We start from the raw sequence: 144,179 nt of genomic DNA, 5'->3' as shown, positions 1-144,179 counted from the left end.
AAACTAGTTGCATGCAACTGCCAGCCGCTTTGCGCACCACAGGCACTTTTTGTTTTCCAAATAATTAACTAATTACGTTAATTTTTTTAATGTACTAAACAATATATTGAACAGTAAATGTGAATTGCAAAGTGGGAGAGCACCTTCAGAAGCCACCATTCCATTAACGGCGATAATAAAGCGTCACGTGTATCTTTTTTTCCAGGCTCAAAAAAAAAAAGCCCGGGAAATACAAATAAAATCATGTGACTAGCGCATTCGCGCGCAGCAATTGCGGTGCTGTTATTCGTGGTTTTAGTGAACGAAATAACCTGAGTTCGGGCCTCATCGGCCACGTTGCAGTGGCAGGCTGATAGTAGTAGTACAATACTTTATTGAGGCGCAACACTTAGGCGCCTAATCGACCAGCGCCTGCTGGACGAGCAGGCGCTGTTCTTCATCCTCACCACCAAGCCAGTCCACCCAGGTCCAGATAGTATGGGAGGAGGTGGGAAAGAATCCCGATTGCAATGCAACCGGACATGAAAATAGGCAGTGTGAAAGGTTGGCAAAAGGGGAAGGGCATTTGGGGCATGATGGATCGCGACGAGATTTGTAGAGATGTAGCCGGGCAGGGGTGATGAGTGTGTTCAACTGTATTTGCCGAAGGATCCTCCCGAACGGAAAGATTAGGATGAGGGTCGGGGTAGAGCTTGCGGTCTAAGCGAGCAGTATTGTAGTATTCGCTGATGGTGGCGCAAAGAGACACTCTCGACCCGTCCTCCAAGGATCTTGGCCAGAGGATGAACGGTGCCCTGTTACGAGTTTCACGGGCGAGCTGGTTCGCCAGCTCATTTCCGTCAATCCCCGAGTGTCCAGGGATCCATTGAAGGAAGACGGGGCATGGCTGCAGCGCAACAAGTGCAACCTCGAGCTCCGTAGACAGATGACGTGTTAGACTTTTAGATTTAATGGCACGGATAGAAGCCTGGGAGTCAGTGTATATAATATACTTAGGCACAGGTGGGAGAGAATGGAAACTGAATTGCATGAATGATGGAGAGGACCTCAAGCGAGATAATATCCGGAGGGTGGAGAAAGGGGCCGCTAGTGTCTGTGACAGAGGTAGATAGACGAGGATGAAAGAGGACCTGGCTTCCGGATCCGCGAGGAGCCACATATGAGGCATCCGTGTAAGCGACCCCATGGGTATTGAAGGGCGGATTATGGTGAGAGGCAGCAGCATGTTGGCGGCCAGCATGCAGGACCGGTGACATATTGGCTGGAAGAGGAAGTTTACGGAGGTTTGTGGCCTCTGGAATGGAAGGAGTTGGCAGAGGGACTGACTGGATTGGGGAAATGTTAGCCTGTTTTAGAAGCCAGCGTCCATGAACTGTGCCGGAGAGGCGAGCTATCTGTCGGTCACGGTGAAGGGAAAGGAGACTGCGAAGAGGATGAAAAGCCCGGTGGCATAAAGCTTATCGGTGGAAGTGGTTATGGGAAGACAAAGAGCAGCTTTATAAAGGCCGTGAAGAGCTGTTGCAAGTGTGTCTAGCTGGCCCTGGGTGAATTAAAGATACGGTATAAAGTGAAGGAATTTGTTAAGAGCCAGCGTCCGAGCCAGTCGACAAGCTTGAGCTTCCCTCAGGCCAGAGGACCATCTCACAAGTCGTCGAAATGGGTGACGGACTGACAGGTAGCAACAGCCGCATGGAGAGCCCGGCCATTTTTGGCGGCATGCAGAGGCATGCCAAGAATGCGTCATTGAGAAACTTCGGGGATTGGAGAGCCGCCCAAGGTAAGGGATATCAGTGAGCTTTGAGCTCGTTGATAAACAGAGTGAGTCAGAAGTAGGCGTTCTGACTTCTCGGGCGCGGGAGATAGGCCTGCATGGTCAAGAAAGCAAGAAATGATATCCAATCCCTGCTGAATGGTGTCTTGAACATGACCAGAAGATCCATGCGAGCACCACAGAGTGATGTCGTCGGCGTAAAAAAGAATGCTGAAGATCGGGAATAGACGATAATTGAACCGCGAGAGGAGCCATGGCGATATTAAAAAGGGTGGGTGAAAGAGCGGCATCCTGCGGGGTACCCCGGGTGAAACGGTGGGATGTAGAAGTGAAGTTCAATGCTCGGAAACGGGCCTCGCGATTAGAAAGAAAACCTCGAATGTAGTTATACATTCGGGAGCCGCAGCCGGTGCTGGAAAGGTAGGTAAGAATATGGTCATGGGAGACGCAATCGAATGCCTTGCGGACATCGACTGTGGCCAGGGCGTGAAGCTGAGAGCTACCACAGGCTAAGAAAGTATGCTGGAGTATAAGGAAAAGGTCCTGTGCAGATACGCGGGAACGAAAACCAATGAGGGTATGAGGGAGCGAGTTTGAAACCTCCAAATGCCCATTAAGCTTAGTGAGCGCCATTCTTTCCATCGTCTTGCCGACACAGGAGGTCAGAGAAATGGGCCGGAGATTTGAAAAGGCTGGAGGCTTACCAAGTTTAGGAATGAGAAATAAGTGAGGAAGTCCAGGACGATGGCAGAGAGCCTTCTTCTCAGGCGGTGTTATAAAGGTTGAGAAGGTGCTCTTTTGCGTTATCGGGAAGATTGCGAAGAGCGGAGTAAGTGAGTCCATCTTCACCGGGACCCGACCGAGTGGCGTTAGCAAGAAGTGCAGCTTCAAGCTCGCGCACTGTAAAAGGGGCATCGAGGTCATTGCTTGCACAGCCTGTGTATTCAAGGTAACAGGGGGACAAAGGGGGTGGGAGGTAAAGATCTGCAAGGGTTTCGAAAACCTCATCGGGAGACTTTGTGGCTAGGGCTTTAGCAAGAGTCGGGGTAGGGGCAGGGGTGGCACCAAGGAGGGTTCGAAAAAGCGTCCAGGTTGATTTTTTATGGAGCGCCGTGTCAAGATTGTTGCATAGGGTATTCCAACGAGAATCCCCAAGCGTAGCACAATATGTCACGATATCGTCTCGCAACTTTGAAAGCGTGGTCTGCAGTTGGATGTTGCGAGGTTGGAGTCTGGCGGTTCGGAGAAGCTTTTTGCGACGCTTCCATAGCATGATGAGATGGGGATCGGGGTCAGAAGTGGGATATGCAGCGGTCTCCGTGCGATGATGAAGCCGCTTGGAGAAGGGCATTAGTCCACTCTTCATCGGACGTGAAGGAGGCAGAGGAGAGGAGACAGGGAAAGGCCTGCCAGTCAGTATGTCCAATGCGCTGCTTACGGGTGGGTATTCGAATAGGGACGGAGATGAAAATAATATAGTGATCACTAAGAAGAGTATCGGCAGTGGCTGACCACTGAGGTGATATAGGACCAGCACAGTAAGCGAGGTCAGGGGTTGTGTGGCGTTGGGAGAAGGTGCCCGCCCTAGTGTGTACTCCGGGGGTGTTGAGGAGAGTGAGGTGAGCTTGTTGGGCCATGAAGTGGAGTAGGCGGCCAGCACGAAAGGTCTGCGGATAACCCCATAGTATGTGCGGGGCATTAAAATCGCCGCAGAGAAGTATAGCCGTACGAGAGGGTAATGTGTTAAGAAATTTACCTAGGGCCGTGAAATGTTTGGCGTGAGTGGGGGGGGGGGGGGGGTTGTAGAAGGACAACATTGCCAGGCTTAGGTGAGCCTGAGGAAGATAGTAGAGGGTGCCCACTAGGTAGGATTGGAGCGATGAAGGAATTTTAAGGGCTGCTACCGAGAGGTCACGGCGAACGTAGATAGAAGAGAGGGGTTCAGTAGCTATAGAGTGAAATGCCCGGTAGCCAGGGACGTTAGCGGAGCAGCGAGTTTCCTGGAGGAGAAGGAAGTGGGGCAGAGAGGGGAAAGTAACAAGATACTGGTGTAATGGAGTGCAGTTAGTATTGATATTGCGACAGTTCCACTGAATTATATTGAGGTTCTCCATGTTGACATCCAACTAATTTGATTGCGCTGTGGCGTGCCATCGCGCTTCTTTGGGGGCGGTGGAAGAGAATCCGTGATGGCTTACAATGAAGTCTGAAAGGTGGAGATCAAATTAAGGATGCATTCGAACTGAACATTGACGTGAGTATCGAGGCTATTGAATTTGGCATAAATTCGGGTGATAGCTTCCTGATGCTGTTGGAGACGGCGCTCAACGTCAGGCTGGTATTTATGAGAGTCAGCGACGAAATTCTCTATGTTTGAGAATTTGGATCTATTTTAGTGAGTAGCAGATCCATGCGAGCCTCAAGAGCATCTAGGCGGCGATCGACGCTGCTGAGATCTTGTTTAAGGGGGCAAATGGCCCCTTCCAAACTAGCCACACGGAGCTCGAGGGTAGGAAAGCGTTCTTCAATAAAGGACGGAGGAGGGGGCGAGTGGGAAACGAGTGACTGTGGAGATGATTGGAGAGAGTAACGAGACTTGGGAATCGGACGCGTAGGACATTGACGAGATGGAGAGCACCCGAGCTAAAGCTGGGAAGGTGCCTGTGTTACTGCTGCGTAGGAACCGGGAGGGGAATAGAACGCATGCTCTGCAAGAGGAGGATCGCCGTCGTTTATAGGGGGCGCGGAGGAGCCGGCTGAGTGGCCTGGTGAAGGTTGACACGCTGTTGGTAGACGTTCTTGGCACACTCCTTGTTTTTCTGCTCATAGTAGGGGAAAATAGGGGCGAAAGTAGCATGCTCGTTTGTCTGGCAGTACCGGCACTAGGGCTGCGTGCACTCGTGGACAGAGAGCGGCGGGGGGATGGGTGAAGTGCACTTGGGGCAGTTAATGGTGGCACTAGAGCAGTGATGTGCGCGGTGGCCAATCTCGAGACAGCGCGTACATGCAGGAACGCAGGGTTTGTAAGGGCGGCATCGAAATGCTGCTCGACGAAAGTAAACAGTGCGAGGGATGACAGTACCAGCAAGTGATATTAAAACTGTTTCGGTGGACCCCATCATGCGCGCTGTTATGATATCGGCTGTGTATGTCTCTAGGTACTTCATGAGATCGGCGGTTGAAAGGCCGCGTTTGACACCATGTATGACACCGAGGCAGGAGAGAGGAGGTTTGACAGGGTAGGAACGGACTTTCACGAGCTTATCGGAGAGGTTGGTGTGGGTGATATGCAACAGAAGGTTGGCAGTGAGGTCAGAGTGCGTTTTCAGAAAGACCAGGTTCAGCACTGGCTTGGTCTCGAGGGTGAGCGTTCAGAGAGGTTGGTAGCATCGATTATAGTTTTAAGTAGTTCGTAGGGCCGAGTGCGGGGAGATAGGGTGCCAGGTGGGAGCTGAAGCCCGACCGATATTACGTCCAGGTGAGATCTGGCAGATTTCGCGGCCTTGCTAGTGGCACCGACCGTTTCCCAGCCGTCGTCCGGGGATGGAGTGAAGTCCATGGTCGGGTGGAGTGCAGCAGCCGTGAGATCCAGCGGGTCAGAAGAGGCGCCTGCGGTCACTTCATAGAGAGGAGGCGATTCTGAAGCAGACGACGGAGCTGGCGGGCCATGAGGCGGCGGCGGAGGCACTTGAGACGCGGGCTTGGGGGTGCGCCTCTGAGATGTATGGACGAGGGTCGGCGGTGATTGCGGCTGGTGTAGGGTAGGGTCAGGCGTGCCTTGAGATGCAGGCTCGGGGGCACGCGTCTGGGATGCATAGGTGAGGTTCGGCAACGATGAGGCGGGTGCAGCAGCCCACTGCGGTTGATGCAGGGCATGCCGGCAGTCTGCGTTCCTGTAGGCTTAGCGCGGCGTGACGCCGCGTCAGTCCTCTTAGAAGTCCTGGCTAGATGGTCGAAGGCCTGACCTTGGTAAAGATGGTATCACCAGGTTCCTTGGAACGTTAGGGATCGTTTGATGCGAGTCTCGAAGCAGACTGAGTCTGTAGTTAAGTGTTAGGGGCTGAAAGAACGGAGTCCGTGAAGAAGTGGTGGCGTGTGGATAGCGCCACCAAGCCTCGCGTCCTTATGCTTGCGGTGGTTTCTTCACCTGCGTCAGCCAGCCGGCGCACGTGACGGTGCATGTAGCAGCGAGCGCGGTGAGCCGTTACCACCGAGATTCTGACAAGGCCTTTGCATAACCTTCTCTCCCATCAGCGAACATCACGACAAGCGCGGCAAAGCCAAAACACATTTGGAAAGCTCCCCTGAGGGAACCCCTCTAGAACCAACCAGGGACGAGGACATCAGGAGACTCGAAGCCAAATTTAATGCAAACACAACTGACCATCACGCCAGACTCAATGCCTTAAACAAAAGTCTCACTGATAGGGATGCAATTAGCAACGCCCGTATGGACACACAGGATAAAATTTTAGGCGACCTACAAACTAGAGTGGCAGCCATGGAAACCAAAGTAGCAGCCATAGAAACAGCAATTGGCAGTCAATCCGCCAGACTAAATATAATTATCGACAGGTTGTCGGCAACTCCGACAACCTTGCCAAATCTTCAGCACAAAGATGGCCCCTCGCCAAGAAATTGAGGTATGGCAGTGGAACTGCAGGACGTTCCGCGTCAAGCGGGGCAACTTGCTGCTCCACATTCAAAACTCAGCTAGCAAACCAGATGTAATAGCGCTCCAAGAAAATAGGGGACCAATCAATTTACCAGGCTACAAAGCTTTTGTACAAACAAGCGTGTCGAACAAGCGGGACCAGCTCACCGTGGCTTTCATTCAGCGAAACATCACCACCATACAGCACACATTCGATGACACCGACGTCAATTACACTTTGCTAGAAATTGTCCCTAGGAAAAAAGGAGATACAACGCTCTTCATCCTAAACTTGTACAGCTCACCCAAAGACGCGGGCTCAGGAATACCGCGTCTACTGGAGAAGGTACTAAAGCTCGCAGCCAGGGCGCAGTTACTGGTGGTAGGCGATTTTAACGCACGTCACACGGCATGGGGTTACAATAAAACCACGCCAAAAGGCATCAGAATCTGGGAAGCAGCCCAAGATTTTGGTTTCTCCATTCTTAACGATCCACAGGAAGTCACTAGAATAGGCAACAGCGTAAGTGCAGACACTTTTCCTGATCTAACACTAAGCAAAAACATTCGGGACGCTCGCTGGAACAACACACAATACTCACTAGGCAGTGACCACTACATTATCTCCGTCAAGTTCAACACAACGCCACATAAACGCCTAACCGCAAAAGCCACAATTACGGACTGGGACAAATTTAGAAAACTGAGGGAACAAACCGCCCCTCCAACATAACCGACCTTAAAGACTGGACCAGCGCACTTATTAATGACGTTCACAGCACCACAGCCGAAATGCAATCCGCAGGTCAGGACAATACAACCAAGGACGCGCGGCTACTGCACATGTGGGAGGCTCACGCTAGTTTACTTTGCCGTTGGAAAAAGCAGCGTTTCAACAGAACGCTGCGACGGCGCATTGCACTACAGTGGCAGATCGAGGCACATGCCAGGGACCTGGAGAAACAACAGTGGGGGCAAATCTGCGATGGAATGAACGGACAGCTCGGCAGTAAGAAAACCTGGCTCTTGCTCCGACACTTGCTTGACCCAACGCAAACAAAATCTGCTGCGCGGGATCACCTCGCATAAATTATACAAAAGTATGAAGGTACGGACGCGGAGCTACTAAATGCACTATGTCAAATGTACCCGAACACGACACCTAACACTAGCCCACTCCCTATGTATGGAGGACTCCCCAATGAACAGTTGGATGAGGACTTTACGGAAGCGGAGATGTTTTACGCGATAGCACAACTCGGGACGACCTCCGCGGCGGGACCAGACGGCGTCTCAAACAAAATTCTCAGGAACCTAGATATCGGCTCAGTTTCGGCCCTAACTGACCTCATGAACACCTAGTGGAGGAATGGAGAGGTACCGCAAGAATGAAAACATGCCAAAGTGACATTCATACCGAAACCAGGGAAGAAGCTTAACATAGAAAACCTAAGACCCATTTCGTTAACGTCGTGCCTAGGCAAATTAATGGAACACATTGTTCTCAACAGGCTGCAGGGTTATGTAGAGGACAACGACCTCATCCCCTCAACCATGATAGGATTCAGACCCAACCTCTCCACGCAGGATGTCATGATCCAGCTGTCGAGGGTTGTTATGGATCGCAGGTACTGTCATGGAACGAGGGCAATACTTGGGCTTGATCTCTGTAAAGCCTTCGATAACGTCTCGCACGAGGCGATATTAGAAAACCTCTCGCTTTTGAATCCTGGAGAGAGAGTCTTCGGGTACGTCCGGTCCTTTCTTACGAACAGGACGGCCGAGCTCACTCTCGGCGCAATCAAATCAGGCCCATATCTCTGGGCGGAAAGGGAACACCACAAGGCTCTATGATGTCGCCGTTCCTCTTCAACATTGCACTGATAACACTGTCCCCCAGACTCGCCGCCATCGAAGGACTACAGCATACGTTTTACGCGAACGACATTACCCTGTGGGTGAACAGGGGAAGTGATGCCCAAATAGAAAGTGTGCTTCAGGAAGCAGTCGACACCATTGAGACTTACTCTCTAAGGGCGGGTCTTGAATGTTCACACTCTAAGTCCGAACTCCTTATAGTTCGAGAAGGCCCCAATCGAAAGAACAGACCTCCGCCTCCTGCAATCAGGGTAGAGCTCAAAGGACTGCCAATCAAACAAGTAGACACCATCAGAATCCTATGCATGTTCATTCAGAGTAACCACAGAAATTCATTCATTCATTCATTCATTCATTCATTCATTCATTCATTCATTCATTCATTCATTCATTCATTCATTCATTAATACTGTCAGCCACCATAAGGGGCTGTAACAGGAGTGGAAAATACAAAACGAAAAATGAGCAATACAGAACACGATGAAAATCAATAGTCAATCAAAAATTGTCTCTGAATGCACACACAAACAAAACGAAAATGAATTACACAGAAATCGAAACAACAGCCATCCTACACAACCACAATAGAACCTCATCACCCTGTGGTAGCGCCATAGATGAAATTTTCTAAATGGCGTACAAATTCAGATAATGATGATGATCGAACAGCAGAATCTGGAAGAGAGTTCCAGTACTTACAAGTTCGCGGGAAATAACTAAACTTGAAGCAATTATTTTTTACAGCCGGCAATGGAATGAACCTACTATGACGATGCCTTGATGTCTCATTAGTTTTGATCTCAAAGTAGTCTGATTTATTCATTTTTAGATAATTATTCATAATGAGGTAAAGAATTTTTAGTCTTTCATAGCTGGTTCTGCTTTCTAACATTGGTAGTTGGGCTTGTTGGCAGAGGTCTGTTGAAGAATGGTTACGGCGGTATTTATTATATATAAACCTTGCAGCGAGCCGCTGAATCCTATCTAGCTTGTGAATGTTAGTTGCTGTGTGAGGATCCCATACTACTTTGGCATATTCAATAATTGGTCTGACTAGGGTATTGTAAGCCAGGCACTTTACATCCGGGGTAGCACTGTGCATTGTGCGCCGCAGGTACCATTGTGTTTTAAAAGCTTTGGAGATGACATTTTCAGTGTGGGTATTCCATCGTAGGTCTGATGTAAAAGTTAAGCCTAGGTATTTATACTGATCAACTCTTTCGAGCATGTAACCATTTATTTGAGAATTGAAATTAAGAACATTCTTTTTCCTAGTTACTGACATGAACACAGACTTTTTTAAGTTTAACTCCATCTGCCAGTCGTTACACCAATTGACTATTCTTTGTAGGTTTAAATTTAATTTAATCTGATCATCAATCGTATTTACGCTACTGTATATCACGCAGTCGTCAGCAAACAGTCTTATTGGAAATCAATGCTACTTTGCAAATCATTAATGAAGATGAGAAAGAGGAGTGGGCCTAAAACGGTACCCTGCGGCACACCAGAAGCAACAGGAAGAGTGCTAGATTCACAACTTCTAATAAATACATACTGTTCACGAGAGGATACATACGCGGAAAACAACTGTGTGAGTGTTTGATTTTTAAAGACCGCATTAACCTTATATAACAATTTTTGGTGTGAAACTTTATCAAATGCTTCCACAAAGTCAAGGTATATAACGTCTGTTTGACCACGTCAATTTTTTTGCTTCTGCGAGGTCATGAACTATTTCTATCAGTCGGGTAGTTGTGGACAGTCCCTTTCGGAAGCCATGCTTAAAGGATATCATGCTGGTCGAGGTAGTTGAGCAGGTGTTTATATGATATGTTCAAGCAACTTCGAAACTGTACTAGTGAGCGAGATTGGGCGATAATTGCTAACAGAATTATTTACGCTTTTATGGACTGGTATAACTTTTGCTCGCTTCCAGTCAGTTGGGAAGCATCCGCTAGTAAAAGAAGACTGAAATATTTTGGTCAAGTATTTAGATACCCATTCAGCGTACCTATAAAAAACTCGTTAGGGATACGATCTGGACCTTGGCTTTTCTTGATGTCAATATGTAATAGCAGATTTAGAACACCTTGCTCATCAATTTCTAAGTCAGTAATAGGAGGCCTTTCAGTTTCAGCATTAAAAGGAGGCAGTACACCATTATCACGTATGTAAACAGATGAAAAATATAAATTAAAATCTTCGGCACGTTTATGGGCGTTCTCCTCGGTCTCAGCATGGTGCAGAACCTTTGACGGATTTATATAGCGCCAAAAGTTACCAGGTGACTCGCGAAAAAATTTCGTGATCGTCACATTATAGAATCTGTCTTTTGATTCCTTAAGAAGACTCTTTAAATCCTGGCTCATGCGGCGAATACAAAGTTTATTTTCGGGGTTTGGGTTGTGTGAGGAAGCCTTACGTTTACTTTTAATTCTTCGTTTGAGATGAAGAATGTCTCTAGTTATCCAGGGACTCGTTTTATTGGTGGTCTTAAATTTCTTAGGAACAAACTGATTAAGGCACCGCTCTGCTAATTTCGAAAAGAATTCCCATAGTTGGTCAGTACTAGCATCAGAGTCATACAGCTGCACAAAATCTTCATATGAATAATCGAGGCAGTCAATCACAGCAGCATCATCAGCGTCATGAAAATTAAAGAAATGTTTTTTGGACAAAGTACCTGTGGAATCTGGTGATGCCTTTAAGGATAACAAAACCATCCTATGATCCGACAAGCCATCCAAGATCTCACATTCACAGAGAGAGGTTTGTATACGTTCGGAAACAAAAATCAAATCCAGTAAAGATGATGATGCAGTACATATCCTTGTGTAATCAGGTACAACTTGAACTAAATTATGACAAAAAGCCAGATCAAGTAACAGCTCGCAACTAAGCACTTCTCGTGTTCCAGGTAATTTCGAACACCTGTCAATGCCGGATAGGTTGAAATCTCCCAATAATAGCATCCTACTATCGTGAGGCAGGTAGGAGTCCATAAATGTTCGCAGATTTACCAAAACGTCTACCGGAGCATTTGGGGCCCTGTAAACACACACGATGAAGACTGTTTATCTAGTCTTATTTTGACCCATAGCGCTTCTACGCCATTTACATCTGGAAGTACAGAAAAAGCTCTGTTGTCCTTGATAATTAATGCAACTCCCCCACCTCTGTCTTCCCGGTCCTTTCTCACTATTTTATAGCTAGGAGGAGTAACTTCAATGTCGAGTATATCCCTATGCAGCCATGTTTCGGTGACTACTACTATGTCTGGTTCATATTCTATGATTATGCTTTCTGATTCGACAATTTTATTGAATATGCTTCTGGCATTAACATTTATGACTTTGAACGGTTTTGATCCTGTGTTCCTGCGTCAATCGCTACTCCCAGAAGAGGTATGACATTTGTACCTTTGTTTCATAGTTTCGGCCCAGGGGTAGAGGATATTGTTCACCTTCATCTTATCGAATACCATCTTAACTTTGGCCCCATTTTTCCTTTCGTCTACAGTGGAATTCCAGAGGTTCTTCCGTATATCATGCACTCTTTTAGAATAGTCCTCTGAAATGCTTATTTGACCTCCTTTAAGCTTGTAGCAGTTATTCATAATCTTAGTTTTTTCCCTAAAATCACCAATCCTAAGGATAACTGGGCGATGCTTTCCCGGAGACAACTTACCAAGACGGTGTATTCTTTCAATGGTACTTAGCTTCTCTCCGAGTTTTACCTCAAAAACTTCGTCGTTTACTTTTCTCAGCAATGTTTCTTCGTTTTCATTTTCTTCTTCCAGTATACCTCTTACAATCAGGTTGTTCCGCCGGGGCTGATTTTCCAAGGCATCAAGTTGTTTAGCTAGTGCAGCGATTTCCGCCTGGCAATCACTCACAGTGGTCTCAATATTAGATAGCCTTATTTGGGATTCCTCTAGGACGACGAGCTTCGCTTCGATGCAACCGAGTCTTGTTTGCATTTTCACAATACCTGCCTCAGACGATGTTAGTTTTTCTTGAATAATAGTAACTGTGACCAATATTTCTTTTTGAGTTTTGAGAATTTCATTTAGGATAGTTTCTGAAACAGGCCCAGGGTTTTCCTCTACATCCCCTGAAAGCTTCAGCAGCATTCATACCAATGAAAGACAGTCGTTGACACAATCAAGCAGTACTTGTGGACACGGCAGCACAACTAGACAGAGGTGATCGCTACGAAAACCGTATCTTTCTGCACTAACCTGCACAAACAAAGGTACTTGAGGCGACACCATCACGGCAGTGCTGCCGTGTACACTGGCGAACGCTGGTCGGGGCAGCAGATTTTAGCCGGCAGGCTCCGTGACGTATGTTGTTGGTGTGACGCCACTGTGCTCATCGAAGGTGCGCAGAGAACGCCCTCCACGAGGCGATGATCGTCCATACTTGGTGCACGGCGAGAGGCATCGGCGATAAATCCAGGAAGCCGCCAGAGCGTTTCGCCGATCGCAGCTGGGGGACAAGATTGCTGCTGTCCGGTGGCCCCTACAACTGTCGGTGTGTCGGAGACTAGGATCAGGAGCGATGCGCAAACCTGCACAAACAAAAGTACTTGAGGCGACACCATCACGGCAGTGCTGCCGTGATGGTGATAAACTGACCACAACAGTCACCCAAACAGCCAGACTAATCAAGCGAATAACCAAAAAGAGGAGTGGTATGAAAGAACGCGACACCTGTCGACTCATTCAGGCTTTCGTCATCACCAGGCTAGTCTAAAGCCTGCCCTATCTGCACCTTTACCAAGACGAAAAGCAAAAGGTTGAATGTCTGTCTTATCGGGTAAGCTTACAAGACAGCACTATGACTATCGAAAAACACCTCAACCGATAGGCTCTTAGCTCTTGGAATGCACAACACACTTGATGTACTCAAGGAAGCGCATTTAATAGCGCATTACTCCAGACTGGCGCGCACCAAAGACGGGGGGCTTGTCTTGCTGAGGCTAGGCATCAATGCCGAACCCATGGCGGACAATCCCAGGCAAATATACCCCAGCAATCAGGAAGGAGGCTGTTATCAAGCCCCTCCCTAAGAATATGCAGCCCATTCACTACGAAAGCAGGCGACTAGCACGCGCACGTGCGCTACACACCAAATACAAAGGAAACCATTCGGTTGCTTACGTAGATGCGGCCGAATATGAAGAGACGGATCACGGTTTCGCGATTTGTGCTGTGACTGGGGCCCGTGAGTCCACGCCTACCAAAATCTTAGCTTCAGCTACTGTACGCACTAGAGCCTCCGAGGCTGCAGAGGTAGCAGCCATCGCGCTGGCTATCGCTTCTACCGAAGCAGATGTTATAGACAGTGATTCCAAAACAGCCGTACGAAATTTCGGGAGGAGCCGTCTGTCGGCTGCCGCCAGGAATATCCTTAAAAGCTACCGTCCAGTCCCTGGTAGGACGATAGATCTGGTATGGGTTCCGGCTCACTGGGGCAATCTCGGGAACGAGAAGGCTCACGAATATGTCCGAGGTTTCGTCGGCCGGGCGGTGAGCACCTCATTTCCGCGGGGCGAGGGAGGGCTTGCTCTCGTTCCATGATATAACTCGCCATTTTAGCCTGGGAAGGCGCATCTTCCCTCCACCACACAATTCATTAAGCAAGGCCCAGGAGATACTCTGGCGCCAGCTACAAACCCGCTTTTTCCCCTGCCCCAAAGTTTATTCATATATATTCAAAGAGCAGGTTGACCCTGAACGCAAAGTGTGTGGCGCCGACGCTACTTTAGACCACATTACATGGGGGTGCGCGGCCTACCCGCCACCCGCCGATTTGCTGCAAACTCCATCTCTGGAGGATTGGGAGGCCGTGCTGCTCTGTTCGGACCCGGCCATCCAGGCTCGGGTCACTGAGTGGGCCGAAGAGATCGCCGACATGACGCACCTGGCGGCCATCTGGCGCGGCCAGCAATCAAACTGAACCTCTTAAAGCCGACGAAATATATGTTTTCCCATACATCCATCACGACAAGCGGATGAGCGATAAAGGATCAGCCACTGAATCTGCGCGTACAGGCTTGGGTAAAGGGACGAGACGACATCATTTGACTCGACTGAGATTCGCGCTCGTACCTTCATTTGCTGGTTCTTTATCAACATCCGCCTTTCGTGACGCAGGCTGCTGGTGTGCGCAGGTAAATATCTCGGTGGCAAAGGGTAAGCTCGAGCTCGCTCCAACCATCGCCAACCGTTCAGCCTGCCAATGCAACTGGACCATCGGGTCACGGCCGCAGCTGATTTCGTTCGCTCAAACCACGACTGACAGAACCACGATCGTGGCGCTCAAATGCGCTAGTAACGTGGTATTATTTGCATTTCGCGGGCTTTCTTTTGAGCCAGGAAAAAGAAAGACACATGAGACTTTCTTTATCGCAGTTATGGAATGGGGATTTCTGAAGGTGCTCTACAACCTTCCAATTCACTTTCTTGGTCTAAGGTGAACATTTGGTAAGTTAGAAAAATTAACGTAATTAGCCAATTAAGTAATTGCTAAACAAAACATTGCCGGGGGTGCACAAGGAGGCTGGCAGTTGTATGCAACAGGTTTCACTGACTTACTTCAAATATATTATTTTGTAACCCTTGGTTCAAGTTAGCTGGGACACCCGGTATATATATAGGCAACCTGCAATGAAGTTTGCTGTGTGGATCGCCGCGCCGTAACGCATATCCTAGCGAGAAGAGCAAATACTTCTGATGCGGCGTTTTAGGGCGTTTTCACCCCACTTGCTGAGCTTACAGGGATCATATTGCACACTCTGTCGAAGCTTTGCGTGGCGTGTGTCAGTTAACTGGGCTACATCTAGAGCGCCTGGGAAAGAACGTTATCTGTCACACGCGTATTTATAATGCTGCTGAACATGCTCGGTCGTTTATCGCTAGCCAAGCGGCTAACAGCAGCAATTATTCAGTCACGCTGCAGGAGAATTGTAGCGCTACCTATGCAGTGCAGGTACCCTATAGTGAGGATTTTGGCACTACGGTATAGCCATGGAGAAGGAGAGCGCAATAGTTGGTCAGCGGTTAAGAAAAGCGAAGAAGCTTAACTCATCGGATCCCGAAGTAGTTGCCCGGCATTTGGAGGTTGAGCGTACGAAGAACAAACATAAGAAGGTTAAACGTGCTGCGAAAACTAATACCCAGCTAAAACTTAGCAAACGCTGCTTAAATCCTGGCATAGCCGAGCTATGCTACTGCCAATTTATTTTAACCGTAATATTACAGGGCGGAACAAATTTCAATGTTTTAGCATTTGACAAACCACGAGGTGAAGTGGTAAAAAAAAATGCAGGAATATTGATGCTATTTTATTGCCTTTTTCGTTATGTTCCGCCTCTCTTGTTTGCATATCCATGAAGAGCCACCCACAGACTTAACATGAGTGACGGAAAACTTGAATTGGACTGCCGCCAGCGCCCCAAAGTAGCGGTAACCTAGTGCGCAATAATGCTCCCGGTGTGTTGAACGGGGCGTAAATGGCTGATGTGCAGATCGCTTTGACTGCTTTTTAGACTGAGCCCGATCACCATGTAAAGCACGCTCGTTACGTAGGCGTTGTTGTAAATTTCACACGTAGATGCGGCATCAGGCGTCAGGACGGCACGTTGGTGCTTTCGACCCGGGAACCAAAAATTGCATTCCAGGCTTGCGTAGCTCACGCGCGTGCGAATTTTGCGGATCTAAAAATACATCTTCTGGCAAGGGATGGCGCTTCCCATTAAAATTCCTGGAAAGTCACACGTATTGTGAGATAATCAGTGGCAGATAAAGAGCACAAGCAGTAAGACAAAAACGACCTTAGGCAGACAGTGAGGTTTGATAACAAATGAATATGTCGCATGAAATTATACCCCGAATTCCCGCGAGGCACACGAGCAGAAAAATTTTCATCGTCATCATCATCAGCCTGATTATACCCACTGCAGGGCGAAGGCCTCTCCCATATTTCTCCACTTAACCCGGTTCTGTGCTAGCTGCATCCACTTGGCCCCTGCGAACTTCTTGATCTCATCCGCCCACCTAACTTTCTGCCGCCCCCTGCTACGCTTTCCTTCCCTTGGAATCCAGTTTGTTACCCTCAGCGACCATCGGCTATCCTCTCTTCGCACTACATGTCCTGCCCATGTCCATTTCTTCTTAATTTCAACTAGAATGTCGGTAACTTGCGTTATTTCTCTGACCCACTCTGCACGCTTTCTATCTCTTAATGTTACCCCTACCATTTTTCTTTCCATAGCCCTTTGGGTTGTACTCAACTTAAGTAGAACTCTTTTGGTTAGTCTCCACGTTTCAGCCCCATAGGTGAGTACAGGCAAGATGCCACTGTTGTATACTTTCCTCTTGAGCGATACCGGTAAGCTGCTAGTCATAATCTGCGAGTGCTTGCCAAATGCGCTCCATCCCAATCTTATTCTTCTTGTTATTTCCTTTTCGTGGTCCGGATCTGCGGTTACTACCTGTTCTAAGAAGACATATTCGCCTACTACTTCCAGTATTTTGCTACCTAATGTAAACTGCTGTTCCTTCCCGAGGCTGTTGAACATTACCTTAGTCTTCTGCATATTGATTTTCAAGCCTACCTTTCTACTTTTTCTGTCTAGGTCATCAATCACTATTTGCAGTTCATCCCCCGAGTTGCTTAGCAACGCAATGTCATCAGCAAATCGCAGATTACTGAGGTATTCTCCATCTACCCTTATCCCTAACTGCTCCCATTCCAAGTCTCTGAATACTTCCTCTAAACAAGCTGTGAATAGTACTGGGGAGATTGTGTCTCCTTGCCTAACACCTTTCTTTATGGAAATTTTGTGACTTTCTTTATGCAGAACTATGGTTGCTCTGCAGCCACTACATATATCTTCCAGCACTTTCACGTACGGCTCGTCTACCCCCTGATTTCGCAATGCCTGCATCACCGCCGAGGTTTCAACTGAGTCAAATGCTTTTTCGTAATCAATGAATGCTATGTATAAGGGCTGGTTATATTCCGAGCATTTTTCTATCACCTGATTGATGGTATGGATATGATCGATAGTAGAGTACCGTTTCCGAAACCCTGCTTGATCCTTTGCTTGATTGAAGTCTAAAGTGTCCTGATTCTATTAGCGATTACCTTAGTAAATACCTTATACGTAACAGACAGTAAGCTGACTGGTCTGTAATTTTTAGGGTCCTTAGAGTCCCCTTTCTTGTGAATGAGGATATTGTTGCATTCCTCCATGGTTCCGGTACCGTCGATGACACCAGGCACTGCGTATACAGAGTGGCCAGTTTTTCTAGCACGATATCCCCCCGTCCTTCAGCAAATCTGTAGTTATCTGATGCTCTCCAGCTGATTTCCCCCTTTTCATAGTTTCTAGTGCTTTCTTGACCTCGTCCTTCGTCACTGGTGGAACGTCTGAATGTTTTTCCCTACCGCCAATCTCATTACGGTCCTGACTACTTTGGCTAGTGTGGAGATCTGTATGGAACTCCTCGGCTACTTTGACTATCTTGTCCATATTAGTGATGACGTTGCCCGCCTTGTCCCTTATCGCATACATCTGGTTTTTGCCTACTGCTTTAAGGCTTCCCCCGTTCTTTACAGCATGCTCAATTTTCTCCATGTTATAATTCCTTATATCGGCCACATTGCGCTTATTGATTAGCTTTGATATCTCGGCCAATTTGATCTGGTCTGTTGGATTGGAAGCTTTCATGCTCTGGCGTTTCTTAATCAAATCTTTCGTCTCCTTAGACAGCTTACCGGTATCCTCTCTAATTATCCTACCGCCTACTTCTACCGCGCACTCAGCAATGATATCTCTGAAATAATTGTTCCTTGCCTCTAGGGTAATGTCGCCATCCTCAGTTAGAGCCGAATACCTATTCTGTAGCGAGATCCTGAACTCTTCTGCCCTCCCCCTCAGCGCTAATTCGTTGATGGGTTTCTTTCTTACTAATCTGTTGCGTTCCTTCTTCAGATTTAGGCTAATTCGGGACCTCACCATCCTGTGGTCACTGCATCGCACTTTCCCGATTACCTCTACATCCTGCACAATGGCGGAGGTTGAACACATTATGAAGTCGATTTCATTTTTAGTCTCTCCGTTAGTACTTTTCCATGTCCGTTCTCGGTTCTTCCGTTTGCTGAAGAAGGTATTCATGATTTGTAAGTTTTTGCGCTCTGGAAACTCAACTAGTAACTCCCCCCTGCTATTCCTAGAACCAATGCCATAGTCACCTACTGCCTTGTCTCCTGCCTGTTTTTTCCTATACCTTGGCATTGAAGTCGCCCATTAGTACAGTATACTGCGTCTTTACTTTTCGCATTGCCGATTCTACATCTTCATAGAAGCTTTCAACTGCCTGGTCATCATAACTACATGTAGGTGCATAAGCCTGTACAACCTTGAGTTTATACCGCTTATTAAGCCTAATTACGATGCCAGCAACCCTCTCATTAATACTATAGAATTCATCTATATTACCGACTGCGTAAAGAGAGCACGTAAACGACTACGTAAAGAGAGCACTTTCTACGCGGCAATCGGCTATAGTTGAAAAAAGAAAAGCGGTGAAAGTGACCTGATCCCCAGCTACAGTCAGCTGCCATAAACGCACAAAGAGCTTTACCTCGCACCCAATGTCTATTGCTTAGCGGTTCTGGTGGCAGTTCAAGGCCCGCTTTCCATCATTCGTGTTAAGTTTGTGGTCGTAGTAGGTCCGTTTGTTCGCACTATTGTGATTTAACAAATAAATTGAGGAACGTGCATAACCAGCGGATGATCAAGGAATGAGAAAGCAACGTCGTCTCCTTTGTAACGATTACATACTAGTGTGCTGAAGCATATACATACTAAACATTTACTAACGTTAGTTCTTGCAGTCCACCATAAGGAATAATAACAATTTCGGGCACTTTACGGTAAACATTAATTAAAACTTTGTACACAACGCGATACGCGTCTGTAAACACCTTTATGCAGGCAGAAAAGTTCCCAAAGTTTGCAATTAAAACTTACAGGGGAAAGGGCAAGCCTCCAAGAAGGTGTTGTTATATGAGACTGCCTCAGTGGCCTCTATCGTTATGTGTACTACCAATTTAGCATTATGTGGTGAACAAGTTTACGGCATGAGTTTGTTCGTTATAGGGATTTTCACACATTAGAAACATTTACGCACGCATCTAAGGAATCGCACAAAACCATAATTTTAGCGAAGCATTCTTTATTGTCTGTGCATATTGTTACTGGTATTATGAGGGTTGTTTCTTTTGTTGAAATTGACAAGGCAGTAATGTCTTGGTCATTTCATTTCAGGCAAATAAAATCGTGAAACGAATCTAACCTGAAAGCAAAAAGCACGTAGTCAGGAGAAAACTAATGTTTCCCGAGCACGTAAGCATGAATAAAGTTGCGCGTGAAAAAATAAAGACTACACATTTCGCGCTAAAATCGCGACCGCCAATAACGGGAACGACGCACGCTCGAAAAATGATGGGTGCGTAGAAATACATTAGTGGACGCTCAAGCTTCGCCTTGAAAGTAGGCGCAATAGCGAACTCTACATCGCCTTTTCATTCAGCGAATATTCTTTATGATTTTGTAAAGTTAGTTTCTGGGAGAAAGAAGGCGCAGTATTTGCCTCACTTCTCAGTGTTCTGAGTAAAACGAGATAAAGAGGGGGGCTGCAGAGTTTAAAAGAGCACTTAGCAAGCGTTGAGGGGGACCGTCAGCTCGCAAGCCGAGCAAATGCTTCTACAAGTGTACTTCTCTTCACCTGGGCAGCGAAATCTTCACCGGTGGAGGTTTAATTAGGCTTATAGTTCCCTTTAATGCCATCTTGTACGTTTTCCCGCCTGTATCATTAATCGCAGCAGAAGTGGGCATAAAAAGATGCCTATCTTTCTGCCCATATTCAAATATAGTTCTGCAGGATGTGAAGCTCATATTTGGTGGCTTCACCCTTTCCGCTGGGCGGTCAAAAATGATTTGCAAGATTCGAATACCTTAGTTCCATCGGCAAGTACGTTTCATCCGAAAACAACTCAAAGTACAGCTACAAGCAGCCCCACTGAATACAGCCAGACGCCGACTCCTAATTGCCGTCGCTTTGCATATCAGAGCACCGTATTGATATGGCGGCAGTAACTTAGGCATCTCCTTTGGTGTCTGCGTACTAAAACACAATCACTAAAAGGATTCCTGCCCTACGCCCCAATCAATTCACTTGCCTGAGAACGAACGGAAGTTCCTATCACTCGGATGAAAGTTCGCCGTGTGGGCAGATAATCTCCCCAGGCATTGCTAGCCTGTGTGCCTCCGGTATCCAGGCTGGCTCCCGACCGGCGTGGGCCTCTGTATTGGTGAGGGTGCGTATGTCCTCTACCGGTGTAAGCAGGCCCAGTAGAAACCTTCATGAGAAAGATGACCAGATACTTAGTCGAAGATTCCCTTTATGTTCTTCCAGCCGACAAGGAAGTTTGTGTCGCCCATATTAGAAAGTCCATATTAAATCCCAAGGTAAATGAAGCCATTTCACGCTCTTTAAGTGGCATGTCAACCAATCTGCGTCTGGACTAAAACGCAAGAAATAAACTAAAGCACGAGACTAAATTAGATGGTTTGGCAAAAGCTACAGAATATAGCCCGCGAATTCATCTGAAGGTTTCACTCTGTGCGAAAACATACAAGCCGAAGGTCCCTCTGAGGGTATTTATTTCAAATAATGAAACGGCAAAAATCAACCCTCTTGTTTCCGTAGGAAGAACTAATCGTACTAACAATCAAGGATTTGATCATTTTAAAAAGCTTGGAAGTAGTAGTTACCTTCCTGAAAGCACTACCTAACATGAGCTATCAGTCTTTCACATTCGACATTAAAAATCTTCAACTTTCACTACCCCCCGACGACTTGCTTAAGCGCGTCGAAGATAGCAATGGTGATCTGGGAGCAGTAGAATTTCAAACACCCCAAGACTGTCGGTAAAGCTGTTATTAGAACTTCTATTGGTTTACTCCTAGTACCCGCTTATCAGCTCGCAAAGCAAACGATGCCTGCAAGAGAAGTTGTTTGCACTGACCTTATTCCTCTCGTCAGTATTGGGCCCTTACCCTTAGAAAATATTAGCAGAATCCTGAATGCTCGTCTATCTGGTTTCAGTGTGCAAAGACTCTATAGGTATGTTAATTATTTTCTTATAGTGGTTGATTGCACCATGGAAGAGCTGGAAAACGTATCCTCGGTTGTGATTGCTAAATAGGACGACCATTATTTTCCTTTATCTCCAACTACTGTGTTATAACGAGCTTTATTGTAGGGCGGGCTCGTTCGCTAGACTAGGTCAAATTAGGCGCTTGCAAGCTAGGCGCTGGCTCGAACAGCTGGTGCTTGAGTGTCATGCCGGCGGGTTGGCGCCAGGTCATCATCTTTACATTCACCCCCCAGGAGAAAAGGGAGCCATCCTGGCAATTTAAGAAGTAACATTACGTCTGGGTCGTAGTAGGGTTTTAACCAAGAAACACGGTCGGTCTCATGCCCACGTCGTTGAATGTGTGGCGAAGACGTGACGGGCTCAACCATGGAATTGATGCACTAGGCGCGCTCAATGACGAGGTAGACTCCTTGGTGTTTCGGCAGTGGCTTAGAGGAGAGGCCAGGCGATGTACAAGGCACACGTAGCGAAACACAGGCTTGCGGAAGAAAGCTGTCGGTGGCGTGAGCGGCATCAAAACGATCTTTCTTTCGGCCCTGGTCGGAACGGGCAAGCTTTCTGCCCTTCTCGGCGTATCAGAGGCTTCAGACACGGTGGGGGCTTCAGAAGAATCGGGCCGGTAAGGAAGTATGGTTTCTAGTGGTGAAGATGGCTCACGCCCATATAATAGGAAAAATGATGAGAATCCCATAGCGGTCTGGGTAGTGATGTTGTAAGCATACGTGACGAAATTTAGCAATGTGTCCTAGATGATATGGTCGGCAGCCTCGTACATTGACAACGTGTCGTCTAGGGTTCGGTTGAATCTTGCGGTGGTAGGTGATATGGTAGGGTGGGGCGATGGGTGATGTGGGTAGTAGGGCAATGAGTGATGTTACATTGCCGCAAGAGAGAAGAAACGACTTCGGATAAAAATACATGACCACGGCCACTCAGCAGTTCCCGTGGCGCTCCGTGATGAAGGATAAAGTGGTATGAGATGAAGGCAGCAGCATCGCGTGCCGTACCAGAAGGTAGAGCGGTGGTTCGGCGTTGCGGGTGAGGTGATCTACCGCTACAATGACCCAGCGGTTTCCGGCTGCAGTGCAGGGAAGCGGGCCATATGGGCCAATACCAGCTCAATCTAAATATTTTGATGGGCAAAGGAGAGGCTGCATGGGGCCGGTGTAATGGCTATGGCCGACCTTGCAGCTCTGACAATCAAGGCATGAGCGAACGAACGTGTAGAGGTAGGTGTACATTTCGCGCCAGTACAAAAGGAAGCGAAGCCGCGTTTCAGCCTTGAATTCTCCAGCGTGATCGGCTTGCGGGTCAGTGCGATATGAAGCGCAGTTTTCTGCACATAAGTGTTTAGGAATGACAAGCAGCAATTTGCGACCGGAAGATAATTTCGGCGGTATAACAGGCCATCTCGAATTTTAAAACGAGCAGCTTGGCGGCGAATGGCACGATGGTTCGAAGTGAACGAAATGGCCGAAAGGAAACCGAGAAGGGAGGCGATCCATGGATCGCTGGACTGCTCGACTGTCATGATGGTCAAAGGCAAGGAAATGCAGTCCGTGGGGGGATCGCAAACACTTTTAGGAGGTAGCAGAGAGCGAGCCAGTGCGCCGGTCTCGTTATGCTTGCTTCCAGAGAAATACACAACATGAATATCATATTCTTGGAGCCGTAACACTCAGCGAGCGAGGCAGCCATTGGGACTTTTAAGGGAGGACAGCCAACACAGAGAATGGTGGTCGTAACGACTTCGAATGGTCGGTCGTACGCATCAGGACGGAATTTTCCTATCGCCGAAACTATGGCTAGCCCCTCCTCAGTAACTAGTACCTTAGCTCTGGCTTCGTCAAGGTGCGGCTCGCGTAGGCGACAATATAGTCCGCACACCCTGGTTTGTGTTGCTCTAGAATAGCTACCGATACCCGTTCTGCTTGCATCGGTGTGGATCTCAGTAAAGCATCAGGGTCAAAATGCCGTAATATGGGCGGCGAGGTAAGCAATCGACGCACTGTAATAAACGCCTCGTTACAGGCCGAACACCAGCCACGGAGGTCGTCGCTTTCACGAAAGAGGGGTGTCAATATCACAATGATGGAAGCAAAATTGCGGATGAACCTTTTAAAATAAGAGCAGATGGTTATGAAACTTTTGAGTTCCTCCATCGTGGATGGTTTTCGGAACGCAGTGACAGCACGTTGTTTAGCATAGCGGGGAGCACACCATTCTTAGAAACAACATGGCCCAAAATTGTCAATAGGCGTGCGGCAAAGTGACATCTCTTTATAATTTGCTGCAGGCCAGCCGCAGTAATGCATTCGAAAGCATGTTTCAATCTAGTGCGATGCATCGGGGAATCCGGCAAGAGAACTAAATGTCGTCCAAATAGCAAAAGCAGGCCTTCCTCTTGAGGCCAAGCAATATGGGGTTCAATTATGCGCTCGAACGTGGCAGGTGCATTACACAGTCTGAATGATAGGAAGTTAAATTCGTACAGTTCATCTGGTGTCAAGAAAGCTGTCTCGGCACGGTCTGAATTCTGCCGGCGGGACTGGCCAGTATCCAGAACGAAGGCGCAAAGATGAGAAAGTTTCTGCGCTTTGCAAACAGTCAAGGGCGTCGTCAATACGAGGCAAGGGATAGACGTCCTTACGAATGACTTTGTTCATGCGCCGTAAGTCAACGCAAAAGCGGATGAAGCCCTCTTTGTTTGGCGCCAAGAACAACAGGAGAGGCCCAAGGACTGTGCGAAGGTTAAAAGACGCCACGCTTAAACATGTTGGCCACTTGCTCGTGGGTGATTTGACGTTTGGTCGTGGAAACGCTGTAAGGTCGCTGGCGAAGCGGCGAATGGGTACTGGTCGATCCGACTTGTAACAACCGATGTGCGGCGAAAACTATGATGTGATAAATCAAAGGAGGCACGGAACTGGTTAAGCAGGGCAAGGAGGTGGGTCTGTTGAGTCGGCGTGAGCTTGCACTCGATAGGACTGGCGAAGAGTTCTACTGGACATGAATCAGCAGAAGTAGCAGTAAGCGCAGCAACCGGTATATGGGAAGGGGTATTATCGCAGTTGTCACATTGCAGCATCGAGGCAAAAGGCTGGACGTATCTGAATGGATTGATGAACGTCATGGTGTTGCAGCCAGCTTCAACAGTGAGCACGGCAAACGGCAGGGATACACAGTGGCGACGCGCGAAGCCATCGGAAGACGTGAAGATGACAGATCCGTCGGAAAGAGAGTCGAATACAACAGCCAGAACCACGGCAAAACATGTCGGGATTGAAACATCGTCAGTCACAGTGAGTTTGGCGCACGTAGTAGAGGTGTCGATCGTCGTGGCATCACAGAAGGGAAACAACGCTACTTCTGCACGAGTGCAGTCGACAATGGCCTCATGTTGGGATAGAAAGTCCCAGCCCAAGATGACGTCGTGAGAGCATGATGAAAGGACGATGAATTCAATGATGCAGAGTGCGCCCTGAATACGAACTCTTATTGTACAGGTGGTAGCAGGGTAGATGAGCTGGGAATTGGTGGCACGAAGCAAAAGACCATATAACTTCGTCATCACTCTGCGCACCTGGAGGCACAAATTTTCGCTTGGCACGGGCAGAACAGCACCGGTGTCAATAAGGGCAAGAACATCAATGCCGTGCTGCAGGGTTGAACGAAGGTGCATGGCAGACATTGAGCGGCGACGAACTGATTGATGGCATTCGGAGTTGATTGGTTGGTTCATAGGAAGGGAAAGGCGCAGTATCTGTCACACTTGCTCTGTGGACACCTGAACCGCGCCGTGAGGGAAGGGATGAAGGTGGGAGTGAAAGTGGATAGAGAGAAAGGGGAGCCGTAGTGGAGGGCTACGGAATAATTTCGACCACCTGGGGATCTTTAACGTGCGCTGACATCGCACAGCACACGGACGCCACTTCGTTTCGCCTCCATCGAAACGCAGCCGCCGAGGCCGGGAAACATTCGGAGTTGATGGGCTAGTAAGTCGGGGTTCTGGTAAAATGCCGAGGAGGATCGTAAACGTATGCTCGGTTTGCTTCGTCAAAGGAGGCCATGTCGCGGCGGCGCAGTGACGCATCACGTTTCCAGCGATGCCATAGGCGTAGCAAATAGGCAATTTGTCTGGTGTTCGCCATGGTTAGAAACGTTCGGGTCGCGGCAGAACAGCAGGAGTGGGAACAACTCGAGGGGGAGATTGAAAAAGAGGAAACTCTGGCGGAAGCTGTCGGGCTATTAAAGCGTAAGCGGCGCTGCACCAGAATGCGCAGCAGGAAGAAACCCTGCAACGGGAGGCGGGTGACAAACTGATGGCATATCCTCGGACACTTGCCCCGTATCAGTAGTTGAAGTGTCGGTGCCAGAATTGATGGCGTGCTCGGAACAGGGGGAAGCAGCGACAGCTGCCGGGCGACCTTCTTACGGACAAACTGCTGAATATGGAGCATGAGAGAACTATTGACTTCTCTCTTTAGGTCGATGTTATTAAGATCGCGGGCTGTGTTAGGGAAGCCGAGTGAAGACTCGACCTCGACACAGTTCGTCATAGCTCTGGCAGAGGTTGATGATCTCACTGACAGAGGTGGGGTTTTCGGCATCAAGCCTGTGAAATGATTCTTCCTCAATGCCCTTAAACACATGCTTGATACGCTCAGTCTTTGTCATTGATGCACTGACGCGCTTGCATAATGTCGAGGACGTCTTCGATATAACTGGTGAAGCTTTCACCGACCTTCTCTGAGTGAGAGCAAAGGCACTGCTCAGGGTGAAATTTGCGCACGGCCTGACGCCCAAAGATGTCAATATAGGAGGTCTTGAAAGCGGACCTGGTAGTGAAGTCCTATTCGTGGTTTTTGAACCAAATGTTCGACACATCCGTCAAGTAGAAAACGACATTTGTCAGCTTCATGCCGTCGTCCCACCGGTTGTGAGCGCTCACCCGGTCGTATGAGGACAGCTGGTCCTCCACATCATGGTTGTCCGTGCCACTGAAAATGGCAGGATCCCGTTGACGAACCGCACCGGGGCCGGGTGCGGGTGGCGATAAAGAGGCGGTTCGTTGGAGCGCTGGCCCGAACAGCTGTTGCTCGCGTCTAGTGCCGGCGCGCTGGCGGCAGGTCATTATCTTCTTTACAGTGTAGACAGGACCTCACGTGCTGGAGCTTACGTCTCGTCCTCTCAAATGCCTGTTTGCTTGCGTATTACTCGGCGGATTCTTAGTAAAAGATGTTTTGTAGCGTGTTGTTTTAACAAGGTCTTTAAAACATCATTAATGCACTTGATGGAAGACAGTTTCTAGGAACAAGCAAAAAAGCTACAAGCAGGGGGTTATCCTCAATATATCCTGTTACCTATATCTGAAGGGATGACCAGAAAGGATCGTAAGAGCGTTCCTGAAAAACATAAGAGCGTAATAAAAATTTAATAGAGACAAGAAATTTCACGTCATTATAAATTAAAGCAAGTGATCAGCTGTTTAATTTGTGTTTTGAGCCACTAATTAGGTTTCAAAACTTTGTAACGTGATAAAACCTGTCCCTGTGAAGAAGCAAGCCTGCACAAAGCAAAGGAAGAAATTTGTTGAGTGCGCCGAAGGTGTTATTTCCTACCACTGTTATGTGGTACAGTATTTGTTCTCTGGACCAGAAAGTGCCTCTATAGCATTCGACGGAACATAGAAAATATCTGAAATCGGTAAAGATAATCTCATTGAACACCGCGCAGAGTGCGCGCAGCTATATGTGCTCGACAATTTAAGCGATGTTGTCACAGACCGAAACAGAGAACAGCTAACTAGAGAGATCAATGAAGGCGAGATAGATGAAAAGGCGGGAAAGTAAATGTGAGAGCATGCCTTTTGTTTTGTTACCATAGAATGAGTTGTTTCTTAACGGCGCCAACAATTAGATTGTGTTGCGTTGCACAACAGACAGTGTGACAGGCTTGCAGGATATCTTCTGATACACGCACTGTGTATATAAAAATGCGTGCATCATTTAGTAAAAATTAAGCTGGAATTCATCAAATTTGTTGTCTGGGTGTCTCTTTCCTGTTTTATTTATTTATTTTTCCTCTCAAGGCAGGAGACCTTAAGGAGGAAAATGGATACAAACAAGGGGCTTGCTTACAGGGTGTTTATGTTGCTAGTCATAAAATTTGAGCTAAAGCAGTACAAAAGATTTGATGATCGGCGCTACAGAAAGAATGTCCAGGAAGGTGGTTTCAGTCTTGGGCTGTTCGTGCAATGAGTCTCCTGCACGTTTAAGACGAAAGCCTTTAATAGCTCATGCTCGCGGCCACGATCGCGTCCGTCCGTCCGTCCCTAACGCTTCTGTTAAAGGGAACTAATAAAGATATGAGGAAACAAAATGGTTGCATAAGATACATGAGGAAACAAAGAATTAAAAGCCGAGTTTATTGACTTTAGAGCAATTAGTGTTCTAAATGTAGCAAAAACGTAAAATTACGTCGAAATAGCGCGGACATCGATGTATCCACAGGAACAGGGTGAAGTCAAATCCACCGGAAGTCTTCTCCTGTCATGTAGAATAACCGGAATTGACGTCACAATGACGTCAGAAACAACCATGATGTCACGGCTGGTCATAACTTCACCAGACGATTCACGAATATACGAAGCTGGCCCCTCTGGGCGTCCAATCCAGGCGTCCGTGTGGGGCCTTTCCTCCCCACACGGCGCTTCCGTGTGTGGCGCTTCCTCGAAAGCCGCACCACACAGCATACACAAGCAGACGCTGTGCAGCAGGCATCGTGGCGTTTCAAATTGGTTTACAGGAACGAAAAGCCGCATTATCTGCCATAAATCTCTGCGGACATCTTAACGGTGCCGTAATGAAAGTGAGGAAGGTGGGGGTGAAAAAAGAAAGAGGCGCCGTAGTGGAGGGCTTCGGACCACCGCCCGATAAAGGCTTTCGCCTCATCGCACTTTAGTGGTAAAAGTGCATCATAGAATCGTTTGAAGAAAGGAATACCGACATTATTGGAATGAGCATTTCGTGATGAGACATCTGATGAAGGTGGCACAAGATCACTACGCAGTATCAGGTAATGGTACTGTATGTTGTGAAATAAACAAAGGCGAGCATACTCAAGACGGGAAGCAAGGGACGTTAAATGTAATTTGTTTTCACCGACATCACGCATGCAGTGCGGCTCCAGTTCAGAAGGAAACGAGCACAGTTATTCTGAACAAATTTGAGGGTGGTGAGGAAGTTACCCGTGCTGGGATCCCAAATGGACGCAGCATATTCTAACTTACTGCGAACTAGTAGTTTATAAAAGAGAAGTTTCGCTGAGAAAGAAGCACAGGCGCGATTGGCATTCTTAATTATGGAATGGATTTGAACAGATCATGTTAGATCACTTGTTACATCGAGGTGAACTTCTAGCGCTACAGTCTTCATCATTACTTGAACGTGTGAGCAAACAAATTTAAAGAGAAAAATGACTTGCTTTGTCGTGATACACATAAAACTACGGCCGACAGTCATTGCTACTAAAGAAAGCATGTGTCATTTTTTATGTTCCCAATTGTTAAAGAGTGCAATCGAGAAAATAATTGGTTACAAAACAAAAGCAAAACGAAACCACGTGCCAGTTATGGGATGTGACCCTTTGACCTCTGAATATCATTACCTGGAATCTTCCGACTGCGCTACAGCGTTTTTCTTCTTTACAATCACCTTAATCCGTGAATGCATTTCCTAATCAACACTTGTCCACCACGGAATTCAAAAACACATCTGTTTCAGATGAGCTGGCAGCCTGGTTTTCATAGCCAGCGCCAGAGTTTTCCATACAGCACACGCCCTCCTAGTTTGACCATGCTCCAAGTGAAACTCATGCTGTCACTGCATGTTCCACGTCCACCGCTTTGGATGATGTCTGCTCTGGCTAACGTTTGCAAAGATAGCTTACATGCGACAGGACTACCAAAAAAGATTAAATTGCTATTACCGGAGCACGGTCTCTACAGCATCGGACGCAAAATTTGGAGGCTGCAGGAGTTTAGATCCAACCGGTGGTACGTGGTTATTTTTTTTAGAATGACTTGCCTCCATTACGTTAGTTTTTCATATGTATCAACACAAATTGCTGCGGCTTAGCTCGATTGAACGCATTTGTTTGCTTGGTTATGCTGTGTAGCTACGCCAGGTTAGGTTCACATGTGCCTAAACTTTTTTTACAAAGTAGATGTTCGATTGATAACGGTCGGACACAGTTTTCCTCCACGGCTGTCTACGAGTGTCATAGAAAGGCAGCCAAAGAAATGGTTCTAGCGCGCGACTCCTCCATGGTGGTTTTGAATTCTCAACACCACTGTAGCAGGGTCAACACGACATGAATATGTCGTGGGCATTTTGAAGGGGGAGGTCCCGGGAGGCGAGCCAGATGGGCACCGGTAGGCAGGAGGCAAGGAGACTTCGTGACAGAGTGGCCATGCGGGCTAGTTGGTTTGAATCAAGCATAATGCAACCAGCGAACACAACGGAACACAAGAAGAAGGAGTGCACTAGAGCGCTGTCCTGTGTACTCCTTCTTCTTGTGTTCCGTTTTGTTCGCTGGTTGCATTATGCTTGAGACTTTGTGGCATCTTGTTAGCGAATGTTGCATATTTCTTGATATATGTGCCAGAACAAATAAAGTTTGCCAGTTTTATCAAGAGGAAGAAGCAGGAGGTGCATTTGAGAAATAAAAAAAGGAAAGCAGCAGCAGAAGCGAGCGTCGCCGGCGCGCGCCGTCTTGCGAAGAACCGGAAGGCGACAGCTCCTCGCGCCTCATCTGAGGTCACATTTTACGCGCCAATCACAATGGCGCCGTGAGGCTTAGTAAAATATATGTTTTAAAGTCCCCTATGCTTTCCTTTTTGTCAAAGGAGGGGGGAGGGACGGGTCAGAGCATTTCAACGTCCAAACTACGCCGCTTGAAAGCATAAACCACCCAAAGCAGAGCTGTTATTTTGCTATTGCTACATTTTGCTGGCCCCGTGGGGTAGTATTTTAGTCCACTAGCACGTACCGACATTTTGTAAGGATTTCAGTGTCCACAAGTTTGGTTTGGTTTGATTTTGGTCTTTAACGTCCCAAAGCGACTCAGGCTATTAGAGACGCCACAATGGAGGACTCCGGAATTTCGACCACCTGGGATTCTTTAACGTGCACTGACATCGCACAGCACACGGGCGCCTAGCTTGTCGCCTCCATCGAAAAGCTGCCGCCTAGGCCGGGATTCAATCCCGCGTCCTTGGGCACAGTAGTCGAGCGCCCTAACCACTGCGTCACCCCGGCGGGGCGTGTCCACAAGTGCTGTCATGCTTACTTGTGTTTCAGCTTGTATAGCCGAGAACGCCACACGGGTATCCTGAATACCATTTTTGACAAGAATGCGTATGACAGCAGCATCCGACCTCCAGTCGTTAATGGCACAGGTAAGTACCTAGAATAGATTACATATGCGTGTAGTTAAGCCAATGATGGCGCAGTAAGCCCATACTCTCGGTGTAAAGCTCCTCCCAGAAAGATGTCGAGTTTTAGCTTCGCGATTTTAATTTTTCTGAAGCAAAACGTGGCAGCCTACCATAAGAAAAGAAGTCACAAAATTCGCTTGTTCTGTAGAGCGTCTGGTCAGGCTGATAGTAAATTAAATATAAAAATAAAGAATACGAGTATTAAATATACTCCAGTATTAAATCTAATCCAGTATTAAATATAAATCAAAAAACGACATTTTCATGTCAAAAAATGCAATGATGCAGGCAATTAAGTAGGATAGTTAGCGATCGGGGAAAGAAAAACAGTTGATATAGGATGACTCATTTGCAGAAAAGGGCTTTTTTATGTCTTCATTCGTCGTCCTTTTATCCGTGCGCTTTGTGGGAAACAAAGAATTACCGACTACGCCAGAGTCACCTTACAAAGCAGAGAGGTTGACCAGGGAAAATACCATTAGCTCGACATCACATGGCGATGCACAAAAAGGCTTAGAAAGAGATGAGCAAGCAAAAACGACTAGAGCTCAATGCGTTGAGTTTGGCCACGTAGTGGTTTAGACCTCAGTGCTGCACGAAGTCGGTGTAAAGACCTTGATGGATTTTCTATCGAGGAATACTGCGAACAAAGTTCTAGGGCACTGGCGATTTTTATAGGAGTCAAGTGTGATGAGTGCATTTCTCATTCCGCAACATTTGGCAGGTTGCTGAAAAAGGAAATAAACAGTATACAAATAAAAATAAAGAGGACTGCAGAATCTGCATTGGCGTAACGCGAAAGCACGGATGCTGCTGTTGGTTGCTTCTGGTTGCTTCAAGTTGCTTAATTCCCTTGTTTACCCATTTTAGTCTTTGGTACTTTCAAATTTCGCGCAAATCCCTTAATATGCCCTTTTTCGGCTCTACTTCTGGTAGCATGACGTCACATCCTCTACGTCATATTATTTCACTTCTTGTTTATTAATTTTAGTCTTTGGTGCTTTCAAATTGCGTGCCTATCCTTCCTATGCCATTTTTCGACTCTACTTCCGGCTTGGTGACATCACTTCCTTAACGTTACCTTACTTGACTGATTGATTTATTTACTATTTTATTATTTGATACATTCAAATGTGGCGCCAAGCCATTCGCTAATGAGACCATTAGACCATTCCTCACAACTGCTGCGGACAATTTTTACATTGTTTGCCTGTAATAATTTGCCTAATTAACTTATTGGCCTAATTATTATTTATTCAGCACCATTATGCCATCTTCTATCGATTGCCACTTCTCAATTACTCGCAACTACTGCGGACACGATTTTGCGTACGCGGCTTGCGGACAAGATCTGCGGACACGGTCTGAGGACAGACATCTTTAAACATAGCGAATGACGCTTTCGCTTTAATAGCACAAAACAAGCTGCAGTAATGCCTTCGTTGTTGCTCATCATTTATATGGCTAGTGAGCGTACTGTACACCTTACGCATGGCTATCAGACGTTTTTGTTAACATATGGACACTGCACTAACTCGAGGTGAGCTCCACGGCAGTAGAGTACTGTCTAGAAATCCGGTGGGTAATACTATAGTTAACAACACATTCTTGTTACGATTTCTATAGACCTTTCCTGATGAACCCTTAACATGATTCAAAACACTCGAATACTTGTACGCTGCCTGCGACAGAGGCACTAAATTAGTAAAGGGCGGATAGCGAATTTGAACGATTGGGTCTGTCTTTGATTTAGCTTATCTGCTGAGTGTGAAAAGCTGGTCATGACATTCTAGGGAAAATGAAATATTCTTACGAGCTAGCTTCTGTTGACATTATTCGAAAAAAAATCGTAATGTGTCACAGGGGAACTAATGCATGGCGTAATATGCAGTGCACATAGAGTGTAAATAACCGCCAATAACGTGGAACTACTTGCACCTGCAATATTAGATGATTTGGTTGACGAGCACACAGAAAGTGTTATTCTATCACAACACAGTGGGCTCTTTTATCACACAAATGTGTTTTTAAGATGCGCGCCGCTAGCTTAAAAATTGCTGTTCTTTATTTAAAATTAGTGAAAAGTAGGCATCTGTAGGCTATTTCGCTTTTAAAAAGAAAGATAACTGTGCACACAATATATGCACATGTTTATGAAATATTCAATATACGCACGACCTTTTCTCTCGACCTTCCTGAGTGAGCCGATTTCCCAACACTAAACACAACATCTGACACTTGTCGCTATATCGTGTCAGGACCTGAGATCTTATAGACCTTCGTGCTTCATAATTTGTATTTAGCTCTTGAACTGTTGGTTATGGCGCCTACTGATATCTACTCGTTCTTCCAATCAAACTCTCTGTGTGAAGCTTTGCGCTTCCTCATTCTGTGCTTCTCACATTGTAGTATATTAGTGGCGCTGCCATCGTGCAAGAAACGCAGTTTCTTTCTCTTTTTTCATGCCGTAGTGTGTGCATAGACCTGATTGCTCGTGCCACTATTGTACAAAATTTGTGACATGATACAAGCACTGATCCCGTAGCGTACTTTACATGATACAAGGCTCAAACGCTTTTCTCAGAGCTTCTTGCCTGCTTGCGGCTCATGAATGAACTGGGAATACACGATTTATCATGATGGTAATGTTTAATACACCTTGAAACATTTTCAGTATCTTCTCCTCAGATGTGTTAGAGAAATAATTACACCATATTTTATTAACATTGTGCTATAAGTAACCATAATTTCGTTTTGCTTCCTTGTTTTTCTTCCGAAAGGTCCTGTCCGCGTAGAAGTAAGCATGTTCGTCCTTTCGATACCGGAGGTTTCTGCAAAGCAAATGGTGAGCACAGGTACATTCATTTCTAATTACCATTCTGTGCTCGTTTCACAAGTCGGCGATTCACGCTTGCGTATTTATGCGCATTTTTCAATAGAAAGAAGACCCTTTACAATCACAACCCTACAGGATAATCAAGGATATCCATAAATAATTTTGTTTACTTTTCAGATTTCGCAAGTTATTTGCGTTAGGCCTCTCATTACCAGCTGCATTGAAATTATCTGGGAAGGGGCCGATAATACATAAGCGCTGACAAGGATTGCAGTAGCAATGACAACATGGTTTGCGAGCAACCGCTCCTCTTCAAGCCTTGCCCTGCATTTGATGAAAATATGACGCTGCAAGCACGTTATGTGCGAACAATTATTCCGAAGGAAGACGTATTGACCACATACTGACTAAAGGTGACCAGCCAGTCAAATCACGCCAAAATACAGGTAGCCAAATGGTTGGTAGCAAATATAGAACCCAAATGCTGTGATGAAGTATATATCCTGGTCACTTCCGGTACATGTTGAAGGTGTGTCACAAAAGTAGATGATTGCTCATTCTTCAGGTCAAGTTGTAAAACACGACGAAGATAATTTTATTTTGCCATAAAGAAAGCAATGCTTGATGCAACCAAGAAAATTCTCTATTGCATTAAATACACACGAAAAGGAAGCAGTTTTACCTTGCCTTGTTTGTCGCCTGCACATGACAGACGTAATGAACGTGATGTAACTGGTCGCGACTTCTAAGGTCTTCCTGCTAAGGTGGCTTCATCGCTCCTCTGAAAATTCTTGCCGTCCTTGTAAGCACCTGTCCTGTCTCCAGAGAAGTGGATCTTCTATTTCCGAGGAAGCTCCAGACGTCCTCTCCGCGTCAGGCTGCGACACCTCCGGCGCATGCTACTTATGCATGATTGCAGCTCAGGTCGGCACGGAGGCTAGGCCTAGTGCTGCCGCTGCCACGCTGGCAGAGGTAGCTTCGCCGGAGTTGCTCGCTGCAACTCCTGCTCTGCCGTCGACACCTCTACCTGACCATCGGCCTCAGGTCTAGCTTGGTGCTCCCGGTTCTTCAGCACCAGCGCTTATTCAGTCTTCCTAAAATGGACAACAGCCCGTAAGTGATCTGTTCTCTGGGCGGAGCACGGCTATGGCCACTCAGCTAACACGACGAGATGCACATCCAAAATTGCGACCTGAGGAGACAAGCTCTCCAATGGACCTATCGGCTCCACCATCTGTATCAACGAGCACCTGTGCCCCTCACAAGCGTCCTTTGGAAGATAATCAACCGAATTCGTCCTCGGCAAGTGGTGGCTATCAAGGAAAGCGCTCCTGTTTAACTATCGAAAACCAGGTTGCACCTACACCGGGATCGTCATCTTATAAGGTGGCGATTAAATCTCTAGCCAACAAAAGCCTCACCGATATACCAAACAGGATCATCTAGGCCAACTTGGACGCGTGTCTCGGAACCAGAGGTTTTCGGGACTTCACGGCAAGGAAGCAGTCAAACACTATAGCTGTGTGGCTCCCGACACTTACTGCGGTGGAATTTGTCCAAGCGCTTAGTTATATATCAGTCACAAGTGAGATCTCAGTGCCTGTGCAAGTGTATCTAGTTGAAGGCTCCGACTCGCAGCGTTGCGTCGTTTACAACGTCGACATAAACGAAGATGAAACCACCCTTCAACGTGAGCTTTACTGCCCAACGCACCGAGTCATACAGGCCCGACACATAGGAAAGGGGCGTTCCTGCATGATCACCTTGCAAGGCCCTCCGACACTCCCTGCCTGTCTGTACCACTACGGCTGCATATTAAGGCCACGGCCGTATAAACTGAGTGTGGTTTACTGTTATAACTGTTTTCGGGCAGGGCACATGCGCAAATCTTGCCCTTTCGCTACTGCCGATGAAGGTGCGTCTGAAGGAAAAGTTACGTATCGATGCGGCCTCTGCAAATCGGACGACCACGAGATAACATCTCCAAGTTGTCCGACAAAGCAAAAGGCAACGCAGAAGGCTCGTCTTCGGAACAGTAAGCGTTGGCCAATAGAGGACATGACACCAGTGCAGACATCCAATCGCTTTGCAGCTCTTTAGTATGATGATGACGAGTGGCCAGAGCTTCCCGAGCCCGCTTCGAATGCACCTTCAACTAAGACAAAGTCTAATGATACGGTGCTCAAGAAACGCCGTCGACAACAGCCAATACAGCAGCGTACTGATCTACCAGACGACGATATGGCTGTAGTGGATGAGCAAATCAATCGTCTCTTAGCAGAAGTCTCTAAGCTCCGACAACACCGCGAAATGCTTGCTCGACGTCGGCGAGCTGCAGAAGTAACCGCCAAATCTAGTAATTGCCCAACACAACCGCCTTCATCCCGCGCAACAGGGCCATTTGTTGCCTCTTCCCAGAGTACCACAAAGCCTATGATAACTCTGCAACATCTCTGCTCCGCTATATGGTCAACCAGTTGTCCAACCTGACATCCGTGATACTACAGCGCTTGGACTCGCACACAAAAATGGCGAACTCCGGTCGTCCTGGTGTGCTACAGTGGAACTGTAGAGGCATTTCGACGAAAGTGGCCGAGCTCAAGACCCGACTGCGATTCAACAAGCTTCGGGTGTGGGCTATGTTACTTCAGGAAACGAACGCCTTGCCATCTACTCCTGGCTTCAGCGGCTACGTGTCTCCTTCAATGACCGACCGTCGCGTGCAGACTGCCTCTCCCCCGGGAAAGTCGGCGATATATGTTGCAACGCGTATTCCTCATGTACGCCTTTCTCTCGAAAACTGGTGCACATCATACCAGAAGGTAGTAGCAGTTGCTGCGAAATTTCTGAAAGGAACCGTTGTTCTTGTTTCTTATTACGTTCGACCAGCTGGAGGCGCCTCTTCCCGTATTAATCTTGGCTGGTTATTAAGTGTTCGTCGGCAATACCCCGGGTGTCCAATTCTAGTCGGAGGCGACTTTAGCGCCCCTCACCCAGATTGGGGGTATCCGACTGCAAGCCCTCGTGGTAGGCGTGTGCGGGACGCCTTCACTGATTCCCTGTTTGTTCTGCTTAATCACCCTGGGACAGCAACATGGCCTGTGCGTCACATACGTAGTGCTGCCTATGCTCCAGACTTGACGTGGTGGTTCGGCGCAGGAACTCCCCATGGCACATGGAGCCGGACTGCTGGGGAAGTGATCACCACCCTATCCTCATCGGTCTCCATCCCTCCCGTCTCCGCCCTTTACGCCGCAAATGTTCTGTGATAAACTGGGACAGCTTTCGCTCATGTCTCGGCAGTATGTCTTCAGATTCGCCGTCACTCCTTGTTGACCGTATACAGAGAGCACTAAACAGCGCGACGACTACTACCTGGATTGATGTAGGTCGACCGGCACCAGATCTCGGCCTGCTTAACTTGTGGGCAGCGCGCCGTCAAGCTGAGCTGGCTGCTATGCGAGACCCTACTTCGGGGCAGGCACGTACACGACTGAATTATCTTACCGCGAAGGCTCGGAGATATGAACGCGATCTCTCGCGACGCCAGTGGCATGCATGGTGTGAACAAGTTTCTGAAAAATCATCGAATGCCTCACTCTGGCGAACGTTTCGTGCAATGGAACACGGTCGTAGTTCTACTGACGCAGCAGCAACAGCATGCTTTGCGGCTAATCTGTCGCCGTGCGATTTCGCCAAAGAAGCTGCTCGAAAAGTTTTCCCAAAATACGATATACTGCCTCCTTCAGCTGTAAACCTTAATTTGGCAGGTATCCCTGCAAACGCATGGAAACTACCATCTGCTGCCGACGCGGATGGAATCGCGAGCCCCTTTTCGATGTGCGAGCTGCTGGCTGCAATTGATGATGCGAAACGGAAAACAGCGCCCGGCCTGGACAAAATTCAGTATGAGGTTTACAAGAACCTCAGTACTGCTGCACTTCCTCAACTACTAGACACCATAAACAAAGTGTGGCTTGATGGTGTCGTACCCGAGAGCTGGAAAACCGCTGTCGTGATCCCTATTCCCAAACCTGGGAAGCCTCCGACGGACCTCGCCAACTTACGACCAATCTCCTTAACATCAACGCTTTGCAAGCTCGCAGAGAAAATGCTAGCCACACGACTTTCTTGGTGGCTTGAACACCACGGTTTTTATCACCCTGCTCAAATTGGATTTCGTCCATACATATGTACAGAGGACGGGTTGGATGTCTTGGTATCAGCAGTTCTATCATCTACCCGCAGCCGCAATGTACGTACCATATTAGCAATGGATGTTGAAAAGGCATATGACAACATCAGTCATGCTGCAATCCTGAATGCCATTGACATGCTTCATCTCCCTCCGAGAGTACGCACTTTTGTCGCATCATTTTTGGACGGAAGAAAATTTGCAATACGCCTCAGCGGTGACACTGTTGGTTCATTCGTTTCACTACGTGGCGTGCCACAGGGATCAGTATTGTCTCCGACGTTGTTCAATATTACTTTCATCCCATTGGCGTAGCGCTTACACGATATCCCTGAAATCAAGTTTTTGCAGTACGCAGATGATATCACGGTATGGAGCACTCACCTTGATCTTCTCACTCAAGAGGCCGCCCTTCAGTCAGCATTAGACGTAACCTCTGATTACGCATCCTCCATTGGCCTTCAACTTTCTGTGTGTAAAACTTCATACACGTCAGTCGCCAACCACTGGGGACGCCGTAAACTGGCCTCAAATCCAATTCGTCTCTCTCTATCAGGCACCCCAATACAAGAAAGTTCGAGCCTGAAAATTATGGGCTTAACAATTCACCAATCAGGATCAGCGACTGCTTGGCTCTCTCAGGCAAAAAAGCAAGCACTTCAAACTATAAGTTTAATAAGAAGAATTGCACCTAAAACGGGTGGCGCTGGCTCGTCTGTTGCACGCCAGTTAGTGAGGGCGGTTCTGCAGCCCCGTATTGTTTATCAGGCCCAGTTCCAGCATCTTACAAGGGCAAAATGGGATAGCCTTGAAACCGTAAATCGAGAAGCTATGAGGACCATAACATGCCTCCCACGAATCACACCGGTCGTAGCGAATCACACCGTCGATGAACTGGTGCAGCAGCGTCGTGATGCTCGCAGACTCAAGGCCACTTTGTCACATTCCACGCAAGCACTGAGGGCGTATTCAACGTCACACATTATTCTTCAGCCACCTGCGCCAGTTCTCCCTCCCTGGAAATTTATTTATTTTATTTATTTATTCAGTGATTGTGTGGGCAATACATGGTACTGCCCGTGGGGCAGGACAAAAGGAGGTAATAAGTCTCCTGACGAGGTCCTGGCCCCACTGGGCGCAACAGCAGCGGGTGCAAAGTACAGGCAATGCACATTCAACTACATATAACAATCTTCAGCGTATATGAAACAAAAACACCGAGTTAAAAACTATCACCGCAGTACAAAATACGCATTCAGACACGTGCCAATAACAAAACATAAGGAAATGTAACAACAGTTATGAAACTCTGGAACAATGTAAAGGAATAGCACAATACATTTCGATTTCGCATCTACTTTAGTCATGTATTTGGTTTTCTATTGAAGTGAAAAGAGGTTTTATTTTCCGTTTGAAAGTTGGTACAGTTATACAGTTAGGAGACTACACGCCAACTGACATCCGCAGACCGACGTCTGCCAACTCTGCATCGTTGCTACGCCGCAGATTTGAAGAGCAAGATATTAACCTGCCTCAAGATTCCATAATAGTGTACGTAGATGGAAGCCTGCAAGGCTGTGAAGCCAAAATAGCAATCTACTGTCCACGGAGACCTAGCCTGAATCAGACAACTACGTTTCAGCTTTCGGAACCACTTACATCTTTCTGCTATGAGCTTGTGGCAGTTCAGGAGGCACTCTGCTCCGTGACTTCTATAACCATGCTCCCTACAGCCCACGTTGTCATGCGCACTGACGCACTTCAAGCAGTACTTCTGCTCCGACGTGTAAGCCGCTGCCCTAAAATTTGCCAGGACATCCACCAGGTTGCGGCGCGCATCCCACACTCAATGCGCATTGAGTGGGTCCCACGGGATCTGCTGCCTTCCCAAAGTCAAGCTGATTTTGCAACCCGCCTCGTGAACCAAGACGCATCAATCCCACGGCTTCTTGAAGTCGACGACGCTGCCCTCCTTTTGTCAAGAAAGGAGCACCTCCGGCGCCGCACACGTGCACTTATCCCTCCGTGTGCGATATCCCTTCCCCGCGGTCTCACCCGTGCCGAGGAGGTTGCGCTTAGGAAGATCCGGGTCGGTGTTGCCCTTACACCAGCTGTAACTAGGATGTGGTCATACTTCCAACACTTATATCCTCGCCCAGGATGCCCGATCTGTAACAACGAAGATGTCGAGGCCGACATCCACCACTTGCTGTGGGACTGCCCTGCACTCAAGCCAAGACGAATCCGGCACCTGAGCATAGCTGGCCTTTCAGCAACCAATCCTGCCTCATATGTCACTTGGACGCAGGAACCTCATCATCGCTCACTTCTGGGCTTCATAAAATCAGCCAACCTTTTTCCATTCATTTAATCATTTATTCATCCTTCATCTCATAACCTACTGATGCCCTGAGGCAATAAATATCGACTAAAAAAAACTGGTCGCGACTATTTAAAGGTGTCTCCTAAAAGTGAATCCGTTGTCACTGAACGTTCTGCCAGAATACATTCTAAACAGTTTCAAAAGGCAACCGAAGGCAACAACCAATGACGTTTATATATATATATATATATATATATATATATATATATATATATATATATATATATATATATATATATATATATATATATATATATATATATATTGATACAAACTACAGCCGACGACGAAGCGGAGACAATCAGTGGCCAGTTGACGTAGACAATGAATTGGTTGCTGGTTGGCGTAGACGACAAAGTTGGTTGCCTGAAACCGAGCTCAGACCGCTGCTCGGACCGCTTTCGGACTTCGGCAGTCTTCTAGGCTCAGGACGTTGTCTGGACGTTCGGCGCAATACCCTTCAGAGTCTGGTGGAGTGGGCTGGGTATGCTTTCCAACGTTTACACGCTTCACGACGGATCTGACTCCGGTCCACCAGCGACTCAGTCGCAGGTTGGGCCCCTTTCCACCTCTATGAGGATCACGCAGCCGCAACTCTCAAGCCATCTCGAGATGGCCACTGATCCCAGGCTCTCAGCTCGAATACTTTGCCACCCGCCGCGAACACCACCATCGTTTCAGCAGCTGCCTGTGGTCCTATTGACCCGACACCGGTGGTTAACCACATCAGTCCGTGTGACGCATCGGCTCAAGGTGTGGTGCCTGTTCTACGCCTTCGCAAGTCGGACGTGTGGCGTACGCGGGACCGCAGGCCAATCTGCTACCACTGCGGGGAGGCCGGTCACCTTTACCGTGCATGCCCGTATCGCCGAATGGGACTTAGCTGCTTCAGAACCGGTGCCCCCTGTCCACGGAACGGCGAACGGCCGCTCGAAATCGAAGCTCATCTGTCGGCCCGTCAGAGGCCTGGGAGATACAGGCGCCACCTGTCGAAATAAACACCGAGTTATCGCCGGCTCAGAAGGATCTGCTTTCGGCTGTCTTGGCAGATTTTGCAGACTACTTCGCAACGTCTTCCAAAGTGGGCCGAACGCCGGTCGCTAAGCACCGTATAATAACAGACGAGACCACGCGCCCTGTATGCCAACGCCCATACCGCGTTTCTCCAACGGAAAGGTTTGTACTCCTATTACAGACGCTTTGTACAAGACTTTTCGCACATCACAGAGCCGCTAACCAGACTGACTCGAGATGACACGCCGTTTCTGTGGGGAAGTGAACAAGAGGCGCTTTTCTTGAGCTTCGCAGCCGCCTACAGAATCCCCAGATACTAGGCCATTTTGACGAAAACGGCGCAACTGACGTTCACACTGATGCCAGCAACGTTGGGGTTGGTGCAGTACTAATTCAGTGGCAAGAAGGCGCAGAACGGGTCATCGCTTACGCGAGCCAAACACTTACCCGCTCCGAAACCAACTATGCAACAACTGAGAAAGAACGTCGGGCGGTAATATGGGCCCTCACCAAGTTCCGACCATACCTCTATGGCCTACCTTTCCGCCTTATAAGCGACCACCATTCATTATGCTGGCTCCCGAGCCTCAGAGACCCCTCAGGACGATTGGCTAGATGGAGCCTTAGATTACAAGAGTATAACGTAACAGTCGTGTGCAAATCAGGACCGAAGCATCAGGATGCTGACGGTCTGTCACGCTCGCCCATCGCCATATGTCCAGAAGAAACGGCCGATGATTTTTCCTTTCTGGGGGCTATCAGTACAGCCCAAATGGGCCGAGAGTTAGCGTCACTCATCGACTATCTGCAGGGCGTCGACGCCCGTATTCCCCGTGTTTTTATTGTGGGCTTAAAACGTTCACTCTGCGTGGTAACGTGCTCTACAAGCAAAATTTTGCTAACAGTGAAGAGACGATTCTCCTTGTTGTGCCCTCCGAGTTGCGCCGAGATATATTGTGTGCCTGTCATGATGAACGCACCACCGGCCACCTGGGGGTGAGCCGTACACTTGTATGAATTCGTCAAAAGTATTATTGGCCCAGGTTACTCCCAGCGGTGCGTGCCTATGTACGCATATGTCATGACTGCCAACGTCGGAAGTCTCACTATTGAAACCCGCTGGATTTCTTCAGCCTATTGCTCCGCCGAAAACCCCTTTCCATCAAGTGGGCATGGATCTTTTCGGTCCCTTTCCGAAGTCCTCGTCTGGCAACCGTTGGGTAGCCGTCGCAACAGACTACCTAACACGGTACGCAGAGACCGCGTCCCTTGTTAAAGGTACTGCAGCCGAAGGTGCTCAATTTTTCGATCATAACATTGTCCTACGTCATGGCGCCCCCGCCGTGGTAATCACTGACCGTGGAACAGCTTTTACGGCTCGCCTAATCCGGTTGGTCGTGACACTGACTCACACTAGCCATCGACGTGCGACGGCGTATCACCCTCAGACCAACGGGCTGGTGGAGCGCCTCAATCGCACCCTCACCGACATGATTTTTATGTATGTAGACGCAGAACATCGCACCTCGGATGCGATTTTGCCCTATATAATTTTCGCGTACAATACCGCCACTCAAGAGACGACGCGACTGACCCGGTTCCAACTTGTCTTCGGTCGCCAAGTGAGCACGCCGTTGAATGCCATGAAGCCAGTAGATCCTTCTTGCGGCTCTGACGCCGAACGTGACGCCGACATCTCTGTTCAGCGTGCTGAGGAAACGCAGTAGCTAGCACGCCTCAGAATCCATCGACAACAGGCGAATGACGCTGTTCGGTATAACCTCAGCCGTAGAATCGTCACTTACGAGCCGGCCGACTTCGTCTGGGTGTGGACACCTGTTCGTCATCGCGGTCTATCTGAAGAGTTACTCTACCGATACGGGATTGTTCGCCGTATTAGTGACGTCACCTTCGCCGTTGTTCCCGTAGCTTGAGCTTCATCCCGAAGGCCACAGCATCCTGAAGTCGTGCACGTGGTTCGGCTGAAGCCCTATCATGATCGTGCATGACTGAACTTTTCGTCAATGCCGCTGGGTCCTTGTGACACTTTTGTGAACCCTTTCGCTAACTTCTTCCTATTAGTAACGCGTCGCATCGACTCGATGCAAGAGAGGAGGGGGGCAGTGATACAAACTATAGTCGACTACGAAGCGGAGACAATCATCATCATCATCAGCCTGATTATACCCACTGCAGGGCGAAGGCCTCTCCCATATTTCTCCACTTAACCCGGTTCTGTGCAAGCTGCATCCACTTGACCCCTGCGAACTTCTTAATCTCATCCGCCCACCTAACTTTCTGCCGCCCCCCTGCTACGCTTTCCTTCCCTTGGAATCCAGTTTGTTACCCTCAGCGACCATCGGTTATCCTCTCTTCGCACTACATGTCCTGCCCATGTCCACTTCTTCTTCTTAATTTCTACTAGAATGTCGGTAACTTGAGTTATTTCTCTGACCCACTCTGCACGCTTTCTATCTCTTAATGTTACCCCTACCATTTTTCGTTCCATAGCCCTCTGGGTTGTTCTCAACTTAAGTAGAACTCTCTTGGTTAGCCTCCACGTTTCAGCCCCATAGGTGAGTACAGGCAAGATGCAACTGTTGTATCAATCAGTGTTGTATCGGAGACAATCAGTGGCTAGTTGACGTAGACGATGAAGTGGTTGTTGGCTTGCGTAGACGACGAATTTGGCTGCCTGAGACTGCGCTCAGACCGCTGCTCGGACCGCTCTCGGACTTCGGCAGGCTTCTAGGCTCAGGGCGTTGCCTGGACGTTTGGCGCAGTACCCGTTACAATATATATATATATATATATATATATATATATATATATATATATATATATATATAGCACCGGACGCGATGTTCGGAGGTCGTGGGTTCGGTCCCCACCGTCGGCACGTTGTTTTTTCTTCTACTTTGTGTTTAATGATCTTTCCCCTAAGTAGATTACATTACTAATTTCTGTGATTATCCAAGTAAAAATTAAAAAAAAGACATAAAATACAATCCCCAACGCTTTCCTTGGCCTCGCCGACTGTTGGCTTCTTTTATTCATGTATTATAACGAGCACCCTCATTTCCCCTTAATATATCTGCTTGTAGCTTACGGGGGTCTCGGTTCTGGCAGTCTTGAAGCCATAGGTAGCGTAAGAGGGTTCTAGCACAGCTTTCGCCCTCGCTCTTGATCACGTTCTACGTGACGCTGGCGGTAACACAGGACGTTCCACGTCCGCCGCTATGGCTGAGGGTGGCGCTGGTGAACACTCTCAAGGTTCGTATACAGACAAACATTAATACCCAAGAAAGTAGCAGGGGGGACAGCGGCCGATGTAGCTCAGTTGGAAGAGCACCGGACGCGATGTTCGGAGGTCGTGGGTTCGGTCCCCACCGTCGGCACGTTGTTTTTTCTTCTACTTTGTGTTTAATGATCTTTCCCCTAAGTAGATTACATTACTAATTTCTGTGATTATCCAAGTAAAAATTAAAAAAAAGACATAAAATACAATCCCCAACGCTTTCCTTGGCCTCGCCGACTGTTGGCTTCTTTTATTCATGTATTATAACGAGCACCCTCATTTCCCCTTAATATATCTGCTTGTAGCTTACGGGGGTCTCGGTTCTGGCAGTCTTGAAGCCATAGGTAGCGTAAGAGGGTTCTAGCACAGCTTTCGCCCTCGCTCTTGATCACGTTCTACGTGACGCTGGCGGTAACACAGGACGTTCCACGTCCGCCGCTATGGCTGAGGGTGGCGCTGGTGAACACTCTCAAGGTTCGTATACAGACAAACATTAATACCCAAGAAAGTAGCAGGGGGGACAGCGGCCGATGTAGCTCAGTTGGAAGAGCACCGGACGCGATGTTCGGAAGTCGTGGGTTCGGTCCCCACCGTCGGCACGTTGTTTTTTCTTCTACTTTGTGTTTAATGATCTTTCCCCTAAGTAGATTACATTACTAATTTCTGTGATTATCCAAGTAAAAATTAAAAAAAAGACATAAAATACAATCCCCAACGCTTTCCTTGGCCTCGCCGACTGTTGGCTTCTTTTCTTCATGTATTATAACGAGCACCCTCATTTCCCCTTAATATATCTGCTTGTAGCTTACGGGGGTCTCGGTTCTGGCAGTCTTGAAGCCATAGGTAGCGTAAGAGGGTTCTAGCACAGCTTTCGCCCTCGCTCTTGATCACGTTCTACGTGACGCTGGCGGTAACACAGGACGTTCCACGTCCGCCGCTATGGCTGAGGGTGGCGCTGGTGAACACTCTCAAGGTTCGTATACAGACAAACATTAATACCCAAGAAAGTAGCAGGGGGGACAGCGGCCGATGTAGCTCAGTTGGAAGAGCACCGGACGCGATGTTCGGAGGTCGTGGGTTCGGTCCCCACCGTCGGCACGTTGTTTTTTCTTCTACTTTGTGTTTAATGATCTTTCCCCTAAGTAGATTACATTACTAATTTCTGTGATTATCCAAGTAAAAATTAAAAAAAAGACATAAAATACAATCCCCAACGCTTTCCTTGGCCTCGCCGACTGTTGGCTTCTTTTCTTCATGTATTATAACGAGCACCCTCATTTCCCCTTAATATATCTGCTTGTAGCTTACGGGGGTCTCGGTTCTGGCAGTCTTGAAGCCATAGGTAGCGTAAGAGGGTTCTAGCACAGCTTTCGCCCTCGCTCTTGATCACGTTCTACGTGACGCTGGCGGTAACACAGGACGTTCCACGTCCGCCGCTATGGCTGAGGGTGGCGCTGGTGAACACTCTCAAGGTTCGTATACAGATAAACATTAATACCCAAGAAAGTAGCAGGGGGGACAGCGGCCGATGTAGCTCAGTTGGAAGAGCACCGGACGCGATGTTCGGAGGTCGTGGGTTCGGTCCCCACCGTCGGCACGTTGTTTTTTCTTCTACTTTGTGTTTAATGATCTTTCCCCTAAGTAGATTACATTACTAATTTCTGTGATTATCCAAGTAAAAATTAAAAAAAAGACATAAAATACAGTCCCCAACGCTTTCCTTGGCCTCGCTGACTGTTGGCTTCTTTTCTTCATGTATTATAACGAGCACCCTCATTTCCCCTTAATATATCTGCTTGTAGCTTACGGGGGTCTCGGTTCTGGCAGTCTTGAAGCCATAGGTAGCGTAAGAGGGTTCTAGCACAGCTTTCGCCCTCGCTCTTGATCACGTTCTACGTGACGCTGGCGGTAACACAGGACGTTCCACGTCCGCCGCTATGGCTGAGGGTGGCGCTGGTGAACACTCTCAAGGTTCGTATACAGACAAACATTAATACCCAAGAAAGTAGCAGGGGGGACAGCGGCCGATGTAGCTCAGTTGGAAGAGCACCGGACGCGATGTTCGGAGGTCGTGGGTTCGGTCCCCACCGTCGGCACGTTGTTTTTTCTTCTACTTTGTGTTTAATGATCTTTCCCCTAAGTAGATTACATTACTAATTTCTGTGATTATCCAAGTAAAAATTAAAAAAAAGACATAAAATACAATCCCCAACGCTTTCCTTGGCCTCGCCGACTGTTGGCTTCTTTTCTTCATATATATATATATATATATATATATATATATATATATATATATAGTGAAATGTGGATCTAATAGTCGATTGGAACGTCTAGCGCTGGCAGTAATTCGGGCACAGCATGATCGGAATACCAGCCGCAGGGCACAGCTTCAGCGCAAGAGAGATGGGCGCCGGAGACCAGCGATGGTGATGGCGATGCCGCAGCGTTGTTTCTTCTTCGTCTTCTTTACATTTCCCCCACGTGAAGAAGTGGCCATCCTGGCGACTCACGGAGAAGAGACAACCAGAGGGTTGTAATACGGCTTCAAGCGGCTAACATGGACAACCTCACGACCGCGGCTGCGGTGGTCGGGGTGACTGGCTCGACGACATAGTTAACAGGGGATGTGCGTTTCAAGAGGCGGTAAGGTCCGTGGTATTTCGTTTCTAGTCTGCTGGTAGCAGGAACGCATAGCCAAACGAAGCTGTCGGCCATGAACGTCGGAGTAGGGGTATCCCTATCATGCTGATGTTTGCAATAGCCTTGAGTGTTGGAGGTAAACGTGCGAGCTAGCTGACGGCATTCCTCAGCCTTCTGTACAATATCGGACAAAGCACTGTACTCAGAGGCATCTGGATGGTATGGCAAAATTGTGTCAAGAGTACAAGATGGTTCACGGCCGTATAAGAGAAAGAAGGGCGAAAAAAACCAGTAGTAGCTTGGGTGGCAGTGTTGTACGCGAATGTTACGAATATGTAACATACATTGCGAGTATGTCCCCAAGCGTACGGTTGAAACGCTCCGTGAGGCCGTCGGTTTGCGGGTGGTACGCGGTTGTAGCCCCATGTATCGATTTGCAAGACGACAGGAGCTCTTGGACTACTTCGGAAAGAAAGACACGACCTCTATCACTGAGTAGCTCGCGCGAGGCGCCGTGTCGAAGAATGAAGTGATGCAGAAGAAAATGGGCTACCTCTCGGGCTGTCGCCGCGGGAAGTGCAGAAGTCTCTGCATAACGGGTCAGGTGGTCGACGGCGGCGATGACCCATCGATTACCGGCGGCACTGCATGGTAGCGGACCCTAGAGGTCGATTCCCATGCGATCAAACGGGCGAGCTGGACACGGTAAAGGCTGGAGAGGACCAGCGGGGGGGGGCGAGAGATCTTGCGTTGTTGACAGGCAGCACAAGAGCGAATGTAACGACGTACGAAATTGTTCATTCCCCGCCAGTAATACCTCTGACGAATTCGATCATAGGTTTTCAGGACGCCGGCATGAGCGCTTTGCAGGTCAGTGTGATGGTGGGCACAAACCTCGGAGCAGAGATGGCGCGGAATGACAAGAAGCCATTTTCTGCCATCTGAGTTGTAGTTCTTTCGGTAGAGGAGGCCGTCCCGAATGGTAAAATGGGAGGCCTGTCGGCGGAGTGCCCGAGGATGCATAGCCGCGGAAGTAGTGCCAAGGACATCTAGCAGGTTAGAAACCCAAGGATCTTGTCGTTGCTCGAAAGGCATATCCTCAATGGTCAGTGCTGACAAGGAGGCTTGAGAAGGGGATGATGAGTTAGGCGAACGCACCGGTGACCGAGAAAGAGCATCGGCGTCAGAGTGCTTGCGGCCAGAGCGGTACACTACACGGATGTCGTATTCCTGAAGCCTGAGGGCCCAGCGCCCGAGACGGCCAGACGGATCTTTGAGAGACGCGAGCCAGCAGAGAGCGTGATGATCTGTAACTACTTCGAAGGAGTGGCCATATAAGTAAGGGCGGAACTTCGTTATAGCCCACACGATTGCTAAGTACTCCTTTTCGGTAACGGAGTAGTTGGACTCGGCTTTGGTAAGAGCACGGCTTGCGCTGGGCGAGGACGGCGACGAGGCCGACACCACTGGCATCGGTGTGAAGTTCTCTTTGGTCGTAATGGCGAAAGATTGGCGGTGACGTCAGAACATTGCGCAGTGTCGCGAATGCATCATCGCAGGCTGGCGACCAAGAGGAAAGGTTAGGGGTGCTTTTCAAGAGCTGTGTAAGGGGGGCTATGATGGTTGCGAAATTGCGACCAAAGCGACGAAAGTACGAGCAGAGGCCCACGAAGCTTCGCAGTTGTTTCAAAGTGGTCGGTTTCGGAAAGTCAGCAACGGCGCGGAGCTTCTCAGGATCAGGCAGAAGACCGGCGCGGGTTAAGCAGGTGAAGACCTGGCGAAGTCAAGTCAGGTGGGTCGGGAAGTCGGTTGAAAAGACGACGATATCACCGAGGTAGCATAAACAGATGTTCCATTTCAGGCCACGCAGTACATTGTCCATCATTCTTTCAAATGTGGCTGGGGCGTTAGAGTCCGAACGGCTTAACATTAAATTCGTATAGTCCGTCCGGAGTAATAAATGTGGTCTTAGCGCAATGCTCCTTTGCAATGGGCACCTGCCAATATCCAGAGCGGAAATCGAGGGAGGAAAAGAATTCTGCGCCTTGGAAGCAGGCTAGGGCATCGTCGATTCGTGGGAGGGGATACACATCACGACGAGTAATTTTGTTGAGGCGGCGATAATCAACACAAAATCGTATGGAGCCATCCTTCTTCTTAACTAGGACCACAGGAGACGACCATGGACTACAGGATTCTCCAATTACTCCGCGTTGCAGCATGACATCGACTTATTGGGCAACAACACGGCGCTTAGTCGGGGACACCCGATACGGCCGCTGATGGAGAGGTGGGTGAGCGCCTGCGTCAATGAGGTGAGAAACAGTCGTCGTGCGGCCCAAGGAAGATTGCGGGATGTCGAAGGAGGAGCGGAATTGGTGTAGAAGGTCAAGAAGTTGCTCGCGGTGGCGCGGCTCTAGAGCGCTGTCCACAGAATGGTCAAAAAGGTCCCACTGTAGCGGATCTAAAGCCACACGAGTTAGAGTCAAGGCGTCAACTTGGCAAACAGGGACTGACACATCATCAAAGGCGAACAGAAGGTCCACGGGCTCGATGCGGCCGAGGCACTCCCCTTCGATCAACATAACGGGAGACGCAAGAGGATTGGCTACCAGAAGTGTGTAAGCGCCGTTGTTCATGTCAAGGACGGCAAACGGCAGCGGTAAGTGGCGGCGGCGGCCGACAACGTTAGAGGGCACAAAGAGGACTGTCTTGGCGGTGGTAAAAGGGGCAGTGAGGGGAACCGGAACAGCGCTAACGGGTGGGATGGTTGTGTCATGAGCTACGAGGAGTTTGGCCGCAAAACGAGGACACGACTCGTGGAGCAGGGCATCAGGTGGTGCATCACTTGGTTCAATGAGCTCTACTTGAGGATTGGCGCAGTCAATGATAGCATGATGCCGGGACAGGAAATCCCAGCCGAGAATGACGTCATGAGAGCATGTGGGGAGAACGACGAATTCGATGATGTACAAGGCTGCAGCAATGACGACGCGAGCAGTGCAGACAGCTGTCGGCTGTATACTGTGAGCAGATGCGGTAAGAAGCGAAAGTCCCTCAAGGGGCGTAGTCACTTTTCGGAGGGAGCGGCAGAGTTTTTGGCTGATAACTGATACAGCGGCACCGGTGTCGACGAGCGCAAGAGTATAAACACCTTCAACGATGACAGCAGTAACATTTGCGGGATTAAGACGAGGACTTTGAAATTCTGTCGAATACGCAGTTCGTGCCTCGCTAACTGCGGCGGGTAGTTTTCCGGCTGAGTAGCGGGTCGTCGGCGCATTGGCGAAATGGAGCGGCGACGTGGTGATGGCGAACGACGAGGCAGGAAGTTCGGATGATCGGGGGATGCTGTTGGAGGACCCGATGGAACGGGAACTGGGGGGCCAAATAAGGTGGCGTAGGCCGTGCAGCAAAGGCCATATTTATTCAGCGTCGGCAGTAGCGTGCAGTGTGTCCAGGGATGCCGCAGTGGTAGCAAATGGGCCTGTTGTCGGAAGTGCGCCATGGAGATGGTGTCTGACGCAAGGAGGGAGCAAAAGCTGTTCGTGCCGAACGGATAGGGGACGAAGCATAGGCATATGCTGGCTCAGGAGGTGGACTTGAAGTAACTTCGGCATACGTGCGACGCAATACCTGAGGAGGAGCCGACGCAAATGCTGGAGCATAGCCCAGTGGCGCCACGCCGGGCGATGAAATTGTCGGCGTGAGGAACGGCATTGAGGGTGCGACTGGAGCTGGAATATATATATATATATATATATATATATATATATATATATATATATATATATATATATTAAGCGAGGATCCAGGCACTGGTAGCGGGCACTGGTAGTGATCAGGACCGGAGCGGGGGTGGCCTAGATTGCAGTCAGCTGGTTTGCAAAAATCACTTTCTCTTCCTCTTTCTCAGCGATATGCCCACCTAATCTGAACTTCTTCTTTACAATCTGGCCCCCGCAGAAAAGAGGAGCCATCCTGGCGATCTCAAGGAGACGAAAGGACTGCGGTATCGTAGTAAGGCTTCAAACGGTCGACGTGAACAATCTCACGCCCACGGCGGCGAAGGTCGGTGGGAGCGGCTAGCGGTTCAACTAGGTAATTGAGGGGGGAAGTCTGATCGAGCACTAGGTAGGGTCCGTGGTACTTGGAAATAAATTTGCTGGTCAGACCGGATGGTGTCGATGGGACCCAGAGCCACACGTGAGCACCGGGAGAAAATTGGTGGACAGAGTGGCTGCTGTCGCTGTGCGCTTGTTTCTGGGCTTGCTCGTCCGAAGTGAGTGAGCGAGCCAGTTTGCGACATTCTTTAGCGTGCCTGGCAGCTGCTGAAATCGATGTATGCTCTGAGATATCAGGACGGCAGGGAAGGATGGTGTCGAGTGGAGACGAAGGTTCACGCCCGTACAGCAGAAAAAAATGGCGAGAATCTGGTAGTTGCTTGAACGGCGGTGTTGTAGGCGTAGGTTATAAATGGGAGAATCTTGTCCCGATCGGAGTGATCGGAGGCAATGTACTTGGACATCATATCACCTAGTGTGCGATTGAAGCGCTCTGTCAGTCCGTTGGTTTGAGGGTGGTACGCGCTGGCTGTCCGATGGATGGTTTGACATTCGCGTAGGAGCGCTTCGAAAACCTCGAGATTTGCCTCGATCACTTAGAAGTTCACGGGGGCCCCGTGCCGCAGAATGAAATTTTAAAGAAGAAAGGACGCGATAGTGGGTCCGGTGGCATCCAGAAGTGCTGCTGTCTCCGCATAGCGAGTGAGGTGATCGACGGCCACGATTATCCCCGCACTTCCACCTGTTAAGCGGGGTTAAGTGTTAAGCGGGGATCCAGGCACTGGTAGCGGGCACTGGTAGTGATCAGGACCGGAGCGGGGGTGGCCTAGCTTGCAGTCAGCTGGTTCGCAAAAATCACTTTCTCTACCTCTTTCTCGACGATATGCCCACCTAATCTGAACTTCTTCTTTACAATATATATATATATATATATATAGCATAAGTAAATAGACGTACTTGGTTGCTAGAGGTTACATACAAGTGAAACATTGCTTCATACTGTTTCCAAGTTTATTTGTAGTCGACGTTTCGGCAGGAGTCCTGCATATATATATATATATATATATATATACATATATATATATATATATATATATATATATATATATATATATATATATATATATATATATATATATATATATATATATATATTGTCACAGCGTGAAGTCTAGTCAGAAGTAAGTCACCGCGGGACACAGGTGTCACAGTGCAGAGGGCGGCAGAAAGCTGGCAGGGCCCGCCTTAACAGGAGACCTTCGGTTCTTCTCCTCGAAGAGGCACACGCTCGTGGTCAGCGCAGAGTGAAGGCAGGGCTTGAGAAAGGCAGGGCTCCTGCCGAAACGTCGACTACAAATAAACTTGGAAACAGTATGAAGCAATTTTTCACTTGTATATATATATATATATATATATATATATATATATATATATATATATATATATATATATATATATATATATATATATATATATATATATATATATATTGTCACAGCGTGAAGTCTAGTAAGAAGTAAGTCACCGCGGGACACAGGTGTCACAGTGCAGAGAGCGGCAGAAAGCTGGCAGGGCCCGCCTCAACAGAACTTCGGTTCTTCTCTTCGAAGAGGCACACCCTCGTGATCAGCGCAGAGTGAAGACAAAGACTGCACCATGTCATTGCCGCCCCCCCCCAGGTACACCCCCCGGTACAAGAAGGATCGCCCCGATGCTGTATGTGTGGGCTAGAGATGAGAAAACAAAAAAAAAACACACATTGCACGCAGGGCAGTTGCTCGGAGCACGGACAGAGTCAGCACTATCGGTCGTAATACAGTTTCAGGCGGACCACGTGGACCACTTCGGGGAGCACGGTGCTCCGGGACTTTCTAAATACATCAGGAGCGACCTCGTAGGTTAGGTCTCCAACTGGTCTTACCACTTTGTACGGGCCAAGGTATCCACAGAGGTGTTGCTCGCTGAGGCCTCGTCGGCGTCCAGGAACCCACACTCAGACACGGTCTCTAGCTGTGTACCGGGCATCCCGGTGTCGGAGGTTGTATCGTTGGGCATCGCGGCGTTGGTTGTTCTGAATTCGCAGCCTGGCCAGCTGACGGGCCTCTTCGGCGAGGGGCAGAAATGTGTGAACATCAGCTTGTTGGTCGTCATCTAGATGAAGTAACATATGGCCTGATCCATGGTAGTGAGGTGACCACGGTGCTTGCATCGAGGTCACCTCACGGCCATGGACCAGGTGGAAAGGTGACATGTTCGTTGCTTCCTGAATTATCGTGTTGGATGCAAAGGTAACGTATGGTAGCACTTCATCCCACGTTTTGCGCTCTACGTCGACGTACGTGGAGAGCATGTCAGCGGGTGTTCTGTTCAAGCGTTCAGTCAAGCTGTTCGTTTGAGGATGGTATGGTGTCGCCTTCCTGTGTTCATAATGACTGTGAATAAAAATCTGTTGCAGGAATTCGTCTGTGAATGCGGGACCTCTGCCAGTGATCAAAATCTCTGGTGTGTCATGACGCAGGACAACCCAATGGATTTTTCCGCTTATCGTGTAAGGTAATCCGTAACAATGATGACCCACCGATTATCCGAGTGTGAAATGAGAAATAGTCTCAGCATGTCCATACCAATCTGCTGGAAAGGCCTCGATGGCAGGTCTCTTGGCTTCAAGAATCCAGTGGGTTTGGTCGGCGGCACCTTACGACGCTACAGCTGCGACACGTTTTGACAGTGTGAAACGTCTGATTTAGGACAAGGCCAGTAGTACTTTTCCTTGAGCCTTGCAAGCGTGCGGGTGACTCACAAATGTCCCGCAGTTGGTTCATCGTGGCAAGCTTGTAAAATTTCATCAATCACGTAGACACATAGGTACAACAATCATGTACGGCGTTTGGCTGGCGGAAGTTTTTCTTCACGAGAACACCTTTGCGTATACATGACAATGACAGGACACGCTTGAAAGCTCTCATCGCAGTTGTACATGCGCCGTTTAGATAGTCCATAATGCGATGAAGTTCGGGATCTGCAGATCGTCTTTCTGCAAAGCACTCTGCGCTGATGTCATTAAGCAGTATGGCGTCATCAGGAATTTTATATGTGGGGGGATCTACAGGGACACGCGAGAGGCAGTCAGCGTCCGAATGCTGGCGGCCAGACTTACATGCGATAGTTACGTCGAATTCCTGTAATCGGAGACTCCATCTTACAAGACGGGCTGACGGGTCCTCTATATTCGCGAGCCAACATAGACCATGGTGTGTCAGTAACTACTTTGAACGGTTTCCCATGAAGATATGGCCGGAATTTCTACATTGCGCACACAATGACTGGACATTCTTTCCCTGTTCCAGAATAGTTCGATTCCGTTTTAGACAGGCAGCGACTGGCGTAAGCGATCACACGTTTTTGGCCGCCCTGAGTTTGAACTAGAATGGCGCTCAGGCTATGTTGCTTGCATCGGTGTGAAGAGCCGTGCAGGCGTTTTCATTGAAGTAAGCCATTATGGGAGGTGTTTGTAGGCGGCGTTGAAGCTCTTTGAATGCTTTTACGTGTGGTGTGTTTCAAGTGAAAGGCATGTCTGTCTTCGTCAGACGTGTTAGGGCCTCGGCGAGTTGAGCGAAATCTTTGATGCAGCGCTGGTAGTAAGCACATAAGCCAGGAAATTACCAAAAAGCTTTCTGGCCTTGTGGAGTAGGGAAGTTGGCAATGGCTGTCGTTTGCTCTGGATCCGGCAGGACACCAGCGTGGCTAACTACGTGCCCCAAGAACTTGAGCTCCGTGTAAGCAAAATGAAACTTCTGGTTCTTAAAAGTAAGGCCAGTTAATGTTTTGGCGTGGAACTTGCAAAACATTTTCAAGTCGCCGAAGGTGCTTCTCGAACATTGGAGCGAAGACCACAACGTCGTCAAGAGAAACGAGACATGTCTGCCACTTGAGGTTTTCAAGTACGATGTCCATAAGCCGTTGGAAAGTTGCCGGCGAAGAGCAGAGACCGAAGAGCATAGCCTTGAACTCGTAGAGCCCATCCGGAGTAATAAACGCAGTTTTTTCTCGTTCCCTCTCATCTACCTCTATTTGCCAATATTCGGATTTAAAGTCCGACAAAGAGAAATATTTCGGGAAGCAGAGAGGATCCAGATCATCGTCGATGCGTTTTAGTCGAAAGACGTCTTTCTTCGTAACTTTGTTTAGCCGGCGGTAATCCACACAAAACCTCAGCGTACTATCATGTTTCTTCACAAGAACGACAGGTGCAGCCCATGGACTCCGCGAGGGCTGGATGACATGGTCACGAAGCATCTCTTTCATTCTGTGGGTGATAGCGGCGCCTTCAGCTGGAGACACTCGGTAAGGTGACTGTCTGAGAGATGGCACGGTATCATCCGTTATAATGCGATGCTTGCCGAGATCGACTCTGCTAACATGTAAAGAATCGGAGAAGTTCACCCGATAGCGCTGGAGGAGCTCGCTCACATGGCGATGCGGCAATTGAGAAAACGCAGGGTTAATACCGAAGAGTAAATCGGTGGTAGGCCTCTCCACCTTAGTCTCTGACAGCGTCGCAAGTCGAGAGGCATTTTGAACGTACGTGATTACGCAAATGTGGCACCCTACAGTCTCAATGCCTAAATGCTGATGTTCACCGCGCAAATTCGTGATTAGGACATCTGCTTTGCCTCCTTAGAGGCGAATGACTCCTCTGGCTTCAGCAAGACTGCGTTCGAAAAGCAAGATCTCTTTGCTCTCCACAACACCTTCAAAGTTTCGCAGTGTCTTCGCAGCCACAAACGTCATCACACTGGAAGGGGGCGGAATAGTGACGTGATCATTAAGAATGTAGAGTGCTCTCGGTTGCTCTGAAGCACTGTGTATTGCGTTCTCAGTCGATAAGGTCACTGAATTAGTCCCCAGGTCGATAACGACTCCATTTTCTGGTAAGAAATTCATACCAAGGATGACGTCGTGGGATTACTGGGTAAGTACGACGAAGGTTGCTAAATACCTTTTTTCTTGCACTGTTACACTACAAGTGCAGGTACCGGTCGTCGTTATCAAGTGGCCTCCGGCAGTTCGAATTTGCGGGCATGTCCAGGGTGTAGTCACCTTTTTCAGAGTGGCGGCGAAAGGCCCACTCATCACAGAATAACCGGCGCCGTTATCCACGAGCGCTTTCCCGTCGGTTCCGTCCACTGAAAGGTTCACGTCGGCGGTTACACAGCGGGCGATGATCGCGAGTGCTTCAGATGTCGCTTTTGCGTGGACGTAATTGAGGAGGTTGAGCGGGAGGTGCTGGACGTATGTAGGCAGGAGCTTCTTGGGGCTGGCCGGGAGGTGAGCAGGCAGGAGGAGTGACTGCGGCGTAGGTCATGGCCTGTGGTGGTATTGTTGGTAGTGGCTCGGGTGGAGTGAGTACCTGGATGACCTCTTCCCGAACCAACTGCGAAAGGCAGGATACTTGGTGGGGGGCTGCCGTCGAAAATAGGTTTTGCAGCTCCTCGCGTAAGACGGCCCGTATGGTCTCGCGGAGTACGTCAGTGCTACCAGTGTCGGCGGCAGCAGCAATAGGGATGGACGGCCGCTCGTACGCTTGGATCGCATCTCTAGCGCCTTCTCGATGGTAGTGGCCTCGGACACAAATTCCCAAATGGTCTTGGGGGGATATCCCACTAATCCAACGAAGATCGGTTCCTTTATTCTCCTCATGAGATAGCGAACTTTTCTCTCTTCGGACATGTTTGGATCAGCGCGACGGAATAGCCTCATCATGTCCTCGAAGTAAACGAGGACGCTCTTGTTAGGGAGCCGAGCTCTCGTCTGTGGGGGCAGCTCGGCGCGTTCTTTGCGGAGAACGGTGGTGAAAGCTCGTGGGAACTGGTCCTTAAAGGGACCCCATGTTGTGATAGTAGTATCATGATTTTCGAACCATGTACGAGCTGCACTGTCCAGCGAGAAAAATACGTGCTGCAATTTCTGGTCATCGCCCCAACGACTCTACTGATCTACCCGCTCAAATTTATCCAGCCAGTCTTCCGGGTCGTCGCCTGGAAAGGCTTGGAAAGTGGGTATCTCCCGCGGCTGCTGCATCACGACGGAGGGCGCAGTGGTATCGACCTGCATCATTATGGGCGGTTGTGTTGTCGCCGAAGGCGGTGCTGGAGAAGATGATGGCGAGCTCACAGTACGGGAAAATAGCAGAGGCGCGAATTTGAGCTCAAGACCTCGACGCCGTCGGCTACCCTGATGGGTAGGCGTGATTTCGATGGTAGGAGTTCCCTGAGAAATATAGTCTCGGGTGGTTGGAGGTGTTCGGAGCATGGTTTGCGTTACCCAGCACCTGCACCAGATGTCACGACGTGAAGTCTAGTCAGAAGTCACCCCGGGACACAGAGGTCAGAGTAGGTACAGCGCACAGAGCGGCAGAAAACTGACAGGGCCCACCTCAATGGAAGAATGTCGGTTTCTTCTCCTCGAGGAGGCACACACTCCCGATCAGCGCATAGTGAAGATAAAGACTGCACCGTGTCATTATATATTGTTACGGACTATCAAGGAGGAAGAAGCGGGCAGTGGCGCGGGTAGGAGTCTGTTGCCGATGTTTTACCCAATATTATCTTGCTAAATATATCCCGTTTTGAACGGTTTCAAACGTTAAACTCCTTGAATAATCAGCCACTCCTTGCGACTACGGATTTTAACCATTTAAATTTCCATTTGAATGTGCGATGTTGTACCTCGAGGCAATGTGAGGTCTCCATGGTGCTCATGCGCTGTAGAATTCCTTCCCTCAATCTTTATTTATGTCGCTTTGAATTCACGCCGTTGAATCCTTGTGCGTCATGTAATGACGTGGAAACAATTGAACATTACATCCTCTCCTGCCGCTGGTATGCTACTCAGAGAAGAAAGTATTTAGAAATACCTCTTGCTCGCCTAGGATTGTCATTTACACTTCCTGTCCTCCTCTCCATTTGGTGCAACCGTCAAAGGGTATGCCCTAAAACCGGTGTGTGACTTACTTCAAAATTATAATATTGCTACTGGAAGATTTGTGTGTTAGTGCTGATCTATCTGAATTGTACTTTTTTTATTCTTATTTTTACTATTTAACAATTCTATTCATTTTTTCAATGCTTTCTATTAATATTGCCTCAAAATTTCAAATTATTTCAGCAACGCTAACTCCTAATTTTAGGTTATCTATAATACAGTCAAATCAATCGGCATTATCAATTATATTTTGTCACCTACAATGAATTCTGGCCAATCCCCCACTGTGTATATGTGCCATTATAACGAGGGAGAAGAAGAAGAAGAAGAAGAAGGGCGCGCTCGCGCTAGACCCGCTGGCAACTCATTAAACGAGATCTACCATCGTCATCGGTCATGTTCTGTGGTCTTCATCGGCTTGCCGCATCGTAACATTTGGTTGGAGGTGCTGGGTACTTCATCATCACCTCCCTCATCCTGGTTCGAAGCTGCGGCTCCCTGCGACTTCGTGCGCCGTCGGTTGAAGGTGAGGAGGCATCGCATATGGCTGTTCGCCAGCCTGCCAAACCCAGCAAGACCTTGCCGTTCCACCAAAAGAAGTGAAGCCTAAACAATTCCCATCAACATCTTCCTAACGAAGTTCTACTCTACACCACAGTTAAAAAACAATAATGTTTTGTCTAAAACCGCTGGACGTGGACGGTTAAGATTAGCGTGTATTTTGCGCGGTTGGAATTTTGCTATTGGACATTCCTTATCTGAGAAAAATAAGGCTGCCGCCCAGTGATAGTGCCTTGATGTGTATGTATTTTTTTCAGTGATGAAAAACGATATCGCAAAGGAGCAATCGAAGGCGCCCACAGTAAAGGGGTGATGCAATGCCTAAAATGGGGTAAAGCAAATTGGTCGAGAGATAGTCACTCCCTCACAAGTCAATTCGACGCAAGATTTTTTTAGCTAGCTTCATTACCACAAGAGATATCGGCGATTAAAAACGGCGTTCCTCCTTGCTTCCCTCAACTCATCACTCGGAGACACCAGAAAAAAAAAAGAAGAAAACAGCTCGGGAACTCTGCACCGCTAGCCCCGCCCACGAAGCGTCATCGGGTGACGCTCGGTTCTCAGACTTCCGGTCGTCGCGCCTGTTTTCCCGGAGCGTCGCCCATGCATTCACGGTCTCTGCCTTTCCGGTCCCGTCTGCGTTTGCATAGCTTTCAACCTTGTCTGCTGTCTTCCTCGGCCGCCGGTTTCTTCAGTTTCTTGACCTCTTGGAATTGTGTGCGACAGCAGCCCGAACGACTCGGGGCGTTCGCGAGCGCATACCTACAGGTGGGAAGCTGCTGTCCAAACATACCGGCAGCAGCCGCGGAGGGAGCACTTTCCTTGATATCTTTGTCCCATTCAGCGCAAATTAGCGTGCACTCCTGCCGAGCACGGCTTTCTACAAGATCGCTTTCTTCTCTCGCGCTGCCAGGGTCAGTCCCTATGCTACCGTCTTCTGCGGTTTGACCAACGGCGGCCGGTGACCCCTCGCGGAGTTGACGCGATAGCATCGGCTCTGCATGGATACTGGCAGACGATCAAGCATGCGAGTAGCCCGCGTGCAAACCTGTCGTCGTCGTTTTTAGTGCGGAGATGCTTTCATTATGGTCGGCGAGAGGCATCTGCTGTGCATAACGAATGGAATTTATACGCGTATCACCGACGAGAGTACGGACTGATGATCGCTACGGAGTTTGGATATCGGATGACAGGTGAGCACGAATTATTCATCGGCGAATCTTAAAATTGAAATTAACAAAAAGGATAGTATAGTGTTTTTTTTTTTTTTGAAGTCCTTTCGTACATCGTTTAAGAAGTGCCAATGCATAACGTGCACGCGTGTTTTATCTCATGTGTACGCATCTTCCGAGCCAGAATCGATGGCGCAAAACATCAGCAAAGCAGCACGGCACGTTCAGTTCGGCAGCGCAGGTTGTCACTGATTTTCGCAGTGACGCAAGAATCGCGCACATGAGCATGCGAGCGGCTACGCTAGAGACGCAGCGAAGCGGGTGATTCCAAAACGCCGTCCGCCATGGCTTCGGCGCAAATAAACAAGGCCTAGCGACGACCAGGGAGCAGCACACGATTGGAGTGCCGTCGGCCGCAGCGCCCACGGACGGCATCTCCGCGGTAACCTGCCGGCATCCGGTGCTGCACAGATATGGCGCGAAGTTTTCCACTTTCGCGATGAAGCTGAGGGTACACCTTTTTTTTTTGACGCACGTTCCATTTAATTATCAACAGCCGCACAAATGGTCGATTAGGCAAAGACGAGACGGGACAGGGGACTACAGTACGCTGCTGCGCCGTCGGTTGGTACAAGAAGGTTGATGCTGCCTATTTAATGGGTACGGTGTGAAATCGGACCAGCTGGTGCTCTTTTCGCACTCCTTTACCGACGCCCACTTTCAGTCGGACGCCACCACCTTTTCGGTTAACATCGCAAACCGAAGCGTCAAGCTCGGGTTCACGCATGCAGAGCATGCATGCAGCACTCGAGCAGACGACTTTCGCAGCTACCGGAAGTGTGTCCGTGACGTAGTGGCCGTCGCGGCTGCAGCCAATGGCAGCCTGTCGTGGCCTGTCACTCTCGGTACTTGTGACGTAGGCAATCACGGCAGAAGTGTTCCAAATCTCGCCGCCACGCGGAAATGGCGCAGCCCGCTAATTTCAAAAAAAGCTGTTTTTAAAAATTATTAATAAATCTCTGGATTTTTTCCGAGGAACTTTACTTTAGAAAAATATTCGGAAGCATTTGTTCTAAACATTGAAAACGTTTGTCAGGGACCTTTCTAGTCGTTTCATACCCCCTTTAAGTAGAATGTGGAGGCCTAAGATAAACTTCTCCCTGAACGCAGTTTTTCAATAAAAGAAAGAGCTGTTAAATAGAAATCTGTAGTATTGAATAAACTGAACCAAGGACAAACAAATAATTACATAAATTGACACCACCACCCCTTTTGTTAAAAGACTTCACCAATGTCAAGCCACCTTATAACATGCACATCTTAGGCAACGGCGCCGCGCTCTTAAAAAAAAGCTATTTTTTTTTATGTTGTAACGTGCATCCACTGATAGAAACAAAACGTTCTATATGTGATCAGTATTTTTCGGCTAAATATTTATTGTCTTCTCACGAACAAACATAACAACCCTAAAGAACCCCAGAATTAATTCCCATCTAGGAGAGAACTTGAAACCGTTTTTCCCTAAAGATCTTTTCAAGTCTACTGTTTAGGAAAGAGCAGAACAGTTTTCTAGGCGCCAAGAAGAGAAAATGGAAATTGAAAACAGGGATTAGTGAGTATATCTATTAAGTGGCAGTGTTTGCATCATAGAAAATATTTGTAAAAGGCGCCTGTGGGCCTTTTGTAGGGAAGCATGCACAGACGCCCTGAAAATAAAACGCCGCATGTATGTGCTAAAGAAAACTGCTTATTGCACGGTCTAACGTCGGGCCCGTATGCAAGCCACACGGGAGCACGTTACTGTCTTGTTGACCAGTGCCGATGTCGGCGTGTGCCCTATTTGCTGCGCCATTATTTAGAGTACCTTCTTCTAACCTCGCGCAATTGTTTTGCATTGCTGAAACCTGTACTGCCCACTCAGTCTTCTAGGAATTAAACAGTACCGAAGTGAAACGGGAAAGCAATACGATATGGAAGAAAGGCAAGACTGGCAAGTATATGCTTTTCAAAACTCGAAGGCACAATTGAAATACGGAAAGCACATTGATAATAGCCTCAACTATCATTCACGTGCTCACACACACACACAAAAACAGCGGCCTAAAAAATAAACAGCGTATTGTCATAGAGACATCGTTACTGCAGTTGGCAATTGAACAATGTATCGACCCCTCGCAGGACTACACGATGCAAGTGTACTTCCGTCAAAGCTGGGTCGATCCGCGACTACAGTTCGATGATCGTGCGGGAGACGTCGAGTACCTCAATTTGTACCAGCCTGAAAACATCTGGAGGCCGGACGTATTCTTCTCTAACGAAAAAGAAGGCTACTTCCACCATGTGCCCCGACCTAATTCATTTATTCGGATATTCTCAACAGGACGTGTTCTCTACAGCACAAGGTGAGTATACAGCTCTTTTTACCCGTACTTGTTGCTGAGCATATGGTCTTTAGCCGATATTTCACAAGAAACTTCATGCTGATTACGGCCTTTTTGGTTGAGTATTGGTTTCTTCTTTTGCTGTTTCCCTATACTCAGCGCTATTAGGTGCCATTTTAAACTGTGGATCTGATTCTTGAAAAAGCTTTTTTTTTTCTGGTTCATCATAGACAAGCAAAATGAAGCTAAATAACGGAGTAGTAAACATGCTAGTAATGATATCTTTACTCTCTGCATGTCTACTCTAGGAATGGCAAATCGTCGTCAGTTTCACGTGCACAATGCATGCCAGCATCTTTAAACTAAACTCGGTAGCGAAAGGATGCTGCCTTAGGTGGCTGCGTAATTATCGAGGAATATCTTGATTATTCTGGCCTCATGCAGAATAATTTAGTAGACACTTGCGGAGCTCTGTTGATATTCAAGACCTGTCCTTATATAGCGCATATGATAAACAATATTTCAAATAAATAGAGTGACTGCTGAAGGTCTGTAGTGACAGCGTACGTTTAAGGGAACAAACAGAAACGTATAGTTAGCCAGCGAAGACTTTATATTTCTTAACGGTAAAAAAATGTAAAAGAGCGTGCTGTTTTTGCATAATTTAAAAAAAATGTGTTTTTCAAACATGAAAACTTGTCACTTACTTTTTTTTTTACAGTTTTCGTGCTTACGCTATATGGCAGAGGCTAGTGAAGAGAACGTAAGGTAGATTGAAAAGCGCAAAATGAAATGGTTCAAGAGTTGAAATCGCTCAAGAGCGCAGCGGCAATTGGAGCATTCATTCTTCCTTCGCAGGTTGACTCTCAAGCTGTCTTGCCCAATGAACCTCAAGAAGTACCCATTCGATGCGCAGAGTTGTGCAGTGATCATGCCCAGTTGTAAGCAGTTCGCTGTCTGCACGGTTTAATGTTCTCGAATTCTTTGCTTTGTTTTGTGCCATCTTGTTCTGTGCCGTCAAATGTATGGCATTATCTTTTCATTTTAAATAAGATATATTGAGTTGCTTAAGGCTCTGTCATAAATAATTTGTTTGGATCAATACGCCTCTCAGGTGATTAAGAATAACTTTATTTCACCTATCCCGAGAATGGATGCGCGATGTCTGGATAACGTGCGTGGGCCTATCGATTAGTAGTCTGACGAGCTTAACAGCTTCTGGTTGGTGCGATCGGTTGCAACTAGCCACTCATACACGCGGCAGAACAGGGCTATCGGTGCCAGCAATGGTGTGTTCTCGTCGCTGATAGGCGTTGGCCTGACGAAACTTATTTTTATGTTGCGGTATGGACGTCACCTTTCTGCTTATGGAGGTAACGTACGCCAAGAATCTCAGTATGATTGTCCCTTAATTAGCTTTCTTTTTTGGGGGGATGGGGGATTCAGAGGCGATCGCTGTGATAGATGAGAAATATCACTACTTCACATAAGCCTACCTCGCGGGTGAAGCCGTCCAAGCCACTGACGATGTGCTTTGACCGGCAGAGTGAGTGCCGGCACCCAATTAATCTGTCATCACTCTGACATGCTGTGCTCACTCTCCGTTCGCCCAGTCCGATCAATTCACTACAGCGTGTCATGCAACAGAGTCTCTTACTGTCGCACCTGTTGGCTCTGACTGACCGACCTTGATTTCGCTCTCGCTATCCGTTGCTCCTTACATTCTTTTTCCGCAAGGGTCATCTCTCTAAGGTGGAAAAGTGTATTTAATTCTCCACACATTGCTTCCTCTATGTTTACTCTAAGAACATGTTCGCACGCTGAACAACATTTTATTACAGTTGAAGGTGGGCCGACAGGCAGGCGAGTGTCGCTTCCGGAGGGCGCTCTTTTGAGTACCCGTCTAGATAAGGGAGCAGGTGGACAGGCGGCTACCTGGTAGTTGTTTTCGATTGCAGCTGTGTTTTCCGTAACGTTTTCAACTTCCGGAGTTGGTTATGAAGAGCGGCTAGTTTTCCTGTAGGGGAGTTGTCTACCAGATGCGGCTTTAGTTTAAAGGTTGACGTCACGTTTGTCTCGGTTAGTGTGCAGGCGAAACAAAGTCGTAGGCCTTGTGGTGTATAGCTATAACCCTCCTGGAAAGGTTTCTTTCTGGAGATTAGTGCTGGTTTAATACTAAGAGTTGGGCTAGTGTTCCTTCGGTTATGAGCAGGTAACGAGTTGTTGAGGAAGTGTAACTGACAGGTAGCAATGAAAGTTTGCAACTCCTCGATAAGGGGTGTAGCGTGAGGAAGGTGATTTTTTGGACTATGAAGGCTTCTCAAAAACAACCCCGGTCTTTTCGACAAGTTGCAGTGAAAGGAATATAAAATCGAAGTCGCTAACTGAATCTTACGTTAGATTTAAACGCGCGTCTGGGAGGGAAGCGTGACGATAAAATTCGATTGATTAAAATTTCGTGAAAGAAGGTAGTCTGCTGTGCGAGCCGCACTGGAGGCACAATTACCTACAGACGAATGAATTGCTAATCGGGAATTGTTTTGTACTATTGCGAACGTTGTCCTTGAGGCGCACATGACTAAGACAGCATTCTGTTTGCAGACCTTTAAGAAAGTCACCGAAATACTTTGCCACGTCCATTCGGAGTTATTGGCAAGCAATGCTATCACCAGTGGCGGTTTCCCGTTAAATAGCAGACAAGGCACCATCTCCTGTCGAGAGAAACATAAAATTTCAAAACAATCTGTGCTAGACCTGGGAAGAACAGATTGTAACGCGATTGTGGTTGACGGCTGGCGTTTTCTCTGCACCAACCACAAACGAAAGAAATTTCGTAGTTGTACTTGAAGACAGGGGCAACTGCGAGTGTGTGGCAGTTTCGAGAACCGACCGTAAAGCAAGAAAAATAAGGGTCGTTTCCCACTTGCCGTAATGAGAATAATTTCTCCCAGCTTTGCCGGGCGGTTTCAAAATATTCGAGTGAAATATTTGCTCGTGCCCTCGAAACAGTGATCACTCGTTTCCTTCTTGCTCGAATGGCAAGGAGGGTGCAGATATTTCCTTCTCCACGGAAGACAATTGAATGCACAGGGGCGTCTAACTGACGCGTGAATAAGCAACTAGCCGTATCCACCTGCGTAGCGGTCCCAATTTAGCCGAAAGCAAACATGTTGAGTGTCCTAAATGACTTGTTCTTGTGCGGTGATTCGTTATGTATTTCAATTTATTTTCTGAAAGCATACCTACTTGATAGCGTTTTGTACGAAAGACCTCTAAGTGAGTACATTCTGCTCTGTTCATGCGGACTGCATGAAATATCAGGAAGGCTGGTTTACCAACGGATGGTAAATGTTGAATCCCTTCAAAAATGCAGCAGTGCCAGCATAGAATGAAATTGAGAAGAAGAAAAATGCGACCTTCATTAGTGCAATCATCGCAGCGCAAATGTAGTGTACAACATGGTTGACAAAAACAATCAACTAAATACAATTAGCATGGCGCAGTACACGCGCTTTGCAATGCTCTACATTCAGGCACGCTCTAACTTGAAATTCGAGGCAAGTTTGCTGACATCACCATGAGCAATGAAACAAAAATGCAATGAATTCCAATAAATATAAAGAAAACATAAAAAGAAACTAAACACGTACCTCGGCATAATCGAAGGCATGAAAGATGGAGATGTTGGCTTATACCGAATATCGAAGATGGCACGTGATAGTAGTGTTGGTAAGGTCCGAAATCTTTCCAGCATATATCTCCATTCCAAACAACAAAGATGAAGGAGCGCTCCCAGTGTCTCGTTTAATATTAGACTAATCAGGCTGATTTACCTTTATTTATCATTATATTTAGTTGATTCATCAGAGCATTTCATAAGGGTAGCGGTAGCAAAGTGAGCTTTCGGCTCAAGCATAAACGGGATCCTGAACTTGTTTGCGCATTTTTTACGATTACGAAAGGCCTCTTTTCCGTATAAGAACCTCAGTTCCCGACGGTTTCTCGGCCCATATGAATACTTTGAGGCAGGTCTTCCTCAGAGCATATTCATATTTGCGGCTCGCGGTCGTCGCAAAAACGATTTTTGTCGTTTCGTTTGGTTTTAGAGTACTTACGTAGCAACGAAATAACGTAACGAGTCGCCCAAAAGCAGTCACGCCGGAGGAGCCAGGCGCACGGCAAATCTTCGTGGGTATTATTTTCTCGGCGTGGTATTTAAACATTGCACCTTCTAAGCACGTTTGTCCAAGCTATCTTTATTAGTCTCGCGACATATATCTGAGTTTACGCATTAGTGCGGACTCGGTTCAGCAAGTACAAATGTAAAGACAGGACGAGAAGAGGCACGAACAGTCATACGCATACAGTGTAGCGTTGAATTTTATAATTATATCAAGCGCCCAGCCGAACTTTGTTTCTTACTTCAGGAGAAATTAGCTGTTTTTCTTACACAATGAACGCGGAAATTTTTTTTAACGAGACTATTTGGTTGCAAAACAAGCCTTCCAAAGAGGCCCAGAGAAAATTCTTCGTCATTTATTCCTTAGTCCATTGTTATGACAACCCTCGACAGAACACTAATCACTAGCTCCCTTTAGCCTCGGTGGGGCGGCCGCTTCTGTCCAGCGCCATAATAACCCTTCCCGAAGCTCGTTCGGCGCAGTTGAACAAGAAGTTAGCTGACGTTTTGCTTCGGAGGCGACGCAAAGTTTCACGCTCCACCAACAAGCGAAAAATGCGGCGTTGCTTTCGGACGACCAAACTTCAGCTCGGCTTTTCTTATATGGGTAGCTCTCATTTACGCGGCACCTCGGTTTACCTCCTTTTCTCGTGTGACATTGGTGCCAAAACATGGCCCTCTCATTTACATAATGCATGTCCGGGATCCCATTCACGCGTTCTGCCTTGAGCGACCCTAAATACTTGTATGTCTACGAAATCCAATTTCCTGTTTTAAATATTTTAGGCAGCTAGTGGAATGCAGAATCGAAAATCAAGCGAATGATCCTGTTTGCTCTTAAATAGTGTGAATGCCAGCTCCTCCGAAAGCCCATTTAGCTGTGCAAATTTTTTTTTGTTATGCAGACGGGTACACCACGGATGACATCGTCTTCTATTACAAGCAACCTGACGCTGTGAAGATTGGCACAGGCGTCGTCATCAAGGATTACGAGATAATTGGATTCCTGCAGGGCAGTTGCACGAGTCGAACGAGTACAGGTATGCTGACCAGGATGGCTTCGGTAGCTCTGAGATTACACCCCTCTGTGAATTCTGCTGCTCTCCTTTGCAATTAGTTTGTATATCGGCAAGCAAATGAGTATCCACTAACAAACAGCATGAATTATTCTTATGCATTGTGTAATAAATTTCTTTCTAGACCGGCTGTTTTTGACGACAAGGGTTTAAGCAGAGCTTCCGTCCGTCAGCAAACTTATCTGCGCTAAGAAGTCTGCTATTCTGGCAACGTTAAATGTGCAAGTCTATAGGTTAAAACTTTAGCCAGTGGTGCAAGATGCCGGGCTAGTTGGTACTGCATAATGAAATAAAACAGCGCAAGGAACGGGGCGAAACACGAAGGAAGGGAGACAAAGACACTGGCGCTGACTAACAACTGAAATGTTATTACGAAGCAGGACACATATATAAGGTACAAAGAGGGGGGTGTGGCCAAATGCGATCCTGCACAATCACCGAAACCGTGTAGTCACGTCCAAGAGTAAAAAACGATAAAAAGGTGAAAAGCCGAAAAGACTAAAAGCGATAAAAGCCACGGTGTAGGAGGCCGGGACTTAAAGTAAAACCGGTAAAACCGATATATACATAGCCAAAAAGGCAAGTAAAAGCAATAAAATATAACTGTAAAAAAAAAACACGGGACTAAAATCGTGGCACAAGGTGATTAACAAAAGTAGCGGAGAGGGGCATTCAAGAAAAAAGTTAAACATTTACCCTGCCTCTGAGAAAATCCAATTCTTTTTGCGACAAGCAGAGGACGGGATTCTTGCTAGAGGACGGGATAGGATATCCAGGGAAATCGCAGAAGCGTTCGAAATCCACAGCGCAAATGAGCATTGTGTGAGTGCACCCTCCCTGTGCTTGTCCGTGCATCTTCTTGTCCGTGCGTCCGAGCCGTGCATCTTCTCTTATCATGTAACAAGTCGGCCAACATTCGGTTCTTCTGAACCAACCATCTGGTTTGGCAACTGGAGGGTTCGAGAGAAGCTAAATATATTGATACGTGGCAGAAGGCTAGCACCACAACAGGGGACACCCCAACAGGTGATGAGAGGAGTAGGTGTTCAGGCAAGCACCAAACGTTTCTTCAGCTCCGTCGTCTATCACTCTATAGTCCATCGTCGTCCTCTTCAATGGTGTAAGCGTAACATTACCCCGGCACGAAAACCACAGTCCTGGTGCGTACTATGTTGAGAAACTACATCTACAGTGGTACGGCTTTATGCGAGCGACATGAACAATTTTCTGTACGGGGCATATCGAACTGTCGATGTGGGTTCACAGAGGTGCCCCCGTATGTCACGGAAGTGCCTGCCCGTAACACACGGTAGCACGGCAACAGCTTCTCTCACAGCCAAATTCTACGAACGGGGGTCCAGAGCAAGACAAGAGAGTCCGGAATGTAGTGGACATCCCGATAACAAGAATCATGGCGGCGTTTTTGGAGAGGTTTGGGAGGAAGCCAGTCAGCGGCGAGTAATAGCACGGGTGGCGTCAGCTCGGTATACGGCCTAACGAACATAGGAACTTGCATTAACGGTGGGAGGCAGTACGCTGTCAAATCGAAGAAAAGGGCCACAGCCGAACAGAAGATAGAAGGGCGAGTAGCCAATTGTATTGTGCCGGGATGAATTATAAGCAACGGTTACAAACGGTAGGTAATATCCCAGTCACGGTGATCAGCTGATACATATACATACATTGACAGCATGTCCATGAGTGTGCGATTGAGGCTTTCGGTGAGGCCGTTCGTTTGTGGATGGTAAGCGATGGTGAAGTAGTGCTTAATGGAGTCGTATCGGAGAATTTCTTCGACTACTCGAGCAAGAAAGCAGCGACCACGGTCAGTGAGCAGCTGGCGTGGAGCACAGTGGAGCAGGATAACCCCGTGGAGGAGAAACACTGCCACGTCAGTTGCATAGCTGGTGGGTATCGCTCGTGTAAGGGCGTGGGTGTAGTATAGTCCGTAGCCACCGCAATCCATTTATTCCCGAAGCAGACAGAACAAAAGACCCGAGGAGATCAAGGCCAAGTCGGGAAAATGGGTATATTGCGATGTCAATCGGCTGTAGCGATCCAGCAGGCACAATCGAGGGCTTCTTCCATCGCTGACACCAGTCACAGGAAGCCACGTAACGATGGACAGAGCGGTAGAGGCCTGGCCAAAAGAAGCGCCGGCGGACGCAGCACGTATACGAGATACCCCAAGATGACCCGCAGTGGGTGCGTTGTGCAGCTGTTGAAGAACGGTGGTACGCAGGTGGTCGTGGACTACGAGTAGAAGCTCAGCGCCATCTGGTCCCATATTGCGCCTGTATAAAGTGTCCTTGTGGAGCACATACAAAGCAAGGGTAGCATCAGGGTGAGCAGTGCTGAGGCGGTTGATAAAGCCTGAAAGCTTGGGATCTAAGCGCTGCTCATGACGAATGTTTGGAAGGTCAGAGATGGACATCACACAGGGGTCATTGTCACGCACGCTTTCAGACGGCTGATCTACCGGGATGCAGGACCGACAATTGGTATTCGTGTGTAGCCGACCGTACCTGTGGACGATAGAAAAAGTGTATTCCTGAAGATGCAGCACCCAACGCCCGAGACGACCAGTAATGTCCTTCAGCGAAGAAAGCCCACGTAAGGCGTGGTGGTCGGTGATGACGGAGAACGAATGACCAAACAAGTAAGGGCGCAACTTTTAATGGCCCACACGAGCGCTGAACACTCAAGTTCTGTGATTGAATAAATTCGCTTAGCCGCTGAAATGAGGCGACTGGCATAAGTAAATGACCAGTGCAACCTGTCTGCTGTTGGGCGAGAATGACACTAATACGGCAACCACTGGCATCGGTGCGTACCTCCGTTGGTGCCGAGGGATTGAAGAGTGCCAGGATGGGTTGGTTGGTGAGGGCCGCAATGAGCGCAGAAAAGGCTTGAGATTTGTAGGTCCTAGCAAAATGGAGTGTCGTTGTTTAGAAGCTTGGTGAGTGGACGAGCCATCTCTGCAAAGTTGGGGACAAACCGCCGAAAATACGAGCAAAGGCTAAGAAAACTACGAACGTCACTGGTACAGCGGGGTGTAGAAAATGCACTTAAAGCACGAATTTTGTCGGCGTCGGGTTGAACGCCGCGGGCTTTGACCAAGTGTCCGAGTACCTTGACGTGACATCGGCCGAAGTTGCACTTTTTTGATTTCAGCTGCAGGTCAGCTCTTCGGACGATTTGAAGAATGGCCTCAAGGTGGCGAAGATGGCTCTCGAAGGTCGAAGAAAAGACAATGACGTCATCTAGATAACATACACACGTCGTTCATTTGCAACCACGTAGAAGAGAGTCCTTCATACGCTTGAATGAAGCGGGCGCATTTCACAGGCCAAAATGCATCACCTTAGGAAATATCCAGCTGCTCCTAGAACGAGGTGTCGGCATCGCAAGAGGCATCGCGAAATTCCGGAGAGGTCAAGCTAAGGTGGTGGTAACCAACTTCCCTGAAGAATACCGGCATCTCGACAAGGGCACGACTATCGCGTTTCTCGACGAATTAGTGGCCCTCAAAGATGTATTCACCCTCCACGACCAAACGCTGGAAGACGGAAGGAAAGATCAGATTATCAGTCTTCTTCGAAGCTACGGAGAGTGCTTCTCGTCATCATCGAAGGTATGACGAACACCACTGGCCAAGCACCGCATTATAACGGACGAACACACCCGACCTCTGCGCCAAAGCCCCTATCGTGTATTGCCGCGAGAACGCCAGGCCATACGCGATCAAGTTGAGGAAATGCTGCGTGATGATGTAATCCAGCCATCGAAGAGCCCTTGGGCGGCACCAGTCGTTTTGGTGAAGAAAGACGGCACACTTCGCTTCTAGGTTGATTACCACCGCTTGAATAGCATTACTAATAAGGATGACTACCCACTTCCCCACATCGACGAAACTCTCGACCGGCTCTGCAATGCAAGGTACTTCTCATCGATGGATCTGAAGAGCGGATATTGGCAAATTGAGGTCGACGAAATAGATCGCCAGAAGACCGCATTTATGACAGCGGACGGTCTTTTTGAGTTCAAGGCGATGCCATTTGGTCTGTGCTCAGCACCAGCCACATTTCAACGAGTAATGGCCACAGTCCTGGCAGGCTTGAAGTGGCACATTTGTTTGGTATATTGACGTTGTTGTCTTCTCATCAAACATTGAAGATCACCTAAAACGACTGCAGACAGTGCTGGAAGCCATCAAGTCATCGGGGCTAACGCTAGAAGCAGAGAAGTGTTACTTCGCCTACGAAGAACTGCATTTCCTAGGTCACATCGTTAGTAAGGATGGTGTTCGCCCAGACCCGGAGAAAACAACTGCAATCGCACAATTCCCACCGCCTGTCGACAAGAAAGCTGTGCACCGATTCCTTGGGTTGTGCGCTTTGTATCGACGATTTGTCAGAAACCTTTCGCGCATCGCCGAACCGTTGACGCAGCTTACAAAGGCTGACGTACCTTTTAAATGGAAAGCCTCGCAAGCAGAAGCCTTCGGCGAACTTAAGCACCGCCTGCAATGCCCTCCTGTACTTGGCTACTTTGATGAAAACGCCGACACCGAAATTTACACCGACGCGAGCAGTGTGGGCGTAGGAGCCGTTCTTGTCCAGAAGTGTGCCGGACAGGAGAAAGTAATCGCCTACACGAGCAGGTTCCTCACAAAAGCCGAAGTCAATTACTCGACGACCGAGAAGGAGTGCCTCGCGATCATCTGGGCCACTTCTAAGTCCCTTCCATACCTATACGGCCGACCATTCAAGGTGGTAAGCGACCATCACGCGCTCTGCTGGCTGGCTAATGTGAAAGATCCCTCCGGCCGCCTTGCCAGGTGGAGCCTACGACTTCAAGAATTCGACTTGACTGTAGTCTATAAGTTGGGTCGGAAGCACTGCGACGCAGACTGCTTATCACGCGCTCCCCTCGACGCCCCCCCGAAGGACGATGACGACGATGCCTTTTTGGGACCGGTAAGCGCCAGCAATGTCTCAGAACAACAGCGATCAGACCATGAGCTGAAAGCGCTAGCCGATTACTTAGAAGGAAAGACCGCTTCCCCTCCTTTTGTGTTCAGACGACATTTATCTGCGTTCGCAGTGCAATGGCCCCTCGTGAAGAACTTCGCATCCACCAGGACTGCGCAACTTCTTGTAGTGCCTAAAAACCTCCGGCAGGAAATTATGCAGGCGTTGCATGATGGAGCCCACAGCAGGCTATTTCAGATTTGCATGCACGCTGCGTCGAATCCAGGAGAAGTTCTACTGGCCGCGACTGCCTGCCAAAGTTGCCCACTACGTGAAGACATGTCGTGAGTGCCAACGACGCAAGACGCGCCGCCTATCATACCAGCAGGACTACTAAGCCCGATTCCGCCCCCAGACCTGCCCTTACAACAAATTGGAATGGATCTCCTCGGCCCCTTTCCAGCTTCGTCTATGGGTAACAAGTGGATCATTGTGGTCACTGACTACCTTATCCATTACGCCGAAGCAAAAGCGCTACCAAATGGTGCCGCGGCAGAAGGCGCCAAATTTTTTGTCGAACAAATTCTTTTGCGACACGGCGCCCCAGAAGTGCTCATCACGGACAGGGGAACGGCGTTTACGGCAGAGTTGACGCAAGCCATCCTGGAATACAGTTATACAAGCCATCGACGAACAACTGTGTACCATCCCCAGACCAATGGCCTTACGGAGCGCCTAAACAAAACGATCGCGGACATGATCGCCATGTACGTCGATGCCGAACACAAGACCCGGGACGCCATCTTGCCATACGTGATCTTCGCGTATAGCACGGCAGTCGAGGAGACGACCAGAACGACCCCGTTCAAGCTTGTGTACGGCAGGGAGCCCGCGACGACGCTCGACGCAATGTTGCCGCATGTTACCAATGAGGACAACCTTGACGTCGCCGCCTATCTGCAGCGTGCAGAGGAAGCCCGACGACTCGCACGTCTGCGTATTAAAGACCAACAGCGCATCGACAGCCGACGATATAACTTACGACGACCCCACGCAGAGTACAACCCAGGAGACCAAGTGTGGATTTGGACACCAATTCGCCGTCGCGGACTAAGTGAAAAGTTGTTGAGTCGATACTTTGGGCCATACAAAATCATTCGCTGCGTCGGACCACTGGATTATGAAGTCATTCCCGACGGAACGTCAGCATCGCAACGGCGACGCGCACGCTCAGAAATTGTACTTGTTGTACGAATGAAGCCACATTACACGCGTTAAAGAATCTGTGGTGTTTAAACTTTGCAGTGTTTATTTTTAACTTGCTTTGTTTTGGAACATCGAGGCGATGTTTTTTTAAGGGGGAGTAATGCCGCGAAACCTTCAAAACTGTTTTTTTTTTTAACAGCGGCCGCCATACGGCCTTATCACTCTGATTCTGGATCGCGTATCAGTTCCGCAATCTTTGTTTGTTAATGCTCGATGTCGCGAGTCACACCTTTATCAGTTTCGTTGTAGCGCAAGATGCACCGAGATCTGTCCCTAAGATTCTGGACACTCGTATGTCTTTCTACAATGTTCCAGCTTGTGCTGGCAGCTGTTTGCGACGTTATCTAGATTGTTCTGAGCAGCCTTTAAATGCAGCGTTGACGAGTGTGACGGGCATTCTTTGTTCGACGACCGACGAGCACGTTTATTGCTATCGCCGCCGCCGAGTTGCTTAGTTCTTCTGCGGGCGCAAGTCAGCCGCAATAAATAGTTATTTCAGTACCATTACGCCTGTGTCTTCTTTTGGCGTGTACGGCCTTGTCACCACTACGTGACAATACGCTTGAAATGAAGCGGGCGCATTTCACAGGCCAAAAGGCATCACCTTTAATTGGTACAGGCCATCGGGAGCGACGAAGGCGGTCTTCTCTCGTTCCTGTTCGTGAACCGCGATGTGCCAATGACCGGAACGAAGATCAATCGAAGAGAAATAACTTGCACCGTGCAAGCAGTCGAGGGCATCACCTATCCTAGAAAGTGGGGCTGGGAGTTGGCAGTCCGGTTCGGTGATGCAGCATCAGTTCCCGGCACTGTATTTGCTGGTTTCCCGAGTAGGTTCTGGCGTATGATGGGGAGGAGCCGCGACGAGGTACCGGTGAACGGGACCGGCGAGCCCTGGGAGATGGAGATCGGCTAGAGCGACGAGCAGTTGGGATGGTTTCGTTGCGAGGCTCATCTGGTTGAGGAGGAAAGTGTCCAGGGCAATCATAGGTAAGGCTCCTCCACGTTTTTAAAGGTAGCAACAACTACTCGAGCGCCCTCTCGAGGGGTCCAGGGGAAAGCGCTAGCAGACGACGCACCGCACTCTTTCGTGCATACTTCGTGCTCATTAAGCCGCGTTTGGTGCACACATAAACCGGTTAATTCAGCAGATTTGTGTCCTATCCTGCTTAAGAAGCTTCAAAAGACAGGAATAATAACTTAAATATGCGTGTGCAGCATAAACGCCAAAAAAAAAAACGCGGGCGTTAAACAAGCCAGCCCATTTACTGAACCATTCGCATCAGTACAACGGTTAGAAAAGTATTCATTATTATGCTTTGAAATTAGTAGCGAACTTGAAGTAGAAACGATATTTCAGTAAACTTATTGGACTCGTTTCCTTACTAAAAAATAAGTAGACCGCGAGCTTTCTGCAACTTTTGGGAACGTCGTTGCGCACAGAGCTCTAATGTAATATGGGCGTCATTGCGTTTGTAAGTGTTTGGGTATACTCAGTTTTCAACATTTTTTTGGCTCGAGTTTATTTCGTTTACAAAGATACCAATAGATTTATTTTGGAGAAAAAGTCAATTTCTCTGCAGCTGTACATTACCAACGAATGTATATCGTCCAACAAGTAAAAATAAAATCGGGTTTGATGCGATACAAAGCTCACGGATAACGTTTTCTCACTTTTATATTCTTAATTTGCTTTATATTGTTTTCCTTAGCCTGCCGGGCAATAATGTGTACCAGTGAGCTTGGATGCCGCCTCTTGAAACTTGACGAGTCCCTGCGCTAAAACAATGGCTCAATAGCGTTTCACACACACATGGTTGATTTTACACTTTATATGGAACAAATCTTTGTTTTTGTTTTTTAATATTTATACACCGATATTTAGCATAGGCGAATATTGACTTTTTATTTCGATCATTTTGACACATTTTGCACCCTTCCGTTTTTCCACTGTTTCATTTTTCATTTATATCAATCAAATGATCAATTCACGGTCTAAATTTTCATAACAAGCATTATCAAGCATTGCATTTTCATTCTGAGCATTTTGACACCATTGATTCCACGCGTTATTTGCAGTCTTGATCGGTTCGGTGAAAGTAAGGGGGTGCGACACGGCAGTGACTTTTCACTAGGCATCCACAGTACAAGTAATAGCGACATAGTCATAGCGCTCTTGATATTTTGCTCATGAAATAGCATGTGCCCAAACAAAGGCCATGCCGGGCAAGCGAACGGCTTTTTAAGCAGACAGAAATCATTTCGCATAGTCGGGCGTTTTTCGTGGCCTTAAAATTCTTACGCCCGATCTCATGAGGTCATAGCTTCCTTCTGTTTCTATTATCGTCACCGCGAGGAATGGAAAATGACTGTTTCGCATCCTCCGCACGGTTCCGGCAGACGAAAGCACGGAAGCTCGGCGCAGCCGCATGTCACGCGTGTGCTTCAAAATTTAAGTTCAGAGATGTAACTCTTGCGTCCGCTTAAGCACTAAGTACTGCACATACACTCCCAAAAAGCAATAGAGGCTTGTGAAGTACTTTTTGCTTAACTAATCGGCCAATATCTCGCTGGCAAGCGCAGATCGCCGTGCATTTCAGCGGCGCAGCGAGCCCCGCTGGACCCTTTGGGCGGAGCTTGGCGGCGAGGAGGTCACTTGCAGCCAACCGGCCTATCGGAGGGAGCGCCGGCTGGATCAATACCTGTCGCTACCTTTAAAAAATGGAGGAGCCTTAATCATAGGTGGTGCGGGGGTCCTCTGGTGGGACAGCGAAGCGTCCAGGTCCATAGTAATACCGACGGTCAGCGTTGTAATAGGAGCGACTGGTGTGGAAGGTATGGCTACGGCAATACCGCGAAGTGTGGCCTGCTCGACAGCAAATGAAGCAGATTGGCCTGTCGTCTGAGGTACGCCACTCTGCAGGATTGTGACCAAGGTAGAGACGTGGGGAGGCTGTGCTGGCGGTTGTAGCAGCCACAAAATGAACAGAGTGCGATGGTGGCGGGGAGGTACGGAGCCAGATGAGGGGCCGACGTTGGCAAGTTCCTGGCGGACAACGGCCTTTATTATGGCCACGGTGTCGGGCAGCGGAGATGGGAATGGTGCAGGAGTTAGGGTCTCGAGTTCTCTCCGGGCGATCTGAGTTACGGTCGTGGGATGGGAGCCCTGATGCAAAAGGGCCAGGTCATCGCAGGATGAGGTAGCCGCCGTGTTCGGAAGACGCTCAAAGCGATGTACGAGACGTCTGTTTAGTGTACTTCTGCTTCTGTTGGAATAAATGGTGTCACCCAGGGGGACAATTTGTCATCCTTTGCTCCGCAAGAACCGCAATTGTCCCTTTATTCTTCATATCAACCATAACATCGCTAAATCGCTTTTGTTTTCCAACCCGTTCAGCAGGCTTTCTATCACAAAGTTTCAGTTATAATTTTAGCTCTCCGCTTTGAGTTTAACCCTCTTGTTAGCCTCCACCTTAGCCTAACAATTAGTACCTCGGGGACGTAATTTATATTGTCACGTCGGGATGGCAATGCTAAAGGCAACCCAGGAGGACGCTGCAAATGATCTTGTGGCGACACACTCTGCGCATATGTCCATGCAGCCTCGGTCTGGTTATCTTCCAGCCCGGCGTAACACGGTCACACGCTGAACTGTGTTACCGATAAACCACAGCACAACCGCTGTGTCACCCGAGGCATGCATCAGCGACGATGGCTGCGAAAATAGGCTGCCCGGCTGGTAAGCGGGCTTTTCCCTTCGGCTACTGAGACGGGCATACCGTTGGTACGGTCATCCGCTGGCGCCGCTAATCGAATAAACAGCTGTTACGATTTTGTTTGTATTCGTCCTTCAGCAGAAACGAGATCCCACATCTTTGGACCTGGACAACCGACAAAAACGCATCGCTGTGGACGAGCAAGAGCAACAGCTTCAGGATCGGGACTACGACTAAACGCTTCCGTAAAGCAGTATGCAGGCGGCTCCACAGAGAACATCAGAACCCCGGAAAACGGCAACCCGTAAGCTGCCTCGCACAACGTCTGACATGTCGCTGTCAAGCTTCCGCCGTTTTGGTCTGACTCGCCTAAGGTATGGTTGCCTAAGTCGAGGCCCAGTTCTACCTCGAACACATTACGTAAGACCGGACCCACTACGATTATGTCGTCGCCCACCTCGATGCTCGCTACGCCAAAAAGGTCCTTGACATCCTTGCCAACCCACCAACAGCCAACCTTTACGAACACCTCAAAACCGAACTCATCCGCCGCCTGTCACTCTCAGAAGACCAGGAGGTGCGACAATTAAAGTCCGCAGAACGTGCCGAGAGCAAGCCTTCGCAGCTCCCGCGTCACATGCGTGCTTTCGCGGGTAACATGAAAGTCCAGGATTCCTTTCTGCGAGCACTTTAGCTTCAAGGAATTCTACCGCATGTCAAGAAAATCCTGCACGCTCAGCTTACGCTACCTTTCGACCAACTTGCCGGGATCACTGATTGCGTGCGTCATCGAGGTTTCGTTGCCGTAATTGTCTCCCACCGTCCAGGCTGTGGCCGCACCGCTGATCACCACAGAGCTTTCTCGCCGTATCGACAATATAAATCGACAGCTTAACTCCCTTAGAGACGCATGGATCAGCACTTGCCGACGCGCCAACCGCAAACCCGTGACCTTAACACAACGCCGCCACAGCAGCCTGGTGATGAAGACCGGCGCTACTACCATGGACGCTTCGGGGATGTCATCCGTTAATAATTAGAAGGATTATTAACGATGCGCCCTTAACGGTGCGCATACTCCCAGACACCCTTAGAGTGAGGGGGGGTAGCTGTTCCGGTCGCAAAGGATATGCTCTCTACCTGCGTGGTAAGCTCAGCCGGAATTCAACTACCTTGTAGTGACAGAAAAAGGTGGCCGTTTGGTGCCCATCTTTCGCCGATTCAAGCCAGAGTAAGGGTCTGAGTGAGAAATAACAAACAAAACACACTTTATACACAGCAAGAGATGATACAGAGGAATACACAAAGACTAAAACTGCACAAACGAGAGGTTCACTGAAAATCGAACGCTAAGCATGCAACTACATAGGTATTTAATAACACAGAGGCTTTACAACGCGGATCAAACATGAGAGAGTCACATAAAGAAACACCAAATTGTTCACCGGGCACTGTTGCAGTCCGACGCCTCGAGAGTCACGATGTGGCCGCCATGCAAGACGAGCGCCGCTCTCTCGCTGGTCTGGGGTCTTTCCATCAGCGGGGGATCCCCGGGAGTCCAGCCGAAGCACTAGCGAACACGCCGCAATCACTGACTGACTGACTACACAAGCGGCGCGGCCTCCATAAATAGGGCGCGCTGCCTCTGTCTGTTAAAGCGCGCTAACGCTAGCGCGCGCACACACTTAGCTTCGCTGGTTAGAGCGCTCCCTTTTCCTCCCGTCGAGCCGCTGGCCAGGACCCGTAGAAATTTCTGGAGACCTTTCGCATCTTCCAGACTGATGAGTCACCGTCATCGCCGTGTGATGAGAAAGAGGGCGCCGGCGACGCGTACAAATTTACGCGCTCTCTCGCGCGGGGAAGGATGTGTTCTTCGAACCTTCCAATGCGACGCCGCGCGGGCATCGCGCCGCGCCGGCTTAATTAAAATGTGCACCGATTTCGTGACAGGGGACAGAGCATGCCAATATCGACTACCCTGCTCCACTGGGCATAAATGAAACGCCAACGGCAGCTCGTAGACACGGCTACTAGCTGCCAACCTGGAGGACATCGCATCTTCATCCCCCACAATCAAGACTAATGGTTCGCTCCACCTGCATGCCGTGGCTTTCACTAGAATTTGTCATCGCTGACGTTATCGAGCCAGTCATCGGCTCAGTTTTTGTGGTGCACTACGACGTCCTTCCGGACTGCCGCCACGGTCGTCTCATCGACGCAACAACAGGATTTTCTTCGCCAAGACAACTGATCATTACCTACCAGCCAAGCATCAAAGTACTCGGTGATGGAAATCATTCACCGTACCAGGCCATCCTCGCCGAATTTCCCGGTTTGACTCGCTCTAGCGGGTTGCCACGGGGAGTGCAGCACACCACTGGGCACACATCCCGACCACCCCAGGCCTCCCCATTTCCTGCCGCGCCCGTCACCTTGCCCCAGACCGCATGCGCATAGCCAAAGCAGAGTTCGCGGCCATGCTGCGTGAGAGTATCGCCCCCCGTTCCGACATCCCATGTTCTAAAGAAGACCCAAGGCGGGCGGCCCAATAGGGAGTACTGTGCCCTCAACGCCCGCACCATTAAGGACAGGTGCCCCGTTCACTACATACAGGAATTTGCCCATAGCTTTTATGTTTGCCACATTTTCTCCGTGCTAGATGTAGTGAAGGCCTACACGCAGATACCCGTCAACCCCGACATATGTCCCAAGAATTGCAATCATTACCCCTTTCGCTTGCGCGAGTTTCCCTTCATGAGCTTTGGCGTTAGGAACTCTGGGCAAATCATTCAACGCGTCATCATCGACGAAGTCATCCGCAGCCTCGACTTCTGCTTCGTCTATCTTGACGGCATATTGGTCTTTTTGCGTAACGCCGACGAACGCCACACGCACCTTCGTCTACTTTTCCAATGCCTCGATGACCATGGCCTACTGGTCAATGTACCAAAGAACACGCTGGGCGCTTCTATCGTCAAATTCTTCAGCATTGAAGTTTCATCACAGCGAACTCGACCTTTGCCTCAACGCACCTGAGACCTGAAATATTATCCCTAACTCACCACCGCTAAAGAACTTTGCCCTTTGCTCGGCATGCTGATCTTTTACAGGCCTTTCTTGCCACACGCAGCCGAGTACCAGGCTACCCTCCATGATGCCTTGGCGGGTCGGCGAGAAACCAACCAATCGCGTGTACACCGGCTTTAACGCAACTTTTTGAAGAATGCAAAGCTGCTCTCTGGATCGCCACACGTCTCTCCCATCCCGTGCCAGACGCTCCATTGGGACTCTTGACACCTCTAAGACAACATCTGCCACCCCTTGGCGTTCTTCTTCAAGGACCTCTCAGCTCGGAAAACGACCCCTTCTGCGGCCAACTTTCGACAGAAAGCACCTGGCGATATACAAATAGTTCAACACTTTTGCCACATTCCTGAAGCGCAGCACTGCACTACCTACACCAACCACAAATCTCTGACCTACACCTTCTCCCAACGCCGCGACAAGCATCCGGTCGAGCAGAACCAGTTATCGTTCATTGCCCAGTTTACCACCGACATCGAACATGTCAGTAGGAAGGACAATGTGGTCGCCGACGTGCTTTCCCATGTGGCACCTGTCAGCTCTTCGCAGACGACAGTTGACGTCCTCACCGAGACTCAGACTACGGACATCGAACTTCACGAACGTCTTCAGAGTGTGTCCTCCCTAAAGCTGCAACACGTCTCCATGCCTTGATCGACAACGACTATCTAGTGCGACATGCAAACAGCATGAAGCAAGCCTTACGTGCCCCTTCCCTATCGCTGTGGCCTCTTCATGAGCTGCATAATCCCAGTCATCCCGGCATACGAGCCTCTACACGCCTCGTGGCCGACCGCTATGTCCGGCCTTCCATGCAGCGGGATTGCCGCACCTGGGCGCGATTCTGCATTCAATACCCGCACGCTAAAATCAGCGGTCATGTTACTTTACCGCTCGGAGTATTCCACCAGCCCTCTGGTTTGTTTAAACAAGTCCACATTGATATCATAGGGCTCTGCCTCTTCGCCATAGATCGGTATACTCGATGGCCTGAGGCATTGCACTTGGAGGGAATCACCGCGGAAGACGTCGCCTCGGCCTTCTGCGCCAGCTGGATTACACGCTTTCGGGCACTCTCGCCGCGCCACCACTGACCAAGAAAGATACTTCTAATTGCACCTTTTCATGCTCCTCGAGCTGACCATCGGGTTGGAGCGCTCAAGGACAACCAGCTACTACCCCAGCCCCGACGGGATGATCGAGCGTTTCTACCGACAGTTCAAAGCAGCCATGTTCCACCAGGACTCAACCTGGCTCGAAGCCGTCCCAGCCGCCACCCTAGGACTTCGCGCCACCTTCAAGCCGGACATTCAGACTGCACCTGCAGAGCTCATCTACGGGGAACCACTCTACCTTTGCAGGCGAATTTCTTGCTGCACCGCTATCCAACACCGCAACGCCAGATCCCACCGATTTATTAGCTAGGTCCGACGCATCATCGCTCCCCTTCGCCCGTCACCTGAAGCTCAGCGCTGTAACATGGCCCCTTTCATCTTGAAGGACTTCCAGCATTCTTTCCAGCTACCTTACGCGGACCCTAGCCAGTTCTTCATCGCAACGACAAAATCTTCGCCGTGCGCGTTAACGCGAACGACGTCCGCGTTTCTGTTGATCGGTTGAAGTCAGCCTACATCGATTTCGCTGAACCAGGAAATACCAGCGCGCGCACCGGCGTCTATCCACGAACCCCGACTTCGCAGCCTGCTTCTGTCACTACACGCCATGCTCATCGAGTACGCTGCACAGATTTTTACAAGCCCTCAGGCCTCTCCACACCGCGGAGGGGGGGGGGGGAGCCTCCGTCTGGTAATCATCCGGCCCAGCGTAACACGGCCACACGCTGAACCGCGTTACCAATAAAATAGAGCGCATCACTGTGTCACCCAAGGCATGCGTCAGCAACGGTGACCACAAAGCCTGGCTTCCCGGCTGGGAAGTGGGGCTTTTTCCTGCCGCTACGTAGACGACTGTAGCGTTGATATGCACCTCCGTAGCCGCCGCTAATCGAATAGCTAGTTGTGGCGTTTTTTATGTTGGCATTCGTCATTCAGAAGAAGCGCTATCCCATACCCTTAAATAAACTCGTTATTTGGCAGTCTTGACAATACAAATTAAGCAATTCGGATACGCCAACAGGGTCGAATTTGCCAGGATTGAAAGTGTCCTCCGTTTTCAGGGTCCCCCCGGAAGCGAAAAAAAAAATTGCGCATTTCGAGGTTTGGTGCGAAAAATAGTCAAATCGTCTTCCTGATATTCAGCGAATAAAAATAGAGCTTTTGTATCCCAATGTCAGATGCTTCAAGAGCTTTTCATTGAACGGTAAGGTTACCTAATCCCAAATCCGGCCACATGTTTTGGCAGTCTAAGTACAAAACTTTTTACTCGCTCAAATCGCTGAGAAAAAAAATCAAAATGGTTTTAGTAGGTTCTAAATGTTTTCAGACGGCTTCAACTGGTTCCAGCTGGTACTCAACTGGCATTAACGTCTTACAGGTGCTCACCAGTTGGAAGTATGCGTATCCCAGCTGGCGGAAAAATGGAATCAAACGGGTTGTAGCTGGCTTTCAGTTAGGAGCCGGCTCCTACCAGCTCGTGAACCGAGTAATATCTGTCATTACGGCTGTTGAAGTAAGCTGTACATGTGTTATTAATCAGAGCGCAAGCAGTGAGAGCTGTGACAAAAAATAATAAATTATTAGTTAGAAATTATGACTGCTCATAGCTGGCAGACACCTGAGTATTCGTCGATGCTGTGAGCAGAGAGGCGAGATTTCCAGGCGGGTCAACGTTGGAGATGTCTTCAAAAAACTCTGTCAGCTAAAGGCTCGAAAACTCTTATAGAAACGCAAATACCTTTATTCACTTGTTTAAACTTAGAATGAAAAGGCAGACAAAGGCAGATATATGCGACTGAGCTTAAATCTGCTTAAGAATGGAAATGGCGAAAAATACTTTACAGAAGTGTTTTCATCAACTCCATAGTCATTATCGTCGATACCGTTTCGGTTTCTTCATGAGGTTTAACGTCCTAAAGCGACTGAGGCTATCAGGGAGGCCGTAATGAAGGGCGCCATCAATTTCGCCCACCTGGGGTTCGTTATCGAGCACTTAGACAGCACAAGACACAGGCGCCTTGATTTTCGTCTCCATCGAAAATCGGCCGTCGCGGTCGGAACTTGATCCCGCATCCTTGGGCGCAGTAGTCAGGCGCTGTAACCGCGGTACCACCGAGGCGGGGCTGTCATCGGCACAATGATCAATATCGTCATCTTTTAGATGATCGGTCATTGTCATTTTCTAATATCATCATTATCACGAACAACAGCGTCATTGTCAACGTTATATTGTCACCATTACCACAAACTGCAACGTCATTTTCAATTCTACTATCATCCTTACGCTATAAAAGGAGACTTACGATCTGCTTTTCGAAATGCTGTAAAAAGCGGATGAAATTTATGCACGCCGAAACTTTGGATTGCAAAACATTTATTGTCTGCAACGAGCAATTTGTGGGCACTAAACTTAGATGTTCTTAATTCCATTGCTCTCGGGCGACCTTATGAGCCCACTCAGAAGCCGGAACTTGCGTCAACGGGTCTGAGCTGGCCAGTATAGCCTCCCACCGCTCTAGAGAAGGGACTGGTAGTAGGTCCAGAGGTGGCGGCGTTTTTTTTTTTTTTTGCGGCTCCAAAATATGTGATCGTACCCGGCTATTTCGCTGCTGTCTTTACAATTTGGATATATTGTACTGGGTTTATGTTTGCTAGTTTAGATGGGCTGAAGAAGGCACGCTTCTGGAGCCGACGCCACATTACTTCCTTCCTTTTTTCAAGTTTCTGGTCTCGTGGAGAATATATCGTGCGATCGGTCCGGGACAACTTCATTAAAACTGTAACATTTCTCAGAGATGTTCTCTGTAGTCAGTCTGAGCAGCCTCAGTTGATGGATGTGATCGATGCATTGATCAAAATGAAAACGTTTTATCGCTTATGCCAAAGGCAGGCTAGTAATTTTTGTGCATGTATGTATTGTTGACCGGCAATAAAGACAGAAAGAATTACGATATGCTTCTCACATGCCCGGCGTGGGGTAGTTAACGCTCAGCAGGTGATCAGAGGGATATGAATTCTAGTCCCGGCAGATACGGGAAATTTTAAAGGAAAGTGCATATACACTGTGCTACAATACGCTTGAAGGCGGAGCTTAGTGCCCACGCTATTTTCACTGCCAAACCTATTTTTTTCGACCACCGTGTACAGCGGCTGCGGCTGCTCTTTGGAGCGAGCTGCATACGCTATTATGCAAAATCTAAATTTATTCTGCAAACTGAGAATAAAAATGTGTGTGATACTTGCAAAGGTGCTTCCTTCTGTCTTAAATGTAAAAATTATGTGCGAAACGTAAATATATTGCCTTTTACAATCTACATAATCTAAATAAAATGTCAACCTACAATAATGATTATTTCAGAGTGTTGAAGCATTAAGTTTTTGCTAGATAAGTACCTATGTCATTTTCTACAGGTGCCACCATTTCAAATAGATTTAGCCTCCCCCATAACGACAGCGTTTGATGTAATGCACATCATTTGCTGCACTTTAAATCAGCATATAGAACATAATATTGCAGTTTCCCTAGAGCCACTGCCTTAGGCGAGCTTGGATGAATTCACGAAGGTATACATTGGATGACTGACAGTGTATGTACGGTAAGAAATTGCCAATATCTTATGAACAAGACCCATATCTACTTCGTCTGCGCTCACATGCTGCCATTCGTCCTGTGGTATCGATTTATACAAGAAAATAACCACTCGAGGAATTTATTTTTCATGAATTCGCGTTCTCATTTTTGAGGGAAGATGATGCGTGTCCTTTCATTTCATAGAGGAGCTTCGTCTAGACGCCGGTCTGTTCGTGCACTCGGCGGGAAAGTTGATGCTGAGGCGAGGTTCATAAACAATCCGCAGATTCCAAGTAAATGTGGCTTGTGTTCTCTGCAGGCAGTTCTAAAATGCGTCAAGTCCCAAACAGAATAAAGCGGGAAACGTATGTGAGCGAAAACGTGAGCGACGCGACAAGGCGGCGCGGCGCAAGCGATCATGGTTCGCTCCGTCGCCTACTGGGGAAGACGCATGCACGCGACAGCATGAACCGAGCGAAACGGCGACGACGCTCTGTGTAGGTTCTTCTACGATGGGTTGTGTGGCTGGGATAGTGGCTTAGTACACCGCAAAACTACTTCCAAATGCAATAACAGTCATAACGATTGCAAGTTATTTTGCGACAACAATGCAAAGCAAAATGTATTTACAACAAACCGTATGGAATGTGTGTGAACTTGCACTGTAGTGTGTACGAGTAGTCACGTGAACCCTTGTTTCTTTTGTTGCGGTTGCCATTATACGTTCTTTGAATCCTTGGGTATTCACCATTGTTCGTACAAAGCGAAACATTTACGCAGTAATGCACAATCGCAATGCAACACAGCAAAATAAAGAAAGCGTGCAAAATGAGCGGCAGTGACGTACGCTCACTTCCGGGTGAACGAGCGAAATTTTCTATTTCGGCAGATCCGAGCGACGAGCCAAGCGACACATGCATTTCTGTGCGCGCGAAGGCTTCGCGCGACGCGTGCCGCCGTCGCGTTCGCGTTCGCGTGAGTTTTCACGTGCATGCGATTCAGCCTTAACATGGGGTGGATAGGGTGGTGTGTGCGCGTGTGTGTGTGTGTGTGTGTGTGTGTGTGTGTGTGTGTGTGTGTGTGTGTGTGTGTGTGTGTGTGTGTGTGTGTGTGTGTGTGTGTGTGTGTGTGTGTGTGTGTGTGTGTGTGTGTGTGTGTGTGTGTGTGTGTGTGTGTGTGTGTGTGTGTGTGTGTGTGTGTGTGTGTGTGTGTGTGTGTGTGTGTGTGGTGTATTTTTGTGTGTACTTGCGTGCATGCGTGCTTTAGGGGGGGGCTATTAGGGCCCTCCTCTTTTTTACTGAACAGAGCCCTCATAAATGTTTATTCTTCACTGGGTGGCGATGGCAAAGTGTGTGCTCGTCGGTCGTGGAACTAAAAATCCGGACAATTCGGCAACGCTCAATTTAAAGCCGGTGAACAACTATCTAGATAACCGACCGAAGAACCATGGAAAATTCTAGAACGATATGGAAACAGTTGTGTTTCGGTGCGAAAGCTCGGGAAAAATGCCGGCGCATATCGTGCTAGAAAGTGACAAAGCCATGTCTCGAGGCAACGAGCGTAAATAAGACCGCTCAGTTCGCTAAAATCGCAGTGTGAAGGCCGCGTGGAAGCGGCAGCTGGCAATGGCATCATGATTTAAATGGCTTTTGTCTACATATACTTATCTTGAGGGATTTTGCTTAGCTTTCACGCATGAACCTAATACCAGCATGTGGGGAAGGGTGTCAGTCTTCCAGGTATCATCCGATAGTACACGCCAAATGCTTTCTGTCTCAATCTGACTCCTCTTAATGATTAATTTCCGTGATTCATCTATTTCGCTAAGCCGGCACGACTGCGGAGGCTTGGACACTAAAATTGTTTACAAGGGTGAAAATTGGTCTAGTCGGTAACGGTGATCCGTGACATGAGAGTGTAGTGCAAAAGGACGAAACACACTGAAGGGCACACAACACAGCGCCTGGGTTGTGTACCCTTTCGGTGCGTTTCGTCGTTTTGCGTTACACTCTCATGTCATGGATCTAAAATTGGTTGTCGTAACCTATAAATGCTATCTATAGAGGCTGCTTGTAACACTATAACTGGCTGCTAGTTAATAGTACAAATATGACCGATTGTTGTGTAGCCGCTAAGAGAGTATCTCTGACCCTTTTTGTCATTGAAGACTAAGGTTACCCTGACTTTATTAGCGATTACAATAGTATTTGGTGTGTGCGTGACTAATAGTGAGTGCTTTGGTCTGTAATTTTTCTACTCTTCATTGTTCTGATTTTTAGGGATTAAGATGATGACATCCTCCTTCCAAGATTTTGGGGACGCCTAGATAATATGACGGATCAAATTCCATTAGAATATGCTGTGGAAGTGAGGAATCAATTTCAAGAATTAGATCTAGAAGACAGAGAGCCCGAAGAGATGTGGACTGATTTTCGTGATATAATACAAGAAGTTGCTACTAAGGTAGTTCCAAAGCAAAAGCAATGCAAGAAAGCAAACTGGTTATCTGAAGAGGCTTTGCAAATACCTGAGGAAAGGAGGATGGCAAAAATTAGGGGGGAAAGAGAAAGATACAAGGTTCTCAATGCGGATTTTCAGAAAATAGCAAGGAGAGATAAGAATGCCTTCCTGAACATACAGTGCCAAGCAGTTGAGGACGACAGCCAATTAAGGAACACAAGAGCTCTGTATAAGACAATAAAAGATATCAAAGGAAGCTTCTGTGCTAAGCTGGGCGTGATAAAGGACAAACGAGGCAAGGACCTCACTGAAGCCTCTGAGATAAAGAAGAGGTGGCAGGAATACACAGGCGATCTGTACAAGAAGGACCCGAATGTGCAAACCCAACATAAGACGGTTGTGATTACTGATCTCGAGCCAGGCATCCTGAAGAGTGAAGTTGAATGTGCCTTAGCCAGCCTTGCTAAGAACAAAGCCAGCGGAATTGATGGCATTCCAGCTGAGTTGCTTCAAAACCTCAACCATGACGCTGTTAACATTCTGCATACATTATGTCAGAAGATTTGGACAACCCTGCAGTGGCCACGGGATTGGAGGAGGTCAGTTTACATCCCCATTCCAAAGAAAGGCAGTGCCAAAGATTGTTCCAACTACCGCACGATCGCGCTTATTTCGCATGCTAGCAAGGTGATGTTGAAAATCCTCCAAGGTAGGCTGCAGCAGTATGTGGATCGGGAGCTTCCGGACGTGCAAGCTGGGTTTCGCAAGGGCAGAGGAACTAGAGACCAAATTGCCAACCTTCGCTGGATCATGGAAAAAGCAAGAGAGTTCCGAAAACCCATCTACTTCTGCTTTATTGATTATGCGAAAGCGTTTCACTGCGTAGATCACAGCAGATTGTGGCAAGCTCTCCAAGAAATGGGAGTTCCAATTCACCTCATCTGTCTCCTCAGGAAACTGTATGAAGGACAAGAGGCCACAGTCAGAACTGGGCATGGTCTTACTGATTGGTTTCCGATTGAGAAAGGAGTGAGGCAAGGCTCCATACTGTCACCCTGCCTGTTTAACCTATATGCAGAGTGCATCATGAGGATGGCCGGTCTGGACGAGTCTTCAGCTGGAGTGAAGGTTGCTGGAAAACGTATTAACAACCTTAGATATGCGGATGATACCACTTTAATGGCAGAAAGTGAAGTGGAACTCAAGAGACTTCTGCTGCGCGTACAAGAAGAGAGTGAGAAGTGTGGACTTAAACTGAACATTAAAAAGACAAAGATCATGGCGTCTTGCCCTATCAAGTCCTGGAGCATCAAGGGACAAGAAGTGGAAGCTGTGACAGATTTTCTCTTCTTGGGCTCCAAGATTACCTCGGAAGGCGACTGCAGCCATGACGTTTTGTGAAGAATATATAAAGAAAAAGAAGAACCGACAATCGCGTAGCTCGACTTCAGAAACGAAAAAGGGCCATAAATCTGAGCACAAAGCAGAGAAGAAATGCCGAGCTCTTGCTCCCGAAAGAGCAGCCAGCAAAAGTCACCGCGTTCCTAGGTTTCAAGTTACAAACCAAAAACGGCATGGTCCACTTTCCCGGATCGACCGGGGAACGCGCGATTGGAAACTAGGGTCGGCGTGGCAGCCCGCTGAGGAGAAGGAGGGGCCTGGGCCGGCGACGAGGAGGCTGTGCGCACGTACGGGGTGCGAGTGCTGCTGGGAACGACTGGCCGAGAGAGAGAAGAGGGGACGAGACAGTGTGGAACGCACCCTTAGTCGGAGAAAGACGCGTGTAAACTTTGCTGAATATATCCAGTGTTTTTGTTACTGATACAGAGTTTTTGTCCCCGTGTGATTTCTTCACTTTTATTCGAATCCTTTAAAGTTCAAAGTTGTAGTAACAAAGTTCAGTCTAATATCAAATCAACAACTACTACATGGTGCCGAAACCCGGGATGAGAAGATAGTGGCGAAATCTGAAAAGATCGCGACGGACCAAAATGGAAAAGCTCAAAGCGAAGAGGCGAAGTCGACGAGGGCAGAACACGATTATCATCAACGAGGCCACAACAGTACTGCCGATAGCCAACGTCCAACAGCTGACAGCTCTGCTTCACAGACTGGAAGTCAGCAATGATGAGCTGCGGAAGATCAACGAAGAGTTGGAGAACTACCTACCGGAGGAAGCGTTCGAGACCGAGTTTACAGAAAGCGTCCAATACGACGACCGGGCCATAAACCTCATCGGCCAACTGAGTGCTCGAATCGCCGCTTCACAACAGACTGCGTCTGAACAGAACGCCGAATCGACGCAAACGTCCGTGCCGACGCCCAGACTCACTGCAATCAGGCTTCCGAAGCTGCAGCTCCAGTCTTTCAATGGTGAGCTTGCCAACTGGCAGTCGTTTTGGGAATGTTTCCGCGAAGCGGTGCATGATAATCAGGCCTTGTCCAAAGCGGAGAAATTTCATTACTTAAAGAGCCTCCTCACTGAGCCGGCTGCGTCGGCAGTTAAAGGGTTACAAGCGACTGAGGCCTGCTATGAAGACGCTATACAGATACTGCAGCGCCGTTTCGGAGACAAGGGGCTCATCGAACAAGAAAACCTTGCCGAATTAAGGACGGTACCGCCCGTGTCGTCATCAGAAGATGTCAGAGGACTCCGCGGCTCTACGATCATGTTCAAACCTACATTTGCGGGCTAACGGCTCTCGGAGTGACCAAGAATGCCTATTGCGCCATGCTTTGCGACATTATTCTAACGGCGCTGCCGCGAGACATGGTGGTGGAGTTTCACCGCCTGGCAAGCCGAGCGACCAAGATAGATGTATTGTCGCCGCCCGATAGTAGTCCCGCGTCACCAGCGCAGCAGTCCTCCGCCTCAACGCAGGCAGCAGACAGATCAGAGAGAAGGCTAGAGGAGGTACTACATTTTCTGCTAGTAGAAACAGAGTGTCGAGAGCGATGTAGGCAAGGTCCCGCCTTTGAGAAGCCTTCTTACAAGGAAAACTTCGGCAAACGCGCCAGGCAGCCGACTCCGAGTGCCGCGGTTATTTATGCTCAAGCAGGCCAAACAGAGAAATGTGCATTTTGCGATTCGAACAGGCACGACATAGAGATCTGTACGGCTGCAGTGACGAACAAAGAAAAAATCGAAAAACTTGCCAGGACGAAAAGGTGCTTTCGATGCACAAGGTGGGGACACTGAGCAAAAGACTGCAGGCGAAAGATAAAATGCGGAAATTTCGAGAAAAGGCACGCTGCCTCAATGTGTAACCTCAATTGGGCAGCGATCAAAACTGACGTGACAACAGAGGTCACCGCCACTAATGTGCATGCAGAAGCCAAAACAGTAGAAACGCAAGAGACGGCACTGCAGACTTCTCATGCCTTTGCTTTCGGGAGCACCAAATACGGCTACATCCGGGGCGTAATGAACGGTGGAAGTCAAAAAACGTTCATTTGAGCAGATATCTTAAAAACGCTTGATTTGGAGGTTTTAGGAAAGGCTGACTTCCACCTAAACACCTTTGGTGCTGCGGCCGCGGAAGTCCAAAGCTGCCGGCTGGTAGAAGTTCCCCTTCGGAGCCAATACGGAGATCACGAAATAGCAATAGAGGCTATTGAGGTGCCCTTCATATGCAAGGACGTCAGGCAGGTGCCCGCAGATCACAGTTTTGTGAAAAAGATGGAAGTTCGAGGAGCACTGCTCGCAGACAGACTGATCCATCCGGGCATGTCTTCAGTGCCAGGTATTGGATTACTAATTGGAGCCGACCACCTTTGGAAATTTCAAACGGGAGAGGTGCAAAGACGCAACGAAAAGGAAGGATTAGCAGCGGTGAATACAAAGCTTGGTTGGACGATTCAGGGACCGTTCAGTGTGACTTCAAGCCTCGCAACCGCAAACAATGTTTGCATACTAAGAATAGGCTTGGAAACTTCAGACCAGGTCCACACTACGCTGCACAAATTTCTGGGAACTAGACGCCATCGGCATAAAAGATTCCCCAGAGACACACGACGAAAGAGCACTGAGCAAGGTAAAGTTGGAAAAGAAAGGTCAGCGCTATGAAGTTGCCTTGCCATGGAAATACGCATCCAAAGAACTCAACGACAACAAAAATATGGCAATTCGGCGACTCGACAACCTGACAAAGCGACTATGCCGCAATCCAGAACTCGTTGAGCAATACGACGACGCCATCAAGGCAGGGCATGTGGAGCAGGTGACCAAAGAAGTAGTGTCTGGGAAAGCTTATCACATGCCACATCAGCCAGTCGTACGTAGTGAGGCAACTACAACGAAGCTGCGTGTCGTGTTCGACGCATCATCACACGCTCCGAGGAAACGGTCACTCAACGACCACTTGGAAAAAGGACCTAACCTCGTCAGTGATTTGGTGCAGATTCTCTTGCGGTTCCGCCTACACAAGGTCGCTCTCGTAGCAGACATCGAGAAAGCATTTCTGCAGATAAGCGTGCGGCCTGAGGATAGAGACGCCCTGCCGTTCTTCTGGTACAGTAGCCCGCCGCTTGACCCGTCAGCATTGCCGGATATCGAAGAATGGAGAATGACTCGGGTACCGTTCGGTACGACAGCCAGCCCGTATTTTCTGACCGCTACCCTCCTCCACCACCTGGAATGCACGACAAATGAAGTTTCCAAAACGGCGAGCCTCATGAAGGGCTCCCTTTACGTGGACGATCTGGTTGCGGGAGCGGCTAGAGTAAACGAGGCGTTGAGAATGCCCACTGAAGCCATCGACATATTGAGCGACGCCGGCATGTGCTTAAGGAAATGGTCCTCGAATTCCGATGCAGTCCGCGCGGCGTGTGGGGACGACGAAACTACACCTTCGAACGGTGAACAAAAGATCCTGGGAATGGAATGGAATTGAATGCAGCTGACGGCAAGGTGGCAATATCCCTGGCCAGTGTGATCTGCTCATTAACTAGCGGAGCTGCGTCGAAGCGCGCGGTGCTGCAGGCGTCGGCAAGAATATTCGATCCCTTGAGACTCGTCGCACCGTTCGTGGTGCGAGCAAAGATCCTTTTTCAAAGCCTATGGGAGAGAGGTATTGAGTGGGACGACCAATTGCCGAGCGACTTGGAAGCAGACTGGAGAAGTTGGTGTTTAGACCTCGCCAATCTGAGATAACTCTCCTTCCCACGTTGCATCCTACAGAACGACCACGTTTCCGAGCAGCTCTGCATTTTTTGCGACGCAAGTCCGACGGCCTACGGGTGCTGTGCCTACCTCCGCACTGGAGAAGACAACTAAACGGTGAGCGTCAACCTCATCCTTTCCAGGTCACGCGTGGCGCCTCTGAAGGCCTTGTCGCTGCCTCGGTTGGAGCTGATAGCGGCTGTAATTGGATCACGCATGGCCGCCTACTTTCAAGGAGCAATTGATTACCAAATGAATGTATTCTATTGGACTGACTCGATGATTACGCTCCTCTATCCCTTGGAAACGCGCATAAAATGAGTTGCACTCATTTTTTTTTGGGGGGGGGGATGTAAAAATTTATAAAGAAAAAGAAGAACCGACAATCCCGTAGCTCGACTTCAGAAACGAAAAAGGGCCATAAATCTGAGCACAAAGCAGACAAGAAATGCCGAGCTCTTGCTCCCGAAAGAGCAGCCAGCAAAAGTCACCGCGTTCCTAGGTTTCAAGTTACAAACCGAAGACGGCATGGTCCACTTTCCCGGAACGACCGGGGAACGCGCGATTGGAAACAAGGGTCGGCGTGGCAGCCCGCTGAGGAGAAGGAGGGGCCTGGGCCGGCGACGAGGAGGCTGTGCGCACGTACGGGGTGCGAGTGCTGCTGGGAACGACTGGCCGAGAGAGAGAAGAGGGGACGAGACAGTGTGGAACGCACCCTTAGTCGGAGAAAGACGCGTGTAAACTTTGCTGAATATATCCAGTGTTTTTGTTACCGTTAAAGAGTTTTTGTCCGCGTGTGATTTCTTATCTTTTATTCGAATCCCCTAAAGTTCAAAGTTGTAGTAACAAAGTTCAGTCTAATATCAAATCAACAACTACTACACGCCTGCTTCTGGGAAAGAGAGCAATGGTTAGTCTTGGCCGCCTAGTAAAGAGCAGGGACATTAGTCTGCCAACCAAGATCCGTATAACTTGTGCTATGGTCTTTCCAGTTGTGATGTATGGATGCGAGAGTTGGACTGCAAAAAAGGCTGACCGCCGAAGAATTGACGCGTTTGAATTGTGGTGCTGGCGAAGACTCTTGAGAATTCCTTGGACTGCCAGAAGATCAAATCAATCCATATTGTCGACCATAAACCCTGACTGCTCATTGGAGGGTGAAATTCTAAAGTTAAAGCTCAGCTACTTTGGTCATCTGATGAGAAGAGAAGACTCGCTGGAGAAAAGATTTGATGTCGGGAAAGGTTGAGGGTCGCCGGAGAAAGGATAGGCAGCGAACGCGATGGTTAGATGGCATCCTCGAGGCACTGCAGATGAAGTTATGTGATGTTAGGAAGATAGTGAGAGACCGGAAAGCTTGGCGTGACATGGTCTATAGGGTCACGAAGAGTCGGACACGACTGAACGACTGAACTGAACTGAGATCATATGACGTACATCTTACATAGAGGGCGGAAAGCTCTTCCGTCGCCTTGCCTACACAGTCCTTCAACACGTTTGAAGTTACCCGGTATTCCTCAGCTGCGTTCCCTCCTTTCATACCTTCTACAGCTTTCTTTGCTAATATTTTTTTTACTCGTGCAGTGTTAGATTGTTATCAATTGCTCAACTTCTCGATATCGTACAGATTACGTAGGCTATTGTATAGATCAGTACTTAGCTCTTCACCTACATCGACTATTTTGTGCATATTGGTAACGACATCACCCGCTTGTGTTCCGGCGCATAGATGTAATACTTGCATATACGCAGATTCCTTTTCAACGCCAGTAGGCTTGTCACTTGTGGACTTAATTATCCTTGCTAGCTCTGCCATTTCGATGCTGTCCGTCGGGATGAGGGCTTTCATGCTTCGGTATACCAAGGTAATCAGATCTTTCGTCTGCACAGTTAGTTTACCCGTATCCTGCATAACTATACTACTGAATACATTACCACCACTCTAAAAGGATCGATTATTGGTCCTACACAAAGGTCGTCTTCTTCATTTATAGCTGAAAATATATTCCGCAGCCAAATGTTTAATTCGACTACTAATCCCTTACAGCTAATTTCATAATGGGCGCCTTCCTAACTGCTTTGTTTCGTTACCTCTTCAAATATAGACTGATGCGAGGCTTTATTATCTTGGGTCATTGCACTGCACCATCACCATTACCTCTATATTGTGCAACACGTCAGGGTTTGAGTTCGATATGCAGTCGGTTCCTTCTGTTTGGTTGGCCATTCTGGCTTTCCAACTTGGCTTTCGGTATTTCTTTTTGCTGATAAATCTATTAATGTTTTCCGAATTCTTTAGTTCTGCGAAATTAACTAATAAATATCCCCATCTGTTTTTACAGTCATCGTTATATTTACCGACCGCCTGGTCACCAGCCTGCATCGTCCCTGTCTCAGCCTTTATTTAAGTCGTCTATCAGCATAATACAGTAGGTTTTTATCTTACCCATTGCTGATTCTACCTGTAATATAATCTTTCGAATACCTGATCAGCACGACTACGTGTAGGCACGTAGGCCTGCACAGCCTTGAACTTAGAATCTCTAATAAGCCAAAAAACGCTGCTTGCCGCTCTCCCGGAAATTCTATGCGACTGCTTTATGCTGCCAGCTACATGTTACTGGCTCAGAATCCTACGGCTAGTCCCCATTTGTCTCTTTACCCTCGAATGCATAGTAAGGGTTCGCCCTTTATTACAATATATGGTTCATTTGTCCTTCTAACCTCACTAAGATCTAAGCCGGTTAATGCCCGCTACTTTGAAATGCACTGCTAGACTAGCCTCACTTGACAGATTTCCAGCGATAAACATTGCCAGGTCCAAATTAAAAAATGCGGGTTGTCGCTAGCCATGGAGTCTTAAGACCTTCCTCTTTCAGATGGGTCTCCCTTTACTTGTGATCAGTTGCTTCGCGGGCCCTGGAGCCTTACGGACAGCGATTTAAGTATTCATGTTGCATTTGCAGCGGCTTAGAGGTACGGGATTTCAGGCTTGCGTTTTGAACAGGTTGTAAAGTGCTGTTGAGGTAGCTGGTTTATAGGAGCAGTCATTTGCAGCTTTCAGCTCAATGTTTATTGGGAGAAAGAAATGACCGATAAAATGTAATTTGTGGATCCGAACCATGAGCAAAAATCACCCGCATCATTATTTACATCTGCACCGCGAAATCTTTATGATATGAGCGGCTTCACGACACGAGCTCTACTAATCGTTCAAAAATGTCTTTGCAGGCGACTACTCCTGCCTTCGGCTGGACGTCTGGTTCCGGCGCCTTTCGCGCAGCCTCGACGCTATGCTGTTCATCCCTTGCGCCATGTATGTGGTTCTCTCCTGGATCCCGCTCTGGTTGGCAAACAGCGGTGGTGCCACGAGAACGCGCCTGGTTGCCCCCGCACTGGTGCTTGTCGCTGCCTGCTCGACACTGTCCAGGCTGCGGCGCTCCGAGTTCCCGCAGACGGCCTACGTCAAAGCGGCGGACGTGTGGACCGGTGTCAGCCTCTCCTTCGTGCTGGCTGTGTGGATCGGCATAGCACTGGTCGAACTACTCGCTGGCTGTCGTTCATGCGCTAATGACAAGCCAGTCGCGCAAGAAACGGCAAAGGCTAACGATGAATGCTTCGGCAAGGCGCAGCCCCTCGAGTTGCTTGTGAGTAAACTGTCCCTGCTATCCAAGTCGGCGCCTCGATTTTGGCGAACGCATTTTAATATACAGTGAAAAAAAGAAATATCTGAAACTTTGAAGTAATGTTGCGAAAACCAGTCGTCTGCGGACGCCAAGTGAGACTTTTGAGCTCCGTTCGGCCTTGACTTGGAGTCGGACTAATGGCTCGTGGGACTGCATGCTGCCAATGGCTGTACAAAAACACAGTTGTTGTTGAAATATTTTTTTTGTATTCTTATCGGTTTTTTTTTATGCCTAGGGTAAAAAAAATGTTTTGTAATGCTCACTTATTTTGTGACTCCACACATCAGTACTGAGTGATACCTTTGGATAGCCCTTGGCTGCATTCTGGTGAAAAAAGCACCACTTGGCACCCTTTTTGGTGGTATCTGGTTTTAAGCGGCGCACCGCACATCTATATACGTTCCAAAGCGTCGGGGCCGCTGTCTTTGTACGATTACAGATACCTTCTTTTCAGGGACCTGTTCTGAAAGAAGAGAAAAGAGGAAATTGGTTCTTTGAAGTTTGGAAATAATCAGGCGAAAAAAAGTTGAACAAAGGTTTATTTTCTAGACAAGGTTTGAACGGAAAGATACTAATTGAAAAAAAAAAGGATTCTTAGAGATGATGCTTCATATCGAGAGTCCAAGTTTCGTAAGATCGTGCGGCTTAGGGCCACTATAAAGGAAAAGCACCGGAATATGCCCTGAAACAAGCATCGCCACTTGCTCGTTTTTTTTTTTTACTTCCCGCACAGACGATACAGCCAGTTCTAGAATGGCCGGGTTTCAAATAATGACGCTGAGGCGCCGCAGGCAAAGAGCCTCAAAAGTGGTTTGACGGGGTCAGTGGTCCTGTTTACTGCATGGAAACACAGCACAAGCACATGTATACGGCAGTAATGCATCATGCAGCTTATTACACGTGAAAAAGCACAAATTTAGGTAGTCGGCAAGAACATTGCTATTTATTCTATTATCTGCCTCGTAACACTTTGATAAATATGGTCTGTTGATTTCAGGCGTGCATGTTAGGTTAAGTCTTGGAAAGATATGAGTTGTGTGGCTGTCGTAAGGAACATTCAGGATTATTCCATCTGCCTTTTTCTGCAATCTGTAAAGTTCGGTAATGTCCCTGTTAGTGGTAGTACCCCATACACAATGGCAGTAGTTTATATATTTGAAAGAAATAGTGATTTATATGTTAAATGTATGATGCTTTTTGTGGACAGGATCGCAGTTTAAAATGGACGCCTGTTAAACGTCAGATTTTAGAGAGGACAAAATTAATATGCTCGTTTCATGATATATGCTCTTCAAACAATACACAAAGACATTTGAAAACAGGTCCGATGAAGATATTTGCATAGTTTAGTACCAGTAAATCAAGGATGTCCACTTTGCGGTTTTTGGGCATCAACAGCACGTGCACCCTTAGGCCTATTAGCATTGATAATAAGCACATTCGATCTACTCAGTGATCCTCTTTTCCTGAGGATACAATTTGGCTTTCAAAATAAGTTGTTTACATTTTATGAGCTGTAGAGGATAGTAGTGTGGCGGCGCGTTTAGCGCAGCGCGCTAGGTAGGAGGTGAAGTGTTGTAGTTGCGCGTTCAGTGTCGTGCGCTGTGAAGAAAAAAAAAATGAAACAAACGCGCAGCGGCTGGAATAAATCAGTTTTATATGCGGCTTGTGTGGAAGCAGCACCTTCTTTCACACTGGTTACCTGGGCGTTATAGTATGCAAGCCGATGCTGTTTCTACAGGCGCCCCAAGTTATCGTTGTTGTTGTTATGAAGCAGTCTGGATTTATTCCAGCCGCTGCGCGTCTCACTATTTCTTCACAGCGCGCGACGCTGAGCGCGCCACCACATTTTACCTCCTAGCGCACAGCGCTACACGCTCTACTGCAGGATCCTCGGCATACATAATAAAAATCAATGTATTGCGAACAGCTAGCAAATAATTTACATATATTGATGCCACATTGAGAGGAGCAGAAGACGGCGAAGTCCCCGTCTTGACTCGACCGAACCTCCCTTGACTACGCTAACACACCGGATCTCTGTACTACCGGCTCTGCGGCCTGCCCACTTCTTTTTATCAATGACACAACTTGTGTAGAAGTGCTGGGTAGATCTTTCATGTACCTGGAGTCATGTCTTCAAGCCACGACTCCAGCCAATGAAGCACTCCCAAAGTACACACGCCTGTTCACCAGGGCAGCCGGCGACTACGTGGCCTATCTCCCTAATTAGGCTCGGTTTGTAATCACGGTCTACAAGCATACACACTGTCCCCATGAATACACAAGCGATAGCTGTGAATCTCCCGCTTCATCCTGCAAAGCCTCATCGTTTTCATGGTCTGCCCCATGAAGATGCCGAGGACTGGCTGGACCAGTTCAACCGGGTGGCCACTTTCAATACCTGGGACGCTAACGTGAAGGTGCGTCATGTCTCTTTTGCCCTGGAGGACTCGGCGAGGACCTGGTACGTTAACCATAATTCTCGCCTCCTAACATGGGACGAATTCAAAGTAGAATTTCGGCAGGCATTTATTAACACATTCTGCAAAGAAAAGGTCGATCTTCTACTGCAGAATCGTATCTAGTACCCGAACGAAAGTGTGATGGTGTACGCGGAGGAGATGAAGCTTCTGTTCCGCCAACAGCGGATCCAAGTATGACGTAAGAGCGGAAAGCACGGTTATTGATGAGGGGTGTGAAGCAACAGCTTATCGCCGGTCTGGTTCGCAGTCCGACAGTGACCGTGGATGTATTCGTCAAGGAAGCTATTTCCACCAAGAAAGCGCTTGACATGCGGTCCCGGCAGTATGAGCTCACAACTGTATCGATGCTGTCCACATGTACTGAGAGAACCACAGTGTCATCAGGAGATTCACTGCGTGAGGCCATTAGAGCCATTGTGAGCGAAAAGCTGGCGAAACTGTTACCTGCGCCGGCACTGCCGAAGTTTCATCGGTCACCGATGTTGTTAACGAAGAAGTGCAACAAGGATTGGATACCTCGCCCCTTCTTGCAAGCCCTCCACAGCCGCCTATAATCAGTTACGCTGCCGTCCCAAGCCGTTTTCTACTGGGTTCAATACCACGTTACAAAGCACCTGTGTCGGCCGCTCCTAAAATGTCACCTGCCGAGTAGACGTTCGTCCAGCGACCCCAGCGCCGCCAAATTGACATCTGGTGAACTGCGCACTACCGGCCGCTGTGCTAAGTTTGTGGCACATATGAGTGTTCGCGGGTTCCCCTTCGGTGCTCGCTGTCTGCTACCGGGAGAGCGCTCACGGGAGATTGCCAATTACCTTGCTGACCGAACTCAGTCCAGCGCCAACAGTCACCTTCGCCCCGTCGCTGCGATTCCTCCTAGCCGCGGGACCGGTCTAGAAATGCCCGTACAGGAAATTAGACGCAGTCGCCTCTGGAAATGTGGCTGCTGGACGACGAAACGTACAAGGCCTTCAAACGACGCAAACCACTTCGCTGACTTCAAAACACCCAGAGACGACGACGACGATTACCTGGCCGCCCAAATTTGCGGCAAGCCGACCCCCCACCAACTTCGCAGCCCGACTGCCTCTCTGCGACACCGCACTTCTTCGACGCACCGCGGCGAAACCGGACACCTCAACATTATCGCAGCGAGACGCCACCGCCAGTCGATTTAGACCTTTCACTTCACGGGATCGTCGTAACCACTTTGGTCGGTTCTGGAGCCGATTATTCAATACTCAGTGGATAATACGCCACGGCATTCGAAAAGGTTACGACAGCTTGGAACCGCGCACAGATACGTACCGCAGGAGGACATTTGATTACACCTAGAGAAACGTGCACAGCGGGAGTCGAGGTGCAAGGGCTAACCTTCTTGGCAACGTTTGTTGTGCCATCGGATTGCTCCAGACACCTCATACTGGGTACGGACTTCCTGGCGGAAAACGACGCTGTCATTGACCTGCAATCCCAGTCGATTAAGTTCTTGACAGAGAATGCCCTCGAAGCTAACAGTGTTCTGCCAGCGCCGCTCCACATTCTCGACGAGCACATGGCTGCTCCTCACCGCTCCAGTATAATGGTGACCATCGGTGCGCACTCCCTCCGGGAGGTTGGAGGTGTCGTGAAGAGTAAAACGGCTTTGCTTCTCGACCGCAGTATTGCTGTTGTCTCCCTCGAAGATGACTAAGTCGATTTCTGACCAATTTGAGCAACGAACACAGGTACCTAAATAAGGGAACAGCTGTCGCTTATGTCGACGCCATCGATGAGCATTGGTGCGCGAGTAGTTTAACTTGTGATTCTAGAACGGGTGAAGAGGAAGTCGCCATTTAAAGTACGACAACCCGGCACTACCTCAAAAGGAGCAATACGTTCTGTAGTCGACACAGTCGTCAAAAACAAAACAACGGAACAGATTTATTGTCCCTTCGTTAACAACACTCGCTCGCACGGCGTACAGAACACACACTGCGAAAAGGGTCCGTTTCGGTGGCGGCACGGTCCACACGGTCCCTCTCCGCACAACCTCTCCCACCAGATGTCCGGGGTCGGAAAGGCAGAGTAACCCGAGAGCTACTTCGCAGCGCGGAGCAGAGCACCCCCCGTCGAGTCCGAGGCGGGACCCCGGAGAGGGTCTGCGCGCATTCCGTCCGTTGGCCGAACATGCGTGGCGTCTCTGTCGACAACATTCGGCCATCATTTTCTTTTCAACCGCCCTCGGTTGGAATGGGGTCTTGCGTTTTCTCTTTTTTTTTTCTTACTCGTAGGCCGCTTGTCCCTAGTCGCTTTCGGTGTCTTCTGAAGAGGAATCGCCGCTGGCCGCGGTTCCCAATGTGAAGCGCTTCATCCGGTCCGCCGCCACGACGCCTTCGTAGAATCGCCGGGTACGCTGTACTTCGGGGAAGTCTTGCACTTTGTATCGGTCGTTGGGAAGCGTTTCCACGACCATGTACGGTCCCCTGTACTTTGGGCGCAGCTTGCGCGACTCTCCCGTTGAAACTGGCTCCCTCTCGATCAACACCATGTCGCCTGGTTGGTAGCTGGGCGCAGTCTTTCGTCGCTTGTTGAAACTCTCTCTCTGTTTCTTCTGGCCCTGACGAATATTGTCAATTGCCGTCTCCCGTAGCTTAAGTAGGTTGGCGTCAAGCTCCAGTGCGATGGCGTCATCAACTGGGTCTCCTGTCACGTTTCGTGGGTAAAAGTTGAAAAGCAGACTGAATGGCGTCGCTTTCGTAGCTCGATCTACGGTGTTGTTGATTCCCCATTGCACCTGCGTTAGAGTTTTGTCCTAGTCCTTTCCGTCGCCTCGTTTTGATAGACTGGCAATGGCGGGCGTTATCATTCGGTTGTACCTCTCGACCTGCCCGATGGCCCTAGGCGTGCACATTGCGTTCTTCACGTGAATTATGTTGAGTGACTTGCAGTACTTCTCGAACTGTCGGCTGGTGTAAGCGGTTCCCTGGTAGGTGATCAGTCTTCGTGGAGCCCCGAAAGTGGCAACAAGGTCTCGGAGAAAACCCTTTGCATAGCTTGACGCGGTGCTTCTCACAGCGCGAATGGTCACAAACTTCGTAAAGCAATCCACTGCCACAATGACGTGCGTATTGCCGCTAGTGCTGCGGATAAATGGGCCCAAGTGATCCATATGGATCGTATCGAAAGGCATGGCCATTTTTCGATGCTGTGCAGCCTTCCCGGCTTTTTTCCGGGATGAGCTTTTCGACACAAACATTCCAAGCAGCATGAGATGTGCCGTTTTACGTAACGTCGCATTCCTGGGAACCAATATTGGCTTTCTAGCAAGGCCACATTTTTGTCAACTGCGTAGTGTCCCACATCGTCGTGACACCGTCTCGCAATTTGCCAACGTGCCATTCGTGGCACCACCCATAACAAGCGATCCTCACCGTTGTTGGATGATCTCCTGAACAGCACGCCTTCTACCAGGGCATACTCCTTTCTTATGCGGTGCGCTTCTTTCGTCTTCGAGGATCCCCTCAAGGTGTCTGCGATAGACTGTAACTTCGGGTCCGTTTTCTTTGCTAGCGTCAACCAGTCGTCGTCGGTGAGCTCCATTATAAAGATATTAATGCTTCTTGCAACATCAATCTCTTCTGCTTCCGAGGTAGGCGTCCTGCTGAGGGAATCAACATGGCGCCTTGAAGCTCCAGCGATTGCCTTTGTCGCCTTTTTTTCGTTGCAGCTTACGAGAATGAAGGGTTTCGAATATTCTTCTTCCATGCACAATGTTCCCCTTGCGAATCTCCGGTTTTGCGCGATGATCAGCGGAGACTCTGAGACATTCGCTACAGGTAGGCATAGCTCGCACCCTTCGTTTTCCCTCAGTACGTAGCTTGGTACGCATTGGCCGCGTGGTTCGTGCAGCTTTCCGTGGACGAAGATGTCACTGTGAGTAACATTGTCACTGCCCAGTGCAACGAAGCCGACGTAATTCGGACGTATGACAACAGCCTTCTTTGCCCAGAAGTTCACTCGGCGCGGTGGTAGGGCTGGTACAGCTAAGTTGGCCAGAGTCCCGTCCTAATCCTCCGACTCGTCATGCTCCTCGAAAATGCGCACTGTATTTTTGCGGCGCACCACCGTTATGTGCGGCTGTTCGGTGAAGGGTTGCCCGACAAGCAGTGGGACAGCTTGTACATCGTCTCGGACAATGTGGATCTGGACGTCGGCTGTAGCCTGGTCCACCGTCAATTTCGCTTCAAAACTGCCCATTGGCGTCGTTTTTCCCGATCCGTACCCGCTGATCGTAAAGGGACTGATTAGAGGTTCGTATGAGAATTTCAACTTTTCTGCTTCGCTCTCCAGCATCGTTATGCACTGGCTTCCCATGTCGACGTATGCCTTAATCGGCTTCCCGTTCACGTTGGCACGCATGAAATACTTCTGATTTGGCACCATGTTGCCCACTGTATTGTTGCTCTCTTGCGCAAGGACAGCTGGTTTCGTCCCGTTGCTAGTTGTCGAGACTTTCTTTGAATAGCAATCTTTGGTCTCGTGGCCCGATTTTCCACAATTTGTGCATCGCGGTTTGCGTTGAGGTTTTGGGCATGCTGCCGAAAAATGTCCGTATGAAGAGCAATTAAAACAAAGTGGCTCGCCTTTTTCGTTGTACTTCCGTCCGGATGCCTTTGCCGATTCGCCTCCGGTGCGAGGTGGACGTTGGGCAGTTGCCGCTTCGCAGTCGTTGCCGTCTTGGACGCGGTGTGAACGTCGAGCATCCAACGGCTGATACAGCGTCTTAGGTCTCGTCTGCTTCATGGTGTCCGTTCTGTCGCAGAGCCGTTTCATGCACTGGAGCAACTCATCTGGGCTGGCGTAGTCTCGAACGCTAAGGGTCCGCACCAGATCGTCGTCGTTGAGTCCAGTGATGACGTACTCGATACAAGCAGCTTCACCAATGTTGCAGCGCCTTACTTTGGCCAGCTTGTCGTACAAGTACGCTTCGACACTTTCGTGGCGCTCCTTCGTTCGTGATTCCATGTCCCGGAATGTGCGTTGGAAACTGGATGCCGAACGAAACGCCCTCTTCATTTCAGCTTTCCAGTCGACCCAAGTTCGTTGGACATCTGTGAGTCCATCATACCACGTTTTTGCGACGCCCTGGAGCTTCGTGACGGCGAAGCAAGTGGTCTGCTGGTCACTCCAACTGTAGGCTGCAGCCAGATTGTCAACTTTGTTGAGCCACGTCTCGACCGTTGGCTGATCGTGCAAAGATGGGTCGAATATTGGCACCAGTTGTGCGCTCGCCGTGGCCAATCGTCCATCCGCGACGCCCGATGCACCTGCTGACTGGTGGTGTGGTGGCGATTGAGCCGATGGCATTAGCTGGGCTGCTCCCTGCAAAGCCTCTCGTACCGCCGTCTAGATCGCCGCCTGCATCAGCGCCTGGAAGTCGAAGGCACTGGGAACGGGCACTACTTCGTTCGGGCTGTCCATGTCGTGGCTGCTTGCCGTTGCAGCGTTCATGGATCCCCTTTCGATGTTGGGCTGCGTCTCGCCTTCGTTCTGTACGCTCTCGTTCGTCGAGTGAGCCGGTCGTGATACCTCGCCCTCGGGTCCTCCATTCGTTGTCTTCGAACGTAGCATCATCGTGGCTTTTCGTGGTCGAATAACTTTAGAGGCACTCGTTGAGGAAGGTAGTTGGTTGAAATCCCACTTCTGAGAAAAAGTTCTGTAGTCGACACAGTCGTCAAAAACAAAACATCGGAACAGATTTATTGTTCCTTCGTTAACTACACTCGCTCGCACGGCGTACAGAACACACACTGCGAAAAGGGTCCGTTTCGGTGGCGGCACGGTCCACTCGGTCCCTCTCCGCACACCCTCTCCCACCAGATGTTCGGGGTCGGAAAGGCAGAGTAACCCGAGAGCTACTTCGCAGCGCGGAGCAGAGCACCCCCCGTCGAGTCCGAGGCGGGACCCCGGAGAGGGTCTGCGCGCATTCCGTCCGTTGGCCGAACATGCGTGGCGTCTCTGTCGACAACAATCCTGAGGAACCGCCACAACCGTTACAAAACTGTGTTCGCGTCGCTGCAGCGTGTCGGTAAAACACACCTTGTAAAACGTATTATTACAGAGGATACAAGTACAGCCATTTCGACAGACACGACACCCTGTTGTGTCTCATATAAAGAACGTCCTGAAATTACCACTCAAGTTAAGGAAGTGCTTGATCGTTATTCGACCATCGCAGAGCCCCTTGGCTGCACCTATCATCCTTGTCAAGAAAGACTAAACATTACGATTATGTGGTGACTACCGACGGTTGAACATTGTAACTAAAAAGGATGTTTACCACCAAACCATAATCGATGACGCTTTAGATTGCTTATGCAACACCAAGTATTTCTCTTCTATTGACCTTAAATCTGGCTACTGGCAAATCGAGGTAGACGAGAAGGTTGCGACAAAACAGCATTTATCACTCTAGATGGGTTGTACGAGTTTCAGGTCATGCCGTTCGGCCTTTGCTCCGCGCCAGCAATTTTTCCAAGGCTTATGGATACCGTCCTCGGAGACCTGAAATGGCAGGCGAGTCTCGATACCAGGACGATGTGATCGTTTTCACCCCACGTTTTGCAAAGCACATTAGTCGCCTCTTTGCGGTAGTGCAACTTATAAAATCTTCCGGCTTCATTTTAAAGGGCAACAAATGCTACTTCGCCTACGAAGAATTGAATTTTTTACGCCACGTCATCAACAATGAAGCGGCCCTTCCCGATTCGGAGAAAACTGTTGCCATCGTGAATTTCCCACCGCCAGGAGACCAGAAGAAAGTTCGGCGCTTGCTTGAGTAATGTGCGTACTACCGCCGATTTGTGACAAAACTCCTCCAAAATCGCCGCGCCCCCTATCTCACCAATGCAGATGTACAGCTCCAATCGGAAACACCGCAGCAACAGGCATTTCAGGACCTTCAACGCCGCCTTCAGTCACCATCCGTTATGACGCACACTTTGATGAACACGCTGGTACGGAGATACACACCAATGCGAGTAATTTTGGTTTGAGCGCTATCCTAGATCAGGTCCACCATCAACCTAAATGAATGTAAGCTACCTGTAAAACATGAACACAAGTTTCTAGGGCTACCTCTTGAAAGAAAGATTTCATTCCTTCCACAAATGAACAAGCTAGTAAAGAAAGTTTCAAAATCTCTCTATATGCTGAAAGTCCTTTCACATAAGTGCTGGGGTTCTGACAGAACGTTATATTGCCGCGAAATCTTCAAAACTGTGTTGTTTTTTTAACAGCCGCTGGCGTGCGGCCTTATCACTGTGATTCTGATACGCGTACCAATTCTGTATCCCGTGTTTGTTCATACTCGTTGTCGCGATACGAAGCGTTATCATGTTCTTTGTCGCGAAAGATGTGCCGGGATCTGTCTCGAAGATTCCGATCACTTGCGTATGTTTCCACAATGTTCTAGGGTGTACTAGTAGCCGTTTGCGACGTTATCTAGATTGTTCTGAGCAGCCTTTAATTTGAGCGTTGACGAGTGTGACGGACATTCTTTGTTCGGCGATCGACGAGCACGTTTGTTGCTATCGCCGCCGCCGAGTTGCTTAGTTTATTTGCGGGCGCAAATCAGCCCAATAAAGAGTTAATTTCAGTACCATCAAGCCTGTGTCTTCTTTTGGTGTCAACGGCCTTGTCACCACTACGTGACAATATGAATAGCCCAACCGAGAACATTGTAGAAACAGACGCGCGTGGCAGGGGATGTTCGCAATACATTTCGGTGCATATTGCGCAGCGAAGAAAAATTATAATACCCTCCCATGTAGCACACATTACGTGGCCCACCTGGGGTCCGTATGGGCAAGTTGGGCTTGGGTAACCACAATAACACCCATGAGGGCCCACTTTAGGGATTAAGCGGGCAAGCCCAATTTGGGCTTGCCCCTGCTTTTTCCATCTTGGCATCATATAGGCGCGGAAAGGGCTAACTGATTACATATTCCCACATCTGGCCCTCAAGGGTCCCGCTTGGGAAATTTTAGGGCCGATGCAAATAAAATTTGGGCTCTGTGTAGGAAAAGCCTGGGCTAATCTAATTGGGGCTGCCCACTCAAAAGCCAAATAGATCCCGCATGGGCTGCGGCGGGGCTAAATACGGGTATGCCCGCACATTGCCTACATGGGACCCTTGAGGGGTACTTGAGGGAAGGCCAGACAAAAATGTGGAATTCATGCAGAAAATTCCTGGGCTGCCCCAAATAGGGCTGCCCACCAAAAACCTAGATAATTTCCGCATGGCTGTTAGCGGGGCAGGCAAGTACTCCTTCCCGCTTCCGCCCGCATCGGTCTCTTGCGGGGCAATTTAGGGCAGATGCGATGCAAATGTGGGCCTAAAGCAAAGGCTGTCCACGCAAAAACCGAATCGGTCCCACATGGTTTGCGGCCGGGCTGCAAAGCGAGCACTCCACCACGCTGCCCACACGGGTATTTCTTGGGCTACTTGCGGGAAAATTCAACATATATTCGTAGTCCATGCAGTAAAATAAGGTCAGCCCAATTGGGGCGGCCCATGAAAGGCCGCAGTGGGCCCCAAATTGACCGTAGGCGGGCATACCGCTCTGAAACGTCTCCACCCTATCTTTAAGGCACCATTTTATTTATGTAAATCATGTTATACCGGCCACTAATTGCCTCTTCTGGAGGTTTCACATAACTGTCCTAAGCATATCTATGCAATGAATAAAAACTATCTATGTTTACTCTACAAACTATGTTAATTATGCAGTATCGACAGAAAATATGCAACAGTAACTGTTCCGCTTTACGAGTATGTACTGAACGACCTCCAAATGTTTCCTACGGCATTAGTATTCTGCACGCAGCACCGAAATAAATATTCAGACCAAAAAGTTGGGGTGATGTGGGCGAGCCCACAATATTGTAGTGTTGGGAATAAATTTCTCTCATGTTACTGAGTGTAGCATAGAAGCAAAAAAATAGTGCCTAATGTTTCACGCTTGATTATTAGAACTTGAGCAGCCCTGAAAATGCCTGATTCAACCCATGAGGGCAGCACGTGGGTCAGCCCGAAACGGACTGGCTTTCGCAAATCCCGCGCTTGTACAATTCAGGTATTGGAGGGATTAATCGACTTAAAAAATAAAACCTTGATCAATGGGATGTCATTGCCTGCACAAACGTGGGACCCATTAGTGGTTCTGGTGTGCTGCCCACATTCGTCTACCTGGGCTGAATGCCGGCAGCCCTATTTGGGCTGCATGCGGGCAGCCCCATTTGGGCTGCCCACACGGATACAGTTTGGGACCGATCGCGGCGAAATTGGGCAGCCCACGCAGGGCCCCTCTGGGTACGTGTTGCAAATCCCGCATGGGGCCCGTATGGGCTGCCCTCACGGGCCCAACGCGGGCCCTCACGTCATAGCCCACTTTGTGTTACTTAGGCTGTCTTGAGAAAATGAGCATGAACAGAAATAGATTGTAACATCATTCCCTGCCCTAAGTGAAAACATCAAATGGAGTTAAAATGGTTTGTGGCTTCCATCCTCCTTAAAAAGGCATCGCCTCGATGCTTCCAAAGTAAACTAAAGAGGTAAACAAAACATTGGAAATATGAACGTCTAGGGCCTAAGAGCACGTGAAAGGGCTTAAAGCATACGACATCCGCGTTTTCTAGGTGGCACGGCGCCGCTGGGATGTCATCGCGCTGTCAGGAATATCGTCGTAGTCCAATTGTCTGACTCGGGGAACGACTTTGTATAGTATAGTATAGGTATAAAAGTATAGGTCTAAAAGCTTTTCACTGTGCCCATGGAGGCGAATAAGCGTCCAAACCCACACATGGTTTCCTGGCTTGTACTCTGCATTGCGTAGTCATAAGTTGTACCGCCGGTTGTCAGTGCGCTGCTGGTCCTTAAAGGGACACTAAAGAGAGAAAGGAAATGGGTTTGCATCGATAGAATGCCAGTTCCTGATTACAAAAAGACCACTCTTACTAAAAACAGAGCTGTTATAAGGTAGTAAAGACGAATAACAGAGATACAGGTATCGCCACCACAGCCAAACGGCCGAGGCTCGCAACTACAAATCACGTGACGCGCTAGGGATCCCGGAGGCTGACAAATGCGAATTACGTTGCATGTTTGAATGCGGTAGTACGTTTTTTCTCAAAGATGATAACACGCTTTTATAATACGTAAACGACGGCGAAAAGACAACGTAAACGTTGCAAGGCAAATACAAAAATATACTTGGAGGCGCCACAGGCGCCCACTTCAGTTTTGGTTATGTTTCGGCTCAGGCATTTCGTGCGCACTCGGATAGTTTGTTTGAACCTGTAGCGCCTGAATTACGAGCTTGGAGCAGCAGATGCGCCTTGATGGTTCCCATCTGAGCATTCGGAGGCACGAGCGAGCGAAATCCGCTACCGCCGACACACTCCTTCGTTCACACTTCTGCGCCAACATATCGCCGCCGTTGCCGCTTCGACTGCGACCTGACCGCTTGACTGCAGCTACGTACGCCACGAAAAGCATACATATGATAAGTACCGAAGAAAAAACGCATTATCATTCAATTGTTCACTAAATCATGGCACATCTGACCAACATATACTGCGTCAACAAGACCTTCAACGAGCAATTTGCAGGCGTCGTAAACAACAGGGGCATACTTGCCGCTCATACCAAGGAGAGCGTCGATATATTGCGCTCTTCGCCAGGCGAAAAAAAGGGCACCGGGCAAAAAGTAAAAACTAAAAATAACGAAGCACCAAAAATAAATTACAAAAGGCTAAAAATAAAAATCGATTTGTAAAAAAAAAGGAAAAAATACCGCCAGAAGCGGTAAGACTCGAACTCGCTACTGCTTGCTCCGTAACGTTCGGCGCTAACCACTCGCTACGCCGCGCCACAAGAGCCTTGGAAATATTTCTAGTTTTTATGTCATAACCCCATTTACAATAAAGTGTCTCTGCTGCCAGTCTAAAAATTACAACTTCTTGATCATCGGCGCATGCTGCCTGCTCTCACGTCTTGCAACTAATGTTCTGGATGCCTATGCGCACAATATTGTGCACTGGATCCATTTTAACATGTGGAATTTCACAGCGCTGGCAAATGTAGTGGCGCCGGCACTTCGGTCATGTTCTGCTACCGTGGACGTAATTTTCGCTGAACACGGAGCTGTAGCAAAAACCTTGAAGGAAAAAAGTGCGACGAAGCCTCAAAACTAACAAGCGCAGCAGCGAGGACACTATTTTGCTGGTAACTAAATCTTATTTGTATGTAAACATGTCACGAAGCGTTGCGATGACCGAGGGCTCGGTTTGTTTATACACAGTGCAAGAAGGAGCGCAAAAGCTTGAGAAACATGTAAAGTACTGTGCATTACAAGCGCTCTATGTTTTTTTTTCTTTCTTTATGGGCCCATCGCTCGGTAAATTACTCTCTTCATCGTTTTATTTATTTCGGCTGAGGCCGTCATTGCGAGTACGCTGTTGCCAAGTTGGCCCTTGAGGGATGCGACGCCACGGGCCGCGCCGGCTCGCTAGCTATCACGGAGTCTCCGCTTACGTCATAGTGTGCGTCACTCAACTCCAACTACGTAGTTGGAGGCCACAGTTTGAATTCGACCGGCGGGAACAAGAAAAAACCTCAACTTCTTATCGCAATATCTCAGCAATTATTCGATTTTTTGCTGCCGGATATGCGGCGACAGTGTCACCAAATGTAGTTTATTAGATTTTCAGATCATCTTTGGCTGTCTTTAGTGTCCCTTTAATAAACAGCCCTACGAGTCATCGGGTATCCTCTGCACGGTGCTGGTAGGCGGCGACGTCGCGGTTGTCTTTTTCTTTCACGTGCGCAGCATCGCGTCTAGCGTCGTCGTGGGCTCCGTGCCGTACATAGGTTTGAACGGGGTCGCTGTAGTTGTCTCCTGGATGGCCGTGTTATAAGCGAAGATCACGTATGGCAAGATAATGTTCCAGGTCTTGCTTTCGGCATCGGCGTAGGTAGCAATCTTGTCCGCAATCATTTGGTTGTGACCCTCCGTAAGTTTATTGGTCTGGGAATGGTAAGCTGTAGTACCTCTGTTTCTTGTATGACTGTAGGTCAAAATCGCTTGCGTGATCATTACCGTAAATGGGGTTCCCCTGTCCGTGATGAGCACTGCGGGAGCGCCGTGTAGCAAGAAAATGTTTTCGACGAACAACTTGGCGACTGCTGCCGCTGCACCAATAGGCAGTGCTTTCGCTTCGACGTAGTACGAAGTAGTCAGTTGTGACGATGATCCACTTGTTACCCGCGGATGAAGTTGGAAAGGGGTCGAGGTGATCCATCCCTATTTGCTGAAAGAGCATGGTCGGGGGCATTATAGCAGACTCAGAGAAATCTGTGAAACATAAGTTTATTTGTGTACTTGTGTTTGAGATGACTCTCGTATACTGTTCGATGACGTTCTCATAGCTATTTTCGAGCATAGCTGCAAGAATTTGAAACTTAGCAGGGCTGATATAGACCTGGTCGATTTCACATTGCCTGTAATTTTTTCTGGAATTAATAAAATTTATGAGTGATGCTATGTAATTGAACAATTTGACAGATTGCCCCGGGGCTGTCGTCAGATACAAACGACAACAATGTTTCGCATATGAAGACAACAGTTTCAAAGTTGCCACGCATGAATGTAAAGTCGTCTATGGTCTCGCAGTGGTAGCAACCAGAAGTAGAGGGACATATCCCCAGCTCGATTTTGCGCTCGATGCTGAGAAACATGACATTACCCGGAAAAACAGGAAACATCCAGAATACTTGGAATATAAGTTTCGAAAAAAACCAGTAACTCAAAAGAACAGTGCCATGCAGAAAGGTATAATTTGTCATCGACTTGTTTGTTTCTCAGGCTCTGCATTTAAATGAGCCCACGTCGCCTTGTTTTTTCTATCACTGCATTTAAATGAAAAAAAAAACAATAGGAAGTTCTTTTCAAGTAAGTGCTAGTCGCTTTTCACGACGAAGTTGAACGAAGTGGTCATGTATACGTCATACTGATTTTGAGAAATACAAAGAACTACAGCGACTCATCCACGCAATTCTGCTCAGTGCATTTTCGGCTTCAATACCCATAGCAAGTTTCCATCCTAATTTCCTTAAGAGCACTGCACCCTCAGAAGTCCATGTGAATGTGTACTTCGCTTTGTCCTCGTCCTCGCCAGTCGAACCAACCGTATAATCATTGACGATAAATTTTCATAGCAGCTGATGTTCGCCAAATATTTTTGTACGCACTTCCCTGTGCCACAGGTCTTTTATCCTTCTTCGGGGATAAACGGTGCACATTTTCAACATTGCTATCGAATAGCTCAGGCTGCTAGGTCGAGTCTTCTGACAATCTTGTTAATTTCATGCATGAGGAATTCATCGTCACTCGGTTCAAATCCGTGGATTTCATGATCTTGCAGTAACTTTACTGTTCGAGTTCATTCATTTCTTGTTTTTACTTTCACAGCTTCCAATCGAGGCGCAGGTCTCCTACGTCTCTGTTCTGAGGCTTTATGTTCACCTTTTTGCCATCATAAATGTCGAAGCGATACTGTACTCGCTTCTCTAGCTCAACACAGTTTCTTGAGTGTTCATTAGCTTGTCTAATTTGGTCCCAAGTACGAGCATGTGCGACAATGTTTATTTTTGCTAGTTCAGCTTGGAAATGTTCAGAGATTCGTTGCCTCACGGTCTGTCCAGCTGATTGTTTGCTGGAATTCAGCGATTTCCTAGAGGCCTCTATCAACATCATAAATGAACGCTCGGTCATGCCACTGCATTTTTGATGGGAAAACGTTAAGTGCAGTCGACGCATGTGCTGACTGCGTCACCAACAGCAAAATTTGTATACCATAACGAAAGAGGAGCATGGACCTTTTGCAGAGTTCATGATAAAAAATAGAGGAACCAACATTCAGTACACTGCGCAATAACAAGTGCAGCCGCAGGGCCGGTAGCGAAAAAAAGGAATTGCTGAATAAACTTTCTTTTACCAACCTGCCAAAACTTGATGACAGGCTTAGGCAGAGGACATCAGACTGCGTCACCACTGCCGCCGCGCCGCTTATTGGAGATGGAGGATGCTGGTTGCAGTATTCGTAAGAGTATCCAACCCGTGACTGCCACGCGTGATATCAGGAGTCTACTGCTAAGATAACCAGATGTCGTGCGGCGTCGTGTAGAAAATGTCTGCAAAATGTTGATGCAAGGATAAGCAAAGAACTTGGCGCTGCGCCATCGCCACATCTGCGGCACCGCTGAACCATTAATATACAAATAAGATTCACGCTAATGCTCACACATTTCACATTATTTCATATTACGCTAGTATGTTGCATCAAGTCATGCTGTTGCATATATTGAACAGCTATCACCTTTATTGGACTTTCAGGACATCGCGACATATGCCAACATTATTGAGAGTCGAACCCTAATGGATTCCCACAGTAGCCTTATGCCCACGTTGTGTCTCACTGTTGTTTTTACGTGCAGGACATGGAGACAAAGGATAATGCAACTATTGAAACACTTAAGAGCACGGGTCAAGACAACTGGAAAACCACCATCCAGAGTTGGTTGAAAGCACAGCGGACAACGGCCGACAAGCTTGACCTTGCATCTCGCATCTTGTTTCCAGTCACGTATTTCCTGTTTGTGGTTATCTACATCCGCACATACGCTGTTGAGCTGGATATTCCCGAAGACTAGCTCTCGTGACAAATATCTATGTGCCTAACTTGCATTTACCTATGCATTCTGTCGAGATATAACCTTACACTTTTCACTTTTTAATGAATCTTTTGTCTGTCTTGAACAATTATACATTTGCAGTATCATGTGCCAAATAAACATATTGTGCGCTGTATGACACTTGATCTTTCACACCAGTGCACATGCTGCTTCACCTTCATCTTTTTCGATTATTGGTAGCGATTGTTTTCGCTTAAGGTGGTTGGCTTCGGTGCGCGACTCAGACTTCAGGTCTTCATTGAGAGAACGGAATTACGCTGCCTTGCCACCTGCATCTACCCGGAGCTGCGTTCCGGCCGGCACTTGACATCTACCAGCATCGTCATTACACAAAAGGGGAACGCCGCCGTTTTCGTGATCTTCCTGTTCCAACCCAGCTCCCGTTCCCACATGGACTGTGAGCAGCCGTCAACGCGACACCCATATGTTCCCGGTTTGCGAGGTGACGACGCTGATGACTGACTTGCTCGACAGGTACGGCCGTTCAGGGCTTTCAACAAATGGCAGGATTTCTTAATCTCTAAATGTGTCCTTCTACTTGACAAAATCTGGTTTCTAAATAACGAATCGACGACTCCGGACAGGACCACTAGAAAGCAAAAGGTACGCAAGATTTTCTGCCTTCCTATTGTTCGAAGCATCCGCTAAGAGGATTGATGCTGAAGTTCTAAGATCCAGAGACCTATACTTCTTATAGGTGACGTCCTCTCACTTTGTCGGTGCGTTAATATCACCATGCCAGAGATCGAGTGCGTCCAGCATGCCCTTAAGGGGACCGGATCTCTCGCCTTCAACTCTCTGGCATCGACACTTTCATTAATAGACTTTAGTAAGACTAGGACTACCCAACGAGACAACCTCACTAGATTAATATATACTTGCGATACGCATCCACCGAAACTTCTCCAAGAACTACGAGATCATTACTTCTCCAAGTACCCTACTTTCACACACCCCGACTATTCGGGGCCCCCTAAAAAGTTTCTCGACCAACCCATCACGGTATCAGAGGTGCAGGCTGAGCTTCAGAGGCTAAACATATATTTAGCCCTCCGTCGAGACGGAGTACATAATAAGGCACTCCGGAATCTCGATTCCCAATCTATTGCTGCCCTTACCGATTACTTTAACGAGTGCTGGCAACGGGGAACCCTCCCGCCTCAATTTAAAGAAGCCAAAGTTGTGTTTATACCGAAACCTGGGAAACCTGCTAATTTCAAACCTTAGGCCCATTTCTCTCACCACTTTTGTCGGGAAACTAATGAAGCATGTACTCTCGACCAGAATTTGTCAATATCTAGAAGGCAAAAATCTCAAGCCCACCTGCATGTTTGGATTTCGTCCTGGCCTTTCTACACAGGATGTCTTCTTACAGCTGACACATCACACTCTCGACAGTCAAACCTATAACACCAAAGCCATTCTAGGCATGGATCTGAATAAAGCATCTGATATTGTTACACATTCAGCAATCCTTCAGAATCTTACAACCCTGGGGGTCTGCCCTAGGTTGTATAATTACGTCCCAGACTTCCTCAGCCAGCGCACAGCCACACTTACCTTTGGCGACCACTGCCTTCCGGAGATCATGCTAGGTGCCCGAGGTACGCCCCAGGGCGCGGTCCTTGCCCCTATACTATTCAATATAGCACTTCTTCACCTACCCAAACAAATTAGCACAAATCGCCGACATTCATGTCAGCATCTACGCTGACGACATCACTGTCTGGGCTAACCGCGGCAGTGATGCTGAAATAGCGGAACACCTACAATTGGCACTAAACACTATCGACACCTATGTAAGGGAACGTGGCTTAACTTGTTCCCCTTCAAAATCAGAACTGTTTCTCTACCACCCCAAGCAATACGATTCAGGCAGTCCGCCTATTTCCATCAAGCTAGACACCCATTCGATCCCATTGGTATCCAAAATTTGTGTACTGGGTCTAGTTCTTCACACCCATGGTGCACACGGAGAAGTCATAAAGACTCCATACGCAATGTCAACAGACCACCCGACTGCTTCACCACATAGCCAACCACCGGGCAGGCTTACGCGAGCGAATCACAATTCGTCTCACCCAGGCTTACATTATAAGCCGCGCGACGTATACCCTCCCATACCTCCCCCTCAAACAAAAGGAGAGAGACCGGGTGAACGCGCTCTTACGAAGTTGCACGAAAACAGCTCTGCGACTTCCCCCCAGCACATCTAATGCCCGACTCCTTAAACTCGGTGTACACAACACTTTCGAGGAACTTAGAGAGGCTACATTAACGGCACAAATATCCCGCCTATCCGAATCGGCGGCTGGCCGCACTTTATTATCCTACTTAAACCTCAGCCCAGCTATACACCCCATTGACAGTGTCCCCCTTTCTCCTACCCTCCGCTCTATCCTCATCATACCTCCCATCGCTAAAAACATGGACCCTGAGCAAGACCAGGGCCGCAAAATAGCCAGGGCTCATGCCCTTCACAGACAACATAGTGACAACCAAGATGTGGTCTAGTGGGCGCAGCGCAATATACGCCAGGCTCCCGTATGGTCCTAGCTGTAGCCGACAATCAAGCAAAGCTGCTTACTTCCAGCTCTATAATCACCAATTCCACCACAGAGGCAGAGGAGGCAGCCATTGCGCTTGCTCTCATCTCTACATCTCCCACAAAAATTATCTGACTCCAAATCTGCGATTGTGAATTACGCCAACGGCTATATATCCCGCACCAATGCTCGCATATTACACTTCTGGCAGCCCCGGCACCCCATAACCCTCGTCTGGACGCCAGCACATGCTGGCCTCCCTGACAACGAGGAGGTTAATTCCCTAGCCCGAGGTCTTACTTTCCGGGATAGAGGAACGGAGCCCCCTCAACAGGCCGAGGAGCGCCTGCTCTCTTTCCACGATATTCTCTCGTACTACCGGGACAAACGAAAGGAATATACGCCCCCAGCCCCCTCTCTCACCATAGCGCCAGGCCGTACACTGGCGGAGCTTGCAGACTCGGACGTCGGACTGCTCCATACCCTACACTACTACATGCTCGATACCCAGACCAGTTTTCCTCATCATGCAGATTCTGTGGCAAACCAGGACACTTCCTACACATCCTTCTTACATTCCCCACCTTTCCTCATCCCCCATCACCGAACTTAGCAGAGTCCTACTGGCAGTCTCTCATGAAGAGCGCCTCAAGGGAAGAGCAACGGAAGATCATTTCCAGTGCTCTGAGGAGGATTGCTCTTCAAAGACTTTCTTTTGCCTTATGAGGGTGCCTCTCATGTAGTAAGGGAGCACCCAAGTGCCATGCAGGAGCTTCGCCCCAATATTTGTTCCAAATGGAAATAAAATGTTTCTACCGCCACCGGCCTTGGCAGGTGTGACGTTGACATTTACTTCCTCAACCCACTTGCTAACATCCTTATTCGACCTTGGGCGGGCAGCACAGTACCCCTTCTCTTGCCCTTAGTACCCATAGGCACTATAGACGGACCCGTCTTCATAGCCTCAGTCAGCGTCGCATGCAGGTGACCACACCAGACCCACCTTTTACGAGAAAAAACCACCTGACCCGAGGTCGAAAAGTCTTAATGAAAGTAAAGGAAGAACTAAATGCTCTGTCAAAATTGAAAAAACGCGTTCTTTGTTCTTTCAGTTAAGCCAAGTCCTAGCCAAGCCAAGTCCTAGCCAAGGCTCCTCTTTCATTTTCATCCACTACTCTGCTCATTAGAAGAAATGGAACGCTTGAGCTTCACCTGAGAGTAGACATACAAAGCCGGTAACACTCTTTTATTACGCGAGTTTTATTGCGAAAGCAGTACTATAACTTTTCAGCCCTTCGCGTAGCGAGGCGGAAGCTACCATTGACCTTTAGCGTGACCTTTGGCGCGCCGCCAAGCCCAGCTGCGCAAAAACAGGGAACCCATCTCGCGCCGTCAACTCGCGAGGCGGTAGCTACAAACCGCGGCCTAACTCCCGCTCCCTCCATGAGGGAGAGCTACCGCCGTAGTGACGTCATCCCATCTGACGCAAAAACGGGCCCAACTCGTACCGCCGGCGCTTGAGGCGGTAGCTACTGACCGCTGCCTAACTCCCTCTCCTTCCACGAGGGGCGCTACTGCCGGAGTGACGTCATCCCATCTGCGGCAAAAATAGGGGCCCCAACTCGCATGGTCGGCTCGCGAGGCGGTAGCTACCAACCGCGGAGATGCAGTTGTGCCACATGCTCCTAAAGCTAAGAATTATGGGGCTGCAGCCGCAGCTGCCTCCGTGGGTGCAACGTTGTTGTTTTTGTGGCTGTAGGAAGAAAGAAAAGAAAATGAACGCGCCTGCCACTCGCTCTGTAGGTGAGCCTAAAACCCCTTGATACTTTGAAAGTTACGCCAACGATTGAATTTTGCCGCCGCCGTGCTACCTCCTCGCCCCTTGCGCGCCCCTTTGCTGATGGCCGGCTCTCCGCCCGATTTCCTGAGCGACGATTGGTCTCCCTGCCGTTGCCCTTGGAAACCGACGCGCGTCCGGCGTTTTCCTTGTGTTTTCTTTTTCCTTCGCGCCATTTTTCTCCTAGTCTCGGCGAGCGAATATTGCGCGCTGTGCATTTATTGCAGCGTGCAAACTCTATGCCGTGTGGTTGCGCGTACAACTGCAGCAAGCGGCCTGAAGATGGTTATGCGGTATTCATGATATCTCAAGGCAAGCGTGACGGCTTGCGCACCAGTCAATGGATTCACAAGATTAGTCGAAAGACGTTTATTCCTAGAAAGAAAACAGTTGTTTGCGACGTCGGGTGCCTTTCTCACTCCCCGTCACCTGACGCTGCGTTTTTTATTCCTGCTTGCTCCTCAATATTTTTGCGGCGGCAGCATGTTCATTGTATAAAAATAAGGTCGTCCTCTGCAGCATGCTGAATATTCTGCGAGGCTCCAAGGCTCCATCATTTAACACGCTTCGACTTCTGTACAGTCAGAAACAGGGCGCTATAATCAGCTTTTTGCTGTCAGAGATAACTGGAAAATTACAGTCTCTCGATTGCATTTGTCGCGATTATGCTAGGATCCCCGGCCTCCATCACTAAAAATCAAAACTCTGGCTTGTAGAGGAGCTAGCCTTTCCAGCTTGTACTTGTAGTGTGTGTCGGTTACTCGGGAGCAATGAATGCTGGCCCTGAAAAACTCTTTGGCAAGTAAACCCTAGGTATTGCGGGTAATCTGCACTAGTTAGGTCGTACGGCATTTTTTTTTTTCAATTCTTGAATGTGTCTTGCCATGCTTAGACACACGCGTGGGTTAAAAAATATGCGTTCGTTTTATCAGGGATACTGCCAATGTGCAGGAGGTGTTCATATGATCACACACGCTTCATTTTGACCATGACTACTAGGCGTTGGCAGGTTACCTTCGCTTTGAAAGCTGGAACTCTAAAACCGCGATTCCGTGCATTCATTTATTGCGAGAAAAGTTATCCCATCGATGTCAAATCAGCCGGAATCATTGCATCAATTTTCTGTATTTACGAAACTTAAACAATCAATAATGATTATAGTTATAATGTAAAAATAGGGGAACATTTTGCGAACAACAATGCTTAACGCTATAACATATTATTCATTTCAATTGTATGCAAGATGTTTTTTTCATCTAGCCTGAGTGATTAACTCATCGCTCTATGTTCTAGCTACTTTTCACTGAAGACCACTTTGAGCCGCCAATATTACACGAACTCGAAAAAAAACAGGCCAAACCCAGCATCAATTTTCTCTCACCGACCTGTCCTAAAGTAAAGGAAGCCTCCTCGACAGAGACATGAACCTCGCGTTGATGGTAGTCAGTTATTTGTGTAGCTTGCTCTTTTCCCACCTCCATTTATGAGAAAAGAAGAAAGTATAAGAATTAAAACTCAATGTATAGTTATCTCGTCAGATATTATAAGATTATAGAGATATGACAGAAACGTAAGTCAATGAAAATTGAAGTATATCAATGGGTCATGGGACGGCATCAGATTAAATAGTGATGGTTGGGAATAGTGAAAGATAATGATGGTGACTGTTATGGATAATAATAGTAAATGATAGTTATAGGCCCGAATAGTGAGGTGATAGTGTTCGTTGCGGATAGTGACAGTTACGATAGGTCTCTGGCATTAGTAGATATAGTGATAGATAGGATAGCGATAGTTAATGAATTGGCAGTTATATGCTTTCTCATTTCCGCACGTTGAAGACCTGTGTACACCTTGTAATTTTTTTTTATTGTTGCGTTCGATGAAATCAAGCTCTTTTACACAGCGTATATGAGACCACAGCATGCTTGCCCCAGAACTTCAGTGTGTCGGCAATAGGGCCCACCACTTCTCCCAGTGTACCCTGCTGTCTTTTAACCACACGCGAAGTCAGTGAGGGACTGCGTACTCATAAAATTATTTAATTATTTCATCAGCATCATATCAAGACTGCCGTGGCAAACCTGTTCCTTACCTCGAAGCAGCAAGGAACAGCTCAAAATTTGGTTTTATACAAAATTAACTAATTAACGCAGATTATCGTGGATCGCTAAATAGCACAGTGCCATTACACTTAGCCTAAGCTTTCCAACGGTATACGGTTCGATGTTGAAGCTAAAATTTAGATTTTAATTGCAATTTACTAAATATCAAATTTGGCCCAGTAATTGATCGAAATACATGTACAATTAACCAATAATCCAATCTCATGGTTGATCACGTGGCATATACTATGCTTAGAGAGATAGCTTGACAGTAGCGAAATAGGCTAAGTCCGGCTTTGACCTTCTCTGATGTTGAAGTTCAAAGCACCAGCCTGGATAGTTTTCCGAAGTTTTACCGTGGTGACAGATTTCACGCTCTAAAAAAACAAACACAAAGTCAGAGGCAGTACTAGATTAAGTGCACAAAGTAAAACCTTATCATGAGACTTAAAAAGTGTCTGTAGCACAGAACTCGCCTGAAAGCTTTGTTTATCAGTATTCCCCATTCAAACAGTTCTAAGAAAAAAACCAATCAATTCATGAACTTTACTTTCGGCATTCTCAATGCTTTTCTCGCAATTTTTCAAAAATTTTGTGCACTCATGGAGCGCAGACCTGGCCCAAAAGCTCGCGCTTTTGGGCCAGGTCTGCGATCCCCGAGCCGAGAGATCTTGAGAGATCACCACTGAATTGGCCACACTCGAATAAGTTTAACATCAATTTTAGTCACATTCTGATGAGGTCAAATTGTCGGTGTCCAAGGGGCCAAATTTTGGGAGTGAGCAATCCCGACTGGAGATCCCACTGAATTGGCCATATTCGAATTAGTTTAGACATCAATTTTGGTCACATTCTGACAAGGTCAAATTTTGGGTGTCCAAGGGGCCAAATTTTGCGAGTGAGCAATCCCGATTTAGAGATCCCGACTGAATTAGCCATACTCGAATTAGTTTAGACATCAATTTTGGTCACATTCTGCGAGGTCAAATTTTAGGTGTCCAAGGGGCCAAATTTTGGGAGTGAGCAATCCCGACATAGAGATCCCCACTGAATTGATTTACTCGAATTAGTTTGGACATCAATTTTAGTCACATTCTGACGAGGTAGAATTTTCGGTGTCCAAGGGGCAAAATTCTGGGAGTGAGCAATCGCGATTTAGAGATCACCACTAATTGGCCATACGCGAATTATATTAGACATCAGTTTTGTTCACATTCTGACGAGGTCAAATTTTGGGTGTACAAGGGGCGAAATTTTGGGAGGGAGCAATCCCGGCATAGAGATCTCCACTCAAATGGCCATACTCAAATTAGTTTAGACATCAATTTTGGTCACATCTGACGAGGTCAAATTGTCGCTGTCCTAGGGGCCAAATTTTGGGAGTGAGCAATCCCGACTTAGAGATCCCACTGAACTGGCCATACTCGAATTAGTTTAGACATCACTTTTAGACACATTCTGACGAGATCAAATTCGGTGTCCAAGGGGCGAAATTTTGGGAGTGAGGAATCCCGGCATAGAGATCCCCACTGAACTGGCCATACTCGAATTAGTTTAGACATCAATTTCGGTCACATTCTGATGAGGTCAATTTTTAAGTGTCCAGGGGGCCAAATTTTGGGAGTGAGCAATCCCGGCTAGAGATCCCCACCTAATTTGCCATACTCGAATTAGTTTAGACATCACTTTTAATCACATTCTGACGAGGTAAAATTTTCGGTGTCCAAGGGACGAAATTTTGGGAGTGAGATATCCCGATTTAGAGATCCCCACTGAATTGGCCACACTCGAATTAGTTTAGACATCAATTTTAGTCACATTCTGATGAGGTCAATTTGTCGGTGTCCAAGGGGCCAAATTTTGGGAGTGAGCAATCCCGACTGGAGATCCCCACTGAATTGGCCATACGCGAATTAGTTTAGACATCAATTTTGTTCACATTCTGATGAGGTCAAATTTTTGGTGTCCAAGGGGCCAAATTTTGGGAGTGAGCAATCCTTACTTAGAGATCACCACTAATTGGCCATACTCGAATTAATTTAGACATCAATTTTGGTCACATTCTGACGAGGTGAAATTGTCGCTGTCCAAGGGGCCAAATTTTGGGAATCATCAATCCCGACTTGAGATCCCCACTGAATCGGCCATACTCGAATTAGTTTAGACATCACTTATGTCACATTCTGACGAGATCAAATTCGGTGTCCAAAGGGCAAAATTTTGCGATTGAGGAATCCCGGCATAGAGATCCCCACTGAACTGGCCATACTCGAATTAGTTTAGACATCAATTTCGGTCACATTCTGATGAGGTCAATTTTTAAGTGTCCAAGGGGCAAAATTTTGGGAGTCAGCAATTCCTGCTAGAGATCCCCACTGAACTGGCCATACTCGAATTAGTTTAGAGATCAATTTCGGTCACATTCTGAAGAGATCAATTTTTAAGTGTCCAAGGGGCCAAATTTTGGGAGTGAGCAATCCCGGCTAGAGATCCCCACTGAATAGGCCATACTCGAATTAGTTTAGACATCAATTTTGGTCACATTCTGACAAGGTCAAATTTTAGGTGTCCAAGGGGCCAATTTTTGGGTATGAGCAATCCCGACTTAGAGATACCCACTGAATTGGCCATACTCGAATTAGTTTAGACATCACTTTTGGTCACGTTCTGATGAGGTCAAATTTTTAGTGTCCACGGGGCGAAATTTTGGGAGTGAGCAATGCCGACTTAGAGATACCCACTGAATTGGCCATACTCGAATTAGTTTAGACATTACTTTTAGTCACATTCTGACGAGATCAAATTCGGTGTCCAAGGGGCGAAATTTTGGGAGTGAGGAATCCCGGCTAGAGATCACCACTTAATTGGCCATACTCGAATTAGTTTAGACATCACTTTTAGTCACATTCTGACGAGGTCAAATTTTCGGTGTCCAAGGGACGAAATTTTGGGAGTGAGATATCTCCGATTTAGAGATCCCCACTGAATTTGCCACACTCGAGTTAGTTTAGACATCAATTTTAGTCACATTCTGATGAGGTCAAATTGTCGGTGTTCAGGGGACCAAATTTTGGGAGTGAGCAATTCCGACTGGAGATCCCCACTGAATTGGCCATACGCGAATTAGTTTAGACATCAATTTTGTTCACATTCTGATGAGGTCAAATTTTGGGTGTCCAAGGGGTCAAATTTTGGGAATCATCAATCCCGACTTGAGATCCCCACTGAATTGGCCATACTCGAATTAGTTTAGACATCAACTTTAGTCACATTCTGACGAGGTCTAATGTTCGGTGTCCAAGGGGCCAAATTTTGGGAGTGAGCAATCCCGACTTAGAGATCCGCACTGAATCGGCCATACTCGAATTAGTTTAGACATCACTTTTAGTCACATTCCGACAAGGTCAAATTTTCGGTGTCCAAGGGACGAAATTTTGGGAGTGAGATATCCCGATTTAGAGATCCCCACTGAATTGGCCACACTCGAATTAGTTTAGACATCAATTTTAGTCACATTCTGATGAGTTCAAATTGTCGGTGTCCAAGGGGCCAAATTTTGGGAGTGAGCAATCCCGACTGGAGATCCCCACTGAATTGGCCATACGCGAATTAGTTTAGACATCGATTTTGTTCACATTGTGATGAGGTCAAATTTTGGGTGTCCAAGGGGCCAAATTTTGGGAGCGAGCAATCCTGACTTAGAGATCACCACTAATTGGCCATACTCGAATTAGTTTAGACATCAATTTTGGTCACATTCAGGTGAGGTCAAATGTTCGGTGTCCAAGGGGCCAAAATTTGGGAGTGAGCAATCCCGACTTAGAGATCCCCACTGAATCGGCCATACTCGAATTAGTTTAGACATCACTTTTAGTCACATTCTGACAAAGTCAAATTTTCGGTGTCCAAGGGGCAGAATTTTGGGTGTGACATATCCCGATTTAGAGATCCCCACTGAAATGGCCATACTCGAATTCCTTTAGATAGCACTTTTGGTCACATTCTGATGAGGTAGAATTTTGGGTGTCCAGGGTGCCAAAATTTTCGGACTAAGGAATCCCTACTTAAAGATGCCAACTGAATTGGCCATACTCGAAATAGTTCAGACATCAGTTTTGGTCACATTCTGATGAGATCAATTTTTGAGTGTCCAAGGGGCCAAATTTTGGGAGTGAGCAATACCAGCGTAGAGATCCCCACTGAATTGGCCACACTCGAATTAGTTTAGACATAAATTTTGGTCACATTCTGACAAGGTCAAATTTCGGGTGTCAAAGAGACCAAATTTTGGGAGTGAGCAATCCCGACTTTGAGATCCCCACTGAATTGGCCCTATTCGAATTAGTTTAACATCAAATTTGGTTACATTCTGAGGAGGTCAAATTTTCTATGTCTACGGGGCCAAATTTAGCGAGTGAGCAATCCCGATTTAGAGACCCCGACTGAATTAGCCATACTCGAATTAGTTTAGACATCAATTTTGGTCACATTCTGCGAGGTCAAATTTTAGGTGTCCAAGGGGCCAAATTTTGGGAATGTGCAATCCCGACATAGAGATCCCCACTGAACTGATTTACTCGAATCAGTTTGGACATCAATTTTAGTCACATTCTGACGAGGTAGAATTTTCGGTGTCCAAGAGGCAAAATTCTGGGAGTGAGCAATCGCGATTTAGAGATCACCACTAATTGGCCATACTCGAATTAATTTAGACATCAGTTTTGGTCACATTCTGACGAGGTCAAATTGTCGCTGTCCAAGGGGCCAAATTTTGGGAATCATCAATCCCGGCTTGAGATCCCCACTGAATCGGCCATACTCGAATTAGTTTAGACACCACTTTAAGTCACATTCTGACGAGATCAAATTCTTTGTCCAAAGGGCGAAATTTTGCATTTGAGGAATCCTGGCATAGAGATCCCCACTGAACTGGCCATACTCGAATTAGTTTAGACATCAATTTCGGTCACATTCTGATGAGGTCAATTTTTAAGTGTCCAAGGGACCAAATTTTGGGAGTGAGCAATCCCGGTTAGAGATCCCCACTGAATAGGCCATACTCGAATTAGTTTAGACATCAATTTTGGTCACATTCTGACAAGGTCAAATTTTGGGTGTCCAAGGGGCCAAATTTTGGGTGTGACATATCCCGATTTAGAGATCCCCACTGAAATGGCCATACTCGAATACATTTAAATATCACTTTTGGTCACATTCTTATGAGGTAGAATTTTGGGTGTCCAGGGTGCCAAAATTTTCGGACTGAGGAATCCCTACTTAGAGATGCCAACTGAATTGGCCATTCTCGAATTAGTTTAGACATCAAATTTGTCACATTCTGATGAGGTCAAATTGTCGCTGTCCAAGGGGCCAAATTTTGGGAGTGAGCAATCCCGGCTAGAGATCCCCACTGAATAGGCCATACTCGAATTAGTTTAGACATCAATTTTGGTCACATTCTGACAAGGTCAAATTTTGGGTGTCCAAGGGGCCAAATTTTGGGAGTGAGCAAACCCGGCTTAGAGATCACCACTTAATTGGCCATACTCGAATTAGTTTAGACATCAATTTTGGTCACATTCTGACAAGGTCAAATGTACGGTGTCCAAGTGGCCAAATTTTCGGAGTGAGCAATCCCAACTTATAGATCACCACTGAATTGGCCATACTCGAATTACTTTAGACATCACTTTTAGTCACAATCTGACAAGGTCAAATTTTAGGTGTCCAAGGGGCCAATTTTTGGGTATGAGCAATCCCGACTTAGAGATCCCCACTGAATTGGCCATACTCGAATTAGTTTAGACATCACTTTTGGTCACATTCTGATGAGGTCAAGTTTTGAGTGTCCACGGGGCGAAATTTTGGGAGTGAGGAATCCCGGCATAGAGATCTCCACTCAACTGGCCATACTCGAATTAGTTTAGACATCAATTTTGGTCTCATTCTGACGAGATCATATTTTTGGTATCCAAGCGGAGAAATTTTGGGAGTGAGCAATCCAGATTTAGAGATCCCCACTGAATTCGCCAAACTCGAATTAGTTTAGACATCAATATTGGTCACAATCTGACGAGGTCCAATTTTCGGTGTCCAAGGGGCGAAATTTTGGGTGTGACATATCCCGATTTAGAGATCCCCACTAAAATGGCCATACTCGAATACCTTTAGATATCACTTTTGGTCACATTCTGATGAGGTAGAATTTTGGGTGTCCAGGGTGCCAAAATTTTCGGACTGAGGAATCCCTACTTAGAGATGCCAACTGAATTGGCCATGCTCGAATTAGTTTAGACATCAAATTTGTCACATTCTGATGAGGTCAAATTGTCGCTGCCCAATGGCCAAATTTTGGGAGTGAGCAATCCCGACTTAGAGATCCCCACTGAATCGGCCATGCTCGAATTAGTTTAGACATCACTTTTAGTCACATTCTGACGAGGTAATATTTTTGGTATCCAAGCGGAGAAATTTTGGGTGTGAGCAATCCCGACTGGAGATCCCCGCTGAATTGGCCATACGCGAATTAGTTTAGACATCAATTTTGTTCACATTCTGATGAGGTCAAATTTTGGGTGTCCAAGGGGCCAAATTATGGGAGTGAGCAATCCTTACTTAGAGATCACCACTAATTGGCCATACTCGAATTAATTTAGACATCAATTTAGGTCACATTCTGATGAGGTAAAATTGTTGCTGTCCAACGAGCCAAATTTTGGGAATCATCAATCCCGACTTGAGATCCCCACTGAATCGGCCATACTCGAATTAGTTTAGACATCACTTATGTCACATTCTGACGAGATCAAATTCGGTGTCCAAAGGGCAAAATTTTGCGCTTGAGGAATCCTGGCATAGAGATCCCCACTGAACTGGCCATACTCGAATTAGTTTAGACATCAATTTCGGTCACATTCTGATGAGGTCAATTTTTAAGAGTCCAAGGGGCCAAAGTTTGGGAGTGAGCAATCCTTACTTAGAGATCACCACTAATTGGCCATACTCGAATTAATTTATACATCAATTTTGGTCACATTCTGACGAGGTCAAATTGTCGCTGTCCAAGGGGCCAAATTTTGGGAATCATCAATCCCGACTTGAGATCCCCACTGAATCGGCCATATTCGAATTAGTTTAGACATCACTTATGTCACATTCTGACGAGATCAAATTCGGTGTCCAAAGGGCAAAATTTTGCGATTGAGGAATCCTGGCATAGAGATCCCCGCTGAACTGGCCATACTCGAATTAGTTTAGACATCAATTTCGGTCACATTCTGATGAGGTAAATTTTTAAGTGTCCAAGGGGCCAAATTTTGGGAGTGAGCAATCCCTGCTAGAGATCCCCACTGAACTGGCCATACTCGAATTAGTTTTGAGATCAATTTCGGTCACATTCTGAAGAGATCAATTTTTAAGTGTCCAAGGGGCCAAATTTTGGGAGTGAGCAATCCCGGCTAGAGATCCCCACTGAATAGGCCATACTCGAATTAGTTTAGACATCAATTTTAGTCACATTCTGATGAGGTCAAATTGTCGGTGTCCAAGGGGCCAAATTTTGGGTGTGAGCAATCCCGACTGGAGATCCCCACTGAATTGGCCATACGAGAATTAGTTTAGACATCAATTTTGTTCACATTCTGATGAGGTCAAATTTTGGGTGTCCAAGGGGCCAAATTTTGGGAGTGAGCAATCCTTACTTAGAGATCACCACTAATTGGCCATACTCGAATTAATTTAGACATCAATTTAGGTCACATTCTGACGAGGTAAAATTGTCGCTGTCCAACGAGCCAAATTTTGGGAATCATCAATCCCGACTTGAGATCCCCACTGAATCGGCCATACTCGAATTAGTTTAGACATCACTTATGTCACATTCTGACGAGATCAAATTTGGTGTCCAAAGGGCAAAATTTTGCGATTGAGGAATCCTGGCATAGAGATCCCCACTAAACTGGCCATACTCGAATTAGTTTAGACATCAATTTCGGTCACATTCTGATGAGGTCAATTTTTAAGTGTCCAAGGGGCCAAATTTTGAGAGTGAGCAATCCCTGCTAGAGATCCCCACTGAACTGGCCATACTCGAATTAGTTTAGAGGTCAATTTCGGTCACATTCTGAAGAGATCAATTTTTAAGTGTCCAAGGGGCCAAATTTTCGGAGTGAGCAATCCCGGCTAGAGATCCCCACTGAATAGGCCATACTCGAATTAGTTTAGACATCAATTTTGGTCACATTCTGACAAGGTCAAATTTTAGGTGTCCAAGGGGCCAATTTTTGGGTATGAGCAATCCCGACTTAGAGATACCCACTGAATTGGCCATACTCGAATTAGTTTAGACATCACTTTTGGTCACGTTCTGATGAGGTCAAATTTTTAGTGTCCACGGGGCGAAATTTTGGGAGTGAGGAATCCCGGCATAGAGATCTCCACTCAACTGGCCATACTCGAATTAGTTTAGACATCAATTTTGGTCTCATTCTGACGAGGTCATATTTTTGGGTGTCCAAGGGGCCAAATTTTGGGAGTGAGCAATGCCGACTTAGAGATCCCCACTGAATCGGCCATACTCGAATTAGTTTAGACATTACTTTTAGTCACATTCTGACGAGATCAAATTCGGTGTCCAAGGGGCGAAATTTTGGGAGTGAGGAATCCCGGCTAGAGATCACCACTTAATTGGCCATACTCGCATTAGTTTAGACATTACTTTTAGTCACATTCTGACGAGGTCAAATTTTCGATGTCCAAGGGACGAAATTTTGGGAGTGAGATATCTCCGATTTAGAGATCCCCACTCAATTCGCCACACTCGAGTTAGTTTAGACATCAATTTTAGTCACATTCTGATGAGGTCAAATTTTGGGTGTCCAAGGGGTCAAATTTTGGGAATCATCAATCCCGACTTGAGATCCCCACTGAATTGGCCATACTCGAATTAGTTTAGACATCACTTTTAGTCACATTCCGACAAGGTCAAATTTTCGGTGTCCAAGGGACGAAATTTTGGGAGTGAGATATCCCGATTTAGAGATCCCCACTGAATTGGCCACACTCAAATTAGTTTAGACATCGATTTTGTTCACATTCTGATGAGGTCAAATTTTGGGTGTCCAAGAGGCCAAATTTTGGGAGCGAGCAATCCTGACTTAGAGATCACCACTAATTGGCCATACTCGAATTAGTTTAGACATCAATTTTGGTCACATTCAGATGAGGTGAAATGTTCGGTGTCCAAGGGGCCAAAATTTGGGAGTGAGCAATCCCGACTTAGAGATCCCCACTGAATCAGCCATACTCGAATTAGTTTAGACATCACTTTTAGTCACATTCTGACAAAGTCAAATTTTCGGTGTCCAAGGGGCGAAATTTTGGGAGTGAGAAATCCCGATTTAGAGATCCCCACTGAATTGGCCACACTCGAATCAGTTTAGACATCAATTTTGGTCACATTCTGATGAGGTCAAATTGTCGCTGTCCAAGGGGCCAAATTTTGGGAGTGAGCAATCCCGACTTAGTGATCCCCACTGAATCGGCCATGCTCGAATTAGTTTAGACATCACTTTTAGTCACATTCTGACAAGGTCAAATTTTCGGTGCCCGAGGGGCGAAATTTTGGGAGTGAGATATCCCGATTTAGAGATCCCCACTGAATTGGCCACACTCGAATTAGTTTAACATCAATTTTAGTCACATTCTGATGAGGTCAAATTGTCGGTGTCCAAGGGGCCAAATTTTGGGAGTGAGCAATCCCGACTGGAGATCCCACTGAATTGGCCATATTCGAATTAGTTTAGACATCAATTTTAGTCACATTCTGACGAGGTAGAATTTTCGGTGTCCAAGGGGCAAAATTCTGGGAGTCAGCAATCGCGATTTAGAGATCACCACTAATTGGCCATACGCGAATTATATTAGACATCAGTTTTGTTCACATTCTGACGAGGTCAAATTTTGGGTGTACAAGGGGCGAAATTTTGGGAGGGAGCAATCCCGGCATAGAGATCTCCACTCAAATGGCCATACTCAAATTAGTTTAGACATCAATTTAGGTCACATCTGACGAGGTCAAATTGTTGCTGTCCTAGGGGCCAAATTTTGGGAGTGAGCAATCCCGACTTAGAGATCCCACTGAACTGGCCATACTCGAATTAGTTTAGACATCACTTTTAGACACATTCTGACGAGATCAAATTCGGTGTCCAAGGGGCGAAATTTTGGGAGTGAGGAATCCCGGCATAGAGATCCCCACTGAACTGGCCATACTCGAATTAGTTTAGACATCAATTTCGGTCACATTCTGATGAGGTCAATTTTTAAGTGTCCAGGGGGCCAAATTTTGGGAGTGAGCAATCCCGGCTAGAGATCCCCACCTAATTTGCCATACTCGAATTAGTTTAGACATCACTTTTAATCACATTCTGACGAGGTAAAATTTTCGGTGTCCAAGGGACGAAATTCTGGGAGTGAGATATCCCGATTTAGAGATCCCCACTGAATTGGCCACACTCGAATTAGTTTAGACATCAATTTTAGTCACATTCTGATGAGGTCAAATTGTCGGTGTCCAAGGGGCCAAATTTTGGGAGTGAGCAATCCCGACTGGAGATCCCCACTGAATTGGCCATACGCGAATTAGTTTAGACATCAATTTTGTTCACATTCTGATGAGGTCAAATTTTGGGTATCCAAGGGGCCAAATTTTGGGAGTGAGCAATCCTTACTTAGAGATCACCACTAATTGGCCATACTCGAATTAATTTAGACATCAATTTTGGTCACATTCTGACGAGGTGAAATTGTTGCTGTCCAAGGGGCCAAATTTTGGGAATCATCAATCCCGACTTGAGATCCCCACTGAATCGGCCATACTCGAATTAGTTTAGACATCACTTATGTCACATTCTGACGAGATCAAATTCGGTGTCCAAAGGGCAAAATTTTGCGATTGAGGAATCCCGGCATAGAGATCCCCACTGAACTGGCCATACTCGAATTAGTTTAGACATCAATTTCGGTCACATTCTGATGAGGTCAATTTTTAAGTGTCCAAGGGGCCAAATTTTGGGAGTCAGCAATCCCTGCTAGAGATCCCCACTGAACTGGCCATACTCGAATTAGTTTAGAGATCAATTTCGGTCACATTCTGAAGAGATCAATTTTTAAGTGTCCAAGGGGCCAAATTTTGGGAGTGAGCAATCCCGGCTAGAGATCCCCACTGAATAGGCCATACTCGAATTAGTTTAGACATCAATTTTGGTCACATTCTGACAAGGTCAAATTTTAGGTGTCCAAGGGGCCAATTTTTGGGTATGAGCATTCCCGACTTAGAGATACCCACTGAATTGGCTATACTCGAATTAGTTTAGACATCACTTTTGGTCACGTTCTGATGAGGTCAAATTTTTAGTGTCCACGGGGCGAAATTTTGGGAGTGAGGAATCCTGGCATAGAGATCTCCACTCAACTGGCCATACTCGAATTAGTTTAGACCTCAATTTTGGTCTCATTCTGACGAGGTCATATTTTTGGGTGTCCAAGGGGCCAAATTTTGGGAGTGAGCAATGCCGACTTAGAGATCCCCACTGAATCGGCCATACTCGAATTAGTTTAGACATTACTTTTAGTCACATTCCGACGAGATCAAATTCGGTGTCCAAGGGGCGAAATTTTGGGAGTGAGGAATCCCGGCTAGAGATCACCACTTAATTGGCCATACTCGAATTAGTTTAGACATCACTTTTAGTCACATTCTGACGAGGTCAAATTTTCGGTGTCCAAGGGACGAAATTTTGGGAGTGAGATATCTCCGATTTAGAGATCCCCACTGAATTCGCCACACTCGAGTTAGTTTAGACATCAATTTTAGTCACATTCTGATGAGGTCAAATTGTCGGTGTTCAAGGGACCAAATTTTGGGAGTGAGCAATTCCGACTGGAGATCCCCACTGAATTGGCCATACGCGAATTAGTTTAGACATCAATTTTGTTCACATTCTGATGAGGTCAAATTTTGGGTGTCCAAGGGGTCAAATTTTGGGAATCATCAATCCCGACTTGAGATCCCCACTGAATTGGCCATACTCGAATTAGTTTAGACATCAACTTTAGTCACATTCTGACGAGGTCTAATGTTCGGTGTCCGAGCTGCCAAATTTTGGGAGTGAGCAATCCCGACTTAGAGATCCCCACTGAATCGGCCATACTCGAATTAGTTTAGACATCAATTTTAGTCACATTCTGATGAGTTCAAATTGTCGGTGTCCAAGGGGCCAAATTTTGGGAGTGAGCAATCCCGACTGGAGATCCCCACTGAATTGGCCATACGCGAATTAGTTTAGACATCGATTTTGTTCACATTCTGATGAGGTCAAATTTTGGGTGTCCAAGGGGCCAAATTTTGGGAGCGGGAAATCCTGACTTAGAGATCACCACTAATTGGCCATACTCGAATTAGTTTAGACATCAATTTTGGTCACATTCAGGTGAGGTCAAATGTTCGGTGTCCAAGGGGCCAAAATTTGGGAGTGAGCAATCCCGACTTAGAGATCCCCACTGAATCGGCCATACTCGAATTAGTTTAGACATCACTTTTAGTCACATTCTGACAAAGTCAAATTTTCGGTGTCCAAGGGGCGAAATTTTGGGAGTGAGAAATCCCGATTTAGAGATCCCCACTGAATTGGCCACACTCGAATTAGTTTAGACATCAATTTTAGTCACACTCTGATGAGGTCAAATTGTTGGTGTCCAAGGGGTCAAATTTAGGGAGTGAGCAATCCCGACTAGAGATCCCACTGAATTGGCCATATTAGAATTAGTTTAGACATCAATTTTGGTCACATTCTGACAAGGTCAAATTTTGGGTGTCCAAGGGGCCAAATTTTGGGAGTCAGCAATCCCGACTTAGAGATCCTCACTGAATTGGCCATACTCGATTTAGTTTAGGCATCAATTTTGGTCGCATTCTAACGAGATCATATTTTTGGTATCCAAGCGGAGAAATTTTGGGAGTGAGCAATCCAGATTTAGAGATCCCCACTGAATTCGCCAAACTCGAATTAGTTTAGACATCAATATTGGTCACATTCTGACGAGGTCCAATTTTCGGTGTCCAAGGGGCAAAATTTTGGGTGTGACATATCCCGATTTAGAGATCCCCACTGAAATGGCCATACTCGAATTCCTTCAGATAGCACTTTTGGTCACATTCTGATGAGGTAGAATTTTGGGTGTCCAGGGTGCCAAAATTTTCGGACTGAGGAATCCCTACTTAAAGATGCCAACTGAATTGGCCATACTCGAATTAGTTTAGACATCAGTTTTGGTCACATTCTGATGAGATCAATTTTTGAGTGTCCAAGGGGCCAAATTTTGGGAGTGAGCAATACCAGCGTAGAGATCCCCACTGAATTGGCCACACTCGAATTAGTTTAGACATAAATTTTGGTCACATTCTGACAAGGTCAAATTTCGGGTGTCAAAGAGACCAAATTTTGGGAGTGAGCAATCCCCACTTTGAGATCCCCACCTTATTGGCCCTACTCGAATTAGTTTAACATCAAATTTGGTTACATTCTGAGGAGGTCAAATTTTCTATGTCTACGGGGCCAAATTTGGCGAGTGAGCAATCCCGATTTAGAGACCCCGACTGAATTAGCCATACTCGAATTAGTTTAGACACCAATTTTGGTCACATTCTGCGAGATCAAATTTTAGGTGTCCAAGGGGCCAAATTTTGGGAGTGAGTAATCCCGACATAGAGATCCCCACTGAACTGATTTACTCGAATCAGTTTGGACATCAATTTTAGTCACATTCTGACGAGGTAGAATTTTCGGTGTCCAAGGGGCAAAATTCTGGGAGTGAGCAATCGCGATTTAGAGATCACCACTAATTGGCCATACTCGAATTAATTTAGACATCAGTTTTGGTCACATTCTGACGAGGTCAAATTGTCGCTGTCCAAGGGGCCAAATTTTGGGAATCATCAATCCCGGCTTGAGATCCCCACTGAATCGGCCATACTCGAATTAGTTTAGACACCACTTTAAGTCACATTCTGACGAGATCAAATTCTTTGTCCAAAGGGCGAAATTTTGCGTTTGAGGAATCCTGGCATAGAGATCCCCACTGAACTGGCCATACTCGAATTAGTTTAGATATCAATTTCAGTGACATTCTGATGAGGTCAATTTTTAAGTGTCCAAGGGGCCAAATTCTGGGAGTGAGCAATCCCTGCTAGAGATCCCCACTGAACTGGCCATACTCGAATTAGTTTAGAGATCAATTTCGGTCACATTCTGAAGAGATCAATTTTTAAGTGTCGAAGGGGCCAAATTTTGGTAGTGAGCAATCCCGGCTAGAGATCCCCACTGAATAGGCCATACTCGAATTAATTTAGACATCAATTTAGGTCACATTCTGACGAGGTAAAATTGTCGCTGTCCAACGAGCCAAATTTTGGGAATCATCAATCCCGACTTGAGATCCCCACTGAATTGGCCATACTCGAATTAGTTTAGACATCAATTTTGGTCACATTCAGGTGAGGTCAAATGTTCGGTGTCCAAGGGGCCAAAATTTGGGAGTGAGCAATCCCGACTTAGAGATCCCCACTGAACTGGCCATACTCGAATTAGTTTAGACATCAATTTCGGTCACATTCTGATGAGGTCAATTTTTAAGTGTCCAAGGGGCCAAATTTTGGGAGTGAGCAATCCCTGCTAGAGATCCCCACTGAACTGGCCATACTCGAATTAGTTTAGAGATCAATTTCGGTCACATTCTGAAGAGATCAATTTTTAAGTGTCCAAGGGGCCAAATTTTGGGAGTGAGCAATCCCGGCTAGAGATCCCCATTGAATAGGCCATACTCGAATTAGTTTAGACATCAATTTTGGTCACATTCTGACAAGGTCAAATTTTAGGTGTCCAAGGGGCCAATTTTTGGGTATGAGCAATCCCGACTTAGAGATACCCACTGAATTGGCCATACTCGAATTAGTTTAGACATCACTTTTGGTCACGTTCTGATGAGGTCAAATTTTTAGTGTCCACGGGGCGAAATTTTGGGAGTGAGGAATCCCGGCATAGAGATCTCCACTCAACTGGCCATACTCGAATTAGTTTAGACATCAATTTTGGTCTCATTCTGACGAGGTCATATTTTTGGGTGTCCAAGGGGCCAAATTTTGGGAGTGAGCAATGCCGACTTAGAGATCCCCACTGAATCGGCCATACTCGAATTAGTTTAGACATTACTTTTAGTCACATTCCGATGAGGTCAAATTGTCGGTGTCCAAGGGACCAAATTTTGGGAGTGAGCAATCCCGACTGGAGATCCCCACTGAATTGGCCATACGCGAATTAGTTTAGACATCAATTTTGTTCACATTCTGATGAGGTCAAATTTTGGGTGTCCAAGGGGTCAAATTTTTGGAATCATCAATCCCGACTTGAGATCCCCACTGAATTGGCCATACTCGAATTAGTTTAGACATCAACTTTAGTCACATTCTGACGAGGTCTAATGTTCGGTGTCCAAGGGGCCAAATTTTGGGAGTGAGCAATCCCGACTTAGAGATCCCCACTGAATCGGCCATACTCGAATTAGTTTAGACATCACTTTTAGTCACATTCCGACAAGGTCAAATTTTCGGTGTCCAAGGGACGAAATTTTGGGAGTGAGATATCCCGATTTAGAGATCCCCACTGAATTGGCCACACTCGAATTAGTTTAGACATCAATTTTAGTCACATTCTGATGAGTTCAAATTGTCGGTGTCCAAGGGGCCAAATTTTGGGAGTGAGCAATCCCGACTGGAGATCCCCACTGAATTGGCCATACGCGAATTAGTTTAGACATCGATTTTGTTCACATTCTGATGAGGTCAAATTTTGGGTGTCCAAGGGGCCAAATTTTGGGAGCGAGCAATCCTGACTTAGAGATCACCACTTATTGGCCATACTCGAATTAGTTTAGACATCAATTTTGGTCACATTCAGGTGAGGTCAAATGTTCGGTGTCCAAGGGGCCAAAATTTGGGAGTGAGCAATCCCGACTTAGAGATCCCCACTGAATCGGCCATACTCGAATTAGTTTAGACATCACTTTTAGTCACATTCTGACAAAGTCAAATTTTCGGTGTCCAAGGGGCGAAATTTTGGGAGTGAGAAATCCCGATTTAGAGATCCCCACTGATTTGGCCACACTCGAATTAGTTTAGACATCAATTTTAGTCACACTCTGATGAGGTCAAATTGTTGGTGTCCAAGGGGCCAAAATTTGGGAGTGAGCAATCCCGACTTAGAGATCCCCACTGAATCGGCCATACTCGAATTAGTTTAGACATCACTTTTAGTCACATTCTGACAAAGTCAAATTTTCGGTGTCCAAGGGGCGAAATTTTGGGAGTGAGATATCCCGATTAAGAGATCCCCACTGAATTGGCCACACTCGAATTAGTTTAGACATCAATTTTAGTCACACTCTGATGAGGTCAAATTGTTGGTGTCCAAGGGGCCAAATTTTGGGAGTGAGCAATCCCGACTAGAGATCCCACTGAACTGGCCATATTAGAATTAGTTTAGACATCAATTTTGGTCACATTCTGACAAGGTCAAATTTTGGGTGTCCAAGGGGCCAAATTTTGGGAGTCAGCAATCCCGACTTAGAGATCCCCACTGAATTGGCCATACTCGATTTAGTTTAGGCATCAATTTTGGTCGCATTCTAACGAGATCATATTTTTGGTATCCAAGCGGAGAAATTTTGGGAGTGAGCAATCCAGATTTAGAGATCCCCACTGAATTCGCCAAACTCGAATTAGTTTAGACATCAATATTGGTCACATTCTGACGAGGTCCAATTTTCTTTGTCCAAGGGGCAGAATTTTGGGTGTGACATATCCCGATTTAGAGATCCCCACTGAAATGGCCATACTCGAATTCCTTTAGATAGCACTTTTGGTCACATTCTGATGAGGTAGAATTTTGGGTGTCCAGGGTGCCAAAATTTTCGGACTGAGGAATCCCTACTTAAAGATGCCAACTGAATTGGCCATACTCGAATTAGTTTAGACATCAGTTTTGGTCACATTCTGATGAGATCAATTTTTGAGTGTCCAAGGGGCCAAATTTTGGGAGTGAGCAATACCAGCGTAGAGATCCCCACTGAATTGGCCACACTCGAATTAGTTTAGACATAAATTTTGGTCACATTCTGACAAGGTCAATTTTTAAGTGTCCAAGGGGCCAAATTCTGGGAGTGAGCAATCCCTGCTAGAGATCCCCACTGAACTGGCCATACTCGAATTAGTTTAGAGATCAATTTCGGTCACATTCTGAAGAGATCAATTTTTAAGTGTCGAAGGGGCCAAATTTTGGTAGTGAGCAATCCCGGCTAGAGATCCCCACTGAATAGGCCATACTCGAATTAATTTAGACATCAATTTAGGTCACATTCTGACGAGGTAAAATTGTCGCTGTCCAACGAGCCAAATTTTGGGAATCATCAATCCCGACTTGAGATCCCCACTGAATTGGCCATACTCGAATTAGTTTAGACATCAATTTTGGTCACATTCAGGTGAGGTCAAATGTTCGGTGTCCAAGGGGCCAAAATTTGGGAGTGAGCAATCCCGACTTAGAGATCCCCACTGAACTGGCCATACTCGAATTAGTTTAGACATCAATTTCGGTCACATTCTGATGAGGTCAATTTTTAAGTGTCCAAGGGGCCAAATTTTGGGAGTGAGCAATCCCTGCTAGAGATCCCCACTGAACTGGCCATACTCGAATTAGTTTAGAGATCAATTTCGGTCACATTCTGAAGAGATCAATTTTTAAGTGTCCAAGGGGCCAAATTTTGGGAGTGAGCAATCCCGGCTAGAGATCCCCATTGAATAGGCCATACTCGAATTAGTTTAGACATCAATTTTGGTCACATTCTGACAAGGTCAAATTTTAGGTGTCCAAGGGGCCAATTTTTGGGTATGAGCAATCCCGACTTAGAGATACCCACTGAATTGGCCATACTCGAATTAGTTTAGACATAACTTTTGGTCACGTTCTGATGAGGTCAAATTTTTAGTGTCCACGGGGCGAAATTTTGGGAGTGAGGAATCCCGGCATAGAGATCTCCACTCAACTGGCCATACTCGAATTAGTTTAGACATCAATTTTGGTCTCATTCTGACGAGGTCATATTTTTGGGTGTCCAAGGGGCCAAATTTTGGGAGTGAGCAATGCCGACTTAGAGATCCCCACTGAATCTGCCATACTCGAATTAGTTTAGACATTACTTTTAGTCACATTCCGATGAGGTCAAATTGTCGGTGTCCAAGGGACCAAATTTTGGGAGTGAGCAATCCCGACTGGAGATCCCCACTGAATTGGCCATACGCGAATTAGTTTAGACATCAATTTTGTTCACATTCTGATGAGGTCAAATTTTGGGTGTCCAAGGGGTCAAATTTTTGGAATCATCAATCCCGACTTGAGATCCCCACTGAATTGGCCATACTCGAATTAGTTTAGACATCAACTTTAGTCACATTCTGACGAGGTCTAATGTTCGGTGTCCAAGGGGCCAAATTTTGGGAGTGAGCAATCCCGACTTAGAGATCCCCACTGAATCGGCCATACTCGAATTAGTTTAGACATCACTTTTAGTCACATTCCGACAAGGTCAAATTTTCGGTGTCCAAGGGACGAAATTTTGGGAGTGAGATATCCCGATTTAGAGATCCCCACTGAATTGGCCACACTCGAATTAGTTTAGACATCAATTTTAGTCACATTCTGATGAGTTCAAATTGTCGGTGTCCAAGGGGCCAAATTTTGGGAGTGAGCAATCCCGACTGGAGATCCCCACTGAATTGGCCATACGCGAATTAGTTTAGACATCGATTTTGTTCACATTCTGATGAGGTCAAATTTTGGGTGTCCAAGGGGCCAAATTTTGGGAGCGAGCAATCCTGACTTAGAGATCACCACTTATTGGCCATACTCGAATTAGTTTAGACATCAATTTTGGTCACATTCAGGTGAGGTCAAATGTTCGGTGTCCAAGGGGCCAAAATTTGGGAGTGAGCAATCCCGACTTAGAGATCCCCACTGAATCGGCCATACTCGAATTAGTTTAGACATCACTTTTAGTCACATTCTGACAAAGTCAAATTTTCGGTGTCCAAGGGGCGAAATTTTGGGAGTGAGAAATCCCGATTTAGAGATCCCCACTGATTTGGCCACACTCGAATTAGTTTAGACATCAATTTTAGTCACACTCTGATGAGGTCAAATTGTTGGTGTCCAAGGGGCCAAAATTTGGGAGTGAGCAATCCCGACTTAGAGATCCCCACTGAATCGGCCATACTCGAATTAGTTTAGACATCACTTTTAGTCACATTCTGACAAAGTCAAATTTTCGGTGTCCAAGGGGCGAAATTTTGGGAGTGAGATATCCCGATTAAGAGATCCCCACTGAATTGGCCACACTCGAATTAGTTTAGACATCAATTTTAGTCACACTCTGATGAGGTCAAATTGTTGGTGTCCAAGGGGCCAAATTTTGGGAGTGAGCAATCCCGACTAGAGATCCCACTGAATTGGCCATATTAGAATTAGTTTAGACATCAATTTTGGTCACATTCTGACAAGGTCAAATTTTGGGTGTCCAAGGGGCCAAATTTTGGGAGTCAGCAATCCCGACTTAGAGATCCCCACTGAATTGGCCATACTCGATTTAGTTTAGGCATCAATTTTGGTCGCATTCTAACGAGATCATATTTTTGGTATCCAAGCGGAGAAATTTTGGGAGTGAGCAATCCAGATTTAGAGATCCCCACTGAATTCGCCAAACTCGAATTAGTTTAGACATCAATATTGGTCACATTCTGACGAGGTCCAATTTTCTTTGTCCAAGGGGCAGAATTTTGGGTGTGACATATCCCGATTTAGAGATCCCCACTGAAATGGCCATACTCGAATTCCTTTAGATAGCACTTTTGGTCACATTCTGATGAGGTAGAATTTTGGGTGTCCAGGGTGCCAAAATTTTCGGACTGAGGAATCCCTACTTAAAGATGCCAACTGAATTGGCCATACTCGAATTAGTTTAGACATCAGTTTTGGTCACATTCTGATGAGATCAATTTTTGAGTGTCCAAGGGGCCAAATTTTGGGAGTGAGCAATACCAGCGTAGAGATCCCCACTGAATTGGCCACACTCGAATTAGTTTAGACATAAATTTTGGTCACATTCTGACAAGGTCAAATTTCGGGTGTCAAAGAGACCAAATTTTGGGAGTGAGCAATCCCGACTTTGAGATCCCCACTGAATTGGCCCTATTCGAATTAGTTTAACATCAAATTTGGTTACATTCTGAGGAGGTCAAATTTTCTATGTCTACGGGGCCAAATTTAGCGAGTGAGCAATCCCGATTTAGAGACCCCGACTGAATTAGCCATACTCGAATTAGTTTAGACATCAATTTTGGTCACATTCTGCGAGGTCAAATTTTAGGTGTCCAAGGGGCCAAATTTTGGGAATGTGCAATCCCGACATAGAGATCCCCACTGAACTGATTTACTCGAATCAGTTTGGACATCAATTTTAGTCACATTCTGACGAGGTAAAATTTTCGGTGTCCAAGAGGCAAAATTCTGGGAGTGAGCAATCGCGATTTAGAGATCACCACTAATTGGCCATACTCGAATTATTTAGACATCAGTTTTGGTCACATTCTGACGAGGTCAAATTGTCGCTGTCCAAGGGGCCAAATTTTGGGAATCATCAATCCCGGCTTGAGATCCCCACTGAATCGGCCATACTCGAATTAGTTTAGACACCACTTTAAGTCACATTCTGACGAGATCAAATTCTTTGTCCAAAGGGCGAAATTTTGCGTTTGAGGAATTCTGGCATAGAGATCCCCACTGAACTGGCCATACTCGAATTAGTTTAGACATCAATTTCGGTCACATTCTGATGAGGTCAATTTTTAAGTGTCCAAGGGACCAAATTTTGGGAGTGAGCAATCCCGGTTAGAGATCCCCACTGAATAGGCCATACTCGAATTAGTTTAGACATCAATTTTGGTCACATTCTGACAAGGTCAAATTTTGGGTGTCCAAGGGGCCAAATTTTGGGTGTGACATATCCCGATTTAGAGATCCCCACTGAAATGGCCATACTCGAATACATTTAGATATCACTTTTGGTCACATTCTAATAAGGTAGAATTTTGGGTGTCCAGGGTGCCAAAATTTTCGGACTGAGGAATCCCTACTTAGAGATGCCAACTGAATTGGCCATACTCGAATTAGTTTAGACATCAAATTTGTCACATTCTGATGAGGTCAAATTGTCACTGTCCAAGGGGCCAAATTTTGGGAGTGAGCAATCCCGGCTAGAGATCCCCACTGAATAGGCCATACTCGAATTAGTTTAGACATCAATTTTGGTCACATTCTGACAAGGTCAAATTTTGGGTGTCCAAGGGGCCAAATTTTGGGAGTGAGCAAACCCGGCTTAGAGATCACCACTTAATTGGCCATACTCGAATTAGTTTAGACATCAATTTTGGTCACATTCTGACAAGGTCAAATGTACAGTGTCCAAGTGGCCAAATTTTCGGAGTGAGCAATCCCAACTTATAGATCACCACTGAATTGGCCATACTCGAATTACTTTAGACATCACTTTTAGTCACAATCTGACAAGGTCAAATTTTAGGTGTCCAAGGGGCCAATTTTTGGGTTGAGCAATCCCGACTTAGAGATCCCCACTGAATTGGCCGTACTCGAATTAGTTTAGACATCACTTTTGGTCACATTCTGATGAGGTCAAGTTTTGAGTGTCCACGGGGCGAAATTTTGGGAGTGAGGAATCCCGGCATAGAGATCTCCACTCAACTGGCCATACTCGAATTAGTTTAGACATCAATTTTGGTCTCATTCTGACGAGATCATATTTTTGGTATCCAAGCGGAAAAATTTTGGGAGTGAGCAATCCAGATTTAGAGATCCCCACTGAATTCGCCAAACTCGAATTAGTTTAGACATCAATATTGGTCACAATCTGACGAGGTCCAATTTTCGGTGTCCAAGGGGCGAAATTTTGGGTGTGACATATCCCGATTTAGAGATCCCCACTGAAATGGCCATACTCGAATACCTTTAGATATCACTTTTGGTCACATTCTGATGAGGTAGAATTTTGGGTGTCCAGGGTGCCAAAATTTTCGGACTGAGGAATCCCTACTTAGAGATGCCAACTGAATTGGCCATACTCGAATTAGTTTAGACATCAAATTTGTCACATTCTGATGAGGTCAAATTGTCGCTGCCCAAGGGGCCAAATTTTGGGAGTGAGCAATCCCGACTTAGAGATCCCCACTGAATCGGCCATGCTCGAATTAGTTTAGACATCACTTTTAGTCACATTCTGACAAGGTCAAATTTTCGGTGCCCGAGGGGCGAAATTTTGGGAGTGAGATATCCCGATTTAGAGATCCCCACTGAATTGGCCACACTCGAATTAGTTTAACATCAATTTTAGTCACATTCTGATGAGGTCAAATTGCCGGTGTCCAAGGGGCCAAATTTTGGGAATCATCAATCCCGACTTGAGATCCCCACTGAATCGGCCATACTCGAATTAGTTTAGACATCACTTATGTCACATTCTGATGAGATCAAATTCGGTGTAAAAAGGGCAAAATTTTGCGATTGAGGAATCCTGGCATAGAGATCCCCGCTGAACTGGCCATACTCGAATTAGTTTAGACATCAATTTCGGTCACATTCTGATGAGGTAAATTTTTAAGTGTCCAAGGGGCCAAATTTTGGGAGTGAGCAATCCCTGCTAGAGATCCCCACTGAACTGGCCATACTCGAATTAGTTTTGAGATCAATTTCGGTCACATTCTGAAGAGATCAATTTTTAAGTGTCCAAGGGGCCAAATTTTGGGAGTGAGCAATCCCGGCTAGAGATCCCCACTGAATAGGCCATACTCGAATTAGTTTAGACATCAATTTTAGTCACATTCTGATGAGGTCAAATTGTCGGTGTCCAAGGGGCCAAATTTTGGGAGTGAGCAATCCCGACTGGAGATCCCCACTGAATTGGCCATACGAGAATTAGTTTAGACATCAATTTTGTTCACATTCTGATGAGGTCAAATTTTGGGTGTCCAAGGGGCCAAATTTTGGGAGTGAGCAATCCTTACTTAGAAATCACCACTAATTGGCCATACTCGAATTAATTTAGACATCAATTTAGGTCACATTCTGACGAGGTAAAATTGTCGCTGTCCAACGAGCCAAATTTTGGGAATCATCAATCCCGACTTGAGATCCCCACTGAATCGGCCATACTCGAATTAGTTTAGACATCACTTATGTCACATTCTGACGAGATCAAATTTGGTGTCCAAAGGGCAAAATTTTGCGATTGAGGAATCCTGGCATAGAGATCCCCACTGAACTGGTCATACTCGAATTAGTTTAGACATCAATTTCGGTCACATTCTGATGAGGTCA

General features: G+C 47.4%; 1 protein-coding gene and 2 pseudogenes across 1 annotated transcript; 2 read left to right on the top strand and 1 right to left on the bottom strand.

Moving 5' to 3' along the window:
- Positions 1-11,688: 11,688 nt before the first annotated feature.
- On the bottom strand, positions 11,689-12,683 carry LOC146187322 (uncharacterized; annotated as a pseudogene).
- Positions 12,684-30,387: 17,704 nt separating this feature from the next.
- On the top strand, positions 30,388-114,159 carry LOC146187320 (glutamate-gated chloride channel-like). Its single transcript, XM_084608190.1, has 8 exons — positions 30,388-30,395; positions 30,907-31,004; positions 33,824-33,888; positions 62,369-62,592; positions 63,430-63,512; positions 67,657-67,791; positions 96,405-96,820; positions 113,882-114,159. Exons 1-8 carry the CDS (start codon positions 30,388-30,390, stop codon positions 114,095-114,097), a joined length of 1,245 nt encoding a protein of 414 aa, XP_084464316.1. The 3' UTR covers positions 114,098-114,159.
- Positions 77,778-78,476, top strand: LOC146187321 (uncharacterized; annotated as a pseudogene).
- Positions 114,160-144,179: the final 30,020 nt, after the last annotated feature.

This window comes from Amblyomma maculatum, chromosome 6 (genome assembly GCF_055883805.1).
Source record: "Amblyomma maculatum isolate TAMU_Amacu chromosome 6, ASM5588380v1, whole genome shotgun sequence".
Classification (NCBI taxonomy): domain Eukaryota; kingdom Metazoa; phylum Arthropoda; class Arachnida; order Ixodida; family Ixodidae; genus Amblyomma; species Amblyomma maculatum.
Note: the sequence above shows the minus strand (reverse complement) of the source record. Positions and strands in the feature narration are given on the sequence as shown.

Coding starts and splice junctions, on each gene's coding strand:
- LOC146187320 (XM_084608190.1), top strand. Junction 67,792..96,404: donor CACGAGTCGAACGAGTACAG/GTATGCTGACCA, acceptor ATGTCTTTGCAG/GCGACTACTCCTGCCTTCGG. Junction 96,821..113,881: donor CGCAGCCCCTCGAGTTGCTT/GTGAGTAAACTG, acceptor TTTTACGTGCAG/GACATGGAGACAAAGGATAA.